The following is a 144,179-nucleotide window of genomic DNA, read 5'->3' as shown; positions in this document are numbered from 1 at the left end:
TTATAAAATTAAAATATTATAAAAAATATTTTTTTTTAATATTATTTTTATTTTTAAAATTTAAAAAAGTTGATTTATTTTTTTGTGTTTTATTTAAAAATTTAAAAAAGTTATAATGATCAGATAGATTACACAAAAAAGTTGAAATTCTAAAATTAAAAATTGTGTGCTTGAGTGATAATTTTGAAGAAAATTATGAAAACTTTTGAGATAAAATGAGATAATTTATGTTTTTAAACCTTATTATCATCTCATAAATTTATGGCTAAGATTTTTCCCAACTATTTAGGACTGAAATTCTTGATCGCACTTGTTGATACAATAATTGTCTATTTAAAATAGCATACATATGAAATTATTTAAACTGCACAATATTAATTAATTTTTTATTTGAAACTCGACTATTATTTGTTCAAATGGAATGCTAAAATTGTCTCTTATAAGGCAAATACTAGTTGGATTTAGTCAAAACCGATAGACTGACAGACAGACAGACAGACAGACATACTAATTCAGTCAATCTTAGGTCAAATTATTATTGTTATTTTTATTATTAAACAAAATTATCTTTAGTATTAACAAAGATAATTTTATTCGAAGAATACAACATGTATATTGTAATTAATCTGTGCAACTAAACTCACCAACTGTGAGGAAAGTAACCGCAGGCCAACTCAGGGACAAGGAGGCACAGATCCTCCGTGCAACAAGTATAGGTCAACGAGAGTGGCGGGCAGGTGAAATCAAAATGATTAGTAACGAGTACAAATAAAACAATTGAGAAATACCATATTCAAGTTCAAACGTATTAAGTCTTTATACAAGGTTTTTTTTTTTAATAAAAATGTAGATCCCATTAAAAAAAAGTAAAATTTTCACATTTTTTTCCAAAAAACCCGTGATCTGTAGCTCTTGCAATCTAGTCCTACACCTCTACTCCTTCACAAACCAATCAAAACATAGAAACTCATCAATTTGGAAGATGATTGGAAGCTAAGAAAATGAAGGAAATGAAAAAAAAATTGAACTTCGAAACTTATATCATTTAATGGAGATGAACTTTCCATTGATCCAAATCCCAACGATTACTAAATTTGATAACAAAGATGGAGTTTTCTGCTTTCTCCCAAATTTTTCAAGGAACCAAGAAACCATAATGATTTTGTTTTATGATTTATCAAAGATCACGGTGGAATACCTTCTTTACAGTTTCTTTGAGTATGATCGGACTGAGAGGGGCTGCCATTTTCTTTTATTTTGGTGGGGTTCTAGCAACTATTTTGTAGTACTGAAGAAAACCCGAAGTGTGTCTTAAAGATCTCTCTCTCTCTCTCTAAATAACCATGACCCAAAGATTTGAAATCAATTACTTTCAGTTACACACGCACTCTCTCTCTTTCTCTATCTCACTCTTCTCATAAACTCCTTTTCTTTTTCTCTCAGTTTGTTTAAAAAGTAAACTAGTCAAAAGCTCCCCAGTAAAGAGAGTATGGGGCATTGAACATGAACTTTTGGCAACAGATCTATTTTGTTCCAACAGTTGACTGTATCATGGGAAAACGTATGCCCAACAGCCTTGGGCATAGCTGCTAGGGTTCAAAATTTGAGAGAAAATGAGAGGGACGGAGGCGAGGGGCTGTAATAATTAGGGAGAAAATGAGAGGATTTGGTGTTCGGGAGGGATGGAGGCGACTTGCTAGGGTTTGAACTTTGAGAGAAGCTAAGATCATTCACATTGGGTTATCTATAAAATTTTCTATAATTTAGCTAAAAAGTATATTTCTTAAATTTTTTTCTTAAATTTTACTCGTATTTCAAAAACATTCTACATCTCATTCCCTATCCATTCCCTATTATATTAAAATAATATTTATCTATTTTTTTTTTATTATTTTTTTCTCTCACTTTCATTTACAAATATAACTACTCAATATTTTTGTTTTATGTTTTGAACTATTACTCTAGTTAATATTTTAAATAAAAATTTAAATTATTTTTAATAATTTTAAAATTATTTTTTTATATTTTCGTAGTTATTTAAATTATTTTTAAAACTATTATTTAAAACTATAACAAATATGAGTATGAAAGAAAGTGTAGATGATTGGAAAAAGAATTAATTTAATTGAAATGAATAAAATATTGATAAAAGTGATTTAGGGAATGAATAGTGGTTTATTCATTCCCTAAACCTTTTCCCTAAAATAGGGATCCGGATGGAGGGAGGTTTTGAGAATATTTATTAAATTTTTCCTCAAATTATAAGGAAAAAATAGTTTTAGGGAACCAATAGAGATGCTCTAAGAGGGGAGGGACGGGACGGGAGGGAAGGGAAAGGGATTTGCCAGTAGGGAAGGGATTTTTTTTTTTTTTTTTTAAATAAAACCATTGGCTGGAGCCACGTCAATCGGGATCTACCCTCGGGATTGAACATGGGTGGCTCTAGCATTTTCCATCACGCTCTCAAATCTCGTGCACCTGTCATTCTTGAAAATAAAATAAAATAAATCCTCCCAAATTTCGATTGTTGTGGGTGTCCATCTCTTCCACGCCCTTTTTGGTTAATTAAGATGTTAGTAGAGACTACTCTCTTCTTCCTTTTTGTAACAAATTAATATAATTTGGGTACGAAAATAATACATAGTGTAGGAAATTCGTGTTATTCTATTGGGTTTGATTTGAATGGCGGCGAGTATGGTTAGTGTCATATATAAATGAAAAGTAATGTTACATATAGTCATAAAGTGAGCAAGCGTCGTGTAGTCATTTTAAAAAAAAATAGAGTTCACTATTAAAAAATTAATTTTTTTTATATAGGTCCCGTATTTATTCATTTTTTTAAGTGATTGTGCGGCGCTTGCGCACTTATGATTACAACCATTATTTCTCATAAATCAATCATAATACCATGCATCTGATTAAATGCATCAAAATTATCAACTTTATTATGTTAGTTTTATATTGAATTTGCATCACGTTAAAAAATAATGAAAAAAGTGCTAGCTTTAAATATCGCGTGTTCAATTTAGGTTGTGTATAATGAACTTCCGATCGATTATGTGTGTGTGTGTAAGCTAACCGATTCATTTAATTAAATGAGTTAGATTCTTCAATCCTTGCGTGTTAGTTTTATATTAACTTTGCGTACGATTTGTAATCCTATAAAAATTATGAAAGATATGAACTTGTTATGAATTAACTTTAACTCAAGAATAATTTTACTTGTAGACACACTTTTCATGTCGAGAAGTTTAAATTTAAATTTTATTATAAATTAAAACTCACCATTTTAATAAATAGATAGCATATGAAATATAAGTTTTTATAAATATTTATAAATTACTAGTGCGAAACTCTTTGAAAGTTGGTGTGCAAAACACACTATCCATTTAATTGACATAACAAGACTTCATTTATTAAATAAATTCAAAATTAAAATCTCTTATAAATAAAGTTTTTCATATTAATAAAAGAGAAGTGTGCTTGGCATACCAACTTCAACCCGTATGTATTTACAATCACCCAAATACACATGAACACACCGCACTGTAAGAATTACAACTACAGGGTCCTATAAGAAATATTTAGGATTGCCTGCTTTAGTTGGAAGATCCAAATATAAGGTCTTAAAAGCAATCTAAGTAGAGTGGGAAGTAAACTCAGTAATTGAAAAATGAATTTGTTATCACAAATAGGAAAAGAAATCCTCATCAAATCAGTGATACAAGTTATTCCCACCTATAATATGGATGTTTGTAAGCTTCCTAAAGATCTGTTGTAGGAACTCAATAAACTGGTGAGGGGATATTGGTGGGGACAAATAGGTCAGGAAAAGAAACTGTATTGGATAAATTGGGACTAGATGGGGAAATCAAAAGCTACTGGAGGGCTGAGCTTTAGAGGTTTTGAGAACTTCAACCTAGCAATGCTAGCAAAGTAAGGCCGGAGGATTTTACAGTTTCAAAACTCACTTGCTGCTATAATCCTCAAGTATAAGTACTTTCCAATAACCAACTTCTTTCAAGCCAAGATGGAGAACAGACCATCTTTTGCTTGGAGGAGTTTGTTACCAGCTTGACCCTTGCTTTAAGAAGGGACAATATGAAGGACTGGAAATGGTAAATTAGTCAAAGTTTGGACAGATAGATGGTTGCCCCTACCAAGTACTTTCAGACCTCAAAGTGCAATGACAATCCTAGATGTGGAAGCTAAAGTAGAGGACCTGATAAATGCAAATTCTATGACTTGGAATCTAAACTTGGTACAAGAAATTTTCTCAAAGGAAGAAGCAGGTATCATATGCCAAATTCCTATCAGTCATAGTAATAGGCCGGATCATTTAATGTGGCAATGCACTACTAATGACATTTTCACTGTCAGGAGTGCATATCATTTGCAAAGTAAAATGCAGAGAAGATCACAAGACCAATGCTCACAAAAGAACACAAATAATGGTACTTGGACCAAGCTTTGGAAGTTGTCAATCCCACCAGCAACTAAGACTTTCTTGTGTAGGGCTTGTCATAATGTCTTGCCTACAAAGCTAAACCTATGTAAAATGAGAATAGTGAAAAATCTCCACTGTCCTCTTTGTCTATAGGAACCAGAAACCACTGAACATATATTATGAGAGTGTACTATAGCTAGTGATGTCTGGGGATAGTGTTAAAAGAAAATTCAAAAAAATTGTGCTCCCCACAGGAGTATAAAGGAGTTGCTAGAAGAAATGTTTAGGAAGTTAAATAAAGAAAAGACGGAAGAATTGTCTGTAATACTCTAGAAACTATGGAGAAGAAAGAAATGAATTTGTATTCAAAGATATTTTCACTCACCTAACTCATTGATGCAAGATGCCTCTCAGTTGCTACAGAACTTTAGAGTCTCTCAACCAATGGTGACTATTCAGCAATCACTCTCTACTCATAGGAATGATGGTTGGAAATCTCTTCTACAATAATTTTTCAAGATCAATTGAGATACAGCGGTGGATAGAATACACGGCAAGTTTGGGATTGTAATTGTTATTCGTGATTGAGAGGGTAAGATTCTGGCTACACTGAAGAAGAGACAATATTTGTTATCAGATCCTCTAATAGCAGTATCAGAAATAATATCACAGATGAAGAAGCCAGCACAACATCCTCAACAAATAAGTCAATTTCTCGCACAAGCTATGGAATAGTCTAGAATACTTTTATTGTATACGTGTCCCATTCTGTTAGAAAGAATATTCTCATTCTTTGTGTATAAATAGGCACTGTGTACTGCACATTATCTTCAAGGAAAATATATACAGAATACTTTTACTTCTTTACTCCTTCTCTGTTTTTCCATCATGGTATCAGAGCCGTATAAGGACTCAGGTCCAAGCTCACCCATGGGTACGGAACAGACCTCCTCCAAATTCTCTCTTCCTTCTCCCTCCCATTTCATCACTGTCAAGTTAACCCATGACAACTATCTCTTGTAGAAGGCGCAACTTATGCCTTACCTCAATAGTCAAAACGTCTATGGGTTCGTCGATGGCACCATTACTGTCCCAAATTTGTCTGATTCTGCAAAGCCAAGTTCAAAATACTTGGCCTGGAAACAGCAAGATCAAGGCATCATGACCATTCTTATTTCCTCCCTCTTTGAAAATTTAATAGCACATGTCATCGATGCATCCACCTCACGAGAAATCTGGACCATTCTGGCAGATCTCTTTGTGTCCAAATCTCAAGCACGTACTATGCAACTCCAGTATCAACTCACCACACTCAAGAAAGGGTCGGACTCTGTTGCCGATTACTATTAGAAAGCAAAACTCATTCGTGATACACTTGTAGCTGCTGGTAAAACCTTAACCTCCTCTGATTTTATTACTTATGTGTTGGTTGGCCTGTGCACCGATTTCGACTCGATTGTTACTTCAATCACTACCCGTGTTCACATCTAATTGATGAATCGACCATTGAGCAGAAAAAGCAATAGAAAGCACCAACCTAATAGTTGTAGGCTACACTACTGGACTAAAAGTTTCTGAATAATCCAGTCTCTCGAGTTGACTATAGCTTTTAGCTACTAGTCGTGCTTTGCGTCACTTGATCGAGCCATTAGAAAGGTATTTTGTTTTGAAAATCCATCTGTGATTGCCTCCTCTGAGTCTCGGACCACAGCTCCTTTACAACTGTTGTTTGCTAATGTCTGGGGTCCTGCTCCCATGTTGTCAAGGGGTGATTTTCGTTATTACTTGTCTTTTGTTGATGACTACATTATATTTACATGGATGTTTCCCTTAAAATGTAAATCTGATGTGGTTCAAGTTTTTCTGGCTTTCAAAAGACATGTTTAAACATTTCTTTATGCAAAAATATGTGCCTTACAATCTGATTGGGGAGGCGAATTTCGTTCTCTTAATTCTATTTTACATTCATTTGGCATTTCACACCGTTTATCTTGTCCATATGCTCATTCTCAAAATGGATCCGTTGAAAGGAAACACCGGCATATTGTAGAGACAGGCTTAGCACTTCTTGCTCATTCATCCTCCCCTCAAAAATACTGGTCCGACGCCTTTACCATTGTTGTTTACCACTTCCCACACATGTGCTCAATAATAAATCACCTTTTGAAATGTTGTGGAAGAAATATCTGGACTACAATTTTTTGAAAACTTTTGGATGTCTCTGTTGACCCAATCTTAGACCATACAATAAACATAAAATAAATTATCGATCCCTTCCCTGTGTCTTCCTTGGATATAGTCCTAATCACCATGGTTATTTTTGTTTTCATATTCCCACTTCCAGAATATATGTGTCGAGAGATGTCCAATATTTCTCTAGAATCTTCCATCTCCCTCCATCCATCCAACATTTTCTTAAGGACTCACTCGACATCTCCAGAAGCATCTTCTTCTCCATCGCAATCATCTCCAGCTCCTCACATCCAAACTCGATCCAAGTCCCACCTTCACTTCCCTAAAATTCAAACCGATAGAACCATAGCCTGGCCAAAGCCTCATGCCCATGTCACTTCGATCACTACCCCTGATGAACCCTCCTTTGTAACTGAGGTATCCAAGTTTCCCGAATGGAGGAAAGCCATGCAAGTTGAGTTTGATGCTCTTCTCTCCAATAACACTTGGAGTTTAGTCCCTCCCACTTCCTTTCAGAACCTTGTTGGATGCAGATGGATTTTTAAAACAAAATACCTTTCCAATGGCTCGATCGAGCGACACAAAGCATGACTAGTAGCTAAAGGCTACAGTCAACTCGAGGGATTGGATTATTCAGAAACTTTTAGTCGAGTAGTGAAGCCTACAACTATCAGGTTGGTGCTTTCTATTGTTTTTTCTGCTCAATGGCCGATTCATTAATTAGATGTGTAAAATGCTTTTTTGCACGGTTCTCTCGATGAAACTGTTTTTATGTCTCAGCCTACGGGGTTTGTTCATCCTCAGTTTCCTCATTATGTGTGTAAGCTCAACAAAGCATTATACGGCCTTAAACAGGCTCCTCGTGCGTGGTATGCACGACTGAGTAGGAAGTTGCTTGAGCTGGGTTTTGTTGTTTCAAAATCCGACACTTCATTGTTCATTTATCGCCATCAATTAGTGGTTATTTATTTCCTGGTTTATGTTGATGATGTAGTTTTAACTGGATCTGATTCAAATTCCCTTACACAACTTATTCATAAACTCGGTATTGATTTTCCTTTGAAAGATCTAGGCCCTCTGAACTATTTTTTGGGTATTGAGTGTTATCGAACCTCCACATGACTTGTTCTTTCTCAAAAGAAATACATCCTTGATTTATTCAAGAAAACAAATATGGCTAACTGCAAGCCTGTTGGTAGCCCAATGTCCCATTCGACTAAACTTCCAGCTTTTGACTCTATCTCTATGGAAGATCCATCGCTTTACAGGAGTGTGGTAGGTAGCTTGCAATACTTGCTATTTACAAGACCAGATTTAGCCTTCTCAGTAAATAGAGTCTGTTAGTTCATGCATGCACCCTCTGTTTCTCATTGGCAATCAGTAAAATGCATATTACGATATTTGAAGCAAACTATGGATCATGGCTTAATCATCACACCATCTTCATCTCCTGCTTTGTCTGCTTTTTCGAATGCCGATTGGGCAGGATGCCCTGATGATAGAAAATCCACAGGGGGCTATTGTGTGTTCTATGGTAAAAATTTGATTTGTTGGAGTTCCAAGAAGCAGTCAACCATTGCAAGATCCAGCACAGAAGCTGAATACAAGGCCTTAGCTAATGCATCTTGTGAACTCATCTGGGTACAGTCTCTACTTTCAGAATTGGGCATTTTTTTGTCCAAACCGCCTACTCTCTACTGTGATAACTTAGGAGCTACCTACCTCTTAGTTAATCCAGTGATGCACTCCAGAACGAAGCATGTTGATAGTGATAACCACTTTGTACGGGATCACATTTTTAACAAGTCTCTGCAAGTCTCTTTTCTCTTTAGTAAAGATCAAATAGCAGATGTTCTCACCAAACCACTGTCCACTGCCAGATTTTGTTTACTTCGATCGAGCCTCACAGTACTTCCAGGACTACTTGGCTCGTAGGGGTATATCAAAAATAATACCACAGATGAAGAAGCCAGCACAACGTCCTCAACAAATAAGTCAATTCTCGCATAAGCTATGGAATAGTCTAGAATACTTTTATTGTATACGTTTTCCATTTTGTTAGAAAGAATATTCTCATTCTTTGTGTATAAATAGGCACTGTGTGCACATTATCTTCAAGAAAAATATATACATAATACTTTTACTTCTTTACTCCTCTGTTTTTCCATCAAGCAGAAACCTATGCAGTTCTTCAAGCAATAATATTTGATAGTGAGTTGGATTTGAGAAGAATAATTCTGGATGAGCATTCAAAACAAGTTGCGATGACTATCCAAGGTCATGAGGAAGACTTGAATTGCTTTGGAATGCTAGTTCCAAACATTTAGTTGAAACGACAATGTTATGAAAACTGCTCCATCAAACACGTGCCAAGAGAAGCCAACTTAATTGCACACACCTTAGGCAAGGACACATTAGCAATTTCTGATTGTATTGTGGAAATATAGGAAATTCCTCATTGTATTTAGACTTTGTTATTGAGCTATTGATCAATGGAGAATTATATGTTTTTTTTTTTAAATGGAGAATTATATGTTTTTTTTTTTTTTTTAAAAAAAAAAGAAGAAGAACACACCGTACTGAAGCGAAACGTAGCATCAAATTCGTATGTATTTACGGTGACCCAAAAAAAATCCTCGCGCTCATACTGAACGCACCGTACAGAAGAGAAACGTAGCATCACATAGAAACGCTTCAGTAGGCCCCACATGAGTCGCGTAGACTTTCTCAATACTCGCGTTGCGCCGAGTGACCTGTACTCTGACTCGCCAATTTCCGCGAACTTTCTCTCCTTCTCTCTCTCTTCGAAGTAGAAAAAATATCCCTTCTTGCGCTGATCGCCCATGGAGTTCTACTCATGTACAACCTGATTTCCTAGTCGCTCCTAGTCTCTCCTTCGGTGCGTTTCTTTTTTGTTTTTTCCTAGTCAAAAACTTTTTCTGTATAGTCGTTTTCTTTTGCCAATTGAGAACCTCCAAGTGATCGTCCTTTAACTTTGTCAGAACCCAAGTTATTTTCATTTGTCTTTCTGTTCAAGTTTGATTTTCGAGTCTCTCCTGCAAATCTCTTGAAATTTATTTACAAACTGTTAGAAATTTAAAATCCCGAAAATTTAGGATTCGCTTTTTTTTACTAGTTTTTTTGTTTCCAAAAGGTTAATTAAAAAAGTGCGCTGCTTTAAGTTTCATACCCATTGTTTTTGGATGATTATAGTGGATATCGCTTTTTGAAAATATTTTTGGCATGGACGGGATGTTATTGGAAATATCTGCAAATTCGCACTCTTTTGATGTCGACCATGTCGTCGCTTTTACCCAAAATTTCCTCATTGTTATTCTACCTTTGGATTATTTCTAGTAAATTACGGTGCTTAAGTAATTCTATGATCCATTTGGTTTTTTGAACAATCATTTATTGTCGGGTACAATGTGTGGAGGATGTGCTTTGAGTCCATTTCATTAATTTGAATGCTTTTATCCATCAGGGTTTGGCGTTGAGACTTTTCATGTTGCATGAAGTAGTTTTTTGGATCGATAAATTTCTCAGGGGTGGATTCTTCATCGGAAAAATTGTGTTTTCAAGAAGATATAGTCATGAACTACCAGCAAGAGAAGTTTGTGAGGTTAGTTTAACTCAATTTTTTGTGCATAGTAATTATAAGCTTGAGTTTAAGGTGTGAGGTTAGTTTAACGCAATTTATGGTGCTTAGTAATTATATGCTTGAGTTTAAGGTGCAATTTTTAGCTTGTTGTGTGCACTTCTTTTGCTTTTGGAATCAACCGGATTAGAATCTGTTATTTCCACCTGATGGTACTTTTCAGAAATAAATTTGTGGATTATTGATTTTTTAGCTAAAAGCAAAAAAGTTTAAGTTTGTCACTCACGCATACCTATCATAGCCACCACCATGTTTGCATGCTACCAATTCTATCCATTACTTCTGATATGGAAACCACCCTGCCACCTTTGATATTAATATCTTGGATATGTAGCCATGGTGAGTGCTTCCACGGCCAGAATAACTACACTGATTCAAACCTCCTATTTACCATATGTGATAATATTGTTCCATGAATGTTGTTGCTGCCTTGTCTTCTTCTGATTTCTTTGCCACCACACCCACCATCAATGCTACAAAACTGACACATGAGATATCATTCCCCACCACCACTATAAAGTTTGGGTTTTATGGTTAGCATCGTGCTTTGATTTTGAGATGCTTTCCAATTTCTTTGGCAACTTTAATGTATATTTTTCATATTTTTGTTGGGTTCCCTTTTCACGTTCCTCTTAAATGGGGCATAGAGTCATAGGAAGGATTTTGATGTCACTTACCATATTTGGAACAGGTTTCAGGATTGGAAGTCAGAGAAAACTACTGAGGGGCAATATTCTAAAAATTATGAAATACATCCAGGAAGAATCAGAATGGCATTAAGCTTGGTTTCAGAAAAGTTTCAAAGAAGCTTTGAATCTAGTTCAGATAGGATAAACAGGATTAAAAAATCGTTGAAATCTTATTCATTTAATAGTGCTGTTACTCAAGGCTCAGGTTCAAGGAAGAAAATTCTTGATCCGCAGGGTACATTTCTACAAAAGTGGAATAAGATATTTGTGCTCTCATGTGTGATTGCAGTTTCACTGGATCCCTTGTTCTTTTATGTCCCTGTGATCAATGATGCCCAGAAGTGCCTTGAGTTGGACAAGAAAATGGAGACTACAGCTATTATCTTGCGTTCTTTCACGGATATATTTTATATAATTCATATTATTTTTCAATTTCGAACTGGTTTTATTGCTCCATCTTCTCGTGTATTTGGAAGAGGTGTTTTAGTTGAAGATGCTTGGGCAATAGCACGGAGGTATCTGTCATCATACTTCTTAATTGACATTCTTGCCGTCCTTCCGCTCCCACAGGTAAGGGAAAGTCTTCGCAGGCCAAATTTTTTTACTTCTTGGGGTTATTTCATTGGTTAACTTGCAAAGGGATTATATTCTATGCAATTCCTATATTTGATTGCGTATTACTCAACTAGTGACATTGGTTGAGCAGCTTGTATCCGTGCAAGCAAAAATTTAAATTTAACATGCACAGGAAGTTTGTTTAGTGCCTTTATTTACCCTGGTCTTCATATGGGTACTTAATGCAGTTAAACTTGACTTGGTGCCTATTCTAAAGTTTTTATGTTTGTCCTCTCATGTGGAACTTTTGTTACATAAAATTCTTGTAGCAGGACCAAAAATCAGTGCAGAGTCCTTGTTGACCTTCTCTTATGTTAAAGCACGAGTCTGCAGTTGAATTCAACTGCCCAAATTAGATATATTTTCTCTCTACTGTGAAGAATGGTTTGGAAAAGTTGTGTAAAAAAATTGCTGACTTTTAACATGCTGTGATATGCTCAGGTGGTGATTTTAATTATCGTTCCGAAAATGGGAGGCTCAGAATCGTTGAATACGAAGAACTGGTTAAAATTTGTTGTTTTCTTCCAATATCTACCGAGGTTTCTTCGAATCTATCCATTATATAAAGAAGTTACAAGGACTTCTGGCATACTCACACAAACTGCATGGGCTGGAGCTGCATTCAATCTCCTTCTTTACATGCTTGCTAGCCATGTAAGTTTCATTAAATGGCCTGGTTTGTTTTATTGGTACTTAGGTGAAACTACATTTTTCTTTAAAAATATATATTTGTTTGGAAAATTTATCTCTATGTTTATGTTTACCTATAAAAAAAATTTATCTTTATGTGGGTTCATTGTATAGCTGTCATATGTCCATGTGTGCTGCTTTTGCTTCTTAATGTTGATCATCTTCTTAAAATGTAACCTCCATGGGTTAGCTCAAGTGGTAAGAGCCTTGGTCTTGATGGCATGCTCCTTCTAGGTCTAAGGTTCGAACCCTTGTTTGTAAACAATTTTTAAGGGCCATATTTCCCCTTGAATTACCCGAGGTGCACTTGTGGGAGACTCCTTGCTGAGGGCCTGTGAACCCCTAGGATTAGTCGAGACTTTGTTCTATAGACACTTGGTGCCAATAAGAAAAACATGTAGTTCTACCCATAAAATTTCGTTAGATGTAGATATGGTGTTTGGTTTTGACTCGTTAGAGTTTTATTGTTAAATAGAGTGCAGTAGCCCTTTTAAGTTGTAGAAGGCTATTAGACCATCAGATGCAGAGAGACAAGATCATGTGGATTTCAGTGCAGCAGGAACTTGTGCACATTTATTTAGGAGTCAGATTAGTCAATTTGTAGTACTATTTGCAAGCATGATTATCATGTAAGCTTGAAGATTTGAAGATAATTAAGCCAGTTTTTTTATGAGCAGTTCTAGATTAGGATTTTGGATACTACAACATATATGTATGTATGCGAGAATGTGTACCTAGGAAAGTGAATTGAAAAGAAAGGAACTTATATCTGATATAAGTTTCACTAGCAAAAGGCACTATTCAATATGAACACTCTTGACTTAAATCGGGGTGGATACCTTTTTGTAGCTGTTGGCCTACAGGTTTTGACCTGTTGTTGTGTTGAAAATTTCCTAACATATTAGTAGTCAACAAGGAAAAATGTCCTATGTAATAGAGAATGTAAATAGCATTGCAGCTTGACAAGCTCTAGTTTGGACTCTTTCAAGATCATAGACTAATTTATGTGCCATTGTCAGAAATTTATAGAGTAACCCAGGAGAAGTCTTGATTTAATATGAATTTGCCCGACCTCTTCTTTTTGAGAGTTCCCCACCACTGAACTTGCAAAATGCACCGTGAGCTAGAGAACTTTTCTTGCATTTTACTGCTAAATTTTTTTTGATGTGTAGCTAAAAATTACAATAAATTGATGTGCCATTGTCTCTCTTATATATATATATATATTTATGACTATTACGTTTTTTCTGTTGTTTTAGGTACTTGGAGCCTTTTGGTACTTGTTCTCCATAGAGCGAGAAACCATCTGCTGGCAACAAGCCTGTAGGGATAATTCCACATGCTTAAACAGTTCTTTGCACTGTGATAGTAATATTTTAGAGGTGGACAATTTACTGAATACATCTTGTCCCGTAAAGGAACCTGATACAACACACTTTGATTTTGGAATATTCCTCGATGCTCTTCAGTCTGGTGTAGTGGAGTCAAGGGATTTTCCAGAGAAGTTGTTTTACTGTTTTTGGTGGGGCCTGCGAAATCTGAGGTGTGCTTCTATGGGATCACATTTATTTTATGCTGAGTTAGTTGCCAGCAATAATATCACCTTTTCTTTGTTTGTTTTATTTTTAATAATGACAGAAACATGCTTTGGTATGCTTATCATTCAGTGTTTTGTTTTTTGACATTGAATGAATAAAAAAGCATCCAGCAAACTGGCCGTAGTTTATACATAGTGTTTGTGCGATGTCTGGTGCTACATTGCTCATAAACTTTCCTTTATTCATGCTTGGAGCCTTGGATTGTGAGATCCTTTTAATTTAGGCCTGTTCATCGGGAACCCGTTCCGGCCCAGACTGGGTACTGGGTTTTAAACCCGGAACCTGGTTTATTTATTTGTTTATTTTCCTTCTTGGTTTGAATGTTTTGATTTTTTTTTTTTGCAACTAAATGGACAGAAACTCAAGGAAGATGCTGTGGGTCTCGACAATGGGTCCCGATTGTCCTTTTTTTTTTTTTTACTTAATGATTAAATAAATATTTTTTTAATGGTGTTGTGAATTTTTTTTAAATGTTTAAATGATTTTAAAAAATGCATGAAAAAAAAAGGAAAAAAAAAAAAACTCAAATAGCCTTGTTGGTGTAGCAGTGTTCAACTCAAAATATTCTTTGTGAAGTTTGTTTGTACAGAAGCATGGACACGGCAAAGTTTGTATAAAAAATAGATGACAAATGCATATATACATATATAAATATGTGTATATATATATATATATATATATACACAAACGTGAAAGGCAGATAATATACCTAAACTGAACATGGCCATCCCAAGACCTGCATATGAGATTATTTTTATCGAGTATTTGACCAAATTGGGCATCCGGCCCTATATTCCATCTGTGCCTCCTGAAGAGTTGCATAAAGTCATTCCTGTAGATTTTACCATTGAACTCAAGGTTGAGTATATCCTGTTGGAGTCTGCAATGCTGCACTTCCCTTTAGAAGATCTGGATTGAGCTTTTGATTATGGGAATGATGTGCTTTGTAATGTAATACGTGCTTTTCATATAAATAGTGTAATATTATTTTATAAACAATTTTAGTTTAAAAAATTAAATAAATAGAGTTTGAATGCTGCATCAACATTTTTTTCATGAAAAAATATTCATAACATGTAGGCTTTGATTTAAAAAAAAAAACTGCGTACAAACCGGAACCCGGGTTCCGGGTTTTTAAAACCCAGTTTCCATCCAGGTTCCAACCTGGGTTAACCCAGCCTGGGTTCCGGCCTGGTTTTGAAACCCCAAAACCGGGCCGGAAGCCGGATGAAGTCTTATTTTTATTGGCTCTTTCTTGTTCTTTTGTGCTGAATGACATATATTATGGTCACTTAACTGGTTTATTCGATCAGATTTTACCAAATTGATTGGATGGGAAGGAATTAATGGCTGCAAATGGGGGTGATATGTCATTTATCCTTGAAGGTCATCCCTGGCATCAGCGCGCCCGTGTGTGAACAAATTATTTCCAGAAAATGGAAATAAAATTGTCAATAAGTGGATAAGCGAAAGGGCAAGTGGGTTTAAGTTGGGACAAGCAAAACATGTTTATAGGTAGACTGAACTCGATGTGAACAGAAGAAGAAAGGATAAGTATCATTTCTGGAAAATGGAAGTGTAGGTCTGAGTGGGTCCTTTTTGTTCATTTTTTTTTTTTGGGGCTATGGGAATACAAAGATGTGGGATCTGACTACGAATATATCTGATGACGAAATATTGAACTTTGTTTGTGACGTTAACCTTACTTTTGATCTCCATTGGTGCTTGGCTGTAAATGAGGCATTTTTTGATTCTTGGTTCCTTTTTCTTGCATTTTCAGCCCCATATATAGAACTGGTTTTATCGTGTTTGCTGATGTATTGCATCATTCATTTCATCACAATGTGTAGTTTTTGAAGTGTTCTATTTCGAGGAGTTGCCGTACACTTCTGAAATTATCATTTGTTTATAAAACTTCTATTCTTTGCAGTTTATCTTGTTCGATAACTGTGCTTTATGCTTCTGTAAACAAGTCCTCTTGAGTAGATATTTACGTTTCTTGTATTTCAGCCTCAGGTATAGAGCTGATTTTATCACATTGTCTCGTGCATTTTATTAGATTTCATGTAGACTTTGTCATCTTGCTATGATGTGTACCCTTGACATGTTCTATGTTGGGCACTCATGAATTGTTGTCTCAATTTGTTTTGCAGTTCTCTTGGTCAAAATCTATCAACAAGTACCTATGTCTGGGAAATCTGCTTTGCAGTTTTCATTTCAATTTCTGGCTTGGTATTGTTCTCATTTTTGATCGGGAATATGCAGGTTGGTACTAGGCCAGTTTTAATATATAGCTCTGAAAGTGACTCTCCTCTTTAAAGGATAGAATAGCAATAAGGAACTATTTAACATTTATAATTTTCAAAGCAGGAGCTTTGCTTGAGCCATGTCATTCACTCCTGCATTAAATGACTGAGTTTGGTCATTTAAATGAAAATAATTTGAATGGTCATATAATTAAATCCTTGTTGGAAGTTTAAAAGACTAAAGCCTCGTTTGGTTATATAGATGAGATGAAAGATGAAAATTGAATAAAATATTGTTAGAATATAATTTTTTAATATAATTTTTGTTTTGGAGATTTGAAAAAGTTGAATTGTTTATTGTATTTTGTGTGGGAGTTTGGGAAAATTGTAATGATTAGATGAGATGAGATGGTTTGTGTAACCAAACGAGACTTAAGACAGTTCGTGTTATTTCCTCTATAACGCTTCTTCTTTGTCCATATATTATTTATTACAATGAGTAATAGAATAATGTCACATTTAAATAACTTCATAATTAGGTTATAAATAGAATTTCAAAAAATTATAAATATAAATGAGTTTTATTTTTTGTTAGAACAAGTGTTTGTGAGCTTTCTGTTTGAGTTCCAGAATTTAAAGTTGAATGCTCGAGTGTTGATTGTATGGGTCATTCATCTTATGGGTACATTCTGACGGACTTCTACCCCAAAATTGCTGATGCATTCTTTGATGTGGCATCCATTTGGATTTGTTGAATGACCGTTATGGAGTGGTTTGAGTTGTAAGATTAAGCACACTTTTAGGTTGTTTGAGCTTAATAGCGTAAAACTCAAGAATTAACTTGTTTGAGGCCCATATATTTCATTTTATGATGAATTCAACTTGTTTTGAAACAGACATACTTGCAATCCACTACTACAAGATTGGAGGAGATGAGAGTCAAAAGACGAGATGCCGAACAGTGGATGTCACACAGATTACTCCCTGAAGATCTGAGAGAGCGGATTAGGAGGTATGAACAATACAAATGGCAAGAAACTAGAGGTGTTGATGAAGATAATTTGATCCGTAATCTTCCCAAGGACCTCAGAAGGGACATAAAGCGCCATCTCTGCTTGGCTCTGCTCATGAGAGTGAGTTTCTCCACCTCACTAAATTTTGTTGTATGTCATATTACCCGAGTAACAAGCCAATCGTTTAAACTGGGATTCCAACAGAAAGGCCATAAGATGTTGTCTACCTCTTTTTTTAAGTTGAATTACTATGCTCTCAGAAATTGCTCAATCTAGGATCGATTCTCATTCATTGTTTTTGGGATGTATTTAAGGTGCCAATGTTTGAAAAGATGGATGAACAATTGTTGGATGCAATGTGTGACCGTCTTAAGCCGGTTCTCTACACAGAGAAAAGCTACATTGTTCGGGAGGGAGATCCAGTTGATGAGATGCTCTTCATCATGCGAGGCAAGCTACTGACCATGACCACCAATGGTGGAAGAACTGGATTCTTCAACTCTGAATATCTCAAGGCCGGTGATTTCTGTGGAGAAGAACTTCTTACTTGGGCTCTGGATCCCCAATCCTCATCCAATTTACCCATCTCAACAAGAACTGTCCGAGCCCTCACCGAAGTTGAAGCCTTCGCTCTAAAAGCCGACGATTTGAAATTTGTAGCCTCTCAGTTCCGTCGGCTTCATAGCAAGCAACTTCGCCATACTTTCAGATTCTACTCTCAACAATGGAGGACTTGGGCGGCTTGTTTCATACAGGCAGCCTGGCGCCGCTATAACAAGAAGAAGCTTGAAGAGTCTCTTCGGGAAGAGGAGAATAGATTGCAAGATGCATTGGTGAAGGCTGGTGGGAGCTCGCCAAGTTTGGGTGCCACCATTTATGCCTCGCGGTTTGCTGCTAATGCGCTTCGCTTGTTGCGGCGCAATAGTACACGGAAAGCAAGGGTTCCCGAGAGAATTCCGCCCATAATGCTTCAGAAACCAGCAGAACCTGATTTTACTTCCGAAGAACAATAGGTATCTAACCCCTAGTGATTTATATGTTTGTTTTGTTGTATCATGTGAATTCTACCGGGTGGAGACACAGAAATTATTGGAATCACACTATGGTAGAAAAGTCATTAATCGACTGTAGGAGGTCTGTGTATATTATGTTGTATATTGAGTTTTTACAATTTTTTTTTTCATGGATTCAGAAAGTTATCCAATGCATAGATTCGAAGCATCAAACTTCATAAAAATACATATAGCAAATAAATCAAACCTTTGAAATTTTGAATTGGACAAGCCTTGTGAGAGTAAGTTTGACAACCCAGAATTACTTAAAAATGCTAAGAGTAAGAGGTCAGTGCCAGAGTCCAGGTCTAGGGCAGCACGTAACTGGAAAATAAACGAAAAAAGAAAGTGGCACAATGAGTGCCATGTGAAATGAGATTAATTTCCAAGCACACCGCCAACACAGGCTTGTGCTTGTGTTGCTCATGAATCCCCTATAATGATTACAAAATTAATAGCAACAATGCTCGAGAATGACACGATTTAAATTTCTTCATAGCAAACTTTCAGTTTACCTCTGATTCTGGGATGACTTCTAACCCTTGGCTTAAATATTTTGTAGGCATCCTTGCATTGATTTCTATAGGATCCTTGAAGGTAAAGGGATTAGGGGGCATGTTCAACTCGTCTCCTCCTCCTCCTAACATTTGAATCACAACTTTCATCGCGGGACGATCAATCGGATGCCATTGAATACACCAAAGTCCCACAATTGCAAGTTTCTTCGCAATTTTAGCATCTCCACCAATATCTTCAATAAAAATTTGCAAGTCTTCTTTTTGTTCTAAGAGATTGTAGATCCACTCCGGAAAGTAAATTTGGCCAGTGTTCTCCTTTGTAACATCAACAACTTTCTTGCCTCCAACCATTTCAAGCAACAATATTCCAAAGCTATAAACATCTGCTTTATAAGACACGTTTCCAAAATTTCTGGAGAACACTTCGGGTGCAATATAACCTATGGTTCCTTTGGCGGTGGTCATAGACACCATACTTTGATCCTTAGAACATAACTTGGCGAGACCAAAATCAGAGATTTTTGGATTGAAGTTTTGATCTAATAAAACATTACTAGGTTTGATATCAAAATGGAGGATTCGTTGATCACAACCTTGGTGCAGATATTCAATACCTCTTGCTATGCCAAGAGCAATATTTTGCAACTTTGCCCAACCAAGGAAATTGTTTTTGGCATCCGGGGAAGATATGAACTTCTCTAACGAGCCATTCGGTAAGAACTCGTAAACTAGAGCTCTTCTAAATCCATCAGCGCAAAAGCCAATCAAACGAACCACATTAACATGGTGAATCGTACCGATTGTTCTCACTTCGTTTATGAATTCTTCTCCATTTCCTTTGGAAGTGCTCAAGATCTTTACCGCAACTTGGATTTCATCAGAAAGCTTTCCTTTGAAGACTGTTCCGTAGGCTCCTTCACCCAATTTTTCAGTAAGTTGATTTGTAATCCTTTTAATATCAGCATATGAGTATCTTGTTGGTTTGAAATTTCTGTAGTCCTCCAAAAACATTTCGATCTTCACTCGATATTCTCTCTCTATTTTATCATAACTATAGAAACGGTAGAGAGCAAACACAGCTAATGCTAACAGAAATGAACCTAGGATGACACCTGCACTGTAAACAATCGTGGGTCAAGAACTTCCATTTGTCTCAAAAAATGAAAATCTCAAATGGGAAACAAACAACTTACCAGTAATCACTTTTTTCGTTAATGCACCTGCGAAGGATTTTAACATAATAAGCTTCTCTTTATTCTTGTGAGAAAACAAAAAAGAATTCTTTGCCCAGAAAATTTCTGGTCTTTTTGGTTGAAAAGTTGCATCTTGTGAACACAGTTTTTTTGTATTCCATCTATCTTTGATTTATAAAAGTTTGAAAGCTGTGCAAAGTTTGAATTTTTGATTCAACTCGTATAGAAGAAGATACCTTTAGGGTGTTTGGGGACGCACACAATCTCTGACCGAGTGCTCGTGCCCGTGGCCGTATTCTTCAATTTGCAATTCTTGCCTTCCACGTCACAGTATCGGCAGTCTGGTATAGACCACTTAAAGTGACGAGTGTTATCATCACCGAATACTAAATCAGATAGAATTGATGGAAGACTATACATCTTTGTACAAGATGATGACTCGACCAAGTCGGTAATGAGTTCACCATTAAGCACGGCATAAACTTGGTGGCTAGGGCCACTAAGACAAGAGATCCGACGCTCATCTTCTGTTTTTGTTTGGGAACAATTAAATAGGGCAAAAGACTGAAGATTTCTTTCTTGGAATTGGAAATCCGAGGAAGACAAATCGAGTCCCTGAAGTTGCCTTAGAAAGCAATAATTTGGGTCCTGTACTTTAACTACCTGAGATTTGTAGTCTATCTTTTTGACAAAGAGCTTTACAGAAATGGGCAGCTCGAGTACCGTTTCGTTGGTACCAGTGCAGGATAGAAGAAACCCAGGAAAGCCACAGTGGTCTGGGTGGCGGTCTTTAAGCCGGAAAGGAAATCGGACGGCTGGGCCTTGTCCTCCACACCGTAATTCAGGACACCCATTTTGGCTTTGTCCGACATCTACGATGGAAGCCAGGAAGAAGAAGAAGAAGAAGAAGAAGAAGAAGGAGCTTGCCATTTCTAAGCCAAATATTTCTCTGTTTTCTTGAAGCTTTCCGGAGCCTCTTTTTAAGAGGAAAAATCACATAATCTTACTGGGGTTGACAGATGGAGTACGAGTAGGCTCAATTCTGCGGGTGAAATGAAGTTTTCTTTTTCAAAAGATAGACAAAGACTATAATTCAACCAAGCTAGTTCTTAGTCCTAACACGGCTACGACCTGTCTGCGTAAGTTGCTGAATTGTCAAATGTGTAACTTCTCGAATGGCTAATTTCAATTAAAAAAAAGTGATTGCAGAACAAACAAAGTTGCTGAATTTCCGAACGTGGGAAACTGTGAATGGTCGACTTGTCAAATACGTAGCTTATCGAAATAAGTTGCTGAATTTTCGAACTTGTTTCAGTATATTACGGAATTATTCAGAGTCAAAACTCACCTGACAATGTGTCTCCACCTCTGCGCGTGGAAACGTCAAAAAATTTTCATCGGATGCGCAGGTGCTTCTCCCTAATATATATACATTCTCTCATCTTTGTCCACAGCTCTGTAATCTGTATCCAATCACTCATAATACTCTCTTCTCTTTGATTCTCGCTTTCAATGGCAGGAGGAATGCCCTTTCCTGCAGGATTTGCGGCTCTGATTGTTTTTGTGCTCCTACTCCATCAAACTTGCTTTGCCAAGGATACAAGTCAGGACTGTGTTCCTTCTTCCTGCGGCAATATCCACAACATAAGCCATCCGTTTCGATTACAAGGCGATCCACCAAATTGTGGGGACCCAAAATATAGCCTGTCATGCGAGAACAACCAGACGTTGCTGTACTTATTTTCTGGAATATACTACGTCAAGGCAATCGATTACAACAACCTCACAATCCGAGTTGTTGACCCTGGCATTAATCTAGAAGATAACTACTCCTTCATCCCTCGTTATTTTTTAAGTCTGACAAATTTCAGTTTAAAGGTTCCATACGTCTCAAGTGTTCCACACTATTTAGGCTACGATGAAGTCAGGCTTTTGTCAGCCAATGTGGTTTTCTTGAAGTGTGAAAAGCCAGTGAATTCTACTGATTATTTGAACGTTTCAACCGTTCTGATAACGGATCATACTCTTCCAACTCTTCTTTGTCCCATTCCAAGAGGTATAGATACGTTCTATTTCTCAACGCGATCAAAGCAGAGTATGTGGCGGACTTGTGCCAAGTAGAGCAGATAATGACTCTGTCATCGTCGCCACTTTCATATCAGGCCGTCCCAAGAAAATTTTCCTGTACAGACTTCCACAATGAATTGGTGGAATATGGTTTTGAGTTGTCATTCGCACAAAACTGTGGCTGCAACAATGGCGAACGTTGTTCCCTCAGTGACTCGGGCGTTGTTCAGTGCCATTCTCAAAATGGTGCGTTAGAGAAGGCAGAGTAATTAAAATTACGTGACACTTGAAATTTCTAATCAAACATCTAACGTGCTCACCATTGTTTTATTTCTTTCATTTCTGAATTCTTGGGTTTCCCACTCACTAGAAATTCATCTATACCTCACACACCAATGTAGTAAGATATTCATTGCAGTTTAGCATATGGCGATGAGTTGATTTTTATTTATAAGGTTCCAATGCTGACTTTATTTTTATTGTTTTTATGTTTGTTTTGGTCGATACAGGAATCCTTGGTGCACTAACAAGTAAGGTCTCTGACTATCTGTCTCAAAAAGTTGTTTGATTCATATATGATAGAATGTCACAATGAAATAAAATTGAATGAACTTTGACTAATAATTACATACAAGTAGAGGAATAACAACTTTGTGCCTGAGCATTGGGCCAATCTCAAACTTTTAGGATTTTTGTTTGGGTCTCAGAAACAATGAGTAAAATGCATGAAAGGATAAAAAAACATCAAATTTCTTATGAAATTGCTCCCATTTTTTCCCATGGTAACAAAGGCTATCAGTATTCTATGAAAGTCTGCACCTTAATTCTATCATGACCCAACCTTGTGTTTGTAGACCTATCATATATATCCTAACTGAAACCTTTTCAATGGACAAATTTTTTCAACCCCAAGCATATGTATTAGGTCCAGAGGCTTGTAGAGTTGTTTCTGGTTGAGGATGACCCCAGCACAAAGTTGTTATTCAATTTTATTAGGCCACTATAGACTCAATTCTTTTGATTCACCTTTTAGATTGATTACTAACTTTTTCGTTTTCATATTGTAGCTATTATAAACAGACTAACTCCGAACTTGATCAGTAAGAATCTATCTCCCCTTGGTTTTATTCAGTATGAAATAGTTTGAATGTTTATGCAGAAATGCTAACAATACTTGCATGAAAACTACATACCATGCATTCTTAAGTTTCTAATTTTAAACTATGATATTCTTTTCTTTACCAAAACAGGACAAAGAGTCGATGATCAGATACTACCAAAGTATGGATATAGAGGTGAGATTTCTATCTCAAATAGTTGGATGAGTTATAGAAATGCAAAATGACAAGTAGAAAAATAACTGCATGCTTGGGTTGCTCTCAAACTTAAAGGTTTGTTTTACATTAGTTCAATCATATCCTAATTGAAAGCTCGTTTGCAAGCCTTAATAACCAAACTCTCCTCCCCTGTTCATTACAAGTTAGCTCATGCACGTTGAGAAGGCATAGAATCCAAGCTTAGCCTAGACATATAAAGTCTAGATTTATATGGCAATTTTTTTCTTTTTAGGCAAGATCCAAAGGAAGAGTTCTTTTCTGCAATTTTATTAGATTTTAAACTTTTCAAAATATTTTTATCGCTTTCCTAATTAAGTAACTAATTTGTTTTTTTTCATATATACTACAGTTTCTTTAATCAGATTATTGTTGATAACGAGCATTGATACTGGTAAGATTCTATTCTCTCATTCAATTTTTTTTAAAGTAGCGGACACTACTAAAATATTGTTACAATTACTTGAAAGTATAAAAACTCTGTGCTTTATTAGCATGACCTTGGAAGGAAATTAATTGAACTGTAACTATATAATAAGAAAATGTCATTCTTTTGCACTAGTGAGTTACCATATTTGTATCTCTTATAATCTTGTTTTGGTGTTCCTCCGTGGGAATGTACCTTGCAGCAAAAAGTATGTTCTGGACTCCATTCGTGATTGCATTTTTGATTTATAAATGGCATATGAGACATTTGTCAATGTATGACACCATTGAAGAATTTCTACAAAGTCAAAATAACCTCATGCCAATAAGGTACTCTTATTCAGAAATTTGTAAGATGACCAAAAGTTTCAAGGAAGAATTAGGTGAAGGAGGCTTTGGTACTGTATTTAAAGGAACACTTCGAAGTGGTCAAATTGTAGCTGTAAAGATGTTAAGTAAATCCAATGCTAATGGTCAGGATTTTATCAACGAGGTTGCAACAATTGGAAGGATTCACCATGTTAATGTAGTGAAACTCATTGGTTTTTGTGTTGAAAGATCAAAGCGGGCTCTTTTATACGAGTTCATGTCTAATGGGTCTCTCAATAAATATATTTTTTCACAAGGAAGTATCCTCCTGAGCTATGAGAAAATACTTGATGTTGCTCTAGGAGTGGCTCGCGGGATTGACTATTTACATCGAGGTTGTGATATGCAGATCTTGCATTTTGATATCAAGCCTCACAACATTCTCTTAGATGAGAATTTTACGCCCAAAGTTTCTGATTTTGGCCTTGCAAAATTGTATCCAGCAGATGACAACATTGTTTCTTTGACTTCTGCAAGAGGGACATTAGGATACATGGCTCCTGAGTTGTACTACAAAAACATTGGAGGCATTTCATACAAAGCTGATGTTTATAGTTTTGGAATGTTATTGATGGAAATGGCTAGTAGAAGAAAGAACTTGAATACTTTTGCAGAGCATTCAAGTCAAACTTACTTCCCTACTTGGGCTTATGATCAGTTCTGCAATGGAAAGGATGTAGAACTGGAAGGTACCAAGGAAGAGGACAAAAAAATAGGCAAAAACATGATCATAGTTGCATTATGGTGTATACAGATGAATCCTAATACTCGTCCTTCTATGACTAAAGTGGTAGAAATGCTTGAAGGAGAAGTTGACTGCTTACAAATGCCTTCCAAGCCTTTCTTATCATCATCATCAGCATCATCATCATCATCATATAAACAAGTAGATATTGAGGACAGTTCAACCCAAACACGGTCATCAATCCGATCAAGTGAATCAAGTGCCTTCAATCAAGCATAGATGCCAGATTAATTGACTCACTCGTACTTGACAAATGGATTGAATCTTGGGTTGAGAAATGACAAGGTATGTGCTACTATTCAATCTGCATTAGTCATCCTTTGCTAACTTCTTGAATTTCATCTGAACCATCTTGCAATCACAGCACCAATCCATTTCAGTTTATATATTAGTGACTAATTCAGCAATTACCCTAGCCAAACACAAGGAAATCCTACTTCAAAAATACCAAAAGAAGATCTGGAAAGCCATAAGATAACCTTTAATAGCTGGAAAACCATAAGATGGTACGAACAGCCATAAGCCATAAAAACACCTCTGCAATGTCCACCAGTGGACGTAGAGGAGAGAGTATAGCTGCACAGATACTGTGAAAAGGCAACCATTTTAAGGTTTTTTAACGTGATATGATGTATGATGCTCCTTCAGCTCTCCTTTACTTCTACTCAACTCAAATTATGCAGATGTTGTCACTAATGTTATCTACCCTTTACAGAACTCCTCTATACAATTGGAAATGGAGACGTTCATTGGGCTGATATAGAGTTTTGAGAGTAAATAGTGCTGATATCTGTGTCGATGATTATGCTTTTGGAAATATATTCAGAGAGATTAATCAAGCAGTAAATTTCTTACCCCTTAGCCAAATTGGGAGATTGAAGTGGTGCTACTGGTGACTATGTCACTTGGCTGGATCTTCCCAGAGAGCAATGGATTATTGATAGTGATTGAGAGAGCATGTTTGCCTTGTATTAGATGTAAATGAGTTATGTTTTCTTTAGGGTGGGGAGGTTCTTTCTTTCCTGAATATTCGCTGTACTGCGGCTTTACTCCCTTCCCTAAATTGAGAGAGCATGTTTGCCTGTATTAATTTCTTACACAAGTTTATGTATTGGCTTGATCACCAGTACTCTTTTGGAGTTTATAGTGAGCCTAATTTTTTTTTTGAAGCGTATACCTCCCATAGAAAATGAAGTTAATTTAGGTTCATAGACGAGTTTTATATATTTTGATGTATAGATTATTGGAAATTATGAAAATGAAAATAGAAATGTATTTAAAAAAAAATAAAATATGCATAAAAAGTAGATTTAAAAAAAAAAGATATTTTATTAATACAGAGAGTGAGATGGTTATTTATTTATTTATTTTGTTGAGGATGACTGATTAATTGAAAGAAGATATTTAATTAATTAAGAACTCTCTTCATCATGCAGATATTTAAGTCCAAAATACGAAACCATCATAGTATTTTCCTGATTTAGTTAACAAAAAATATAAAATCATGATATCAACATTAATTGTTTTTCAAATTAGTAAATAGAGTAATGTTTTCTAACATATAGAGCTATCAAACTACTAAGATTTGTCATGTTTTTGGAGTACTTTGGTAATGCAGCCACGATAATTTTTTTAATTGAAACTCATTATTATTAGATATTACTCTTATTTTCGATCAATCTATGATCTTTCAGTGTAATCTTGGTTTCAACGTATTAGAGCAACAAGACAACTGAATAATTAATTAGGGCTCTTCCCAATTTAATGGGTTCCACTCCACTTATTACAACCACAAGGCAACTGATAACTAATGGTTGAAATCGGCCGACCATCATGTGTTACACGTATCCGGGCAACCGGACAATAACCAAATTAAATATGTAATATCAATTTATAAGAGGAAAATGCTTGGTCCATCGAGAAGTTGTTTCGAGACATTTTCTCGATACTTTTCTCATCTTTTTTATTTAGTGATTAAGGAAATAAAGTATTTTTTAATGATGTTGTGAATTTTTTTTAAATGTTTAAGAATATAAAAATATGTATAAAAAAAAAAGAAAAAAAGGGCGAAATGGCCTTATCGGTCGACACTCTCTCGGGCTACACACTCCTTGATAAGAACTCATGCTCATTGTCCTCACTTTTTCTTATCTCTGTGTTTCCAATTTTGGCAAATATTCACTTCCCGAAAAGTAGTTCTTATTTTGATACAAACGAGTACTGGCGTCTGGCGGGAGTGGATCCCTTGTGAGTGCATGCATGCTGCACGCATTGTACTTGACTGGAAACACAGAGATCAAACAACAAAGGAAGACAAGAAGAAGGAATATATATAAGAATATGCATGCTTAATTAGTCTATTAATTCAATAATATTGTTACGAAATTGTCCGGAAGGAAAGAATAAATAAAGGCTAGCTGGAGGGAAAGTTAATTAGTTGTCTAGCTAGGCTTAGGAGGAAGGAATAAAGAGAAACAGAATGAAAAAGAAAAGAGGAATGTTACATCCATAAAAAATTTACACAAAAATAATTTTAAAAATTAATATGATTTTATCTGATCTGTTAGATCTATTTTATAATAAAAATAATTTTATAATCTGACGAATCACATCAAATTACGACAGTTTGTGAGATTGTTTTTATATAATCAAATTAAGTATTTCCCTTATATTATTGACCAAAAGTAGAAGGAAAGAATAAAGAGACACCTGAATCTGCATGTACGCTTTAAACAAAGCCACCGATTTCTGTGCTATATATATTCTTTGCTAGCTTCGATGTATCCCGGTCGGTCTCCTTGCATGCATATGGTTCCTGCTCCAGTTTCTCACTTTCTACATGCACATGAGCATCCTCGATCTATGCTGATCTCTGCGTTTACAACAACGGGTAAATATTCAGAGATCTTTATTGTTTACTTTTATTTCATTTACTGCTAAAAGGAAAAACACATATCCTCTACTGGTTTGTTTACCAGTTATAAATATCTATTCTCAACGTCTAGAATGATTTTTCTTGCTCTGACTATTCTAGTGAGTTTGCTTCTTGATGATCGTGATTAAGCTGTACATGCAGTACTTTAACGGTGGATTTAATATATAATGATAATACTTTATGCTTCTCTGCCTCTGAATAAATGAAAAAAATATTGTTTATCTAATCAATATGCTTTCCAATGTTTAGGAATCAAAATTCAAATTGTGCTGGTAATTAAGAAACCTCGTTAGTTGGGTTAGTTACGATTGGTATGGAGTGTTGAGTTTGTGGAGTCTGATTTATTTTTGTGGCGGTCTAATTTGATGATCCGACTCGACAAAAATCCGTTACAAATTCTTTTGTGAATTTTCAATGAGGCTTATTGGCCCAAGCAGAAGTGAAAGTTTGCTTGACGTTCAAGCTTTAGGTCATTCTAGCAAATCTCAACAGATAGTTCGCTCGACATGTCACTCGAACGAACTCTCTATTTGCTCCAGCGAGCCTCTAGTAAATAACCTAGTAATTGTAAAATTAGGACAGTACTACCCTATAAATATGTAAATAATGAAAACTATGACTGTTCGGAAAAGTGCATTTTGCCCTAAAGTGTATTTTATTATTCTTCTAGATAATAAAATCTTCACTCTATGGATGAAAGCACATTGTCGAACCACATAAATAGATTGATTTCTTATCGTTTGTTTTACTTTTCTGCCGTCGTTTTTCACAACATAAAACTTGATTAATATTTGTTTGAGACGTTTTTATCAGTGATAAGCTTCAGTACTCATGGGTCAACTTAAACGCCGTGGGATTCAGCAAGAGAATCAGCCGAGGTTAGCATCTTCTTTTTCTCATGTGCCTAAGTAATAGTTCCTTCCAAATTGATGGAAACTATATATGATCTTTCTAAAAAATTTTCACATGATTTTGTACGGCTGGCTGGTATTAATGCATTATGGCACCCTGTAAGTCTGACGGTGACTAGATTTGTTTGTTATATTCTGGTCAGGGAGCTGGATATTGAGAGGCAGGGTCCCCAGAAGGCTGAACTAGTTAATTCAGAAGAAAATGGGAAAACGAACAAGAGGCCGCAAATTCCAGAGTGGATTGTGAAAATCCTTCACCCAGAGCAGGGGCTGCATGTTCCTTCGAATCTGGAATGTGATTTTCGTAGTGTCGTGTATATATGGTTGCAATATCAGTGGACCCTTTGTTTTTCTACGTTCCTGTGGTGAACGCAGAGAAAAAGTGCCTTGCGCTAGATAAAACATTAGAGATTAGTGCTATCTGTTTGCGATCAGTCATGGATATGATTGATTTTGTGAATATCATATTGCAATTTCTTTGTCCATCTATAGACGAGATCAATCGTGAACTTGGAGAAACTGTGTTGGTTAAAGATGCTTGGCTAATAGCAAAGAGGTACTTCGCGGGATACTTCATCATTGACACTCGCTATTCTTCCTGTCTCACAGGTGAGGCCTCAATTAGAGTACTACTGACACGATCGAGAAAAAGAACATCTGTTTCGAATACAAAATGCATCATGTACTCCTTTAACCCAACTTACACGCGTAGTACGTACTACGTACTGTTTGTAATCTGTCCTGCAGGTTGTAGACGTTCTAATTATTTTTTCAGAAATGAGAGGTTCGGCATCTTTGAACAGAAGGAAGTTCCTGAATGCTATCGTTCTCTTCCAATATGTGCCTAGCATTTCCCGTATCTATTTGGCGTGGACAAAACTCAACGGGACTACGACCCTATTTAGAAGTTCCGTTTTTGTCGTGAGAGCTGCATTCAACATGTTTCTGTATATCCTCGCCAGTCATGTACGTAGGTTCAATTACTTCCTATATATTCAATTTATATTAATTTGCTTCACTTTTGCTACAATATCTGCACTACATGAGTAAACGTCGTGTAATCGTTTTTAAAAAGAATAAAATTTATTATTAAAAAATTAATTTTTTTATGTGAATCTTATATTTTATTTATTTATTTTTAAATAATTACACGACGATTATACAATTCACAATTAAAAATATATTTTGACTTTTAAGCAGAGATGTGCTGGTCTTATAGGTGCTGGGTGCTTTTTGGTTCTTTTTCTCCGTCCAACGACAGACAACATGTTGGCATGTAGCCTGTGACAATCGAATTGGATGTAACCCACATTTTTTCAACTGCGATCACGGCTTTGGAAACTATACATTTTTAAACGAGTATTGCCCTGTCAAAACACCAGATAAAACATTGTTTGATTTCGGAATATTTCTCGAAGCTCTTCAATCTGGTACAGTGGCATCCACAACTTTTACGCGAAAGATCTTGTACTGTTTTTGGTGGGGGGTGCGAAATTTGAGGTTTGTGCATATATATTAGAATCTGTACCTAGCTATCCACATTAATGATCAGCTATTTCACTATAATTTTTGTTAGTGCTTGTCATCAATAAGCATGCATGCATGCATATTAATGTCGTATATATGTTCTAACACACATCATCCTGTTTATCATGTTGATCTTACACATTTGTTGAACTATATATGGAATATATGAACAATATATATAACGTCAGAACGGTAATTTGTGCAGTTTCCATGGCAACATGACTTGGATCTTGTTCATTTTATGCATTCATGTTAAGTGTAGGGCCACCGCATCATAAATATTGCTATTTAATTTTAGCTCAATTGCAGCTCAAACACGAATTATAGTTGTTCAGAAATTGATATCTAATACTTTATAGTTCCAATTTTCGTAGTTCTTTTGGTGGAAGTCTTCAAACAAGTCCAAATATCTTTTTTTAATTTCGATCTTTGGCTTGCTTCTATTTTTTTTCTTCGTTGGAAATGTGCAGGTTGGTGGATCAAAATCCTTTTCTTTTATGACTGTAATTATATAATTTTTTTGTTTGCGAGTAGAGAAGGTTTCTTCATATATAAATATATAGAAGCACACAGCATGTTACGTACATGCGCCCTTCTACTCGGTCTTCAATATATATAAATATATATATATATATATATATATATATATCTTTACTCTTTATTAGATTTGTGAATTAATCAAGGACTTTTTTTGGGTTACAAAAGTATAAATAAAAATAAAAAATGCAGTAAAATAGTAAAAACAAAATTTAAAAACAAAATAGTTAGAAAAAATAAAAAATAAACCAACTAAATAAAAGTAATAATTTAAAATTGGATTTGACAAAATTGATCTTGTTACGTTACAGACGTATATGCAGTCGGAGACATCTAAGCAATTAGAGACGTATATGGACAAGGAAGATTTGGCAAAGATGAGTGGAAAAGAAAGTAGCATACAGTTGTGGATGGAACGAAACAATCTCCCTGAAAATCAAAGAAAGGTGCTGATGTCTGATATCCAAGGAAAATTGCGAAAAAAGAAAGACATTGATACAGAGAATCTGTCCCCTCATCTTCCCATATTACTTAGGATGGAAATAAAGCGTCATCTCTGCTTGCCCATACTAGAAAAAGTGAGTACTCTTTTCTAATTACTTCTTATCTTTGGATAATATATATTAGAATAAAAAGCGCACTGCATGCTTGGAAATTTTAATTATTTTTAAGTAATTTTATAAGTCGATCATTAAAATTAAAATGATAACTAGCTAACATAAACTGACACAACTAATTATGATAAAATAAAATAAAAAAATAGCATAATGTATTTAATTAATTGGATCACCCATTATTCTTCTCCGGTCGTTGATCGTTTGCAAGCTAGGCACCAATGCTTAATAAAGACAAAGCACTATTAGAGTGGATCTGCATGTATCTGAAGCCAGTGTACTACAATGAGCATAGCTACATTTTTCGAGAGGGAGAACCAATTGATGTGATGCTATTCATCACACAAGGTGTAACGCCCCGTTTCCGAGGGTCCGGGGAGTTAACTCATGTCACCTAAAATCAACTCCATTTATGCGTTTAAAATAAACCAGAGTCTCCATAACATATTAAGCTATTTGTTCAACACAAATATCCATGTTCCTACGTAAGGGCACATCAATGGTGTCTCGTCGTTATACATAACTTTTTCACAAAACTAGAAATATTCATTGCTCAACATACCAAAGTCACATGAAATATCAATACTACCAAAAAAAAAGTCATTCTCCAAAAGTCATTGCACCCTAAGGCAATTAGTCTTCTATGATCCACAAAACTTGCAAATACTCCCTATTCCTGATTCTCAGCTGTAGCATCAAAATTATCTGAAACATATTATGAAGACAGGGGTGAGTTATCAACAACTCAGTAAGCAGAGAACATATACTAGTATGTAAACATGAGCCTTTTCAGAAAGTTCAGTATGCAGAAACAAAGACATTTTATTTTTATTTTTATTTTTATTTTTTTTTTATTATGCAGATCTCATAAAAACATGTTATCAGAAACTCAGATCGACTTTTCAATCTTTTCATACTCAAAATCAACAATTCAATTTCATATTCAAAAACACTTTGGCATAACATAACTGAACATTTTCATCTTATCATATCATATCCTATACCATGTTTAACCCCCGTGGTAGGGTTGTGCTATCCCCGGTGGCCAAACCAGGCAGTATCATGTGGTGAAACTTCCCCTTTTCAATCTCGGAGCCCCGAGTGTGCACACAGGAAAGAACACGTAAAAAGACCACTTTGTTTCCAAAGTGGGTGCACTCATATCATATCATGGTGGTACCAACCATATCACGTGAACAGTATCCTCATATCAGAACCATATTCAGAATAGATAAGTATGCCAAAGTTTTATCGTATCCATATCATATCAAAACACGTGCGAAGCATATTCATATCATTTCTATTTGATCAAAAACAGATCCAAATCATTTCATATCACATGCATAAAATTTTCAATGATATCATATTCGCTCTTTTGCAAATTTCAGAAACATGTCAAATATTGCTCATGTCCACACATTTCATGTCAAAAACATTTCTTTTCTCTTTCATACGTATCTCATGAGGGAATGCAAAACATATACTGAGGTTGTTTTCACTTTTTCTTTTTAAAACAACATGCACATTTTTACAAATCAATCTCAGTTCATTTCCTTTTTGGCAAATCTAGCATAGGAACCCTGCTTACCTGGACTTCTTAGCTTTTCGAAAATTTCCTCAACAATGCCGAACAAAAATTAATCGTCACCTATAAGATAATCACGTAAATTTCCATAAGTCTCTAATAAATCTCGTATTTCGATATTCAAGCCTACAACTTCTAAAATAGCCTATTTTTAATTCCTCAAACTCAAAATTCTCATTATTCTCACCATACCAACATCACTTTCTAAACTCATCAATATCCGGCTTCGACTAAACATTTAATTCTAATTTATTTACGGAAGAGATCTTACTATAATTTATAATACAAAGTAACATAACTAAAATAAATTCATTATAATTAGAAATTCATACTTTTGTTTAAATAATAATAAATCAAAGATATTCTTTTAAAAAGGATATGTTAAAATATTCTTTTTAAGTGTTACTTATCAATCTACTCATTAACTATTCCAATAGAATATAAGCCCTAGAAAAAAATACCCATTTACAAAATAAATTCATGTGTCTACGCCTAAATAAAACATACTTTACAACCCACGCAATATACTCATGATTTCAAATCCGAAGTACATAACATAAACTTAATTAAGCTAACACCCTAACACTAACCTTGGAGGCGTACTATACGAGGACAGAAAATAAAAACAAAACAATATTATTTCCTACTATTAAGTTAACATAATTTACGTTTACATTCGTATATATATATATATACATATATATATATATATTTACACCAGAAAAATTGGTTACATCCGCATATATATACACACATATATATATCTATTTACACCAGAAAAATAAATTTACGTATACATCTACCTATATATATATATATGTAAGTACACAAAAATTTATTACTTCACACAGTGCGGCGGAAGCACTTACGGAGAGGTGGAGGAGCACGACGGGGTGGAGCTGGGGCTGGCTACGGCGGACGAGGGTGGCGCTTGGTCACTAGCTGCGAGGGCAAGAGAAAGAAATGAGAGAGAGACACACGGTGAGAGGACGAGGGAAAGGTGGCGACTCGTTGGCTGGCTGTTGCTCTGCTTTTCGGAGATGCACTGGGATAGGGCTTACACGATGAGGATGGTGGTGCACGGCTTGAGGAGTGTATTTCGTGTGACTGTGGAGGTGATGACCGAACGGTTTGGGAGGCTGCGGCGCAAAAAGAACAAAGGAAGAGTAATTAGGGTTGAGAAAAACTTAATCTATATATTGGCTATAATTAGAAAACAGAATACTTAAAACCAAGGGAAGGAAACGTGCATGAAGAAAAAGGAAAGATGGTGTTATTTGTGTGACGGAAATGAGAGGCGTGAAACACGTACGTGAGTGAAGCAAAGAGCCGGGTTTTACATCCTCCCCCCCTTAGAGAAATTCCGTCCTCGGAATTTATTATATATTGTCAAAATTTCCATCGAAAAGCCGTGGGTACTTATCTCGCATTTCTTCCTCCAACTCCCAAGAAGCTTCACTAATAGCATGATTTTTCCACAACACTTTAACAAAAGGGATAGTTCGAGTCCGTAGCACTTGCTCTTTCCTTTCCAAAATCCGAACTGGTTCTTCCGCATAGGTCATATCCTCCTGAATCTGAAGTGGTTCATAGTCAATAACGTGCGTCGGGTCAGGAACATATTTCCTCAACATGGATATATGAAAAACATTATGGACTCCCGCAAGTGCTGGTGGAAGTGCTACTCTGTAAGCCACTGGTCCAATCCGGTCAAGAGTCTCAAATGGCCCAATATATCTTGGGCTTAACTTGCCCTTCCTTCCAAATCTCATAATTCCTTTCGTCGGTGCTATTCGCAAAAATACTTTATCTCCAACCTCAAATTCCAATTGGCGGCGACGCTTGTCTGCATAACTCTTTTGTCGGCTTTGAGCTGCTTTCATTCTTGCCCGAACGATATCTATCTTCTCTGTTGTCTGCTGAATAATCTCTGGTCCCAAAAGTTTCCTTTCACCGACTTCATCCCAATACAATGGAGATCTACACTTTCTACCATACAAAACTTCATAGGGTGCCATTCCAATGCTAGCCTGGAAACTATTATTATAGGCAAACTCGACCAATGGTAAATGTTGCATCCAAGTTCCCTTAAAATCCATCACACATGCCCTCAACATGTCTTCCAAGATTTGAATAGTTCTTTCTGACTGACCATCTGTCTGAGGGTGAAATGCAGTACTGAAACTTAACTTAGTACCCATTGCCTCCTGTAAGCTTCGCCAGAACTTTGAGGTGAAACGAGGGTCTCTATCCGACACAATGGATACCGGTACCCCATGCAACCTCACTATCTCTCGCACATACAACTCAGCTAGTTTGTCCAATTTATAAGAGACTTTAATGGGTATAAAATGAGCAGCTTTTGTTAAGCGATCCACGATCACCCATATAGCATCTTGTCCGCTCAAAACTCTCGGTAGGCCTGTCACAAAGTCCATGGTGATATGCTCCCACTTCCACTCTGGGATCTGGAGTGGTTGTAATAATCCTGCTGGTCTCTGATGCTCCGCCTTCACCTGTTGGCAAGTTAGACACTGTTCTACAAATTTTGCAATTTCCCTTTTCATACCATTCCACCAAAAAGACTCTTTCAAGTCCCGATACATCTTGGTACTCCCTGGGTGAACTGTGTATAAGGAACGGTGTGCTTCTTCCAGAATTAACCTTTTCAGTTCTTCATTAGCTGGCAAGCATTATCTACCTCTAAATCTTAAAACTCCATCCTCGGAAACGCTAAAGTCAGATCTGTCCCCGTTCCCGACTTCTTCCACTAGCTTCACCAACCCTAAATCCACCTTCTGAGCAGTTTTGATTCTATCAATTAAGGTTGGTTGAACTCTCAAATTGGCCAAGAAAGTACTTGTATCACTAGTGATAACCTCAATACCGGCTCTTTCTAGGTCCATTAACAACCTATGTTGAGTGGTAAGGGCTGCAACTGCTGGTCCCACAGACTTCCTACTTAAAGCGTCGGCTACAACATTAGCTTTGCCTGGGTGATAATTGATGGTGCAGTCATAATCCTTGATCAACTCGAGCCATCTCCTCTGCCTCATATTTAATTCCTTTTGGGTGAAGAAATATTTCAAACTCTTGTGATCTGTATAAATTTCGCACTTTTCCCCATACAGATAGTGTCTCCAAATCTTAAGTGCAAAAATGACTGCCGCAAGCTCCAGATCATGCGTGGGATAATTCTGCTCGTACGCTTTCAGTTGGCGTGAGGCGTATGCTATAACCTTCCCATGTTGCATCAGTACGCACCCCAAACCTAGCCTTGATGCATCGCTATAAACTACAAACCCCCCTCTAGCCGTGGGGACTGTTAACACTGGAGCTGTCACTAATCTCCGCTTCAACTCCTGGAAGCTTCCTTCACACTTTGTTGTCCATTCAAACTTATTATTCTTTCTGGTGAGTGCTGTGAGAGGAACTGCTATTTTGGCGAAACCATCAATGAATCGACGGTAATAACCCGCCAATCCCAAGAAACTTCTAACCTCATGCACATTCCTCGGCGTCGGCCAATTAACCACTGCCTCAACTTTTCCCGAGTCCACTGAAATGCCATCTTTCGAAACTACATGCCCCAGAAATGCGATTGAATTAAGCCAAAATTCGCACTTCTTCAACTTAGCAAACAACTTTTTATCTCTGAGTGTCCCAAGTACTAGCCTCAAATGTTCCTCATGCTCAGATTTGCTTTTGGAGTATACCAATATATCATCAATAAAAACAACTACAAACTTATCCAAAAATTCATGGAACACCCTGTTCATCAAATCCATGAATACTGCTGGGGCATTAGTCAGGCCGAAAGGCATGACCAAAAACTCATAATGGCCATAACGAGTCCTGAAAGCCGTCTTAGCTACGTCCTCTGCTCTGATCTTCAGTTGATGGTAACCCGATCGAAGATCAATCTTTGAAAATACCTGAGCGCCCTGGAGCTGATCAAACAAATCCTCTATACGGGGTAGCGGGTACTTATTCTTTATGGTCACACGATTAAGTTCCCTGTAGTCAATACACATCCTCATCGATCCATCCTTCTTCTTCACAAAGAGGACTGGAGCTCCCCAAGGTGATACACTGGGCCTGATAAAACCCTTATCCAACAGGTCTTGTAATTGTTCCTTGAGTTCCACTAACTCCGACGGTGCCATCCGATAAGGTGCTTTTGAAAGGGGTGTCGTGCCTGGAACTAGTTCGATAGTAAACTCTACTTCCCGCTCGGGCGGGAGTCCAGGTAAATCTTCTGGGAAAACCTCTGGATATTCTCTCACCACAGGTATCTGCCCTAACTTCAACTCCTCTTCTGATGTTTCTACCACGCAGGCTAAGAATCCCTGACAACCATCTCGTAACAATTTCCCAACTTGAACAGCAGATATGACGGGTGGATGCATTCTCACCTTTGAACCTGTGAATCGAAATTCACTTTCTTTTGGGGGCCTAAATATCACTTCCTTTTTAAAACAGTCTATGCTGGCGTGGTAGAAAGCCAACCAATCCATACCCAAAATTACATCAAACCCAATCATGTTAAACACTATCAAATCTGCTGGCATCAATCTTCCCTCAATTGATAAAGGACACCCTGGTAGAAACTCGTCACAGACTACTGAATTTCCTGTTGGGGTCGCAACCACTAACTTGGACTTTAACTTTCCGGTTTCTAAGGTGCAAAATCGAGCATAAGTCATGGAAATAAACGAATGTGTCGCTCCCGAATCAAATAACACAGTGGCATTATTAGAAAACAAAGAAAGAGTACCTGTGATCACAATCAACATCATTTATGAACTAAAATTTCCAAATCTTAACCTCAATTCACAAATTAATATCTTAAAACATAACACAGAAGTCATACCCGTGATCACATCATTCCTATCCTCAGCCTCTCCAGGTGTCAGAGCAAAAACCCTTGCAGGCGCAGTAGTGCGCTGGATGTTGCCTCGCGCTGTCCCTTCTGTCCTAGGTGGTGGTGGTGGCCTGTTGCTATCCAAATGCAAAGGGCAATCCCTAAGATAATGTCCCGATTTGCCACAACGGTAGCATAGTCCCGCTTCCTTCCTGCATACTCCAGCATGTACTCGGTTGCAAGTTCTACATTGATATGCTTGTTGGGTGCCCTGAATCATCCTTTTTCCCGAGCCACTACCATCATTTCTCTTTTTCCACGATCCTTGGTCCATACCAGAATGAGGCCCCGATGAAATAGTCCTCTTCCTCTGATCCTGCAATGCAGCGCTCCTTTGAAGGCTTCGCTCAAAAACGGTGGCCTTATCTACCAATTCTGAGAAATTCCGAATCTGGAAACCCACTACCCGTTCATAAAGTTTTTCATTTAGTCCTTGTTCGAATTTGCGCGCTTTCTTTTCTTCGTCAGGAATCAGATACGCAGCAAAACGGGATAATTCAATGAATTTAGCTGCATATTGGTGCACCGTCATGGATCCCTGCACCAGAGTGGCAAATTCCATTGCCTTGTCCTCTCGAGCCGAGCTTGGGAAAAATCGCTCAAGAAAAATTTGCTTAAAATGTGGCCAACTGACTATTTCTGTCCCCCCTGCTTCTCGGATAGTTCTTTCTGAGATCCACCATCTTTTTGCCTCACCGGTCAGTTTGAATGTTGCATATGCCACCTTTTGTTCATCCGTGCAGGTTAACACCCGTAATATCTCTTCAACATCTTGCACCCAATCTTCAGCTAGAGTGGGTTCGCCTTTGCCATCAAATGAAGGGGGGTGCATCCGATTGAACTGTTCTATGTTACCACCACCTTCATTAAAGTTGCGTTGGCGACCCACGGGATTTTGCGTGAGATCATCTATTAACTGATGAGCTGCTGCTCGTAACACTTCAGAAGCACTCGGGTTTGCTCCCCTTTCGTTCTCGTTCACGTTCAAATCCGACATACTTCGTTCTCGACGACGAGGTGGCATCCTGTAATAAAGAGAAAAGAAGTACGCGCAACAGTAATAATGATTAATCTCCAAAGTCCAAAACGTTAACGCCATCAAAACTATTTAATAAAAGTCACCAAAATCAAACCAAACCACAAACAACATGAATTTAACTCATATACCAACAAAATCCTATACATCAAAATCATTCCTAAAGTTTGTAAATTTTAAAACCTCGAATACCTATGATATTCTTCCTTATAGCCCGCTCCACTATCACATCCAATCTGAAAATGATTTCTTAAAGCCTATCCATACTCCATAATCTTATACCCTTTAGTCTGCAGGACCTCAAACCTAGAATATCCCCATGATCATGTCTTAGTTTTCAAATTTCTATACATCAAATATGAAAATACTTCCTAAACCGAATAGATATCCAAAACCACAATCCATAAAGTCTGCAGAATCTCAAACCTGGCTCTGATACCAATTGTAACGCCCCGTTCCCGAGGGTCCGGGGAGTTAACTCATGTCACCTAAAATCAACTCCATTTATGAGTTTAAAATAAACCAGAGTCTCCATAACATATTAAGCTATTTGTTCAACACAAATATCCATGTTCCTACGTAAGGGCACATCAATGGTGTCTCGTCGTTATACATAACTTTTTCACAAAACTAGAAATATTCATTACTCAACATACCAAAGTCACATGAAATATCAATACTACCAAAAAAAAAGTCATTCTCCAAAAGTCATTGCACCCTAAGGCAATTAGTCTTCTATGATCCACAAAACTTGCAAATACTCCCTATTCCTGATTCTCAGCTGTAGCATCAAAATTATCTGAAACATATTATGAAGACAGGGGTGAGTTATCAACAACTCAGTAAGCAGAGAACATATACTAGTATGTAAACATGAGCCTTTTCAGAAAGTTCAGTATGCAGAAACAAAGACATTTTATTTTTATTTTTATTTTTTATTTTTTTTTTATTATGCAGATCTCATAAAAACATGTTATCAGAAACTCAGATCGACTTTTCAATCTTTTCATACTCAAAATCAACAATTCAATTTCATATTCAAAAACACTTTGGCATAACATAACTGAACATTTTCATCTTATCATATCATATCCTATACCATGTTTAACCCCCGTGGTAGGGTTGTGCTATCCCCGGTGGCCAAACCAGGCAGTATCATGTGGTGAAACTTCCCCTTTTTCAATCTCGGAGCCCCGAGTGTGCACACAGGAAAGAACACGTAAAAAGACCACTTTGTTTCCAAAGTGGGTGCACTCATATCATATCATGGTGGTACCAACCATATCACGTGAACAGTATCCTCATATCAGAACCATATTCAGAATAGATAAGTATGCCAAAGTTTTATCGTATCCATATCATATCAAAACACGTGCGAAGCATATTCATATCATTTCTATTTGATCAAAAACAGATCCAAATCATTTCATATCACATGCATAAAATTTTCAATGATATCATATTCGCTCTTTTGCAAATTTCAGAAACATGTCAAATATTGCTCATGTCCACACATTTCATGTCAAAAACATTTCTTTTCTCTTTCATACGTATCTCATGAGGGAATGCAAAACATATACTGAGGTTGTTTTCACTTTTTCTTTTTAAAACAACATGCACATTTTTACAAATCAATCTCAGTTCATTTCCTTTTTGGCAAATCTAGCATAGGAACCCCGTTTACCTGGACTTCTTAGCTTTTCGAAAATTTCCTCAACAATGCCGAACAAAAATTAATCGTCACCTATAAGATAATCACGTAAATTTCCATAAGTCTCTAATAAATCTCGTATTTCGATATTCAAGCCTACAACTTCTAAAATAGCCTATTTTTAATTCCTCAAACTCAAAATTCTCATTATTCTCACCATACCAACATCACTTTCTAAACTCATCAATATCCGGCTTCGACTAAACATTTAATTCTAATTTATTTACGGAAGAGATCTTACTATAATTTATAATACAAAGTAACATAACTAAAATAAATTCATTATAATTAGAAATTCATACTTTTGTTTAAATAATAATAAATCAAAGATATTCTTTTAAAAAGGATATGTTAAAATATTCTTTTTAAGTGTTACTTATCAATCTACTCATTAACTATTCCAATAGAATATAAGCCCTAGAAAAAATACCCATTTACAAAATAAATTCATGTGTCTACGCCTAAATAAAACATACTTTACAACCCACGCAATATACTCATGATTTCAAATCCGAAGTACATAACATAAACTTAATTAAGCTAACACCCTAACACTAACCTTGGAGGCGTACTATACGAGGACAGAAAATAAAAACAAAACAATATTATTTCCTACTATTAAGTTAACATAATTTACGTTTACATTCGTATATATATATATATACATATATATATATATTTACACCAGAAAAATTGGTTACATCCGCATATATATACACACATATATATATCTATTTACACCAGAAAAATAAATTTACGTATACATCTACCTATATATATATATATGTAAGTACACAAAAATTTATTACTTCACACAGTGCGGCGGAAGCACTTACGGAGAGGTGGAGGAGCACGACGGGGTGGAGCTGGGGCTGGCTACGGCGGACGAGGGTGGCGCTTGGTCACTAGCTGCGAGGGCAAGAGAAAGAAATGAGAGAGAGACACACGGTGAGAGGACGAGGGAAAGGTGGCGACTCGTTGGCTGGCTGTTGCTCTGCTTTTCGGAGATGCACTGGGATAGGGCTTACACGATGAGGATGGTGGTGCACGGCTTGAGGAGTGTATTTCGTGTGACTGTGGAGGTGATGACCGAACGGTTTGGGAGGCTGCGGCGCAAAAAGAACAAAGGAAGAGTAATTAGGGTTGAGAAAAACTTAATCTATATATTGGCTATAATTAGAAAACAGAATACTTAAAACCAAGGGAAGGAAACGTGCATGAAGAAAAAGGAAAGATGGTGTTATTTGTGTGACGGAAATGAGAGGCGTGAAACACGTACGTGAGTGAAGCAAAGAGCCGGGTTTTACACAAGGCATTGTATGGAAATTCCCAACTAGTAAAAGTGAGGAAACCATATGCATCGAGTGTATTGAACAGGGTAATTTCTATGGAGTGCAACTTCTTCAATGGGGTCTCGATCACTCCACCTCACTACTCAGCCTATCCAAGCTCCCAATCTCTACCGAAACTCTCAAGACTCATACAAAAGTTGAAGCCTTTGGTCTAATGGCCAACGACTTGAAGACTCTACTTTCCAAGCGGAAGACCAAACTGCCTGCTAGTACCACAGAAGCAGCAGTTTTGACTATACAAGCAGCTTGGGGTGCTTTTCTGAAAAAAAGAAAAGAAAAAAAATAAGCCAAGTCGGTGTTTCAAGACTGCTTCAATTGTATGACGTTTCGGAGGTCTTCATCTTATAAAGATGCGTTTGAAAATATGTATGTGCTTACCCACTGAATTCCTGTGATGGAGTGATCCGTTTGTTTGGATTCTGAATGCATGGTATTCGTAGAATTAGGAATAACGAACTTGTTCTCAAGCTTCTTATTATAATAAGGTATTCCTATGTCATAAATGAAGATTTTTCAATAAAATTAGAATCCTCTTAATTCTTCTTTTTTATTTATTTGTTTATTTTTAAATAAATAGTTGAGAACTTGTTTCTGTATAAAACTGTTTGACACCACATATCACTTGCTGATCATTGTATGTTTTAGTTTTCCCATCATTAATTAATCTTGTATTTCGTCCCCCAAAACTTTTCAGAATGCATGATGCATGCTCACTTTCCAGAGAATGAAACAAGTTATGGAATTACTCTTCATGATTTTGATGAGCTCGAGTTTCCTCGACGGTACTGGCGGTGGCGAGTAATTAGAGCCACTGATATTTCATCCATGATCTTTTTCCTCCCTTGCATGCTCACAAGGTAATCAAGAAACAGAATAACAAATCTATGTGATAGAGGCGTCTAACCCAACTCAGAAATGAGTTTGAGATGAAAGACTTAGGTGCTGCAAAGAAGATTTTGGGGATGGAGATCCACAGAGATAGGAAAGCTGGAAAGTTGTACTTGTTCCAGAGAAAGTACATTGAGAAAGTTCTTCAGAGATTTGGAATGTCTGATTCCAAACCAGTAAGTACACTACTTACTACACACTTTAAACTTTTAGCTTCCCTATCTCCTAAGACAGACGAGGAGGAACGGTTCATGGCTAGTGTTGCTTATTTCAGTACAGTTGGCAGTATAATGTATGCAATGGTTTGCACTCGTCCAGACATTTCACAGGCAGTGAGCGTTGTGAGCAGGTATATCGCTAATCCAGGTAAGACTCATTGGCAGGCTGTGAAATGGATACTCAGGTATTTGAGAGGAACTTTGGACTTTGGCTTAATATTTGATAGAGATGTTGATTTCAATTCCAGAGTTATTGGTTATGTTGATTCTGATTATGCTAGGGACTTAGATAAAAGAAGTTCATTGACAGGTTATGTTTTCACTTTGTGCGGGTCTGCTATCAGTTGGAAAGCAACACTGCAATCCATTGTTACTTTATCAACTACAGAGGCAGAGTACATGCCAGTAGCAAAGGCTGTTAAGGAGGCCATTTGGTTGAAAGGCTTGATTAGTGATGAGATTTCAGTATTATGTGACAGTTAGAGTGCCATACATTTGACCAAAAATCAAATGTATCATGAGAGAACGAAGCACATTGATGCCAGGTATCATTTTCTCAGAGAGATTGTTATAGAGGGTGTTATAGAGATTCTGAAGATTCCTACTACTGAGAATCTAGCAGATATGATGACAAGTTCAAACTCTGTTTGGACTTGATTGGTGTTCGGGGTTTGTGATTCCCTTGGGGGATTTGGTGGAGGGGGTCGGTTCTGTGGTCATAGGTTTTTTGTGTTAGGCTTGGTAAAATTCAGGCCAAGGTGGAGATTTGTTAAGAGGTGGCTTGAATCTAGTTGAAATAGCGCCTCTGGGGTATGTTTGCTCGAGCGGTGGTTCTTCAGCTCGAGCAAAATGCAAGTTCGAGAGTTTGCTCGACATCGCTTGACATTCAGCTCTAGCGAAATGCAAGTCTGAGAGTTCGCTCGATACCGCTCGACTGTTTGTTCGAGCGGTATACAAGTCCAAGACTTCGCTTGACATTCGCTCAACAGTCAGCTTGAGCAAAATGCCAAAACCCTACGTTCGCTCGACAGTTTGCTCGAGCCAATGTTCTCAAATTTGAATATGCACTGTTTTCTATAAATAGCAAGCTGCGCCATTTGTTTTATAACACTTCAGTCATTTTTGTTTTTACAAAGAGAGTGTTTCTTTGAGAGAGATTTGAGAGCTAGAGAGTTAACTTCTTTGAGAAAGAATTTTTGTATTAATTCTCCTGTACTCCATCATTGTTGTTAGTGAAATCTCTGATACCGATCCCACCAATGGACGTAGGCTCACATTGAGCTGAACCGCTTAAATCTTAGTGTTTTGTATGTGATTGTTAGTATTTTTCGTTTGTTTATTTCTGCGGTTATACTTCAAGCTAGTCTTCGATATCCAGTTATTCCCAACATGATCCATGGCACTAAACATTTTATTGCAGAATGGTTTCTCTTATTGCAGATTTGACAAATCACCACTCCATCTTTACTCCTAGATTTTTTAGAATCTATTACAGATTGTGGAGGTAAAGAGGATGAGCTCTTTGTTCTTGATTGATTTCCTTGGTTAAAGTCGCGACCTTAGGAGTTGAATGACTGATGTCCCTTCTTGTTCTTGTTTGTACGTTGGCCATAGAAAGCCATTTGAGATGGGGGTTGAACATCCAACTAATACCTATCAGTGTAACCCTCTTAAGAGAGTAACAAGTTCAGCATATGATGGAATTGGAGGATAAAGCATGGTTGCAGTAAATATGTCATACTCCTTGCCTAGTCCATTAAGAAGCCACCCAGACTTCTTTTGATCAGAAACTGGTCTTCTAATGGCAGCAAGCTCATCACATACTGTTTTAAAGCGCCGCAAGTATGTTGATAAAGTGTCAGTACCTCTTGTGATAGAAGTTAGTCTTTGCTTCAATGCAAGCCCACAATCTGATGAAACACGGGAAAATGAATGAACCAGCGCATGCCAAACCTCATCAGCAGTGTTGAGGCCAACGACGATGCCAATAACATCTTCTTAAAGGGCGGCTGTAAGCCAACCTTTGACAAGGTGATCTGTCCGCCGCCATGTAACAAATGCATGATTAGATTGTTTAGAGCAATCCACAGTGATAGTCTCTAGTGGTGAGAGTGTGTCACCATTGATAAAGTCTTGGAGATCATAGCTCTCAAAGATATTAAGCATTTGTGTCTTCCATAGAAGGAAGTTGGAAGATGAAAGCCTAATGGAGACAAAACTACCTATAGTCTGAGTAGCGGGATATGGATACTCAGTCATGGACTCAGAAGAATTTGCCATTGGGTTGAACAAGATGCTCTCTAACTCACGAAGGGTTCTCTGATACTATAGAGACTTTTTGAGAGAAAAGCTATCTCAAGGTTGAGATAGAGAGTATTGTGATATTTCTTATATACTGTAGGTTACAAAAAAATGTATGTTTATAATTACAAGCCTATAATTACAAGACAGAGTAATTAAATCATTGATTTAAGCTGTCAAATTTTCCTTTAATTCCTACGATCATATTGTTCCTTGATTTGCTTTTCCTTAATTTCTTGAGTCCGATTGATTTCCTTATGCAACTGATTGTTATAATTAGCGTCAGTTTGGGAGAAAAGAAAGATATATTGATTAGTACTGATCATCAGCTGCAAATAACAAAATAAAAGAATGAAGGAGGTGTTACTACAATGAGACCTATCGTTAAATGACATAACTAGCTAATTACCATGTCTGATCTATCTATATGGAAATTAATTAGGTGCGGTACTAATATCCATTTTTATGGAGTAATTATACTTTTCATCTGCTTAGAAAAATTAAAAATACATACTTTTTATCTTTAGATACTTAGACTTTTTTTTTTCTTTCTTTCTTGTTTTTTCTTTTCTGCTTTGTATCCTAAGCTACAAATTAAGGCTTCAATTTGCATATTGAATTATCTATATTTTTCAATTTGTACGCTCAATCTGTTAATATCTACCTATTAAGATTATCCAAATATTGATCATGTAGTATAATCTATACTTACCAGCTTACAAATCTTTGTTATGTACAAATTAACAATTTTGTACTTCGTTATGGACTGCATTACCACTGTGACATATTCAATAATTGTGAATGGAAAGCATGGTGAGTTGTTTCGACCAGAAAGAGGGATAAGGCAAGGAAATCCATTATCTCCTTACCTTTTCATTTTATGTGCCGAGAGATTTAGTGCTATGCTGAATCAGGTAGAGCAAAAGGGAGAGATTAAAGGTGTTGCTGCTGCAAGGGGTGGTTTGAGAATTAGCCATCTCCTTTTTGTTGATGATAGTGTGCTCTTCTGTAGCGTAACCCTTGAAGAGTGAAAAATGATACAAGGTTTGTAACAACTTTATGAGAAGGCTTCTGGACAGTGTTTGAATAGAGACAAAACTATTGTATTTTTAACTCCAATACTTGTGCTCAAATGAAGCAGTGTTAGTATGTGCTGTGAGGGTTTCAACGAACAACAATTATGGAAAATACTTGGGTCTTCCAACTATGGTTGGAAGGTCAAAGTATCAATCATTTAGAGCTATTAAAGAGAGGATTTGGGCTAAGATCTCAAGCCGGAAGAACAATTTTCTATCACAAGTAGGGAAAGAAGTAACGCTGAAAGTTGTTATTCAAGCAATCTCAATTTACACTATGAGTGTTTTTAAGTTATCAAAAAAGCTGTTAAAGGAGATTAACTAGATGATGGGGAAGTTTTGGTGGGGGTATAGTCAAAATCAGAAGAAGATCCAGTGGAAAAATTGGAGGAGTATTGGGAGTAAAAAATGAGTCAAAAGGGAGTGGTGGTTTGGGTTTTAAGGACTTCGAATCTTTTAATAGGACTTTGAATCTTTTAATAAAGCTATGTTGTCAAAGCGAATATGGAGGTTCCTGAATAACCCAAGTTCTCTTGTAGCAAAAATAATGAGGCAAAAGTATTATATAGTTGGTAATGTTTTGAATGCAAAAAAGGGTTCTAATTCTTCTATGATATGGAAGAGTTTATAGCCTCAATAGAATTAATAAAAGAAGGAAGTGTATGGAGAGTTAGTAATGGTAACAGTATCAGAATTTGGTATGATAGATGGGTTCCAAGACATGTTCCTTTCCAATCCACTATAACAATTCTGAGTAGTGATGCAACATTTTCTGAGTTGATTGATTAAGAGGAAGGCTGTTGGAAAAAAGATTTGACCTCATAGTTGCTTCAGGTGAATGAAATGGAGCTAATTTGCAAGATTCCAATAAGCAGAAAAAATGCTCAGAATAAATTGATATGGAGGTATACTGCAAATGGTAGATTCAGTGTGAGAAGTGCTTATTACTTACAACAAACTCTCAACAGACAAGCGAAGGGAGAGTGCTCTGGTGAAATTGTAGGTTTGATCAACTGGAAACAGATGTGGAGATTAAATAAACCAATGAAGATTAAACTGTTTGTGTAGAAGGTGCCCATGACTTACTACCTACTTTGCAGAATTTGGTTAAAGGAAGATGCTAGAATTTGATTTATGTGATATCTGCAAAAGGAAAGTAGAGACAGTGTCTCATGTATTGTGGAGTTGCCCTGTTGCAAGTGATGTTTGGGTTGAGTCTCTAAGTCCTGTAAACAAATGGACAAATTCAACCATAGATTTTTGTGTTTTATGATCAGATTTTATTGCTAATTTATTGGTGGATGACATTCAGTTGGTCTGTTTTATTATGAGAAGGATTTGGATAAGGAGGAATTATGTAGTTAATGGGAAAACTTTAGAGAGTCCTCATCAGGTGGTGATGGTAGCAAGCTCAGATAGAGATTTGTTCTTAAATTCCCTAATTAAAGAAGTGTATATCGCTGCTGATGAAGAAGGTGATAGAAGAGATGTAAGATGGAAAAAACCATGCTACAACTGGCTTAAAGCAAACTGAGATGCATCTGTTTGTACAAAACAGAATAAAGCGGGTTTAAGTATAATCATAAGGAATGATCAAGGAACTATCATGGCATGTGTAAGTGCAAATGTGAAACCTTGCGTGAAACCTGTGGTGGCAGAAGGCATGTCAATTAGAAGGGTAATGGAAGTTTGTGTTGATTTGGGATTTGCAAGGGTTGTGTTCGAAGATGATTCCCAGATTATTGTCAAGGCTGCAAACTGTGATGATGATTTAAGTTCAGATTATGGGACTTTAGTTCATGATGCTAGAGTAATGCTTTTGGAAAGAACTGGCTGGCAGGTTGCTTTTGTTTATAGAGAAGCAGATTGTGTTGCACATCATCTAACAAAAGTTGCTCTAGTGCATGAAGATGAACAAATTTGGATAGAAGATGGGCCAATGTAGATTATGTCTATTGTTTGTTTAGAATAGTCTATGTAATGTTGAAAGATTTCTGTCTGTGCATTTCACATCAATGGAAGTTCTATTTAAACAAAAAGAAAAAACAATCTTGTACTCTTTGAAGACTCATCTAATTAATACAGAAAACATCTAATTGCCTTTTGCAACTAAATTAAAAATAAAAATAAACTCGAAGAACAAAGATGATGCGGAAAATGTATTCTCTTATTTCTTTCAGAAAACTTAAAGCTTCGTTTATTTTTACAATTTCTTTCAATTTATCTCATCTAATCATTATAATTTTTTCAAATTTTCACGCAAAATAAAATAAATAATTTAACTTTTTCTAATTCTAAAACAAAAATAATACTAAAAAGATATATTCTAATAATATTTTATTCAACTTTTAATTTTAATCTCAACTCATTTTATCTCTGAAAACAAACGAGATGGAGATGGTAAGAATGTAAGTGATATAAGCATTCTTTTGCTTGGATATGGTAATAATGATCGATGTGCTTTTAAATGATTAGTTAGGCTACATTTGGACATTAAGATGAGTTAAATTGAGTTGTAAATAATAATATTTTATGAGTCTCATTAAGATGAGTTTAATTTTTTTAAATTGAGATATATTTAACTTTTTAGATTAAAATATATAAGATAGTTTGAGATAAATTTAATTTTTTTTATTTAAATTAAAAAAATAATAAGTCTCATTAATAATTAATTTAAAATAAATTTAATCTAATTAAATAACTAAACACAACCTTAAATTTCTAATCTATCCCCAATATGAATAGAGAATTGACTTTTGTGGCGCACAAGTAGTTAGTGTTTTACGGGTGTGGCTACTCTGCCGCCTTAAGTTGATCGTTGGGCCTACCGTCTAATGTAAATTTATATATATATATATATATTTTAATATATTTAAATATTTTAAAAAAATAAAAAAAAATTTAATACACTTAAAATTACTTTTTTAATCATTAAATAAAAAAAAAATTTACTAAGCAGTCACAATGAGTGAATAAAATAGTGTTTCTCGGTGTTTTATATTATCTATGAGTTAAAAAAAAAAAAAAAAGGTTAATTCCAAAAAACAATGTACGGTGACACCTCATCGATCGCTGGAGTCCAAAGTCAATTTACACCCGAGAGAGCATTAAATCATGAAAAATACTATTTTATCTCTTATTTTGACAGTTCAAAATGACTGCTTTTTTTTTTTTTTACTTAATAATTAAGAAAATTATTTAAAATATATTGGTGTATTTTTTTATATTTTTTTAAATATTTAAATATATTAAAAAAATTTAAAAAAAAATAAAAAAAAATACACTATCGGTCAAATGGCTACTCAGCCGTCCGACTCTGACATCATTAGTGCCTTAGTGGGCATGTCACCCATTTTCTCAGCATGTCAGTGATGTCACTATATTTTTATAAAATAGGAAATTATATTACTTAATTTTGTTTTGGAAGAGTGGTCCATCCACAGTGACAGAGCCCACGTGACAGGGGCCGGGTCGAACAGTGAATAGGGTTGTCAGATCAATACGAAGGTCTTCGTCAAATTTCATATTATTGTTGGACCCATCAGACAAATCCACGTAAACCTACTTTGGCTGCAAGTGCAATTTCCGTTAGTGCCCTTTTATTTTTTTTTTTCATGTTTTGCGCCGGATGTGGGACAAAGGTGTCTGATGAACAGTACTGTTTAATGGTAAAATTAGATTATTTTATAATTTTTATAAATATATTTAAACTCATCTTAATATCTAAATATATTTTAAACTCATTTTAAATAAATCTTATAAAATTTATTTAATTATCTCAACTCACTACTATTTATAAAAAATTCAATCCAACTCAAACTCCAAACCCTACCTTAAAAGTGTGTTTTTTTTTTTTTTTACGCTGCTTTCTTTTGCTTTCTATCGTCTCTGTTTCATTTTATGACTTCGATTGTGGTCTTGCAATTTAGTCAATTAAGAATTTGCCAGATGAGTCGGGTATTCTGCCGCCCAAAATAATTCGTTCTATTTTTTTTTATATTTTTTTAATATATTTAAATATTTTAAAAAAATAAAAAAATACAACAATATCTTTAAAATCATTGCGACACTGGTCAAGTTTTACAGTACCATGCTTGGCTGGTCAAGTTTTACTTGGGAATTGTTAAATTTTCATTCGTCGCTACGACAGAATAATATTATATATATAAATAAAAGAAAGACTTGAGTGCAGAATAACATGAATAGTTCACTAATTAACAAAGAACTATTTATGAGAACATATCCTATATATTAATGTTCATTACCTTCGTGATCTGCAACTGGTTGTGAATCTGTCTAGATCTATATAAAAAAAAACTTAATATATTTCTTGGGCGAGAACCATATTAGTTGTTTTTTCTCTCAAATTATCCGTTTCATTCGTTTTTGCATTCTCAGTAAATATTTGATTTTAAGTTTTAGAAGTGATTTTTGTTTCCATTTTAACCAAATTTTTAAATAAAATTCTTGTTTATTTATATATTCAATTTCATGCAATAATTGAGATTTTCATATTTTTGAAAAAATCATTATAATTTCAAATTTTAGTACTATTTCAACCTAGCTTGTGGGTTTTATAAATAATTTCGAATTTTATCATCAATCAATATTTTTTTAGAGTTTTTTCTCTATTTTGCATCTTTTCTCAATCTCAATCCACAATTTTTGTTTAATAACTAGTAGTTAAAGTATAATCTTTAATTATGTCTGGCGTTAGTTGGCATTAGAGTTTTAACATTTTTTAAAGATGATTTATCATCAATTTTCATAGTTGATGATAGAGGTCATGGTTGGCTTAGACCGGTTCTAAATGAGGAAACCCCTTATCATGATCGTAACTTACAAAACGTGATGATTACAGATTTTTAGAGTCAAATAGTAGAATTAACCCAACGTTTAGAGGTGTAGAACTTGGAGGATCTGATGGATGAACATGATTCTGATTCCAGTTTAGAGATCCCGTATCACAATTGTGCTCTATTTTGGGAGCACCCTTGGTTGCACGCTGAAGGTTTCATTTATTTGTTGCGATACTGAGTGGATTTACTACTATATAATCAATGTTCTTCCATATGGTGGAACTCTACATCATTGTACAATATATATCTTGATGAAGATAAACTAGTGGAAGAGATAACTATTTTAAAAATACATCCTGCACATCATTTAAAAATATGTGATTTTACTTTTTTATCCTCATATATCATAAATGAAATATGAGGATAAAATAATAAAATTATTCATAAAATATGAGGATAAAATAATAAAATTACATATTTTTAAGTGATGTGCAGAGTATGAAATTTATGTTTAGAATTTTTCTTGTAGAATATAAGATGTTTAATATTATTTTATTTTGAGCTGGTCAAATTAATTTTAATTTTATCATGATCTTTGGGACGGATCCAAAAAATTAATTTTAATTTGACATTACAAAATCGAGGCAATAAAGTTTACAATTCGAGGTTGAATTCTCTCAAACCTGATGAAAATGATGTAAACCCAAATTGTTATTGAGGAAGTTTAGATTCTACATTAATTACGTTGAATTACCTTACCTCAAGGTGAATATGCGCAAATATGCAAATAAAAGTTCAATATCTTCCTTGGCAGGGGCAATATCAGTTTTTTTTTTGCCAAATCATATATTTATGTTATTTTTATCTTGTTAGTAAATATTTGAATTTAAGTTTTGAAAGTAATTCTGATATTTATTTTGATCAAAATTTTGGCAGGAGTTTTTGCTTAATTACTATTTAATTTTCATGTAATAATTTAAATCTTCCCATTTTTAAACAAATCATTATAATTTCAAATTTTAAAGTTATTTAACCTCGGATTATGGGTTTCATAAAATACTTTTAAATTTTATTATTGCTCCAATTCTTTTTTAGAATTTTATCTCTATTTTACATCTCATATCAATCTCAATATTCCTTCTTTTTAATTAATTAACTAGTACTCAAAATATAATCTTTATTTTGCGGAGCATCAGATATGGTCAGACTCTTAGGATAACGTTATATTATAACTCCATTTACTTGTTGAATAATGGATACTTATAAAGAAAATGATTGAGTTATTATCTTTCTATTACTTATTTATTATTTATTTTATATTTTATTTTATTTTTAAGTTTTTATTTTACTTAATAATTAAGAAAATAATTATTAATAAAATTTTATATTTTTAAAATGTTTTTAATGGTTTAAGAATATTAAAAAATATTTAAAAAAATAATAAAAAATTTAAAATTTAAAATAAATTACGAATAATAAATAAGTAATAATAAGATAGGAAGTGTATCCTACCCTATTTATAATCTAATTGGTGAACGAAGGCTGATTGGCTGTCACATCAAAATAGAGGGATCCGTCAACTTTCAATTTTTACTCTGGTTTGATTTGTTTTCTATGACTATCAGCTCCGTTTTCATTTCGCGACTTTCCCACGTGGTCTAGCAATAGTCAATTATTTGGTTGGCACATTAATATGATGATATCCACTTCAACTGCTTTGATAGAGGGTCTATTAATTTGTTGAAAAGTCGTAAGTACTTGATTTCTCCAATATTATTATACCACCATGCTTGGATGGTCAAGATTGACTTCGAAATTGTTTTTTTTATTAAACAAATTTTCATTAATAAAGAAATCACTACGCAACAACTTGATTAAACCAAAATGCATGATCCACAAAGGCTGAGACATGTTTCCACCACATAATAATGTTATCAACGTTTCAAGCAAAACGTGCCAAACTATGAGCTATCCTATTACCGTTCCTATAAATATGTTGAACTTGCAAATCTAGAAAATATATCATCAGTTTCTTAGCATCCTTTATCAGATTATCATTTGAAGAGAATGACTCTTGAGTAGCTTGTCAGTCTTGCACCAATGGTAAACAATCTATCTCCACCACCAGATTTGGAATTTCGAGTGGTAGACAAAGCTATAAGCCTCTCAACACTGCTATCAATTCAACAGTAGTAGGTGCATCAACAACATCTTCAACTTTAGTTGTAGCCATGACTACTTTGCCATCTTCATCTCTTAAGACCAAGCCTACACCAGCTTTTTTTTCATATACAAAAAAGTATCATCTACATTTAGTTTTAAGAAACCTGGTGGAGGTAGTTTCCATCTATAGATTTGTTTTCTCTCATTAGCACTTGAAGTCTTTAGTTGTACAAAAACTCTATGAAGGGATATCGCATGATTTAGGACTGCTATAGGTTCTATCACAGTTTTCTCCATTACCATCTTATTACATCTAAACTATAAACTTCAACCAATCAGAAATAGTAAAGTAAAATCTTCCACACTACCGCTTTCCATAACAAACATAACAAATTCCATGAAAGTTAGATGGCGTTGAACTTGCTACAAGAACGAGAGAAAGTGTTGCCATAAACTTCTAACGTGAGGGCAAAATAGAAGAGCATGTTCCACATCCTCTCCACTCGACTGGTAGATACAACAAGTATTTACCACATCAATATATTTATGTCTCAAATTATTCAGAGTCAATAGAATATTTTTAGAAGCTCGCCATGCAAAGATTTTTTTTTTTTCCTTGGAAATTTCATTTGCCATATACCCTTCCATGTTCTCTTCTCAGCCATAAGAGATTCAGTCTCTCTGTTAACACCATAACTCAGATTTTGAATTAAACGATAAGCGCTCTTCATAGTAAAGTTCTAATTTGATTCTTCATTCCAAATCCACATAATCATTTCCTGACAATCTGATCTGGAGAATCTGGTCTGCCACATTTGGTTTGAAGAGAGATCTAACTTGACTTATCTTCCACATTTTTGTATTCTGGTCAATAAGAGAATCTACTGTTTCTTCCTCTTTTATATCAGTAACTGAAATTCCATCTAAAGTTGGCTGTAAGCATCTATGGCCTAGCACCCAAAAATCCTTCCATATTTTAATAGTACTTCCATATCTAAAACTTCTAAAGCTGGCTATATTAAAATACGTACTTCAAAATTGTTAAATTTTCATTTGTGGTTAAGAAAAAATAATGTTTTAAACATAATTTTTTTTTAAATTCTTAAATAAAACACAAAAAATACTACAAATTCTTCATGTTTTAAAGCAAAAATTATATTAAAAAGTTATATTCAAACGGCTGAAACAAGCGATCGAGCTGCAGTTCCTGGGATTCAAGCTGTCTTTCTTACCAGATTAAACTAAATTAAAAAAACAAATTTAAAAAATCAATGTTAGTATTTAATTTAGGTGATGATATTTGGACGTGAAACTCATGCATATGTAGGGCCGCAAACAAAATAAAATGAAAATAGGATAATGCAATTTAATTATATAATCCCGTTATTAACTCGTTAGTTGTTCTCTAAAATGAAGATAACTAATTGACACTTACCTTAAAATAAGCAGAGGCCTCAATTACAATGACTGTCCTTATAATCTTAAGAATTTTGCTACGTAAAAATAAGTTTATGTACTAATTTACGTATTAATATTGTTGTCTTTATTATTTTAAATTCAAATTATCATTACTTTTAATAAAATTTACTCTCTAATCAATCATCTTGAATGAGTGCACGTATTAGTGTACAAAATTGCTTATAATTAAATTTTTCCTAATCTTAATTACTAGCGAGTAGAAGATCACGAGAGACTAATTAGGCGTTGTCAGAGATTTCAATATCAGTGTTAATTTTGATTTTCTTTATTTGTATGTATGCGTATTCAGATTTTTCCACTTCTATTTTCTTGAGTTTTTACGGAGTTTTGCATGGAAGAAATATTTTAATTATATAAAAAAAAACTCAAATAATAATAATTAATTATTTTAACGCGCCCAACGAGTTAAATTCCGAAGAACAACTTACGATGGCACCTCATCGCTGGAGTCCAGAGTATATTTTTTTCTACACAAATTCCACCGCACTCTATACTACATCATTTTTTAAATTTTTAATTTTTTTTAAATTTTTTTTGAGTTTATTCTTTTTAAATTATTTTAAATTATTTATTTATTATTTATATAATAAATATTTGATAAAAGAAAAAAATAATAATAATTAAAAAAAATATGAAGTGTGAAGTGTTAGGAACTACGAGGTTGAGAAGATTTTTTCTATTTTCACACGACAGCGCAGTACATCATCAGTGGCCATGCATGTCACCCATTTTCTCAGCATGAGGGCAGCGCATTACGGATTTTTGTTTTGGATGAGTGGTCCATTCACATGGGCCAAGTCGAACAGTGACTGGTGATAATTTATTGTAAAGAATTATTGTTTTAAATTTTGTACCGTACCGGTTAGTACGGCTGAAATTTTTTTGTAACGGCCGTCTGGCCGGTATAGGTACTTTATCTGTTTTGTATTGGCCAAAATGCTGGCCGTATCGGCCGGTACCGGTCGTACCGGCCTATATTTCGGCCGATACCGACCGATACCGACCGATATTTCGACTTGTATTTTTTTTTTCAAACTATAAATTTATTTTTTAACTCTCAATTCAGACTAGACTATTTATAATTTATATATATATGTATTTATATATAATTTATTTATATATAGACTATTATTTTGGAATATAATTTTTATATATATTTATATATATAATTTATTTATATATCAACTATTCCGAAACGCTATCTCGAAACGGTATTGGTACCGAAATATTTCGTTCCAGTGCCTTAACCGGTACAGCGTCTGGTACGGTATTCAAAATATTGTAGAGAATGCTCTTTTTACCAAAATCGTACACTTAAAACCCCTCAACAAAGGGAAAAGTGATAACTGCCTTAAACACATGAAATCTCACACGCCGTTTTATCAAAAAAGTGAGAAATGAAAGCAAATTGAAAAACGTTAAAAAGAAATGAAGAGGATCCATCGCCTCCAATCAATGTTATTGATGCTGAAAAAATTGTACGACATGCTATAATGAGAGAAATAGTCATTCCCGATCTACTGGGTTGACTTGGGTCTTGATCGATGTTGTTTGGAGCCCTCGGTAGTATTCCGATTGGCGATTCTTAAGGATAACTTGTTCCAACAAAAGACTTTGAGAATCTTTAAAATAAAATATGCAATATAGGTCGTTAGTAAGAAAACAAATTTAAAAAATGGGTTCTCCATTCTCTACTCCGCTTGTGTTAAGCGATAAATGCATTCAGGGGCAAATTTAGGTTGGAGATACAAGAGACTGTGTAAGGCGTGAGCGCGAAGGGGGCGGGAGATATATTCGGCCGCATATGATGCGAGTGTGGAGCTTGGATGTGGCCGGCAGGGTACTCGACCGCGTGAGATGCGAGCGCAGAGCTCGGATGTGGCATAAGGTGTACTCGACATAGTGAGACGCGAGCGTGGAGCTTGGATGTGGCAGGAGGTGTACTCGATCGCGTATGATGCGTAGTTTTACGATGCATCGTTCGTATGTTTATCGTTATTGAAAAGTGTTTGTTTGTTCAATGTTTTTGTATTCAATTTATTGTTAGTGTTGGAGTTTGTGAAGTAACCCATGCAAAACGGTTAGAGGGCCTATTGACCCCCTGGGTCCACCTCAGGTGGTTGCCGAGCCCGTTAGCTCATTCTCTGAGGTAACCCGCTCTAGGCGGTTTTGGAGCTTGAAGGCCCGTTATCTCTGAAGGTTCATTCCCGAAGGTAACCCGTTGGCAGCTGTTATGAATCGTGGCAAGTCTAGAGACTCGTTTTGTAGCACAAAAGTTGGCAAGTTAATGGATTTGTGTTCAATTGACTATCGATAGGGCAGAGCTCAAAAGGCCCTGGCCCTAGCTAATGCATCGTGGCCAATCTGGAGATTGATTGGGCTTGCAGCAAGATGGTCGGCTAGTCAAGGGACTTGTGTTCCTATTGGTAGTCGAAGGGGCAAAGCTCGACAGGCTCTGGTCCTTAGCCAATACATCGTGGCCAGTTCAAAGACTGGGCTTGTTGCACGACGATCAATAAGTCAAGGCGACTGGTAGTCAGAGGGGTAGAGCTCGACGGGCTTTAGCCCTTAGCCAATGCATCGTGGCCAATTCGTAGATTGGACTTGTAATATGAAGGTCGGCAAGTCAATGAATTTGTGTTCTTATTGGTTGTAGAAGAGGTAGAGCTCGGAAGGCCCTGACCCTAACCAATGCATCGTGGCGAATTTAGAGACTCAACTTGTAGCGCGAGAATTGACAAGTCGAGGGACTTGTGTATTGAGGTTGGCCTCATGATTGAAGGAAGTCGAGGTGATGGACACTTGGATACCATAATGATGTTGGATACATAATGATGTCCCTGTTACATAGTGAAAAATATTGAATATATAATTCCCATGCTATGTATTCTGATCAGTGAAAGTTACTACAATTATTAGTGTATCATATACTCAATAATTACACTTATTTTTAAGTAACTTTGTAGGTTGAGGATTCAGGTTTATGATTCTATTATTATCAAGGTGTCATCTACGTTTTTGTTTCTTTTACTTTTCCGTTTCTTTTCCGTTACTTTAACTTTGCTTTCCATTTCTTACTTTATCGTTTACTTTTTATTGCAGGTTGTCAATTGCACTCATGTGTTGTACGTTTTTCTCAAGTTTTCTTTGAAGTACGCTTAGCAGTTAATGCCTCGATCACCAGTTGATCTTGATCAGACTGATCATATAATTATTACGTATTGGAGTTCCTGTTATTTTATTTACGTTCACATATGATTTTGGACATGTCCATTTGAACCATGTACATCACGATTCAACCATGTATTATAAAAATCTTTGTACAATATTAATCCATTTGAACGTGAGACTTTCGGTATATAATATGGTCATAGACTCATAGGATAATGTTATATATAATTCCGTTTACTTGTTGAATATTGGATATTTATAATCCTATTAGTAAAATAAGTCTGATTGGGTTCTCACATCAATACGAAGGTCTTCGTCAACTTTTTTTTTTTTTTTTTGGGTAATGAATAAGGATCAGTCTTCGTCAACTTTCAATTTTTACTCTTCTTTTATTTGCTTTCTATATTGTCTGACGTTTCATCTCAATGATTTCATTACTTTCCATGTGGTCGTGCAATTTAGTCAGTTAACAGGTTGGCATATTAATAGCCACTTGTTTGATAAACAAGCAATGCTATACAATCGACCATCTTATTTTTTAAAATTTTAAAATTTTTTTATAAATTTTTTTTAAATTTTTGAGTTTATTCTTTTTAAACTATTTCAATTCTTCTATTTATTATTCATATATTAAATATTTAATAAAAAAATTAAAAAAAATATGATGTATAGAAGTTATGTGAATAGTAAGAAATTGTGTAGATTTCTTCTTGATATATAGCTGCCGACAATACAGTTCGAGAGGGGCTATTTATATGACCGATAGTACATTTTTCAAGTTTTTTTTTCCTTTTTCTATTCATATTTTTTAATATATTTAAATATTTTTAAAAAATAAAAGAATACATCAATACACTTAAAATTACTTACTTAATCATTAAGTAAAAAAAAAAAAAAAATTTCCTGAGCGGTCAAGTTGAGTAGTCACATTTGGTGAGCAAACTAACTTTTTCCACTTTTTAAGTTTTTTTTTAATTTTAATTTTTATATTATTTTAATATATTTAAATATTTTTTTAAAAAAATAAATACATTTAAAATTATTTCCTTAATTATTAAATTAAAAAAAAAAATTATGCCAAGCGGTCAAATGGTACATTAGGGAGGCAAGGTAGTTTTATTCTTTATATATATATAGTCCCTCCCCAGTAAGTGGGTGACATATCCTATACAAACGATCGGAAGTCTCTTCTATCTCAGCTCAGAATGTGTATTTTCTTAGTTTGATCGTTATGGAGTATTTGAGTGTTTTGTTTCTGATATTTATTGTGTGACACGCTCCACCTTCTCAATTCGGAGGAACAACAACGATTGAAAAAGTCATCGGAACAACGGCATCAAATCCAAGATTTACTGGTAGAAGTAATATCGTTTTTTCCATGTACGTACGAGATAGTGGATGATCAATATATACAGTTGAGTACAAGTTGCTATGGCCATTATCATTGGTAGACATTTTCAATTTTTAACCTTGCTATATATCCCTCTAGTGCAGAGACATATCTAGATTCTTCAGTGCAATATGCATGCAGTTATTGTACTGTCCCCTAAATAATAATCAATAGAGTTCAGTTATTATTATCATTACTATTTCCATTTTTTTTTTTGGGCTTCTGGATAAGATCTTTGGTGCTTGATATATATACATATATATTGATAAAATATTTTAATAAATTTTAGAGCGGCTTTCTAGATGAACAATGATACTTGGACACTCAAAATCTCAACGAGTAGTCCGATTACTGTAAAACTCTTTAAAGAACACCTCATAGTTTTGGACATGGAGAGGACAGAGAAGCCACTTGTTTTGGACAGAAGCAGAGAAGCCACTCTGCTGGGAGCTGTGTCCTAATATAAATGCCAGAGATCGAAGGAATAATGCATAAAAGAAGCAAAAGTACTTGAAATGGAGGGGACAGAAAAGCCACTTGTTTAGCCAATTAATTAGATTGTGACATTGCGTGCTTGTAACATGCATGGATCTTCCTGAAATTCCAAACCTTGCAAGCGACCCAAGTTCTGAACACACATAATTCAGAATATATCAAGAACACGTTCCATATGGTCCCAAAATTGCATGAGTTGTCGAAGAGAGAAAATAAAAAGAAAATATCTTTAACCTCTGTTTTTTTTTGTTCTAATCTGCTCAGGGGTCCGGATATTGAGATGCAAGGTCCCGAGAATGCTCAATTAGTTAATTCATCAGGGAGAACGAAAAAGAGGCAACAACCAGAGGGGATGGGGAAAATCCCCCACCGTTGGCAACAACTTCCAGAGTGGTTTGAGAAAATCCCCCGTTTTTGGCTACAACCAGAGTGGTTTGAGAAAACCCATCCTTGGCAATTCTGGAGGAATATGATTTTCGCAGGGTCGTGTGTGATTTCACTATCAGTGGACCCTTTCTTCTTATACATTCCCGTGATCAATGGAGTCCGAAAGTGCGTTGATTTCGATAGAAAATTATACATCGTAACTGTTTGTTTCCGAACGCTCCTAGACTGCATTTCTCTCGTGACTATCATATTTTCATTTCTTCGTTCTGATGACAAGGACAAAGAAACGAAGGGAGATTCTGGTGTTTGGCTCAGAATAAAGAGGTACTTAGAAGTCGCAAATGGTACCGTCGCTATTCTTCCAATCCCGCAGGTAAGGGAGACTTTTATGTTTAAGAGTAATTTCATTAGATTAGTTAAAGTTAAAGTTAAAATATATTTTTAATGAATGTAAGATAAATTTAATTTTTAACTATTTCATTCATATAAGTCTCTACATTGAAATAACTATTTTTTTATTATATGACAATAAATTAATATAAGATGAATTTAATTTTTAGTTATTTCATTCATATAAGTCTCTACATTGAAATAATTATTTTTTTATTATATGATAATAAAATAATATAAGATGAATTTGAATTTAACCATTCATATCAAATCTCTACATTAGATTATCTATTTATTCATTATATAGTAATAAGTAATTAATAATTTCAAGATTTTTTAATTTTTTTAATTATGAATTTATTTTATTTTATCATATTTTACTATTCATAATATTATATATTAATTAATAATCATATTCTAATTATATTTTTTCAATTATCATTTAAAAGGGAGAGAAAAATAATTAATATAAATTATATTTGATGAATGAATAATTCCTTTCAAATTTAGAAATAATTTTAGAAGTGACTGTAATTAATATTCCAATGTGATTACATTTTATGATTTAATAGCTAAATCTTCATTGGATCTAGCTTTTAGCTAATCTAATGAGAGTGCTCTAAATCCTACATGGGTTTCCAAAAGCTCAATTATTTTATTATTTTTTTCAAATAAATTAATAAAAAAATTATTTAAATTACTAAATTAAAATTAAGTGAATTATTAATGTGGATTATGTAACTAACTAATTAAAAAAATATTTTACTATAATTATATTTATGATGTTAATAGTTACTACTTGCTAACTTAGACTTTAGTCTTTAGTATACATAATTATTAATTTTTGGGGTGGAGACTAGTTTTGAAGTTGAAAAATTAAGAAAAGTGAGTTCGCTTGATTGTTGCTTGAACTATTACTTAAGTGAAGCTCAACTCGTGAGTTCGCTCGAGTCTCGTGTGAGAGTAGGCTCGAGCGAGACACAGACCCTAGTGTTCACTCGAGTCACACTCGACACCCTACTTGAGCCAATATTAAAGAATATCAAATAATTTCATTGTACATAGATTATTCATGCTTACTTGCAACTTAGGTATTTAAAAAGAAATTACTTAATTATTTTAATTAAGTGTAAATAGTAGAGTGTGTATGATTCTATGAATGCATAATGTATTAACTATTTACATATAATAACATAAATTATCACATGATTTATGATTTATTATTAATTGATAGCATATATTATTTTATATGATCAATGATAATAAATTAGATGAAAATTATAGGAGTTCGGTCCGATTTGGTTCGATTCGGTCTGAATTTCATTGGTCTACATATTTTGGGACTGAGACCGATTGGTCCAGAATTCAGTCTGGTTCGAATCGAATTCTTTACAACCCTATGAGATGAGATGAGAAATATGTGAATAATAATAAAATAATTTGTAAATAGTAATGAAATGATTTGAGTTAAGATGCTTTACGAAGTTTTGGAAATTAAGAGAAAACAAATTTAATAAAAATATTATAAAGTTAAAATATTTTTTTTTTAGATTTAGAAAAGTTGAATTGTTTTTGTGTTTTGTTTAGAATTTTGAAAAATTTGTAATGATTAAGTAATGATTAAATGAAAAAGTTAAAAAGTATTTTTGATTGAGTTATGTTTGAATGTTGAGATGAGATGAGATGGGTTGAGATCATCTCAATATACAAACGGGGCCTTAGTTTTTTTTTAATAATAATTTAACCACTTGGCATGCCATGCCAGGTGCCGAGCAATAACGGTTCGGCTACCGGGTAGCAATTTTATGAGATAGCATCATAGAGTATATAAGTTTTACACAATTTTTCTTTTAAAAAAAAAAGTAATTATGAGATATACATAAAAAAATTAATTTTTTAATAATAGATTATAGTCTCTTTTTAAAAAGAGTGTTTGACTCTTGCACAACTCATGACGATATCTATAGTTACTTATTATACATTATTAAAAAATCGAATTTCTTTGCTAAAAGAAGAATGCCACTTTTTGTTCATGAATAAGCTTTTTCAACTACTCAACTTGATATGATCACTACTGTAGTTTGCAATCTTGCACTGCATTCAGCAAATTTTGCTTGCGAGAAAATATTGATCGAAAGAAGTACGACTAATTTGTAATTTGGCCGATCCTGATCAGTTTTTCTAGAGAATATTAGAATAAATTATACCAAAATACTAGAGAATATAAGGAAAATGGTATCCGTTCAAAATGAATAGTATTCATATTGCTTAAGTAGATCTCTTATGCCAAATCTATGTCAACTCACGTCCAGGTGCTATTTCTAATTATCATCTTTTCAAAAATGAGAGGTCCCAAATCTTTGAACACGAGGAAAGTCTTGAGCGCTGTTGTTTTAGTCCAATATCTGCCAAGAGCTCTTCGTGTCTACCTGTCATGGACAGAAGTAATCATCCACAGGAATATTATGATTAAGCCATCTAAAAGCATCATAGCAGTGAAAGCTGGATTCAACTTGTTTCTATTCATTATTGCCAGTCATGTAAGTAATTTGACTCTCAATTTCATACTTATTTACCTCATAGAATTTTTTATTCTAATTGAACTTAATTTGCATCGATAAGTACTGTCTGAATTTATATCTTTATGATCAAGGTTTATTGATTTCTTTAGGTTTCAGACGAATAAACTTTGACAAAACAATGAACTTTAGTGCACAATTTCCTACTATATTTGAGTCCAAAGCAAAGTAGAAGATCAATCACAAGAATCCATATCTCACATGGACTCATTCAGATCAAACTATTTCTTTCGGGACAATTTTCTTTTATGCACTACGATTATTATTATCACGTGATGTTCGTAGAGATTTTCATCCGTATGTAGTAATGTGAACTTTCTTAGGAATACTTTTGCTACAATATGATCTGCATAATTTACTAATCATAAAGTGGTTAATGGTCTTTTAGATACTGGGTGGTTTTTGGTACTTTTTCTCCGTCGAGCGAGAGATAGATTGCTGGCACCTCGCCTGTGAAGATCTGCATATTGATGAATGTGATCGAAGTTCTTTTGACTGTATCGACAGTACTTCTGGGAACTACACATTTTTAAACGTTTCTTGTCCAATAGAAACCCCAAATACAACGGTCTTTGATTTTGGAATATATCAAGGAGCACTTCAATCTGGTACAGTGGCATCCAGGGATTTTCCGCGAAAGATCTTGTACTGCTTTTGGTGGGGCCTTCGAAATTTGAGGTTTGTGAACGTTACTGTTAAGACTCAGAGCTATTTCACAGTAGTTTTTATCATTGCTTATCATCAACATGCAGCATGCCACACAGCTTGTGCTTAATTGTCTATGTATGCATTCATGTTCTATGTAGGGCCACCTCTTCAGTGGATCCTTGATGAAAAATACTTTGGGTCCCGAATTTGGGATTCAAAAATATTCCGAATGGGTTTTTTTTTTTTTAACCGAATGATTAAAAAAATATTTTTTAATAATATTGTGAAATTTTTATTTTTTTTTTAAATATTTATGATGATTAAAAAAATACATTAAAAAAAATGAAGAAAAAAAAAAACCCTAGTCGGGATACTTTTTGGGTCCCGAAGCAGGACTCATCCTTGATACCATATATATTGGTGGTTTTAAAATCAGAGAAATAAAGAAAAGAGAAAGAAACCTTGTATATATTATTTGGTACAGTCAAGTCAAAACTACAATACGTTCGGGCAATGGAGAAATGTCTCTTTTATATAGCTGCAAGTTAATTTTCAATGATGCAAATCTTTATAATTAATTTAAGGTTCACATTGCAAAAATTATGATACTATACGCAAGGATCGATGCAAAGAATAATTTTTCCATTGTTGTTTAGACCCCATTTGGATTAAGAAGTGATTTTAACTCATCTCATTTCATCTCATCATTATAATTTTCTCAAATTTCCTCATAAAATATATATAATAAATAATTCAACTTTTTTAAATCTCAAAACAATAATAATATTATAATAATATTTTATTTAGTTTTTAATTTTCATTTCAACTCATCTCATCTCAACTCTCAATCTAAACGGGACTTTATTAACTTTCCCTCGGAGGAATATATAGTACTAATACATACATGTGTACAAATGCAACAGAGAGACAGATTGTTCATGTTTATAATATCAATTTGTTCTAGGCCGCTTGCGATTATGATCATTTCGGCTTCCTTATCTTGACCCCTACAGTCTTATTAGCTTATAATCACTTGCATGTAGACCATTTTAGATTTTATCTGTTACTTTGATCAGCTTAGTATATTAATTAATAATTTCGATTGTGAATACACCATCTCTTAGATTGTATAGTTGTTGCAAATTGGTAGTTCTTTCGGTTCAAACCTTCAAACAAGTCCGCATTTCTGGGAGAACGTCTTCGCAGTTTCAACTTCCATCTCTGGCTTGGTTCTGTTTATGTGCTTCCTTGGACATTTGCAGGTTGGTGATCAAAATGCATACTTTTTGAAGCTCAATAGCCCGTATTTATATAATTTATCTGTGGGAATATATATCATGCAGAGTACTTTTCCATAAATATATGATTTTTTTTTTTAATTTTATAGATCCTTTTTTTTATATCTGTTGTAATAGTTTCCTCGTTTATTAACTTACAGTCTGTAAGCATTCCATAAAACAGAATAATGATCATCACGTCCTCCGTTTTAGGGGAGAATTTGAATGATAAAACAGAGTATACTCATTTTCTTTGTTAAGTTAAAATATTATTGGAATATAATTTTTTATATACTTTTTATTTTAAAATTTAAAAAACTGAAATTGTTTTTGGTGTTTTATTTAAAAATTTAAAAAAATTATAATGATGAGAGAAAAAAGTTAAAAATTTAAATTTGAAAATGATATATTTATGTAGCGTTTGGATATTGAGATGTAATGGGATGAAATGAAACCATTTCAACTCCCAAACAACCCCTTAATGCGTTGAACTTCATGTTATGCAACAGATGTATATGCAGTGGGAGGCATCTAGGCAGTTGGAGGAGGCATCTGGGCATGGGCAGTTGGAGGAGGCATCTGGGCAGTTGGAGGAAGCAAAGCAATTTGAGAAAGGGGAAGAGAAAGAGAAACATGCGTCGTGGCCGGCCTGGCGGCAAAAAGAGATGAAAGACAAAAAAGGGAAAATACTTGAGTGGATAGGCAGAAACCCACGGCTTAAAGAAATAGGAAAGCAGATCATATCCCAGGTAGACCGAATGTTTGCAGAAAATAAAGATATTGATGCAGAGAATCCGTTGCCTTGTCTTCCCATTTTCACTAGAAGAGAGATTCTGCGCCGTCTCTGCTTACCCCTACTACAGAAAGTGAGTCCTTTTTTTCCAACTTCCTTCATAAATAGAGCAGAAATAAATTCTTTTTTTTTTCCCGCAAAGGAGAGCAAGTCCGGCTGCCTTTTTGTCCTACTTCCTTTATGGATAGAACAAATAAGAAATAATTCATTTCTTCTTTCAAATGAGATGTTGAAAATAGTATTAGCAAGTATACAAATGTATAGGTAGGTAATTAACACGATCCGAGTTCTAAATTAATGGAATTAATATTAAGGTGCAATGGTTTGGTTATTTTAATCCTTGACTCTGAATATATGTTTCCATACATACTCATATAGTAATAATTTTTTTATATATTGGCATGGACTTCTCCTCATTAATCATCATTCTCGGTTATTTATTTGTTTATGATCAACACTTAGGTGCCACTTCTTCAAAATGAGAGTGAAGATGTGTTGGAATTGATTAGCAGAAACTTTCTCAAGCAAGTGTACTACAATGAGAACAGTTACATTGCTTGGGAGGGAGAACCACTTGATGCTTTGCTCTTCATCACGCAAGGCATCGTATGGACCTATACAACTAGCCCTGATAATCGTCAAACTGGGTTTATTACAACCAATGACTTCTATGGAGTTGAACTGCTAGAATGGATGTTCAACTCCCCCTCTTTGCGGGACCCATCCAACCATCCCTTCTCGACCAGGACTCTGAGATGCCATACAAAAGTCGAAGGTTTCGCTCTTACTGCCGGCAACATGCAGCATATGCTTTATAAATACTGGTGGAAGTTGAGCATGTTCAAAGAGAGCACCAACTCCAATTTGAAGAAGCTGCAAAGTACTCTCGCCGCTTCAAACGTTCAGGCAGCGTTTCGCCGCTGGCACTACGCTTGTCAAACGAAACTTGATGATCAGTCTGACCAGAAGAAGGCTAAGAAGGCCGTTGGTGCTTTAGTACGTACGGTGTTATGCATCGACACTACTTAATTAAGCATCGACATATATATTATACTTTCTACTCATGCCGTTTGGTGTTATGCTCGCTATTTAAAAAGTTCGGACTGCTTAAAATCCAGTTCTCTGTGGATGTCGAACGATGATGGGTTGTTTAACAGAGACGCCTTCGAATTAATTATGCTTTAGATTGAATTGAATAATACATATTCCACTGGGTTTTGGACGGATTTGAATTGCTAGTCGTTTTTAGTGAATGGTTAGATCAGTAGATAAAAAAAAATGCTTGTCAGGTAATAAAATTATAAAAGCTCTGATAATTCACCTCGGTTCGGGTAGCTAGCTGGGTTGTGCTGATTTAGCTTGTCTTGGCAAAAATAATGTCTTCCAATTGCTGCACATTTACGTGATCCCCTTTTTCTCTTACTGCCACATCGTAGAACACTCAGCATGTATGTCTCTGCTGCGGCAGGGGCTACCCATTATGGCTGCTTTTTGCTCTTCTATTTTCCTAAATTTGGAATTGGATTCCCTGAAAACTTTTGCTTAATGGTTGCGCCGTTCTTAGAAGGGTGTAGAGAGAACCATCTCTCATATTTAGCACATTTAATTACTCATCTTTGAAAACTAAAATAAAAAAAAACGAAAAGACAAAAAAAAACTATACACTAGTTAAATGGGGAGGTTTGGATACAAAAGATATTTTAACTCATATCATATCATATCATCTAATCATTATGTTGGTGAAAATATACAATAATAAAATACAAATTACAATGAAATTAAAATAAGACGAAACCAGTTTGGAGTACTGAGGCATGGAAATCTCGCTCTCTTTAAGGAGATTCAAGCCCTTTACGGTATATAAAGTTTTCAAATTAACCGGTGCAGTAGAATTGCTCTTAATTTGATTCCTCCAAGATACAATAGTCTAACTGATCGTCGTATAAGTAGAACCAACTCTATATAAGTGGTGATTCAAAAAAAAAAAAACTCTATATAAGTGGTTGAGTATAAAGCTCTACTGGTAAAAACACATCTCTTTTATCTGAAAAATTCTTAAAAAAATCTACACACTTTGCCTTTTTATTTTTTATTTTTTTTATTTTAAAAAAAATACACACTACTTTTGTATATAAAAGAAAAAGCGTCACTCTTGAATGAACTACTAACAGTAGTGCTACAGACAGGCACAAATTTGTGCCTGCCCGTGAACCCCACTGACGTGGCACGTGGCAACAATTATATTAAAAAAAAAAACAAAAAACAAAAATCGAAGAGAATGAAGAACCGAGCGAGAAGAGTGAAAACACAGCCTAGTTCATTCAAGCGGGAGGAGAAAACGGCAGCGCACCATTTCGTTCTCTTCCTCAGCATTAGTTCTCACCATTTTGTTGTCTTCCTCTGCTTCGGATCTCGTCCTTTCCCTTAGATCTCAGTTCTCGTCTCGTCTCATCTCCACAACATCACATTTAAGAGGTTGAAATTCATGAACTCTTCATCCATGCATGGAAGATGCGTTCCAGGATAAATGAGATTTTTTTTTTTTTGTTGAATGCATAAATTATGGATATTTTTTGTCCGCGCATAGACACTTAGCTCCCCCATCATTTGTCGGTCCACATTTCTGTTTATCTTTTCTATGACTTTGGGACTGTGGGATCTATGGATGTGCTCTCATGATGTTTGTGAAATTTCCTGCAAGGAAAAACAAAATTTGGTTCCACTTTTTCTACAGTTGGGTGGCATTTGTATGGTTATATATGTGTAATTTGTCCATTTTGGTGAAATGGGATGAGAATATAGCTTTTTCAAGTGTCTTGGTTGTAAATTTTGGCATAAAATCTTAAGATGAAAAATGGAAAATAAAGTTGAAATTTTTTTCTCCTAGTTTGTTTATTGGTTTGTTTCTGTAATTGGGGAAGCCCAAGTTATTGCACTTGTTTTATGTCAAAAAGAAATGAGGCCATGGTGGCTCTCTGTTCGTAACAAAAGAACAGAGTGATAAATTAACTAGCGAATTAAGAACTATTTATCAGAGCTATACAAACAAATTAGCTATTGTCAACTAAATAGTAATGCCGGCCAAGCATAATATTTATTTTTATATATGGTTTAGTCATGTATAGTTCGTATGGTAAGTTAATTATATATGTGTATTATATGTTTAGATCATATACTTTATTATATACGTGTGTGAGATGAAGGCCTGATGCAAGAGGTTCTCATGTGAACTATTATGGTGTGAACATTAGGCATTAATGGTGCAATATTGGAGAGTAGGAACCACATGGAATGGCATTAAAGCTGGCATTAATTATATATCATTGCCTAAAAAAGTTTCCTTAAAAAAGTTTTCTTTCGCTTCGCTAGGATTTTTTCCCCTGTTAGAGCCTACCCAACCTGCATGGCCGCCGAGGAGGCTTTGCCGCGTCCGGCAGGCAATCATAAAACTTTCGCCGATTTGGTTTCAACCGTCCCACAGCTGCTGCCAGAGATGGAGGTGGTTTTCCGCCCTCCAAAAATAGTAGATGGGGAGATAGTTTTTCACTTCTCGGCAAAGGAGATAGATCGCACTGCCATGCCATTCCGTTATTCAATGGTGATTAAGTTTCTCCACAAAAGGCCTTCCCTAGATGACATTCGAGGCTTCATATGATCAAGATGGGGGCTGTCTAGCATGCAGGTAGTTTCCTCCATGCAGCAGCAGCGTCATATCTTCATTCGGATGTCTAATGAGGTAGATTTCAACAAAGCACTTTCAAGGGATTCCTGTGATATAAACGGATGTCCATTTCGACCCTTTGCTTGGAAACCTGATTTTGATGAGCATTATGAGCCCTCATGTGTCCCGGTTTGGGTGTTTTTACCCGGACTTCCACCAAATTTTTTCCATGCTTCGATATTTAAGGTTTTGACAGCACTGATTGGAAGGTTTATTCGCCGTGATAACTCGACAAAATGTGCAACCCAAACGGATGGAGCAAGAGTGTGCCTAGAGGTGGATGCTTCGAAGGATCCCATTCATCATTTTTGGATAGGCAGTCCTGGGTTGCCTCGTAGTCGGAGGCAGGAGGTAGTGTATGAAACACTTATTGCGTTTTGCTCTTATTGTAGATGCCAAGGCCATAACGTTAAAACATTTAGAAGTGGAAAAGAACAAAACAAGAAAGGGTCTGGGTAAAGAAAGGAGTCAAAATTAGCTTGGTTGAGGAAGGCAGTCCGGTTAATGACAGTAATCCAGCGCAAAATGAAATAGGTGGGAAGGATTCTAATGCTCATGAAAAGAAAACCGAGAATGAAGTAGGAGGGTCGTCGGCAAAGGAGTGCATATCTGATAAGGAACAAGCAGGGGGTCTACCGGCTACCCAGCTTCCTAAAAATGAACATGAAGACATGCAAGAAGAAGACGAAGTGCATGAAGAAAATGAGGCTTGTAGAGAAATTAATGGGCCGAGTGGTGTCGGTGGCCAACAACATGTAGGCCTGCATACCATGGGCCAGTTTAGTTCACGAGATTGCGTGGAAAACCATGGGCCTGCACTAGCACCCAGTGCAAATCCTTTGTTCATGGTTCAGGAAAAGGGTGCTTCCATTGGGTCATGTCCGGATGATCAAGGGGAAAAGCTTATGGTTGTAGATGAAGAAGGAAGAACATATGTGATTTATGTTTCCCAATCTGATCAAGAAAGTGAGAGAGATAAACTAAAGGATGATATGCACAAGGATTACTGTACAGATTCTGACAGGCCTAGTAATCTGGTGGAGAAAGTTCACAAAATTATAAGGAGCTCTACTAAGGTGGTAACTCGCCATTCCAAATTTAATTTATGATTAATCCTATTATTTTTTGGAATATTAGGGGAGTTGGCACTTCTTATATGAGGTTGAGGAAAATTATTAAACAGTTCAGACCTAATATTTTAACTTTGGTTGAGCCTTTTATGTTGGAGGATAGAATCCCATCCTTATTGGGTAAATTTAGTTGCAAATTTTTTTGTTACTAATGAGGTGCATGGTGGTAAAATTTGGTTGTTGTGGAACTCAGCGGTTTCGGTTCAATGGGTGGCAAGTTCTAATCAGTTTATTACTGTGAAAGTTGAGGAGAATGGTCATGTTTTTCTTTTGTCCATTATTTATGCGAAGTGCAATCAAATTGATAGAAAATCTCTTTGGGGGGATTTGGAGGCTCTAGGTACTGCCAGTAGCCCAGTATTCCGTGGGTCATTTGTGGAGATTTCAATATTATAAAAGATGATTCAGAAAGAAAGGGTGGTTGTCCTCATCCTTTTACTGCCATGGAAGACTTCAACCAGTGTATTCAAAGTTTTGGACTGATTGATATGTTCTCCAAAGGCCCGAAAATGACTTGGTGTAATGGTCAAGGCGGATTAACTCGCAGTTGGGCCAGGTTAGATAGATGTTTTATTGATACTAATTTTCTTAATTCTTTTTCTAATGTTTTCTACCAGGTCTTGGTGCGTACTACTTCGGATCATTCTCCTTTGGTCATTCAGATGGGGGCTGACCTTTTCAGGTATGGTCCTAGTCCTTTTCGCTTTCAGTATATGTGGACTGATCATATTGATTTTTATAGGTTTGTGGAGGGGGTGTGGAAGCGTGAGGGCTTTGGTTATGGGTTAATTAATTTATCTTCTAAATTGAAAAGGGTTAAGGTGGCTTTAAAAGAATGGAATAAAAGTGTCTTTGGTACGGCGAACGTTATCATTAAAAACTTAGAGACTCGTATTGATAATTTGGAAAACCGCCTTCAAGTCTCTTTTAATGCTGAGGATGATAAGGATCTCTTAGCATCCAAGTTGGAACTTTTAACATGTGTGGGTAGAGAGAATATTCGGCTTGCTCATATGGCTAAGAAAAGTTAGTTGAAAGATGGAGAAACGTTAGTTGAAAGATGGAGATCAGAATTCTAAATTTTTTCATGCTAAGTATCATAAAAGAGTGCAGGATATGTGTTTATCTGATGGTACTGTCCTAAAGACCCATTTTGATATTCATAAATCCGATGTTGATTATTTTCAAAAGTTTTTGGGTCATAGTACCTCTCGTGTTCTGCCGAATTTAAGTGATCTAGTTTCTCCTATCATTACTACCGAGGAGAACTTGGCTATTGGTAGAGCTTCTTCCATAGAGGAAATAAAGGATACTCTTTTTACTATTCCCATTGATAGTAGTCCTGGGCTAGATAGTTTTGGCTTTGGTTTTTTCAGAGCTAGTTGGGATTTTGTTAAAGATGATATTTGTGCTGCCATTGTTGAGTTTTTTCATAGCCACATGCTCCCTAAAAGTTACACTGCTTCTTCTATTGTCTTAATTACTAAGGTGGATAAGCCTTCTGGTTTTGATAAATTTCGGCCTATTAGCCTTTGTTCAGTGGTTGATAAGATTTGCTCTAAAATTATTGTGGCTCGTATGAATAGGTTACTCCCGAAAATGATTTCGCAAGAACAATGGGCCTTTATTCCAGGTCGCAATATCTTTGAAAATATTAGTCTTACTCAGAAAATGGTCCATTCTATTCACAGGAATTCTATTGGGGCAATGTTGTGGTTAAACTTGATATGTCTAAAGCTTATGATCGAGTGGATTGAAATTTTTTATTACATGTTCTGACTAATTTTGGGTTCTCTTCTCATGTATGTGATTTGATTAAGGTTTGTATATCTTCGCCGTGGTATTCAGTCATGATGAATGAGACTTCTATGGGTTTCTTTAAAGGGGAGCGGAGCCTTAGGCAAGGTGACCCTCTATCACCGTACTTATTCATTATTATGCAAGAGGTTCTCTCTCGTCTAATTAAGAAATCCTTTGAGGAAGGTAAAATTGGTCATTTTACTCAAGCTAAAGGGACCCCTGTTATTTTTCACCTTATGTATGCCGATAATATTGTTATTTTTGCTAATAGTGGGAAGAGATGCATAAAAGGTTTAATGGAGGTTTTGAATAAATATGAGGCTTGGACAGGTCAAGTCCTTAGTAAAGAGAAGAGTGCAATTTTTTTTCTAAGAAAATTCCTGTTTCCAGGAAAAATACTCTTCTTTGCCTCACTAGTTTTTCTGAGGGGTTGTTCCCTTTTAAGTACTTGGGGGTGCCTATAGTGGATGGTAGGTTGAAGGCTTGTGACTTTGGGGATCTGATGGGTAAAGTGAATAAGAAGATTGCGGGTTGGAAGATGAAAATACTCTCTGCTGGTGGGAGAACTATCCTTTTGCGTCATGTTTTATCTAGTATGGCCACCCATCTTCTTGCCGTTTTAGATGTCCTTAAAGTGGTTATACATAGATTGAATAAGCTTTTGAGCTCCTTTTTTTGGGGTGATTCTGATGGTAAAGGTCATAGGAAATGGATTTCTTGGAAGCACATTTGCACTCCCACTGATGAGGGTGATTTGGGTATTAGGGATTTTGGAGATGTTCAGAAAGCTTTACATATGAAACTTGCCTGAAGGCTTATCAAAGGCAACTCTCTTTGGGCGGATTTTTTCAGAGGCAAATATGTTAAGGGGACTCATTTATCTCTTATGGAGCCTACTAGAGGGACCTGGTTTTGGAAATCAATTGTTCGTAGTATTCCGGAGGTTTTAAATAGCTCCAAATGGGTTGTGAAAGAAGGCAATATCTCTTTTTGGTATGATAATTGGGCTGAGGGAGGCCCTCTTAATGGTCAATTTCCTGTGATTGATCAACCTTCGATTAAGATAAAAGATTGTCATATTGAGAATGGGTGGGATATTTCTCTTCTAAATAGCTTGGGGGCCATCAGAAAGCTACAGATTTGTATGACTTTCTTGCTCGCTGGAAGGGGGTCAAGATGTGCTTGTTTGGTTAAATGATAAGGAGGGCAAGTTTACTACCAAGAGTGCCTGAGACTGTATAAGGGTTCGTTCGCCTCCTTTACCTTGGGAACAATGGATCTGGCATACTAATCTCCCTAAGAAAGTTTTCATTATGATGTGGAAGGCTGTTAACAATTGCCTTAGTGTTGATGAGAAAATTAAATTGGTGGGTGTTCCGATGGCTTTTAAATGTAATTGTTGTCAAGTAGGTCATATTGAGAATTTGAATAATGTGCTCTGTACGTGGGATTTTGCTAGACAAATTTGGCGTTTTGCGGCTTGTCAATTAAGGGTTCATATGGCTCATTTCCACACTTGGAAGGAACAAACTAATTTTTGGTTTCGCCGTGCTGATAAGTCTTCCCAGGTGAGAATTGTTTTTGGTCTTCTTCCTTCTATTATATCCTGGAAACTATGGGAGAGGCGATGTAAAGGTAGGTATGAAGACAAAGTTTATATGGTAGAGTCGGTTTGGCATGCTATTAAATTATGGCTCCTTCGTACTATAGATCAGTTTATGAAAGTTTCTTCAGTGTCCACCCAGGATGTTGATATTTTGAATAGGTTAGATATCCCGGTTCTGGTTCCTAAGCCTAAGAGGGTTCGGTTGGTTAGATGGACGTGCCCTCAACAGGGTTGGGTTAAACTTAATACTGATAGTAGTAGTCTTGGGAATCCTGACCCTTCTGGTACGGGAGGAGTCATTCGGGATGAGACTGGCAGGTTACTTGGGGCCTAGTTTGTTTACCTGGGTCAAGGTACTAATAATTGTGTTGATATTAGAAGCTTACTGGAAGGTGTTCATAGGTGTTACACTCTTGGCTTTTCTTGGGTTCAAATAGAGGTGGATTCTCAATTGTTGGTTAATTGGTTGACTAAGGATGATTGCCATATCTGGTATTTAGAAGATTTCTGGGATGAATTACATGATTATTTAAATTGCCTGGATTATATTGTGAATCATATTTTTCGAGAAGGAAATGTTATGGCTGATTTTCTTGCTAAGTGTGCTGCTGAGGGCTTGAACTTTGACTGGTTTGAAGATCATATGCTGCCTAGTCAGTTAAGAGGTCTGCTTGGCATGGAAAAATTGGGTCTGCCTTATTCGAAGTCTCCTAAGGTCTGTGTTTGGTAAGTTTAATTTTGGTTTGATTAATCTCATCTTTCTTGTTTTGCTTTTCCTTTCAGGTTGCCATAGGTTACTTATTTTTAGGTTATTTGTCTTTTTTTCTTGGAAATGTATTTGGATGATTTGGTTATATAGGTTTTGATGCCTGGGTTTTGGTTTTAATTATATGTATCCCCTAGGAGTCGGATTGTAACTACGGTTTTCCTCCGCCACAAGTGAGGGCAATTAATAAAATTGGGGTACCGTCCTTTAAAAAAAAAATCTCTAGTAATATATACCAATACCCGAATTTCTTGTTTTTATTCTTGACAACCACCCACTTTATTTCATTGTTGAGGTAGATGGAGAAAGAGAAAGAAGTCGCATCCCGCATAACAACTCCTATCATCGATCCATCAACTCAGGTATTGTACAACTCTTTCAACAGTTAGCGTGTGTTTATTTTATGTGTAGTCATTGCCCACTTGGTTTGATTAACATTATGTTGCTATATGTTAGGACATATCAAAACCACTTTATCCAAACTTTTAAAGCTACATGCCAAGTTATTATGGTCCAGTGCCCCATGCGTGGTTACCACCTTTTGTGCCTCCTCCAAGTGTCAGCCCATATCCATGGAGCAACTAGGTGATCGTTGGATGGTAAAGTAGTTCATGTGCTTTATTTTATGAACTTGAATATTTGGTCTAATTATTTATTTTTAATTTTTTTTTTAAAAACTGCAGCAACACCCATGGAGCTCTACCTCTGCTGTCACGTCAAGTACTACTGCCCTGAGTAATTCCACTACCTTGTATAGTTCCATCATAACAATGATGTGACTTCCTCCAACTGCTTACCCATATCCATGGAGCAACTAGGTGATGATTTCTTGGAGTATTTATTGTAGTTAGTGTGCTTTAATTTTCAGAACTTGAATATTTGGGCTAATTAGTTATGTTTAAATTTTTAATGAAAAAATGCAACAACACCCATAAAACTCTACTTCCGCTGCCGCTTCAAGTATTGCTGCCTTGAGTAGTTCCGTTGCCTTGTATAGTTTCGTCATACCAATGATGAGACCTCCTCCAACTGCCTACCTATATCCATGGAGAAACCAAGTGATGATTTCTTGGAGTATTTATTGTAGTTATTGTTGAACTTGAATATTTGAGCTAATTATTTATATTTATATTGTTTTTGGAAAACTGCAGCAATACTCATGAAACTCTACTTTTGCTGCAATGGATACTTCCGTTGCCATGTCTACTTCCGCTCCCATGTCTAGTTCCGAATGTAGTGTCAACTCTAGTGTAGCTACCAGTTCTAGTGTACAAACCAGCGTTAGTGTCGCTGCTAGCTCTTATTCAGCTTTACCATCATTTGTTCCTCTGACTTCTGCCAACCCATATCCATGTGACAGTGAGGTGATGTGTTGTATTCTCCACATGCTGTGTCTTTTACATTGTCTATAACATATATGGATCATATAATACTTTTTTTCTCCTAATTTGCCAGAAAATAAAGTGCAGCAAAATAACTCTGTTGAAGAAATTAGTAAGGCCACATTAGACTATGTAGAAGTTGAAGCATAGTCTTAGTCTTCCGCCTCTTCGGGTAATGCGGTTGATACCAAAGAGGCTGGAAGTTCCGAGTCACTTCATATAGAGCCTACTGATGGGGGTGATATCACTAAGGAGCCAAAGGCATGGATGTGCATTGAGTGAGAGAATAAGTTGATGACTTATTATAAACATTACGGAAAATGATGTGATTTTTGGTAGTGACACAAATGAGTAAAAGGAAGAAAGATGGGAATGTGAAATATATCACTGTGAGATGTGCTCGTGGTGGCAAGGCATGAAATAGAACGTCAAATGTCTCCAAACCTCGGCCAACAAGCAAGACAGACTGCAAGATAAGGATGAATGTGATATTAAAGGATGAGAAGTTGTGTGTCACATCTGTATTTAACACACACAATCATGTACTCAGTCTGTCATTAATACTAACAGACTCATTGAAGTAAATATAATTAATTTAGTATTAATTCAGTCGAAGAATTCAGCTGTGTTAATACTAAATTAATTATATTTGCTTTAATTTGGGCCTCTGGCCGCTCATCTTAAAAGTCCTTGAAATGTGCGAATAATAACAACCTCTTGAGTGTTTTTTCTTTCTATAGAAATTAACGTGGAGATCGAAGAGGATCAAAAAAAGGGAAGGTCAAGGTTTCTGGAATCATGATCCCATGCAAAACTTCTCATATTTGTCTTTTATTGATATTAATTACGATATTGCCGGGAAAGGAAAAAGTCTAAAAGACGTAGCTAGCTAGTATGCTAAAACCTTGTGCTTCTTTATTCTCCAACAACGTCCCCCAAAACCAAAACGGTGTCATGCACTTAATTTTCTCTATCAGAAAAATGAAAATTAACCAGGCGCTGAAGCAAGCAGCGATCGAGCTGCAGTTCCTGGGTTTAATTCAAGTCTTTGTTACTCGCGGGCTGGTTGGAGCAGCACTTATTTGCATTGTTATGTATTTTTTTTTTTTTAATGAAACATGGTTGTCGTTATATAAATTAATTTAACTTGTAGTTTGAAACAAAATTTAAAAAAGAATCCATATTTTAAAGATCAATATTATATTCTACGTTATTATTTTTAGGTGATGATTATTATATTTAGACGTGAAAAATAGGGCCGCAAACAAAATAAAATGATAATAGGATAATGAGATTTAATTATATATATATATATAATCCCTTTAACTCGTTAGTTGTTCTCTAAAATGAAGAGAAATTGATACTTATCCCTAAAATAAGGAGAGGCCCCAATGGCACTGACTGTCCTTATAATCTTTATTTGTATGGATGCGTATTTTGTTTTCTTTACCTTTATTTTCTTGAGCTCCCACGCGGTCTTCGAGGATATTCTACGCGGGTTTCGCTGTCAATTAGCAAATTTTTCTTTTTCTTTAGTCGAACGTACAATTTGTTTGATTTGTTCAATGTGCATATCATTATCTTCTTCTTCTGTAAGAGAATAGTGCTACTCTAATTTTATTGATTACTTTTATTTATAACAAAAAAAAAAATCATAATTATAACAATACACTTGGAGATATAAATAAGCAACAAACCAAATCCAGGCATATATATGTACACCATACGAAAAGTTACATTTTCGTGTTAGTACAAAAGAAAATAAAGAAAATTTATAATCAAAAGAAATGCTTTGTTTAAAAAAATCTTGTAAAAAGAAATTTACAAAATAATATAATTTGTTTCGGTACACTGTACATCATAAAATCTATTTTACTAAAAAAAAAAACTAACATATCATATATATCCATGTTAAATTATGAACATTATCTTTTGTAATATTTATTAATTATATGTATAAGAGAATTAAAGACAAAAAGGGAAGCATTTTTTTTTTTTTTTTGGGGGGGGGGGGGGGTGGGGAGGGAGACTCGGTCAAAGAAGCTATTTTATGGACGACTCAATCAGTTCGACTCACTGGACACGGATGTACGTAGACTCTGCTCGCTTAAAATCCAGCTTTCTGCTGCTCTTTTCTCACTCCATATCCTGGTCTGCTCGAACACACAAGTCGATCTATCAGGTTCAATGAATTGTTATATGAATGAATTAATACATGTTCCTTTTCAATACCTTAGGGTATAAGACATTTAGAATAGTGCTCTGTTTTTGTTATGTACAGCAGTACCGGATACTCTACCGAGTTTGGGAAAAGACGATCTTTCCTAGTGATCATGTCTCTAAGCTGCAGTTTTTTACTTGAAAAAGCAATCTCATCACGTGGATGTTAATTGCAGTACTTAGAATAATAGATCGACCAAGAATCTTGCATGTTTCTCTAATCTGTTTTACAGTTTTTTCAGGTAGCGGAATTAATTCACCGTGTACGGGTACACTCAAGAATGAGATACCATAAGCATCGACCAGAGAAGGAGGTGGGGTAAATATCTTCTTCTTCTTCCTACCGGCGATTAATTAGTGAATTTATATGGCTGAAAGCTGCTGACATCATTAATGGGATCTTACAAGTATTTTGTCCCTTGTGGACCACTTGAATTTCCTACCAACCAACATTTATCATGATCAACTCTTTTTTTCTTTTTATCATGAATTTCCGTTTGCTCTATTTTGCCTAGGGATCCGGATATTGAGGGGCAAATTCACAGCGGAACAGTTCAAAAGTGGATTGTCAACATTCTTCACCCAGAGGGAGAATTCCTTCGAATCTGGAAATTGATTTTCTTAGTGTCGTGCGTGTTTTCGGTATCAGTCGACCCTTTGTTCTTTTACCTTCCGGTGATTAATGATGAAAAAAAGTGCGTTGCTCTTGATAGAAGATTACACGTCATAAGTATTTGTTTGCGAAGTGTCCTGGACTCGATTTCGCTAGGAAATATCATTTTGCAATGTTGTTGTCCATATATAGACGAGAACGCTCGTCCACATGAAGGACAGGATGGAGTACTAGTTACAGATGCTTGGCCAATAGCAAAGAGGTACTTGTGGTCACCCTCATTCGTGATTGATGTCCTGTCCATTCTTCCAATCCCACAGGTAATTACTTAGCTTATATGTATAAATATGCTAATTCTTAACTGTTTAAATATGCTAATTGTTTTGCTCGTGTGTACTTTTAATGCATGCAAGTTCTGTAATAATTTGCATGGTTGCTTCAGTACGTACGCATGCATGCCTTTAACTAACGTACGTACGTACGTAAATACAAAATTGTTAACAGATATATAAAATGATATTACAAATTAAGCATGTCTTAATTTGTTATTTATATATGCAGATGGTAGTTCCAATTATTTTTTCAGAAATGAGAGGTTCCAATGGTTTGAACACAAGAAAAGTGCTGAACGCCGTTGTCCTATCCCAATATGTGCCAAGAATAACTCGTATCTATCTGTCTTGGAGAAAATTCAGGAAGAATACCACCCTCCCTGTAATTACCATAGCGGTGAAAGCTGGATTCAATTTGTTTCTGTATATTGTTGCCAGTCATGTAAGTTCATTTCTTATTAATTATATATTATCATGATCAGTCTCATACTAATTATAAGTCTTATCATGTTAATTAACTTTCGGCGGATCATTTTCATCAAGGTACTGGGAGCTTTTTGGTACCTTTTCTCCATCCAACGAGAGACGGCTTGCTGGCACTTGGCGTGTGAAAAATTTATTGGATGTAATCGAAATTCTTTGAACTGTGATCACAGTTTTGGAAATTACACATTTTTAGATGATTATTGTCCCATAGAGAAAGAAAATACAACGAGGTTTGATTTTGGAATATTCCTTGAAGCACTTCAATCTGGAACTGTGGCATCCATGGATTTTCCGCGGAAGTTCTTCTACTGTTTTTGGTGGGGCCTGCGAAGTTTGAGGTTTGGACATATTTTTGTATTTTCACAACGAGCAGTTATTTTACCGTGTTTGTTTATAAGTCTTCTCATCAACCAAGGATGAATCTAGAAGGGGCCATGGCCCCCTCCCCGAACAATTGACATTTTTTTATTAATTTAATTTAAAATTATATAAAAATAAAAGATTATTAATTAAATGTAAGTTTTTTTAATCTCAAATATATTTTATTTTTCATAAATCATATATATGCCCATTAATTCATCATATAAATGTAAATTTCTTAATTTAATTTATTAAATTGTACGCATGTTTAAATTAGTTAATATTGAGTATCATAATATGACTTTTTATATGGATCATTTTCTTTACCTTTTGTTTTAAAAACTTAAGTTGAACAATATGAGTAAATCAAAAACTTTAAAGCATAAACATTGTAACTAAGTTTCGGAATAAAAATAAATTGAACAAACTTTTTCAACTTTTAATACTATTGAGATAAGGTTTCAAAACAAAATAAATGAAGTCTTTCTTATAAATTATTTGCTAATTTATATTGAGAAGGAATGCGATAATTAATGATCTTTATTTATTAAAAAAAAATATTCAGATCAACTGGCATGTTAAATGCTTTTAATTATTTGTTATTTTATATTTAAACATAAAACTTCTTATTGTATATTTATGCTCGCTTTTAAATAATTTTTTTAGTTTTTCTTATATACATATTTTTATATTTTCACATTGAGTTATTTTATAGCATATAATATTTATCAGTCAGCTTGTCATCACTGAACATATCGTGTGTAAACCATACGGAATTCATGCAATCTTCACTACCACACGTCTTGTACATTAATGTTTAGGGAAAAAATCTTTCTCAAGTTTTCACCCAATTCAAATAATTTGTGGTCCTGATCACGTTGGAAAGAAATAATCTGTGGTACTGCTACACCCTCGAGGGTGTAGCATGGGTCTCAATAAGGACAAATCCTCTCTCTTTTTTTTTTTTATAGATTTTTTTTATATCCTTATAAACATTTTTTTTTAAAAAAAGTTAACAACATCATTAAAAAACACATCGAAAAAAAAAAAAAAAAGTGTCGAGACCATTTTCTTTAACTAAGTCAAACAACATTTACTACTCATTTATTAACGTTAAGGTATATCATACATATGAACTTATATTCTTATTTTATAGAACACACAACAAAAGTTATAATTAATTTTGACAATTGCTAGCTGCTCAAATAAGAATTATATATGAAGAAATGCATCTTCGATTTTTTAGATTATGGTCTTTGTCTACTATCATGTTGTTTTAGGCATGTGATTATAAATATATAATATGTATATATATGCGCTCTCTGTTTCCGATCTTAAGCCTACGTACGCGTAAAGTAGGATCTATTCTTAACTTATATACTCTTAACATATAATGAACCATTCTTTGCTTTATATATATATATATATATATATATATATATATGTATGTGTGTGTATTACATTAATAATTTATGATGCTACCATCTCATACATTAGAATTGATCCAATTTTGGCAGTTCTCTTGGTCAAAACCTTCAAACAAGTCCCTATTTCTGGGAAAACTGCTTCACAGTTTTAATTTCGATCATTGGCTTGCTTCTGCTTTTGTACTTCATTGGAAATTTGCAGGTTAGTGTTATGTGGTCACTTTCTTCTTCATTTTTTTTTTTTTTTTTTTTAAGTTTCAACGCGCACCCTTATTTCTATAATTTTACGTGAGTGAGAGATGGTTTGTATAAACATTAATAGAACACAACATGCACTAGCTAGCAATTATAAATAGCGACAAAATTCATGATGATCTGAAAGGGAAGATTATGTGTTAAAATTATTAGTTTTTTTAAGCTGTATTCTGTGCAATTATGTGCTGGTCACATAATATTGCATCTACTGGATCGTTGATATCTTCTTCTTCTTTTTTTTTTTTTTTTCCCCTCTTTTTGTGTAAGAATAAGCTGCTAAAATCGCTGATATCTTTTAAGTGCCTTCTGTTTTAATCTCTGTACTATATATTAAATTTTATTTTTGTTCTTTAATTCTGTGAGAAATCTCGATCGTTCCCTTTCCTCATGATCTTGATATCGTTTTTCTTAAAATGATCAAACAGCCATATTAATATTTTGGATTAATTGCCAACATACTTTTAGCAAAATATTTATACATTTTGAAATCAATATATTGGAGTGATTTAGGTTGATCAGGAACAGAAAGTTAAAGTTGTGCAAGAGGCTATATATATGGACGAGGGACACACAAATTAAATCAATTCCTTTAAAATTACATTATGCATGTTATGATCAAGGATTAGGGTATGAACTAGCAAAACCAGTTCAATCTTCTCGATCTATATCTGCAAGAGAATATATCTGCAAGATAAAGGATTTATTCTTTATCCTTCTCCTCTGGTGTCGAAAATTATATATAGAGAGCTGGAAATTTACTACACATACTTAATTTTAAACTTAAAATTAAAGAGAGCTGTAGGTTTAGTATAATTCTTTATATATATATATATATATATATATATAAACTTAGTTATATTTTAATGGTTATAATTCTAATTTTTTTGTAGATTTTATTTCATGGGAGATGAAGTAGTAATTTATCACTAAGATTTGAAGTTAACTTGTTATATATGTAACAGATGTATATGCAGTGGGAGACACAGAAACAGTTGAAGACATATATGGATGAGAATGATATTGCAAAGATGAGAAGTAAAGAACAAAGTTTGCAGTTCTGGATAGAAAGAAACAAGCTACCTAGCCATATAAAATATCAGATCATGCACCACATAAAACCAAGACTACAGGAAAAAAAGAATGATATAGATGCGGAGAATCCATTCCCCCACCTTCCCATATTTCTTAGACAGGACATTAAGCATCATCTCTGCTTGCCCATACTAAAGAATGTGAGTGCTCCGGAACATGATGGATAGGCAATATGATTTTCAATATTATATATAATATTTAAAATGATATGTTTAGAGTAAGTACTACTATATCACCCATGACCATATATTAACTAATATATATATATATATATATATATATTGTTAAAGCATGGCGTCATTATACTCTTATGAAGCCATGCATATTATAAATTATATCATTATATTATCATTAGCTAGCTCATGAGCATTAGCCTTACAAATCTACGTCATTGATCTATACTTACTACTTATCTACTATATATGATGTAATTCATTGTTCGACGTACAACAGTTAATTAATTACGTGGACATTCTTGGCATCATCTTGTACGTGACATTGTTCGCCGTCACATGAAGTTATTTGAGATCTTGACATTGAATTCCCTACTCCCAAATGTGTTCAGTTTTATTATGGGTTTCTCATTGTTGTTTCCGTTTGTATGTAAGACAGGTGCCCATGTTTCGAGAAGCAAGTGACACGCAATTGCAACTCATCTGCCAATATATCAAGCAAGTGTACTACAGTGAAGATACCTACATTATTCGGGAGGGAGAACCACTTGATCGAATGCTTTTCATCACAAAGGGCGTTCTTTGGAAATTTGCAACCACAAATAATAATGGCGTGGGAAGTACTGTCTCCTCAAGCCACGGGGAGTGTATTGAAGAAGGTTGTTACTGTGGAGAAGAAATTCTAAACTGGGGGTTCCATGGCTTTTCCCAACAGGTCCGGCCAAACCTATCCGACCTCCCAATCTCTTACAATACCCTCAAAACCCATACAAAAGTTGAAGCCTTTGCTCTAATGGCGAACGACTTGAAGGTTTTAGTCTCCAGGTGTGCCGGACCAGCACCTACAGAAGCAGAACTTATGATACATGAAGCTTGGCGCCGCCGCAATAGAGTACGCAATTGGCAATCGAGAGCTAGTGTTATGAAACCTGTTGTGAATTCCTATGATGTAACAATGAAATGATTGAAATTGTAACAATGTTTACTGTTATGAACATACGAGATGCTGAAATGTGTTTGTGGAAATGCTGAAGAGAGTCGCACATATATAGATAACAGGGATTCTTCGAGGGAACCCTAGTCACCTTACAGCTCCAAAGGTGACCCCCTGACAGCATATTTCATAACAGAAAAGGAAATAACGGTAAATTAAATGACTAACAAAAACAAAAGTATGACAGAGCAAAAATCCCAAAACGCACAACTTCAATCAAAACGCACAGCTTAAACTTAAAGTAACCACGTACCACGTAGCCAATTTATTCTCCCAAGCCTCAGACGACAACGTTCCACTTCAACATCCACGACACCGTTTCTTCACATCGCAGCCCACGTCGAACTCAACCACTTCAACACTTCATTTGAGCCTCTGCACATCTTCGACTCAACGCAGTTAGGTTCCTAACAGCTAGCAATACCTACCTGCCATGCACTCGATCGTTGTACTTCAGGAGTACTCCTTTAATATCCAGCAGCTGCTTGTTGAAAAGCAATAGTTTGTTTTTGAGGTGTTGTATTAAGTTGTACGTGTACGAAAATCGACCGTTCTCACCTAGGGCGAACGGGTGATGGGGATCATGACAAAGCAGCTGACGTTTGCTTGCTATATTAATATCCATAGTTGTTAAGATTACAGGAAAATGATATCTGCAAGAAGAATGATCCGCCATATGCAAATATCATGCGCAAGCAGAGGAATATAAATCCGTTATAGTGAGCTGTAAATATTTTTGTTTTATTATTGTTTTACTCATTCCTTTATATCTATAAATAGCAGAAGGTACTCGTACGTAGTGGTGTAAGAATTGAGCAATAATATTCTCCTACCAATAACGGCTTTTACATCGTCTTCTACCTTATGCGTCTATCGCTTTACTGTATCCTCTTTTCGGCTCTGCATCTGTGCCATTGTTAATATAGTATCAGAGAAATGACTCAAAATACAGAATCAAATATGTAGTCCAATCTTGCGACCAACCCCCACCATCCCGCTAGCCCCTTTTTCATTCAACCAGGAGAAAGGGCATCTTCTCTACTGGTTCTAGATCTGTTAACCACAAAAAATTACGTAACTTGGGCGAGAACAATGCGTCGTGCCCTTAATATAAAAAACAAACTTGGATTTATTGATGGTAAAATCCTCAAACCAACCAACACTTTTGACCCTCTTTTTGCTCCACGGGAACGCTACAATGACATGATCATAGCTTGGATCTAACACTTCATTGGTTCAGAACATAGATCGAGCATCACACATGCAGACATTGCTACCAGTGTTTGGAATGATCTTCAGGAAAGATTTTCCATCCAAAATACTCATCGTATTTTTTAACTTACAAAATCCATTTCCTCCCTCACTCAAGACACAGATTCAGTAAGCCAATACTACAATAAACTCAAATGCTTTTGGGATGAGCTCGAAATCTATGAGCCCATGTCAGTATGTACTTGTGGTTCTGTCAAAATATTACTAGAATACACCCACCACAGCAACGTAATGCAGTTTCTTATGGGGCTCGACGATTCATATGACTCTGTTCGTGTCCCAATACTCCTTCATGATATACTTCCAGCTCTTAATTGCGTTCTCTCTCTGGTTCAACAAGAGGAACGACCTCGACAACTCCACTCAGTGTCTCCACCTCTTGCGATGGTCACACGGGGACTCGATACTCGCCCCCAGATGAACGCTCGCAAGGATCGATTATTTTGCTCCCATTGCAACATACCTGGTCACTCCTTGGAACGCTGCTTCAAAGCTAATCCTCATCTCTCTGTGTGCTCCCACTGTCGCATACCTGGCCACACAAAAGAATAATGTTACAAACTCAATGGATTTCCATCTGGTCACAAGCAGAGCACTAAAATTAAATCATTTGCTAACCAATCATCTCTTGCGCAGGAAGAAGTCTCTCATGGTTCATCCATTACTCAAGAGCAGTACACTCAACTCATTGCCTTGCTAAGTTCATCTCAAAATGACGCCACCACTCCTGCCCAAATAATGTGCAAGCTAGGTCCTCCCCTGTATTTGGTATTTCATCCTCTAACTCCACACACACACACGGTCATGCCTTCAAAACCTCATGGATTATCGACATTGGAGCTACCGATCACATGATCTGTAACCCAAATTTTTTCACACACAATGTCACCTCAATTTCCAGAGTAATCAAATTCCCAAATGGAACCACCACCGAAGCCACATACATTGGTGATGTTCATCTCTTTGACCAATTAATTCTTCGAAATGTATGTGTTCCTCAATTTTCTTTCAATCTCATTTCTGCAAAATCTTTGACAAATAATTCCAATCGCTGTCTAATTTTTCTTTCACATTCATGCTATATCAAGGACCTTTCATCTTGGATGGCGACTGGAGTGGGGACGGTGCGTGATGGCTTGTATCATCTTTAGCTTGCAAGACCCAACCCAAATACCTTACAATCTCTCTTTCATACTATGTTTCTCTCAATTTCTATTAACACAATTATAGTCTCAATTAACACAATTACAGTCACCAAGTTTGATCCATTTACGTTGTGGCATTATAGACTTGGCCATAGTTCAATGACTCTAACATATATTGCATGACATTAGCAGTGCCAGTTTCAGACTCTCGACTAATTCCAAAATTTCTTGTGATATTTGTCATTTTGCCAAACAACACAAACTTCCTTTTTCTCATTCAGAAAACAAAGTTGATCACCCATTTGACATTATTTCCGTTGATATTTGGGGTCCAAATTCGACTCAAGGACACAATGGTGCTAAATATTTTCTTATCATTGTGGATCAATTTACAAGATGCACTTGGGTTTATTTGTTAAAGGCCAAATCCGAAGCTAGAATCTCACTTCAAAATTTCTTTTCAATTGTTGAAACCCAATTCAACACTCAAATCAAAATACTTCGCTCCGACAATGGTGCAGAATTTCAAATGCCTTTTTTCTATAACTCCAAAGGAGTCTTACACCAATTAACTTGTCTCGCGACACCGCAGCAAAATGCCCTTGCCGAGCGCAAGCACCAACACATTCTTAATGTCGCAAGGGCCCTAAAATTTCAATCTAGATTGCCCATAAAATACTGGACTGATTTTGTCACTATGGCAGTTTACTTGATCAATAGAACGGCCACTCCAATCCTCAACCACAAAACTCCTTTTGAACTTCTATACAAAATCAAGCCTTCCTACTTACATTGAAGGGTGTTCGGCTGCTTATGTTTTGCCTCTACCCTCTCCCAGGCCCGCACTAAATTTGAACCAAGAGCACGAAAATGCTTGTTCCTTGGATACCCATATGGTGTCAAGGGATACAAAATGCTTGACCTTACAACCAACCAAATCTTCCTCTCACGTGATGTTACATTTCATAAAGAAATTTTTCCACTCAAAAACACCACCAGACCACCTTCCTCATCATCTCAGAAATTAATAGACACTAACATTTTTCCCTCACAACCTTCTCAGCACGCTCCCACACCTTTCATAGACACCACTCCCTCACCACTTAATTTTATTCATACAGACCACGAAGAGATACCCACACTTACACATTGTAACCCCATCACTTTTCCCTCATCACCTTCTCAGTACACTCAATCACCCGTAATAGACACAACTCTCTCACCTTTTAATCCCACTCATGATGACCATGAAGAGTTACCTACACCCTCACATCCTGACCTTGCACCTTAACCTCTACGCAGATTAGTTCGCACAAGAAGGGCCCCTGCTTACCTCCGTGACTTCCATTGCCAACAAGCCACAGCACATGACACCCACCAGTCAGCATCTAAGGCGTTATCTCCTGGTTCATCATCCAACAAAGGTTCGAACATATTATTTCCCATTTCTTCTATAATATCCTATGCTTCACTTTCACCCAAATTTCGAGCATTCACCACCTCAGTTTCTCTCCATACCGAACCTGCTACATACACACAAGCCATCAAACACCAAATTTCGCGTGAGACAATGGAGCAAGAGCTTACTGCACTTGAGCTCAATGAGACTTGGACCATTGTTGACTTACCTCCTACCAAGAAACCAATTGATTGCAAATGGATTTACAAAAACAAATTCAAAGCTGACGGGACAATAGAACGAGCTAAGGCTCGCTTGGTTGCAAAGGGGTTCACCCAACGTGAAGGTATTGATTTTCATGACACTTTTTCACCAGTTGCTAAACTAGTTTCTATTCGATGTCTTCTAGCAATTGCTGCCATCAAAGGTTGGGACCTCCAGCAGTTAGATGTTAATAATGCGTTCTTGTATGGTGACCTCGACGAAGAACTTTATATGAAGCCACCTCCTGGCCATTTTGTGGCAAAAATCAACCAAGTCGCCTACAGAAAAGTCTTTAAGGCCTGCGGCAAGCATCTAGGCAATGGAACAACAAGCTTGTCTCCTCTCTAGCAGAATTTGGGTTTGTTCAATCCAAAACAGATTATAGTCTCTTCACAAAATGCACGCCCACTTCCTTCGTAGCCTTGCTCGTCTATGTCGATGATATCATTCTAATGAGTTCAGACACTACTTTAAGCACTGCTGTGAAACAATTTCTGGAGACAAAATTCAAGATAAAAAATCTCAGTTCACTTAATTACTTCCTTGGCATGGAAGTGGGACGCTCACAAGCTGGAATCCAACTTTGCCAACGTTAATACGCACTAGATATATTGGCTGAAACGGGCTTATTGGCGTCTACACCTTCTCCACTACCAATGGAGCCTAATATCAAGCTCAAAAGGGATGAAGGTGCATTCTTTCATGATCCTCATCTCTATCGTAAATTGGTTGGTAAGCTTCTTTATCTAACCAATACACGGCCAGACTTAAGTTACAGTGTCAACCTACTTAGTCAGTTCATGGCAACGCCGAGAGTCCCTCATTATGATGCTATCACCAAAGTCCTCAGGTATGTCAAGAGTAAACCGGGACAAGGCATTTTTTTCCTACCAATTCGAAGATGGAGCTCGTGGCTTATTCAGATGCTAATTGGGCCAACTGCCCAGATACACGAAGATCAACCACCGGATTTTGTGTGTTTATTGGAAACTCCCTTGTCTCCTGGAAGTCAAAGAAACATAACACTATCTCAATATCATATGCCGAGTCTGAATACAGAGTCATGGCAGCAGTTGTATTCGAACTCACCTGGCTCCATTATTTGCTTAATGATTTATGAGTGTCCATCACGGAACCAGCTACTCTTTATTGTGATAACTTAGCTGACATGCACATTGCCCACGAACCACGTTTTTTACGAGCGCACGAAACATATTGAAATCGACTGCCATCTAGTCCGAGAGAAAATCTCAGCTGGGCAAGTCCTTACTTCTCAAGTCTTCTCTTCTGCTCAACTGGCTAATTTACTCATAAAACCTCTCCACTCTCCCATGTTCAGTAAGCTTTTATCCAAGATGGAAGTCATCAGTATTTACTCCCCATCTTGCGGGGGGATGTTAAGATTACAGGAAAATTATATATGCAAGAAGAATGATCCACCAGATGCAAGCATTGTGCGCAAGCAGAGGAATATAAATCCGTTATAGTGAGCTGTAAATATTTTTGTCTTATTATTGTTTTACTCATTCCTTTGTATCTATAAATAGCATAAGGTACTCGTACATAATGGTGTAAGAATTGAGCAATAATATTCTCCTTCCAGTAACGGCTTTTACGTCGTCTTCTACCTTATGCGTCTATCACTTTACTATATCCTCTTTTGGGCTCTGCATCTGTGCCATTGTTAATAATAGTCCAAGCTCTGTGCTAAAACCTACTAACAATAATCACTCAATCAACCAAGATCAAGATGCAATGGCTACAGACTCAAACAATCGAGATCAACGGCTACAACCCAATCAACCAGCAATGGCTACAAACTCATGTATGGAAAGAAATCATTTAGCAACGGCTACATGCACACCTATGGAAATAAACAACCTAACACATGACCAATGGCTACAAATGCAAAATATGGAAACTTCTTTCTAACACCGAATCCTTCTTGTATTCCATTTATAATTCTATATCCCGTAAATTCTTCACTTTATAATGTTCATTACTTTCTCTACATAGACTAAATATTGTATATATATTAGAAGACTCAGTAGACTCTCACGTTGAATGAGACATTTTTACAACAACTGGTTTCAGAATTTTCTTTATAGTATCAAGAGCTATTGTGAGAGTAAGAGAGTCTTACTCCCATGATTGCCATTTCACCATCTGTCAATAACTATGTGACCTTACAGTTGAACCAGGGAAATTATCCCCTATAGAGAGAACAAGGTGTGGCCTTGGCTAAGAGCCAAGACCTCATGAACCATCTCATCAATTCTGTTCCTCCACACCAATACGAGCCCTCTACTGATGACTTAACAACAACCACCCACAACCAAATCAGCCTCACTTACCTACAATGGCGGAAGGAGGATCGATTGCTTTGGGGCTGGATCATCGGTACACTGTCTAAGGAATCACTCATCTTAGTTGTTGGGCTTGAAACCTCCTACCAAGTTTGGCATGTTTTTCAAGAGGCCTATGCTCAAGAGTCCCAAGAAAGGGAATTCTAACTTACTCAGCAACTCACTTACATGCGGAAGGAGGCATGCGTTGGTTTCATTACAGGATCATCTCAGAAACTTCAAAACTGTTTGTGATAACCTGGCAGCAATTGGTCAACCGGTGAGTGACAAATTGAAGGTGTTCACTCTTCTCAATGGCCTCGGACCAAAATATGAACCCTTCACCATCACCATGCTCAAGCCACCGATGCCTTCTCATGCTGAGATTGTGCTGCTGTTGCAGGGGTTTGAGACAAGAACCCAACTTCATGAGACCTTTAACACACAAAGCTCTGCGTTTTATGGACAAAAGGCAAGGAACGAGAATTTTAAACCAAAGACCTTCTCTTCAGGTGGATGTGGCTTTTCCCAAGCCAATCACGTGGCTCACCCAAATCCTTCTCCCAGCGGGAGAGAAAACAACTCTACCCCAACTGTACATGACTCTTCTCGTGAAAATATTTGGACTTGTCAAATTTGAGGAAAAACAGGGCATACTGCATTAAAATGCTGGCACCGGTTTAATCATGCTCTTCAGCCTGATGACATTCCTCAAGCATTGGCTGCCATGACACTTGAGAATGGCATTCATGACACTGAGTGGACAGTGAACACAAGTGCTTCAACACACATGACAGGTAATTCAAGTATTCTCTCCAATCTACGTCAATATCTTTGCAATGATGTTGTTTTTATTGGTGATGGTAACTTTCACGAAATCAAACACATTGGTGACACTTTTATTAAATCTGATGATTCTTTTATTAAATCAAAAGATGTTTTACTTGTTCCTGACTTGGCGAAAAATCTCTTATCGATTAGTCAATTAACTTCTGATTATCCTTACAATTGTGAATTTTATGGTATTGATTTTTCTATTAAGGAAAGGGCGACCAATTGCATATTGTTGAACGGACGACAGAATGGTAATTTATATGTCCTGTCCCCACCCCTTGAAGCACACTTCTCCACTCAGTTTAGAACGATTTTTGAAAAAGTGTGGCATCAACGGTTGAGACACCCTCAAGCTTCTACTCTTCAAGTTTTACATTCAAAAGGCTTTATTTCAGTTCTTGACAAACATAAAGACTTCTCTATTTGTGAGAGTTGTCAATTCAGAAAAATGAGTAAACTTCCTTTTTTGCCCTCTTCTATTAATACATTGAATGTATTTGAAAAAATTTATTGTGATTTATGGGAACCCGCTCCTGTTTTATCTGTTGGAAAATTTCAATATTATGCTTGTCTTGTTGATGTTTTTTTTGAAATATATGTGATTAATTCCTTTATGAAAAAAATGTGATTTTTTTAATGCATTTCTCTTATTTGAAAAATTCATTGAACGTCAATTCAACAAAAAAATAAAAATCTTTCAAACCGATGGTGGTGGTGAATTCACCAATACTCAACTCAATCAACATTTTAAAAAACAAGGCATTCTCCATTAATACTCATGTCCTCACACCCCCGAACAAAATGGTTCGGCGGAACGGAGACATCGTACTATTTGAGAACTAGGTATGACCTTACTTTTTCAAAGTGGTGTTCCTAAATATTTTTGGGTTGAAGCTTTCTCAATTGCCATTTTTTTAATCAATCGCCTCCCATCTACAACTTTAGATCTACACTCACCTTTTTTCCTCCGTTATGGTCACTATCCCGACTACACTTCCCTTCGAGTTTTTGGTTCTAAATGTTATCCATATACTTGGGATAGTAAGCATAATAAATTTGACCCAAAAACTCTCCCTTGTATTTTTATGGGCTATAGTGACAAACACCAAGGGTACAAATGCTACCCTTATCTCTCGTCACACATTCATTTCTCGACATGTAGTTTTTGATGAGTCAACCTTTCCCTACAAATAGCCTGGGAATCTTCATCTCCCTTCATCTAGCAACCAAGTTTTATCCACATTTTTAGATTGGCGTGCTCCTAACCCCTACTTCCTAACTCTCTGCATGTTTCTAGTATTTCCTCTATGTAGGTACCTCTTCCACCCGAGCTTGGTGCCATTCTCATTCCTCCATTGCATACCATGCCTGTGTCAACCTTTGCCCCCACTCCACCTTGTCCTACACGACATGATGACCTTCCATCCCCGACCAACTCAGTTTCTTCACCCATTGATACTCCCAACTTGGATCCACCTCACCACACCATGATTACTTGATCTCAAGTTGGTGTTAGAAAATCAAACCCTAAGTATGCTCACTACCACTCTCTAATCACCCTCCCTAAAGAGCAAGCATACTTAGCTTAATATAATATAAGACCATCAGAGTTGCGGGTAACTTGGATTCCCAAAAAATAATGTAAGGGACCAAGATCTTTCATAGCAAACTACTGTCTAAGAGCATTAATAAAGGAGTGGAGGTGTGTGGGGTTTGAACCTATGATCAAGATATCATCTATATACAGTAATAGAAAAAGTGTGCCTAGAGAGGAGTGATATATAGAAAGAGAAGAGTCAGCAGAGCTACACGTAAAACCATAGGAAATTAAAAAACAATTGAATTTATCAAACAAAGCATGAGGTGCTTGTTTTGAACCATATAAGGCTTTGTTTAACTTGCACACATGACAAGAAAGGGTAGGATGGATAAAACCTGGAGATTGATCCATAAATATGGCGTCTTGAATATCACCATGAAGGAAGGTATTCTTGACATCGAGTTGGCTCCCAATTATGAACAAGAGCAAGACTAAGCATAATCCATATGGTGTCAAGCTTTATGACAGGAGAGAAAGTCTCTGTGTAATTGACACCATCAATTTGGTAAAAGCCCTTAACAACAAGGTGAGCTTTCAGTCGATCAAGAGTATCATCAGCCTTGATTTTTGTTTTGAAGACCCATTTGCACCCGATAACATCCATTTGAGGAGTGCAAGGTACAAGCATCCAAGTGTTGTTGGCATGAAGAGCTTTCATTCCTGAAGCAAGCATATCGAGATCGATTAACACTATGTGGGCGAATGTGTTGCTCTTAGCCTCTTTCGTACCCGACACATTCTGGCATCTTCCCAACTTGCCATCATTTTCACCAAGCCTCTTGATCACCATGCGCTTCAGTTTTTACGAACCGAACTTGGCCTTCTATCTCGGCTCAATTTGCAGGGGATTATTAACAATAATCATTCAATCAACCAAGATCAAGATGCAATGGCTATAGACTCAAACAACCGAGATTAATGGCTACAACCCAATCAACTAGTAATGGATACGTACAGACTCATTTATGGAAAGAAATCATCCAGCAACGGCTACATGCACACCTATGGAAATAAACAACCCAACACTTGACCAACAACTACAAATGCAAAATATGGAAACTTCTTCCTAACACCGAATCCTTCTTTTATTGCATTTATAATTCTATATCCCGTAAATCCTTCACTTTGTAATGTTCATTACTTTCTATACATAGACTACATATTGTGTATATATATATATATATATATATATATATATATTAGAAGACTCTCAATAGACTCTTACGTTGAGTGAGACATTTTTACAAGCAACTGGTTTCACAATTTTCTTTAAAACCTTGTATTTCGTGTCTTGTTCTTCCCCTAGCCTCTCTTTAGCTTTTAACTCATTTTCCACTAGGGAAAATAAACCAAAAGCAATGGCTCGATGTTCACAACTAATCTAGAGTTCCTGTTATTTTATTTGTATCACTATATGATTTGGTATTAAATTTTTTCTAGATTTAACCAAGTAGTACTGAGAAATCTTAACACAATATTGTATTTGAACGTGAAAGTTATGTTATAACGAATGGTCATGGCATATATAATTGTATATTTCGTAATTTACTCCTCTCTTGACTGATTGATCATTATTTCTAACAAAAAGATCATTATGCTGATCGAATCTTAGGGACGATCATTATAGCAAGTACTCTTATATAAGATATTCATAAAAGATGAGTGGTTCGATTGTCACATTATAATCTGAACGGGAAGGATTTCAATCGTCCATTTTTATATCTTACCCATTAGTTATTTTTTCACTTTTTTTTATGGAAAACAATACCATTAATCAACAAAACATTACAAACATTTATCAAGCCATATAATTTGAGAAAGAAAGTCTGGAATACAATCTCACCACATCTCTAATATTTTAACATTCCAAGCATATCTAGCTAGTCTATGAGCAATCTCATTTCCTAGCCTATTTACATGCTGAATTTTGTATTCACAGAACAAAGATTAGATTTTCTTCATTTCTGTCATGAAAGATTCAGATGCATTTTGAACCTCTTGAATCAACAAAAGACAGTCAGTTTCAATAATTAGCTTATGAATACCCATATTAGCACATAGTTGAAGGCCACTGAAAATGTCTAGGAGCTCTATATCCTCTGGATCCGCAACTTCGTTCTCCACCTTACTAACAACCATAATGTCTCATTTTTCATTTTTTAGAACAACGCTAACACCTGCTCAGTGTAGATCACTAAACTTGCCGAGGGAGGCTTCTAGCAGCAATATTTCTTTCTTTGACTAGTTGGCAAAGATTTAATATCTGTGTACATCCTCTACAGAGATCATGCATGTTCAGCTACCTGTCTAGGCTTAATACAAAGTTTTTCATTCACCATCTTATTTCTCCTAAACTGGAAGCCCATGCTATTAGGAAAAGTACAACTAGTTCTTTTTGTCCAATCTCTTTCACCTTCATAGCAACATCCATAACTGACAACTCTTGTATCGAGTGGGTAACCCTTCTTTGCAAGCTCTCCTTTCAAACACCTTAATTTTGAGGGACTTTCATTTTCCATATAACCTTCCATAGTGCCTGATGTCTACTAGCAGAGGAACACTTACTTGAGTTGTTTTTTCAATTTTTATCTAATTAACCTATAAGGACTCCTAACACTGAACTTCCCACTTTTTTCCTATGCCCATATCCACTTATCTAGTTTTTCTCCAGGACAGATAATAATTTTCAAAATGTCTATGGCAACTTTTAGATTGAATAGAGCTTTTATCTTCTCCATATTCCACCATCTCGAATTATTATCAATAATGCCATCCACTATTTATGATTCATGATCTGCCCCTTGAGTCTATGTTATTCCTCTGTAGCACTGGATGTTCTGGGACCCAATTATCAATCCACAATTTTGCAGTTTTCCCATCACCATTTCTCCACCTACATCCTTGAAGTAGCCATTTCTTTGCTATCCATTTTCCTCTCCAAGTGTATAAAGGATTATGGCTCAAGCTAGAGTAAAAAATATTGCATCTTGGGAAATATCTTGCCTTAAAGATTCTGTATAGCATAAAGTTTTCTTCCTACAGGATCCTCTACTCCTACATAGCTAATAAGACCATAGTGAAAATATGTAAATCCTTAAAGCCTAAATCACATTTTGAATTTGGTTCATACAATTGTTCCCAACTGATCTAATATATATTCCTTTCATCCTTTCTTTGACCCTACCAAAATCTTGTTATTGTAGATTCCTCTGTGCATAAAGCACCAGGTAATAAAAAGCAGATTATATAGTTTGTAGGGATGGAGAGGGCTACAGCTTGGATAAGTATTTCCTTACCCCCTTGAGATAGCATTTGGTCCTTCCAACTCTGCAACTTCTGCCACACTTTATGTTTTACCTCTAAGAAAGCCCTTGTTTTGGATTGACCTACCAATGGAGGTAGGCCTAAATACTTCTCATTCTATTGAGCACTAGAAATACCCCACAAATGCACGATCCCATCCTTCAATGCAGCTGTCATATTCTTAGAAAAAACCAAAATTTTTCCTTATTAATCTTTTGTCCTGATGCCTATAGTATTAATAGTTATACTAATACTATATCACTATATATTATAATATATTATATTATATATACTATACAGGAGTGTAAAAAAGCTGGTTGAACCGGGTGAGTTCGGTTCTATTTTTAAGTAGTTCGGTGCGGTATCGATTCTTAAGAATCGAAACCAATCCTAAATTTAAAAACTAGTTTAAACCGAATCATACTGGTATATATATTTATAATTTTTTATATTATATTATATATATATATATATTATATCTTAAATTACTAATTAATATAGCATTGAATTCTAATTTTATTATTCAACTCTATTAATCATATAACAAAAAGTTAATATAAAATGTGATATAACATAAAAACAATCATATAATTTTTAATATAACATAAAATTTTAATCTTAAACAGAGACATTAATATTAAGTTATTAATATAAACTTACTTTATATATATATATATATATATACACACACATATCAAGGATAAATACATGTTTGGCATAATAAATTATAATATATATATATTCTTTTTATAAATATATTTTTACACATTTGATCATATATACTCACACAAAAAATCTAGAACTTTTATAGACTATGGTTAAATTTAATACTATATTAGTATATATTAATTGTTATAAGGGTTAATTACACTTTACCCTCTCAAACTTTCATTCAATTAACAATGTACCTTCAAAACTACTAATTGCATCAAAGTGGACTCTCAAACTTTCAAAATTTCCAAATCCCCCTATTCCATCTACTAGCAGCGTTAAATCTAACAAAAATTCACTTCACGTGCTACTTATGTGCATAACATTTACTGCAAAGATGTAGTTTTTATCTAATATATTATCACTGACCATATAAAATAATATATACTATCAATTAATAATAAATCATAAATCATTAAATAATTTTTTTTATTAATTTATATATGATTAATGAATATCAAATAATTTTATTGTATACATAAATTATTCATACTTGCCAGCAACTTAAGTATGAAATAATTTTATATATGGTTAATCATTAATGATTTATAATTAATTGATATCATATTTTATTTTAAATTTTATATGATTAATGATAATAAATTAGATGAAAATGATATCTTTGCAATAAATTTTCATTAGATTTAACGTTGCTGGTAGACGGAATGGGGGATTGGGAAGTTTTGAAAATTCAAGGGTCTACTTTGAATTGAGTGAAAGTTCAAGGGAGTAAAGTAGAATTAACCCTTATTATAAAATAATGTATTTATACTATAATAGAAATAAACTAATAGTTTAATATATGTAAACGTATTATTACCAACATAGAAAATCTGTAAAATTGGAAAAAAGGGACCGGACTGGACTAGACTAAAATTGGAAAACCAAAATTTTCGGTTTTAATAGTAAATCTTTCTAGTTTTGGTTCTCAAATTTTCAAAACTGGTATATACCGGTTCGGTTTTAAAAAATATACAAAATCAAACTAAACTGGACTGTACAGAAATCGGTAAAATCTGAAATACCGGTTTAGGAGTGTAATTGATGCGCTATCGATTATTCAAAACTCAAAACTGTTATATACCATTTCAGTTCTAAAATATGTCCAAAACCAAACCGGATCGGTTACACCCCTACATACATAAAATGTTAGTTAATGATTGAGTCCCACATAAAGAGAAATAATCCAAAATTCAAAAAAATGAAAATGTCTGTGTCGTGCAAACTAGGCAGCTATGTCCAACTAAGACCTAGAGGGTATAAATGTCTCAGGTATGTCCAACTAAGACCTAGAGGGTATAAATGTCTCAGGTCTAGTGTGTGATTCTTAAAATGCAGATTCAGAGGGTATAAATATTTCTGGGTTATAAAGATCTCTAGTTTAGTAACTAGCTTGGTTTCATGGGGTATAGATGTCTCTGGCCAAAACTAGAGAGTACGTATAAATGTCTCGGATCCAGTATGTGCTTCTTGATCCAGTGTGTGGTCATAGTTTGATGCAATATGCGGCTTACTTTTACGGCATCAACATCCTGGTCTTGTTTTTCCCTCCCATATCATCTTGATATCCTCCTTTCTTGATATTTTTATTGGAATAATAATTCAAGCTGTCATTTTTATTTGTTGGATGGATTTAACAAGGCCCCATTTGGATTCAGAAAATATTTTATCTCATCTTATATTATGACTTTCTCAAACTCCCACACAAAATATAATAAACAATTCAATTTTTTTCAAATCTGAAAATAATAATAATAATAATATTAAAAAATAAAATTATAACAATATTGTTCTCAACTTTCACCTTTTATTTAAAATTATATCATCTCATCTCTGAATCCAAACTAGCTCTAACAAGTCTTTTCAGAGTGTTGTTTCGTTTGTGTTTTTTCAATAAAAGGTGCATGTGTATATATGGCACAGTGAAATGTTGTGATAAAGCAAAAAAAAAAAAAAAAAAAAACCTATGCTACCATGATGCCTATATATGCAAGATTTGATAGGGCAAATAAACTAACTTACTGTAAAACAGGCATACATGTAGGATCTCTACAAGGTTAGAGGAGATAGGAGGAACATGACATTGAAATTAATAGACATGAATCCCGAGCCTTCAACAACAAGCTCTCTTAGAAAATAAATAAAGTCCTTGCAACAATTAAAAATAAACTCCAAGATTAAGTAACAAAGATGATGTGGAAAATGTATTGTAACGACCCAACCCAATATTATTAGGGATGATATATGGATTTATTGGGCCTATTTAAGTTTAATGGGCCAATTTGGAACAACCCACAGGCTATTAAGATTTTTGAAGTTATTGGATTTTGATGTGCTATATCAGACAAGCTGCAAGTTATTATTTCTTGTGATTTAGTTAGGCCCAAATGCCCTAATTCTTAGAAAAAATTAAAGTCATTAAACTGCGAGTTTAAAGTCGTTAAGATTTTTTGAAAATTTTAGAAGAAATTAAGAGGCCAACATTAAGGGGTCATTAAGAAATTATATCAAAGAAGCTGTGAGTTTAAAGTCGTTAAGATTTGTTGAAAATTTTAGAAGAAATTAAGGAGCCAATATTTTAGAAACCCAACTAAGATTATTGGAGTTTTAGCCCACGAAATAAACCCAAACCAATGTTATTTGCACCATAACTCGTGTTCTTTGTAAATGCTAAAGTTGGCTAGGATTAGATGACTAAATGATAAAATTTGTCTTATCATTATAAGTTTGAATTTGAATGAATATAAAATAATTATTGACTTTATCTTGGACAATATTGAGTTTATCTAAAAGTTTTTAAGGTTGGTTAGATAAGTCAGTAATGTGAAATTTGAATTCAAAAAGAACTGTGATTACCCAGAACAGATGTTGAACACAAATCAGTAACTACAGAGAAGAATTATCATGATACGTTTGCAATCTGTCAGGAAACGTACTCGCGATTGAATCTACGTGTCAGCAGAATCCTACTTCAACTAGGACTTTTTCCATATCTATTATTTAAAAAAATTCGTTTTCATGACTCTGAAAGGACTTGGATTAAGGATCATTCAGATACATGATCGTGTGCTTGTGAAGGGAAATTTATCTTGGTAATTTTCACTTTGATTTTTTCATTTCTCCTTAAATGTAATCGTGCTCCAAGTGTAGAGGATCAAATGATTGGATTTCAGCCTCTAGAGTTCTATGAGGAAAGACAATATTTGAAGATCGCCAGAGGTTCTGGCTGCTACCGCGGTTGAAGACAAACGGGTCGTTTGTCTTGGCAAGTAAGAGAGTCAAGTTACAAAAGTTTTGTAATTGATGAATACTTGTAATTGATTTTCAAATAATAAAATTGATTTTTCTGGATTTGGCTATCCCGTAGGGTTTTACCTTTAAAGAGTTATTTAAAAGGTTTCCCTTCGAAACCAATTATTGTGTTGATCACAGTATTTGATTTATTTCAACATTCCTACTGTTGAGATCTAACCAATTTGTTCAAGTAAATTGGTAGGTGATTTATTGGAATAACAAGGGTACTTTGGGAATTTCAATTGGCATCAGAGCATGATTCATTCACTCAAGTGTGATCCGTGCCCCTGTAATATGTCATCCTTGACTGCCCCACTACACTTCAATGGTGAAAATTATGCATATTGGAAAGTACGTATGCAAGCTTTCCCCAAATCATTGGATGAACGAGTGTGGCATTCTATTGAAAAATGATGGACTAAACCAACAAAAAGTATTGACGCTTGGACAAAAGATGAAATCAGCAACTGTAACTGGAATAGGAACGGACTGAATGATATATTCATGGTTGTATCTCCTGAAGAATTTAAGAGGATATCCATGTGTGAGGTTATGCATGAAAGAACAAAAACTATGAAAAATTCAAAACTACAATTATTAACCTCTAAGCTTGAAGAGATTAAGATGTTGGAAAATGAAAGTTTTTATGAGTTTTATGCTAAACTTAATAACATTGTTAATTCCAGGTTTAATCTCAGAGAAAAAGTTGAAGATTCAAGAATTGTAAGGAAGATTCTGAGGTCCTTACCTGAAAGCTTTCGGCATAAAGTCACTGCTATTGAAGAAAGTAACGACTTGGATGTAATAAAGGTAGAAGAGCTGGTCGGGTCTTTACAAACATATGAGTCTTCACTTGCTCAAGAAAGAAAAGGTAAGTCGATTGCCTTAAAAACTATAAAAGAAAATCATGAGGATTCTTCAGATGAAGAAAGTCTAAATAATGAGGAAATAGCCCTCATTGCAAGGAAGTTCAGAAAATTCATGTTTAATAAAAAGGATAGTAGCAAACTAAAACGAGGAAAAGAGTTTTCTGGTAAGAAAAATGAATATAAAAATTGGAATAAAAATAAAATTGAAAAAAAGGACAAAGTGAAGTGTCATGAATGTTCGGGATATGGTCATATAAAAATTGAATGCCCAAATTTCATAAAAAGTAAAGGAAAAGCATTGAATGTCGCACTAAGTGACAGTTCTGAGTCTAAAAATTCATCATCTGATAATGAAAAATCTTTTATGGCTTTTTCCACTATTGTGAAGGATTTGACTGAGGTTGAACTAACAAAATCTAAAAATCAAAGTGTGTTTAGTGATTCGGATGTAGCACTTGTCGAAGCTAATCAGGATTTGAGCATACAATAAGCATATAATGATGTATGTGAAGAAGTAGTCATACTGAAGAAACTCAACAAGAAGCTGTACAATAGACTTACTATTGTGGAGAATAAGAAAAACAATCTCTCGGAGACACTAAAAATTGCTGATGTTGAGATATCCAGATTAAATGATCAAAAGGATGCGCTGGAAAAAGAAGTTGAAAAATTTCAAGAGAGCAAGCAAAAGTCAGCAACACAGAAATTAGAAGAGATGTTGAGTTTTCAGAAGGTAAGTAATGACAGAACTGGTCTAGGATATACGACTTCAAAAATGAAAGAAAAACTAGCCTCATCATTCGCTGCCCCTACCTCTAAAGGTATAGTTTTTGTTAAAGGAAGTCAAGATAAAATTATTCAAAATCATCATTTACCTAAACCAGTATTTTCAGCAAATTTGCATGATAAATCAGCCACGAGAATGATGAAAGGTAAATATGATGAACAATTTATTCATATTTGTCATAATTGTGGAGTTATTGGTCATATAAGACCACACTGTTTTAACTTTTATCAAGTGCAGAAAATAAAAAGTAAGAGAATACAAAAGGGAGAGGGAAGAGTCTGGAAGATCAAGTTGATGGGATGAATCAACATATAAACTTCTTAAGTATTAAACTCGATGAATTAGCTGATTTTTGCTTCAAAAACAAGAGTATTCAAAGTAATAAGAATGAAAAGAACAAGTCAGTACCAAAGTTAAAATGGGTAATTAAAGAAAATGCTATGTGCTTTGTTCCTCACACAGCACTTAGATCAATGAAAGACTGCCTAGAGTACCTTGACAGTGCTTGTTCCAAACACATGTCTGGAGACAAATCCTTATTCAAGAAGGTTGAACAAACTACTGGAGGCACAATGACCCTTGGAGATGGGAGCAAAGCTGTTGTAGAAGGAAAATTGAGTATTAAAATATTTGGTTTACCTGTTCTACATAATGTCTCATTTGTTAATGGTCTTAAAGCTAATTTACTCAGCATTAGTAAGTTTTGTGATGATAATCTTTCTGTGCAGTTTTCAAAGGATGAGTGTAATGTATACAATCAAGCTGGAGAATGGATTTTGAAGGGTACTAGAACCTCAGATAATTGATATGAAGTCTCTTCAAGTTCAAAGTTGAAGTGTCATAGAACCTTACTTGATGAAACTGAATTATGGCATCAACGTCTTGGACACATTAATTTTAGAGATCTATCTAAAATTTCAAAAAGAGAAACTGTAAATGGACTACCTAAAACCATCAAAACCAAGAAAATAGTGTGTGGAGCATGTCAAGAAGGAAAGCAAACTAGAGCTTAACATAAAAAAATTACTCACATACTTACCTCTCAGCCACTTGAGTTACTGCATATGGACTTGATGGGTCCAACACAAACCAAGAGTCTTGGTGGAAAGAAATAGATTATGGTGATTGTGGATGACTTCTCAAGATTTACATGGACCATTTTATTGAGAGAAAAATCTGAAGCTTTTGATCTTGCCAAAAAGTTGTTCAAGAAACTACAAATTGAAAAGGAAGTTTCTATCTCTAGAATACGTAATGATCATGGTAGAGAGTTTGAAAATACTAATTTCACTAATCTTTGTGATGAACATGGTATACATCAAGAATTTTCTGCACCTATTACTCCACATCAAAATGGAGTGGTGGAAAGGAAAAATAGAGTAATTCAAGAGATGGCCCGAACCATGTTGAGCAACAAGAAGATGACATTATACTTTTGGGGAGAAGCTGTAAATACGGAAAATCACATTCTAAATCCAGTGGTTCTAAGACCAGGCACCAAATATACACCTTATGATTTGTGGAAAAATAAAAAGCCCACAGTAAAATATTTTAGGGTTTTTGGGAGCACATGTTATATCTTGAGAGATCGAGAAAACACTCATAAATTTGAAAGCAAAAGTGATGAATGAGTGTTTCTAGGATATTCTTCAAATAGTAAGGCTTATAGAGTTTACAACTTAAGGACAAAAATTGTTATGGAATCAATTAATGTTGTTGTGGATGATATTTCAGCTGAAACCACCATGCATGAACTTGAAAATATGAAGGAAGTGGTACAAGCTATTGAAGAAGACTCTCGAGAGCAAGATGCAGACGAAACACCACAAATTTCACTAGAAAAAACCTTCTTCTAGAATTACTCAAAATCATCCAAAGGAAAATATTCTTGATGATCTAGATGAAGATATGAGACTTAGAAAAATAGTACTAAATCAAGTTTCTTTTGAGTGTTATTTGTCACAGGTTGAACCCAAGAAGGTTGAGGAAGCATTGAATATGAAAGTTGGGTCAATGCAATGCATGAAGAACTTCATCAATTTACTAGAAATGATGTATGAGAGTTAGTTCCTAGACTAGAAAATTGCAATATTATAGGGACTAAGTGGATTTTCAAGAACAAATTTGATGAACATGGCACTATTGTGAGGAATAAAGCAAGGCTGGTTGGACAAGGTTACACACAAGTGGAAGGAATTGATTTTAATGAAACATTTGCTCTTGTGGCTCGTTTGGAATCTGTTCGCATTCTACTTGCACTTGCATGTCATCTAGACTTCAAATTGTATCAAATGGATGTCAAAAGTGCATTTCTAAATGGACTTTTACATGAAGAGGTATATGTTGAACAACCTAAAGGGTTTACTAATTATCTTTATCCTGATTATGTGTACAGGTTAAAAAAGGCTCTCTATGGATTTAAACAAGCTCCTCGTGCTAGGTATGAAAGGTTAACAGCTTACTTACTTGAGAATAATTTCATTAGAAGACAAGCTGATAGGACTCTTTTCATAAAAAGATCTGGTAAACAACTCTTAATTGCTCAAATTTATATTGATGATATTGTCTTTGGAGCAACACTAGAGTCTCTTGCACATGACTTTGCAAATGAAATGAAATCTGAATTTGAGATGAGCATGATTGGTGAGTTGAATTTTTTCTTGGGCATTCAAGTAAAACAAAGTAAATAAGGAATTTTTATCTCACAATCTAAGTATGCAAGAGATCTTGTTAAAAAGTTTGGAATGGAAGGAAAAAGTAATGCTCGCACGCCTATGAGCACTTCAATAAAAATTAGCAATGATTCTACAGGTAAAAACTTTGATCCTTTATAGAAGTATGATAGGAAGTCTTTTATATATCACAGCAAGTAGACCTGACATAGCTTTTAGTGTTGGTGTGTGTGCTAGATTTCAGGCTAATTCGAAAGAATCTCATCTTACAGCAGTGAAAAGAATCATAAAATATCTTAATGCTACTGTTGATTATGGGATATGGTATTCAAAAGACACTAATCTAACACTTGTTGGTTATTCGGATACTGATTGGGCTGAGAATGCTGATGATAGGAAGAGTACTACGGGTGGATGTTTTTATGTAGGTGGAAACCTTGTATCTTGGATGAGTAAAAAGCAAAATTCAATTTCTTTATCCACTGTTGAAGCCGAATATATAGCTACAGGGAGTTGCTGTACACAGCTTTTATGGATGAAAAAGATGTTTGATGACTATAGTTTTCCTCAAGATACTATGACAATCTATTACGATAACTTTAGTACTATAAATATTTCAAAAAATCATGTCCAGCACTCTAGAACTAAACGCATTGATATTAGACATCATTTTATAAGAGACTTAGTTGACTCTTAAATAGTATCCTTAGAACATGTGCCTACGGAACATCAATTGGCGAACTGATTTACTAAACCTTTAGATGGTCTAAGGTTTGAGTTCTTAAGGAAAGTCATTGGCGTATATGATATCAAGTAACTAATATCTTATCATATTAGTTTAGTATTTTTTTTCTTTTTCTTAAAAAAATAAAATAAAATGTTTTTTGTTTTAAAAAAAAATTAATATTTTTTTTAAGGTATTCTTATTTCTTAAGGAACATGATTGATAAACTCAAAGTCTGAACATGTGTGGTATGACTTGAAAAATTTCTAAACTCATGCACTTTCTTCTTTGTGCAGTACACTCCATGAATACTAACCCTATCGGTCATCTTGACAAAGTTCACTTACAAAGCACTGTGAGAAACTTGTATGTATGCATATTATAATCAAAGTATACATTGGATATTGAGATGCTCATAAAAGAGGGAGTTCATGCTCTAAATTGACTAATAGTAGTTGAACTTAGTACATTAATAAAAAGCTCTCCTCTTGCCAAACATTAAGAGTTGATCTATATAGAAAAAGTTGATGATAAATCATTGCAGAAAAAGACAAACATCCTACACGGATCTACCTCCTTAAGTTCTAATAGAAAGAATTATTGCTCTAATCATTATGGGAAAAGATAAGCAATAAACATGAACACAAAAAAGGGGGTTGTACAAACTAGTGTTTGGAGGGACTGCTCATGTATCTAGACCTTAGCATAAAGTTTGACTTTCAAGGTGAGTAACAAACTCTTGTGAGGATCTAAGTGAACATTGAAGAAAGAAGTTATAAAAGTGCTATGATATAAGGTTACTCACTCACACACTCACTTGAACTTTGAAATTGATGATCTTATGAGGAGTGAACATTCATAAGTGATTGTTGCAAATGAGTGTGTGCAAATGATCAGTTTTTTTTTACCACACTATGGTTAAACTATGAGTAATATTAAGCATGTTACTGATCTCATTATTCATTTTTTTATACAATAAAAAAAATGTCATTTTGTTTATATATTATGTTTTTATTTTTTTATGATTTTTTTAAAAAAATAAAAAATAAAAATAAAATAGTTTCTATTAGGTGAGTTTTGGGTGCTGGTCTGCTTCAGGGGACTCTGTGCTGGTTACTTGGAGTCTTAACGGTTTTTTTTTTTTTTTACTTAAAAAGCACGTGCTCGGCAACAAGTCTCTTAAAGTGACTAAGATATTTAGCTAAACAGCCATATACATATTCACACACGGCATAGGTCTCTCCGTCGAAACCATACTCATTCACGACATCTTTCTTACTTCTCTAACAAACCTAGAAATTTGGCATCTCATCTTATCAGTTTAGTGCATCTTGACCCAGTCAATTCCTTTCGGTATCAAGGTCAGATTTCTATCTAAAATCAGAGTCCTTTTATCTCTCTAAAATTACGGTTCTACATATATCTCTGGAGATTGGGTTGTGAAGTTTGGATTTGTGTAATTTGGGATATTTTGTTTAATCTACCTAGATGTTGCTCTGATTATTCATTCGAGAGTATTCTTTACATGCATTGAGGATTGGAATTCCAAACTTGTTGATTTCGGATTTTCACGGGAGCACACCACGTGTTCGTGAAAATTTCTGAATCAACCTAGAGTCGCTATTTAGAGCTATATTTTTTACTTAGTTGATTTTATGCTTCAGATGAGATTCAAAGAACATGTTAAGCGCCAAAAGCTCACACCCTCAATGCCAACTAAGAGCTTCACCTCCTCAAGTAAGGATGAACCTGTGGCAGATCCACATCAGTCAAGAGAAACCTCAACTCATTCCCTTCCACCCATGCATGCACCTACTGAAGCCACTGCTACTCATTTTACTTCAAGTGATGTTGAAAATGCCTATTGCACTACTTTTTCTAAAAGACCAATGTTGGGTGAGAGGGAGATAAGTATTAATGATTTTCCTTCGAATGATTTTCAACTCATCCAAAGAATATTTACTGAGAGAGGCTGGGAGAAACTTACTCATGCATCTCCCACTCCTTGTGTTGAAGTTGTCCGCAAGTTCTATTTGAACATTGCTCACTTCAACCTGGATGAGCAAAACATTACGTCTATTGTTCGGAGAACTCAAATTGATGTTTCTCTTGCTGTTTTAAGAGACTTATTTGATCTACCTGAGATGGAAAAACCTTTATATCCATATAAGGGCATGGGGGTTCCAACAAAGACTGCAATGCGCAATCTATTTGTTGGTCCCAATGGTCCAAAGTGGACAGCCAAGTCTCATAGACTGCCTCTTAACAATATGCTTCCTTAGTTTAGACTCTTGGCAAAAATAGTGCTCACAAATCTCTAGCCCATAAGCCGCCACACAAAAATTACACTTGAGAGAGCTTACTTCATGTATGCTTTGGCAACTAGAGTCTCTATTGATTTTCTACATCATGTTATTGATATTATACATCGTTTTCATGTGAAAAAAGAGCAAAATCTTCCTTTTGACAGCTTAATTACTAAGTTAGCTATAAAAGCCAAAGTTTCTCTTCGGGCAAATGAGCCTACAATGAAGATGCCAGGGTCCATCTCAGCCTTAACTGTGGTCAAATCTACAGTTGTCCTCACTAAAAAGTGACCTCCAACTAATGAGTCAGCTTCCTCACCCACTGAGCCTTCTGTTTCTATGACTCAAGTTCTTGAGCAAATCTCTCTTTTGTCTCAAAATATTGATTTATTTCCTACAAAATGGGAAGAAGGTCAGTCCAAGTTAGAGCAACAATTAGTTTTTGTATGCTCTGATTGTGTACAAGCAAATGATCGATTGGTACAGCTCTCCTTGGATGTCTAGCAAATCATGGCAAATGTGGCTAACTCTAATGATGATTTCTAGATCATCTTGGCTGATTACAGATGAATAAGGGGGAGAAAAACATTGAGGGGGAGCAGCAGCACCAGAGAGGGAGAACAACTACATCAGAGGAAAACTATCCTGTTATGTTTTTATTTTTTGTACTTCTTCATGTTTATATTCTGCTTTAAAGGAAAGACTAATATACTGGTTATTAACTTAACTAGTACTTGAAACTAGATTGTTTTCTTTGATTCTAAGTCAGGTCATTGAATCACTACGTTGAGAATCTTTACTATTTTTTTTTTTTGGTTTACTGTTTGAAATGTGTCACACGGAAAATTACATTCATCAATATGTCTTCGTCACCAATCCGCCAAATGGGGAGATTGTAAATGCTAAAGTTGGTTAGGATTAGATGACTAAATGATAAAGTTTATCTTATCATTATAAGTTTGAATTTGAATGAATGTAAAATAATTGTTGACTTTATCTTAAACAACATTGAGCTTATCTAGAAGTCTTTAAGGTTGGTTAGATAAGTCAGTAATGTGAAATTCGAATTCAAAAAGAACTGCGATTACCCAGAACAGATGCTTAACACAGATCAGTAACTACAGAGAAGAATTATCACGATACGTTCGCAATCTGTCAGGAAATGTACTCGCGGTTAAATCTACGTGTCAGTAGAATCTACGTGTCAGTAGAATCCTACTTCAACTGGGACTTTTTCCATATCTATTATTTAAAAAAATTTGTTTTCATGACTCTGTAAGGAGTTGGATTACGGATCATTCAGATACATGTTCGTGTGTTTGTGAAGGGAAAATTATCTTGATAATTTTCACTTTGATTTTTTCATCTCTCCTTAAGTGTGATTGTGCTCCAAGTGTAGAGGATCAAGTGATTGGATTTTAACCTCTAGAGTTCTAGGAGGAAAGACAATATTTGAAGGTTGCCAGAAGTTCTGGCTGCTACCACAGTAGAAGACGAATGGGTCTTTTTTCTTGGCAAGTAAGAGAGTCAAGTTGCAAAGGTTTTGTAATTGATGAATACTTGTAATTGATTTTCAAATAATAAAATTGACTTTCCTGGGTTTGGCTCTCCCGTAGAATTTTACCTTTAAAGAGTTCTTTAAAAGTTTTCCCTTCGAAACCAATCATTGTGTTGATCACAGTATTTGATTTATTTCAACATTCCTACTATTGATATCTAATCAATTTGTTCAAGTAAATTGGTAGATGATTTATTGGAATAACAGGGGTACTTTGAGAATTTCATTCTTTGTTGTAAATTTTAGATGTTTACTAACTTTATTGTATTCCTGAAATGTGGTGTAGGTCTTTTGTGTTTATTGGATTGTTTGGAATTGAACTTAAGGTAAAACCTCTGATTTCTACTCATAATTATAATCTATATCTATGTTTGTTCATTTGTATTGTCCATGATTTGTGAGGTTATGTTTTTAAATAATCACTACATTTTGAAGAGTGTATTTGTCGATGTTGCTTTGCATTCAAGTCTAGAAACTAGGTTGGAATTGTTTGAACAGTATCTGTTACCATTTGAACAGTCATTCTACGTTCGAACGTCCATTATATACGTTTAAATGTAAATTTCCATTATAGATTGCACAAAATACTCTAAGTAAATAGCTAATTAAATTCCAAAAATGTATTTTAAATTATCACACAATAGAAAATCATAATAATAAATTTAATGAGAGTATAATTAATATTTAAAAATATAACCAACAATAGGAGGTTCGATAATACAATAGAAAAGCATAATAATACACTATAATTAGTACTTAGAAATATACACCCAAGTGAATAAATATACTAATAAAAAAACTTGTTCAAGAGTAGTTAACAAAATGAGAGTAATTCTAATTAAAATAATTAACAAAATACTTAATATAAAATAGGCATATACACAATCTAATGATGTAAAAATTTTAAAACATTCTCAAGAATAATATAGCACAAGATATTAAATTTAAGAAAATCATATAGCACAATTGAATAGATTTAAGAAAATCATATAGCACAACTGATTAGATTTAAGAAAATCATGTAGCACAATAGCACAATTGATTATATTTAAGTAAATCATATAGCACAATTAATTAGATTTTAAAAAATCATATAGCTCAATTAAATCATATAGCAAAAAAATAATTCATGAATTATATAATTATCTACTATTTGATATTCTTGTATACTGAATTGTTGTTGTGGATTATTCTCTTGTCTTATATGTTGCATCGAAATAAACCTTAGACTCATTCGAGAGTTAGCAATCTCATTGAACGATTGATTGATAACTCTTGAATTATCTACAGTGGACAGTTTGGGATTGTAAGATCATTCTCACAAACTATCAACTGTATCTATTTACGTTCGACAATATGGTTTTTGTACAGTCATCTCTTGTTGTTCTCCGGATATGTAGTTTTAGTGATGGTGCATCAACGTGTTACTTAATCGGTGCACACGACCAAACGAGCATATTTGGAGACTCTACCATTGGACATGACAGATAATAGTTGATAATTTTGCAACTATGATCTTATAATCCCGAATGGAATATGAACAACTACCCAGTGAAAGGAAGAAATTGCACAATATGTTAGATACATGTTTGCTTCTTGATGCCCACATGACTATTTGTAATAGGGTATAAGGCATGGAAAAGAGTTGGATGTAAGTTAAAAATTACTTGGGTGAGAATTACAATGTATATTCTGAAGGTGTTCAGAAATTCTTGGAGTTCGCATCCTGTACAATTGATAGTGATGGGCGTATTAGATGCCCGTGTCGACAATGCAATAATTTACGTTCTCATAAGATAGACTTGGTGAGAGAGTATCTGTTTGTTAAAGGTATTGACCAGGGTTATATTGATTAGGTCTTACACGACGAATTATATCCAACGTCATTCAAACCTCCACATGAAGAAGAAGAAGAAGAAAAAGATTACATCGATGAAGATGTAAAACCAGAGGTTGTTGATGATGAATACGATGATGATATGGAACAAATGCTAGGTGACATTGGTGCAAAAATGTTTATGAATAAGGGTGATATAGATACATCAAATTTAAATGATGCGGGCCATAACACTTTTGCGCTCTTGTAGAATGATTCACAACGTGAGTTATATTAAGGATGCAGAAGGCACAGTAAGTTGTCTTTTAAAGTTAGATTGTTTCACATAAAATTCACATTTCGATTATCTATTAAGGCTATCAATATGTTACTTGAACTGTTTAAAGAGGGATTTCCATCAGACAATATTTTACCTCACAACTTATATGAAGTAAAGCAGTTGAAACGAGGACTCAAGTTTGATTACAATGTAATACATGCACGTAAGAATGGCTGTATTATTTTGGAGAGAGAATGAGCAATTGAACGAGTGTCTCATTTACCATGAATCAAGATGGACATCAAAGAAGCATAATGTATCGCGAAAGGTCATACGCCACTTTCCATTTATGCCTAAATTACAATGGTTATTTATGTCACGTGCGATGACTATAGATATGACATGACACTCATCATCTAGAGATAGGAATGATGGTGTCTTGTCACATCCTGCCGAGTCTTAGGTTTGGAAGGAATCTAATTTGAAGCCCATGGTTTGCTGAAAAATCTCGTAATATGCGATTTAGGTTGGTAACAAATAGATAAATCCTTTTGGGAACATGAGTACTAGCCATAGTACTTGGCTAGTTGTACTTATGCCGTATAATTTACCACCGTAGAAGTGTATAAAAGATTCATATTTCATGATGAGTTTGCTCATTCCAAGTCTTAGATCACCGAAAAATGATATAGACGTACACTTACAACCATTGATTGTAGAATTGAAAGCTTTGTGGGAGAAGGGAGTCCAAACATTTGATTTATTAACATGCAAGTCGTTCAAGATGCATGCTGCCGTGTTATGGACATTAAATAATTTTCCTTCTTATAAAAACTTGTCAAGTTGGAGAACTAATGGAAAAATGGCATATCCGACTTGTAACAAACATACCCAATCTGAATGGCTTACATATGAGAGGAAACTATAATTCATGAGTAACATTTATTTTTACATGGTGACCATAGATAGGGTGTAAATTCTAGGATGTTTGATGACACTGTTGAATGGAGGCACCCTCCACCATATTTGTTTGGCGAATATGTACTTGTACAATTTGTAGATGTCAGCTATAATAAATTTGGTAAAAAGCAAAGGAAGAGAAAACGAACTGCAAATGAGTTGAATTTGACAAAAAATAGTATATTTTTTAAACTCTCATATTGGTCAACGTTAAAATTGCAGCATAATCTTGATGTTATGCATATTGAGAAAAATATATGCAAGTCCGTGTTAGGACCATTGATGTCAATTGAAGGCAAAACAAATTATCTATTAAACTCATGGAAGGATCTGAAGCGGTTGGGAATAAGCTTGAAGATGCACTTGCAACAAAGTATTTCATTTGTCTACATACCGATTGGGTGGTATACACTGTCAAGGAATGAGAGGGTAACATTTTGTGAGTGGTTAATAAAGATTAAATTAACGGACGATTATGTTTTGAAATCTAACATGTTGTATGCAAACAAATGATTGAAAAATGATTAGATTAAAAAGTCATAATTGTCATACATTTTTACAACGTATCTTGCCTATTGGTATCTGTGAGTACTTGACAAGAGATGTGCATGTGGCTTTGACGGAGTTAGGTGTATTTTTTAAAGACTTATATGTTAGAACGCTGAATGTAGAAGTTTTAGATCGTATGGAATGAGAAATTGATATAATATTGTGTAAGCTGGAGAGATTTACCCAACGTCATTCTTCAACGTTATGGTTCACTTAGCCATTCATTTGCCACGTGAGGCACGACTTGCAGGACTAGTCCAATATAGATGGATATATCATATTGAACGATTCATTGGAAGGTTGAAACGCACATTGGGTAACAAGGTTTGCCCAGAAGAATCAATTGCAAAAATATATATTGACGATGTACATTCTGTTCCAAATACTTCCATGGAGTTGACACGAGATTTGATTGGTCGGAAAGAAACTTTGATGTTGACCAAGCAAGACAACGAAATAGGTTTACTATGTTTTCCCAACAACTACGTCCACTTGGTATAGAGCGTAGTTTTGATTTGTGTGGAAGAGAGTTTGAGAAAACTCAGTGGTATATGCAAAACAATTGTCCTGAGATAGAGAGCCACTTGAACTAAGTTATCATTATTTGTTAATTAATATTATAATTTACTTAAAAAATTGTAAGAATATAAATTATTTGGTAATCGTCAATTTCAGTGATCATATTAATATGCTCAAAGAACTGAGAGTAAATGATATAAACCATAAACATGAAAATGAGTTTCCAAAATGGTGTTTCCAAAATAGTTTGAATAACGGGTAATGAAATTATAGATGTGAGTTTGAATTACTAAAAGAATATATTGATTATTTGTTTTTGTATGTTTATGCTTTGTTCAATATGTAAGTTATACAAATGCATGCGCATAATCCAAATGATATATCGGATGAACTGTATGCATTGGCGCATGGCCTTTCGAGACGTGCTGCTCGATATTCTATTTATATTTTTCAGGAAAGTAGGCATCACATAATTGATCGAAAACGTTATAAGAAAACATAAAATAGTAGTGTCCTAGTCGAAGGAAGTCATAACGAAGAAAATATTGATTTCTATGGTATTATTATGGGGTTATTGTCTATATAATTTGTGGGATTTAAGCAGCCCTTGAAGGGGAGTGCGCAATGATGAATTTTTTTGAGTATTAATACATCAAAACATTGTATGAAGATGATCCTTTTATTTTGACTTCCCAAGTATCTCAAATATTTTACTTAGATGATCTTGAATTAGGAAATCAAAGGCAAGTAGTACAAAAGTTTTCTCCAATAAATATATATGATGTTATCCCTGAGGCAGATGGACAAGATGAAGAAGAAGATGATCCATCTACTTAATAAGCATATCAAGAGAGTCAGCCCGTTTTTAAATTGTTTGTGAATTTAAGCCAGTATGAGATGATTCCATTACAAAGTAAAGATATTGAGGCTAAAATTGTTGATGCAACAGTTGAGCAAAATGTTGAGTCATCTGAAGTATCTACAGATGACGATGGTGAATGGTCAAATGAAACTGATACAAATGATTGACCGGTTTTGTGTTCATATTACACTTTATGACAAATCTTTTATGTAATGAATATATCAGTGTTTCAAAATTATGCCACCAAAGAATAAGGACGTTCGCATCCTGTCTCCACTTGTTCCTACCTCTCCATTTGATGTACCACTAGAAATTGACTCTACAAAATAAGGTAAAAATCTAATAGTCATTTTGCTTAAATTAAAGTCATTCATACATATTATATTGTTTCTAAGTATCATTTACTTCGTTTCTACAACTAATATTATATTTTATAAAGTTAACATTAAAATTTCGTCAAGGTCGAGGCACTACTAGAGACTTGATTTTAGAAAAATATCATAAAGTGGGTAAAATTGATGTTAATATTCTTGACAAATATACTGAAGGTGAAGGACAATTAGCAATTTGGCTTACATCGCATGTGGGTGCTCTTACATGAACTTATGCACTTTTAGCTATAAGTTCATGGCAAAAAGTCTCCCAAGATGTGTTCAAACGGTTTTGCTCAAGTTTGAACGTGACATAACAGTTTTTTGAAACGAAACTGATATTTTCATCCTAAAAGATCTTTTGAGACACTGTTATTAGAACAACATTGGGATGGTTTTTTCTTTTTTTCCCAAGAAATATTTTGGGATGAAATCACAATTTTTTATTACAAAGATTTTCATCCCAGAAAACCATTTTTGTTGTAGTGCATATAGTACTTTTATCCTACAAAATCAATACTAGTAGTGCAATTGGGGAGCCTTATTGGCAAGATCTAGCATTCGTATACTATACACAATTAGAAACAACGATTACAGAGCCCATTTGAAGGCAAAAATATTCGTAGTTGCAACGATATGTTGCAGTTTATCAATTAGCAATGAGTCTCGTTGCAATTAATCATATTTGTGGTTACACAAATATATTTGCAATGAATTCTCAATTTGTTACAAGAAGAAATTTGCAACGATTTTTCATCAATTTGTTGCAAGAAGAAATTTGCAAATTGTTGCAGCAAAATATTTGCAACGACTTCGAAATTTGTTGAAAAACAAAATTTGCAATGATTAATCAATTCTTTGGTGAAAGATATTTGCAACGATTAATCAATTCATTGCTAAAAGATATTTGCAACGATTTGCTAATTTGTTACTAAAAAGTTTGCAACGATTTATCAATTCCTTGGTAAAAGATATGCGCAATGACTTATCAATTCGTTGCTAAAAATTCGTTGCTAAAAGATATTTGCGACGATTTGCTTATTTGTTTCTAAAAAATATTTACAACGAGTTTTTCAATTCGTTGCGAGCCCAAATTTGCATTGGATTTTGTTATATTTGCAACGCCATATTCGTTGGAAATAAATATTTAAAAAAAAAAATGCAATTAGAATGTGTTTCATTGCTAAAAGGCTAATCATTTGCATCGCTCTAGTATTCGCTCAGGACAATTGCAATGACATAAATTGTTATTTGCAACGAAAGGCTTGTTGGAATAAAAGGTAACTGTAACTATAAACTAATCTTGTTTGTAAAGAGTAAGAGTATTGGCATTGAATTATGTAAATGCAAATAAAATAGATAATTTAATTAATAGAAGATAAAAATGACCTGCATTAAATTATGCAAATGTAAACTAAAACCTTTCAGCTACAGTAAATCATCTTTTGTAATTATATTTGACCTTCACTATAGTTCAACCAAATCTATTAAACAATTATTTCTTTGGTCTGAATGCTCTCTCTCTTCTCACTATTGAATCGCATTTTAGTCGAGAAAATGGTCCAACATCTATGCGCATTTTCGTTCCAGTGCTGGCAAGTACTAGTTCTACCAACCACCCAATTTTTTTTTTTTTTTTTTTTTGCTTATACATTGTGCTCCTCCTAAGTGTTTTTTTTAGATAAAAATGTAATAGACGTGTTTTTTTTTTTTTTTATAGTATTGTATGAAATATTTAGAATATATTTATTGCACTCTAGGACCCATTCACATATTTATTCAAGTCTCATATTGCATAATATTAATATTTTCATATAGCTATTAATTTAAAAAAAAAATTAATAGAACAAAAAAAATTGAAAAAGAAATTATAAAATTTACAACTTTTTTCAAAAATCTCAAAGATACCAAACTGTACACTTTTTAGTCAAAACCCAATTTACAATTACCAAGGAATCACATTCAATATCTACCGCTAAACACTCCATCTATTGGCATAAAATTAAACCCTACACTACAACCCTCAATTCAGGTTCATTATTGGAACAAAAACTAAAAAAATTAGAGAAAGCAACACAATCTTCCCCGTACTATCTCTTAACACACATCCGCCACTACTACTAGTTGGATTTCCAAAACGATTTGCCAAAACTTTTTTATATAAAAATTTTAAAAAATTGTAATGATAAGATGAGATAAAAATTGTATATCTCATCCTATTTGCCAAACCTTTCACATAATTTTGGACAGGATCACGATGCCACCAAGTAATAAAAAAATCTTTGTACAATATTCAATTTGAACGTGCGTGAGTATTTCGGTATAACATATGATCGTAGACTTATAAAAGGGTAAGATTATAATTCCATTTGCTTGTTGAATAATGTATATAATTTATAACCTTAATTATTAGTAAAAGAAGGCTGATTAGTTTCTCACATCAATACCGAGGTCTTCGTCATGAACTTTTAACTTTTACCCTGCTTTGATTTTTCCTCTATCTTGTCTGTTTCTTTTTTCTAATATATCTCTTTGATTTCGACGAAAAAAAGAAAAATATCTCTTTGATTTCATGACTTCCCTCGTCGTCTTGCAATATTTTAGTCAATTACTAACAAGTTGTATTTTTGTTTTCATTTTAATTTGCTTGGAAGTCGCAAAGTTTGATCTTCCCAAAGTTACAGTACTATGTTCAGTTGGTAGAGGTGACCGCAGAATAATTAAAATTTATTGGTGGGTAAGAGACAAAATTATATTTAAGAAGGACTTAGGGATAGAGACATGAGACAATTGCTTTCGTCTACTTTTTCAGTCCCTTTTCAGTGCAGCAGAGAACGTGGCTTTGGATTCTGCTTGCAGCCCCTTTTCAGTGCAGCAGCACATGATGGAGATAGGCCATGTGTGTTTTAAGGAAAATACTACTCTGTTAGTTTTTACTGTGAGTATTTTATTTATTTTTAATTATTTTATTTATTTAATAATTAAATAAATATTTTTTAATCATATTATGAATTTTTCTATTTTTTAAAATATATTTAAGTGTATTAAAAGATATATATATAAAAAAAAAATTCATTCCAAAACCACTGTCGGGAGCCTAGCTGGAGCTCCTAGAAGTAGCACCGCTCGTGTTTTAATTGCTTTATCTCAACTGCCAAGGCTCTTCCGAGCTTCCAAGTGCAAACACTACATCTCTACGTGCTGCAAATATAGATTGTACTTTGGTTCGTCCCTTTTTTTTTTTTTTTTTGGGCCTGCTATTACTTTTCAAAATATTTATAAACAATGTAAAACCAAAAAATAAAAATCGGAATCAATGGCCGGGGTTAAAAAATCCGGATTTCCAATCGTGTATATCCAAATTCCGGCCCGGGAATCTAGATAAATAATTCTAATTTAACCCTATAATATTTTCTAAAATACATAACCGGATAGTCTTTTCTTTTTATCTCATGCGAGCCTAAAATCTGTGCAATACACAAATTATTGTGTATGAGAAAGAGATATTTAAAGAGAGACTAGATTTTATAGTGGATAATTCAAAACAATTTATAGGATAGTTTATTTAACAATATAACATAAAGGTTAAAATAATGCCTTTATGTGGAGACTTGAATCGGTGTATATCTTTATATATAAAAAAATAAATAAAATTTAAAAATTATAACAGTTCATAATGAAACATTACTTTTAAAAGGATTACCATTCCATAAACATAACACTTCAAATTTAATGAGTAAAATGTCGACTTTTATGAGTAGAATGCCACATCGGAGTCATATGACTCCGTTTAAAATACAAAACAATATAAATATTGAATTAGTACTTTTGGGTGGAGTCTTAAATCAGTTTATATATTTATATGTAAGAAAATAAATGAAACTTAAAAATTACAATGGTTCATAATAAAACATTGTTTTTAAAAAGTTTATCACTTCATAAACATAACATTTCAAATTTAATAGGTAGAACGCCTACTGGATACGTGACTTTCCATATAAGTAAATGCTCTGCTAGGGTTCTTACGTTTTGGCCTTGCTTAGGTTTTTCTCAAAGTTGGCTGCATGGCGGCCTCTAGCTTGCCGCCCATGGCAGCTCCGGCTCAGTCCTTCGTCGACCTAGTCTCTGCAGTGCCACAACCATTGCCGGAGATGGAGGTATCTTTTCGTTAGCCAAAGAATATGGACAGTGAATTGGTGTTTATGTTTTCAATGGAGGAGATTGCAAAACTAGCCCAGCCTTTCCTATACTCCATTGTTCTGAAATTCCTCCGACAGAGACCTTCATTAGATGCGGTAAGATCTTTCATTCGTAGTCATTGGGAGTTGTCTAGCATGCCTATGGTGTCTGCTATGCAACGCCCACGCAATGTCTTAGTTCGGATGGCTAATGAAATGGATTTTAATAAGGCCATATACAAAGAATCGTGTGAGGTTAATGGCGTTTTCTACAGACCGTTCGCATGGATGCCTGAGTTTGATGAAAATCATGAACCACCATGTGTCCCAGTATGGGTGTTTTTGCCTGGACTTCCCACGAATTTTTACCAGCCATCTGTTTTAAAAATGCTTACGGCTCCTCTAGGACGTTTCATACATTGTGATAATCCTACGCTCTGTGCGACACACACAGATGGGGCGTGGGTATGTCTCAAAGTTGACTCTTCAAAGAAGCCGATCAACTCTTTTTGGATAGGCAAACTAGGGGTACTAAGAAGCAGGCGGCAGGAGATAGTGTTTGAGACTTTGCCTGCTTATTTCTCTTTGTGTAAGTGTTAGGGGCATAATTATCACACATGCCAAAAGGCCAATGATCAGAAGAAGCAAACTAAGGGCGAAAAGAAATGGGTTAAACAGGTGGTTAAGCCTGCGGAGGTAGGGCTGGTTATGGCAGATTTAAAGAATTTGGAACAGCCTGAGAAAGAGGTTGTGCAACAGGAGGATGTTGTTCATCACATAGATGAGGCAGCGGTTGAGCAAACTATAGAGATGAATGTAGATGCTGCTAGGAAGGCCCATATGGAGGATGAGATCGAAATGGGTCATATTGCAAATACGTTTGGGTTGAGGGAGGTATCTGGCCTTCAAAACCAAGTGTTAACACTTGCACATGAAGTAGGGGGACCGAGTTCTTCTACTGGGCCTAAGGGACACGAGAGAAAAAGTGGTGAGGCCATGATACCGTGTGTGGAGCAATGTGAGGCTTTGGATTTGGGCCTGGAAGCTACGGGTGAAAAGCGGCCTAATGATTTTTCTTTAGTTGTGGTCACGAAACTAGATGAGGATGGGGCTAGCTTGAATGAAGAGATGTCGCTACTGGGCAATGATGGTGAATTTGTGGAACATTGTACCTCTCAAGGCTGTGATGTTGTGGGAGACAAAGAGAGGGCTGATGAAACACAATCCGATTGTGAAGTTGAGAAAGATAGCATGAAAGAAGATTTGCAAAAAGATTACTGCACTGACTCGGAAGGAACGACTAAATTAGTCGGTAAGTTCCTGAAAAGAAATTCTACACGAGCTATTATTCGTCCTAATAAGCTTAATTTATGATTAGTCCTATTCTTTTTTGGAATATAAGAGGAGTTCGCTCCTCTAAGTTGAGATTAAGAAATATTATAAAAAAGTTCAGGCCTAATATTATTGCTTTGGCTGAGCCTTTCTTGATGGAAGATAAAATTCCTACTCTTTTGGTGAATTTTCATTGTGATCACTTTGTCACAAATGAAATGCAAAATGGAAAAATCTGATTGTTGTGGAACTCTATGATTTTAGTTCAATGGCTGGCAGGATTGAACCAATTTGTTTCACTGAAAGTTGAGGAGAAGGGGTTTGCCTTCATTCTTACTATAGTCTATGCTAAATGCAATCCGGTCGAGCAGAAGAATCTTTGGGAGGACTTGATTGCTACTAGTAATGGAAACCTCCCGTGGCTTCTTTGCGGTGACTTCAATATTATTAAAGTTGACTCTAAAAGAAGGGGAGGTCATCCACGGCCTTTTACTGCCATGGAAGATTTTAATCTATGCATTCAAAATTGTGGTTTGCTGGACATGTGTTCAAAAGGCGCGCTGATGACGTGGTGCAATGGTCAAAGCGGTTTGGCTCGTAGTTGGGCAAGGTTAGATCGATGTTTTATTGATTCAAATTTTCTTAATTGTGTTCCTAACGTTTTTTCACAGATTTTGCCTTGTACTACATCGGATCACTCTCCGTTAGTGATTCAATGGGTGACGACCCATTCAGGTATGGGCCTAGACCTTTTCGTTTTCAATTTATGTGGACTGATTATATAGATTTTTTGAGTTTTGTGGAGGGCATGTGGAATCAACCTGGGTGTGATTCTAGGCTTCTTAAGCTATCCCTTAAGCTCAAAAGGCTTAGGTGGCGTTAAGGGAGTGGAATCAGCATGTCTTTGGGAGGACTAATGTGATTATTCATGAGCTTGAACATCGTATTTATAGCCTGGAAATTCGCCTTCAAAATTCTTTTTCTATTGAGGATGATAATGATCTCCTGGCTTCGAAATTAGTGCTCTTAACTTGAAGGGGTCGTGAAGACACTCGCCTTTCTCATATGGCTAAGAAAAGTTGGCTTAAAGATGGGGATTAAAACTCTAAATTTTTCCATGCATATTTGAATAATAAGAATAGAAAGAGGGTCAATGACATGCATCTTGCAGACGGTACACTTCTTAATAACCCTCTCGATATACATAAGGCTACCGTTGAATACTTCAAGCAGTTTTTGGGTGGGAGTAGTGCTTGTGAGTTTCCCAATTTAGGGGATCTGATTACCCCGGTGATTACTGAGGAGGATAATTTGATGCTATGTCGTACTCCTTCCATTGGTGATATTAAGGAAGTGTTGTTTAGTATTTCTATTGACAGTAGTCCTGGCCCGGATGGTTTTGGCTCTGGTTTTTTCAGGTTTTGCTGGGATATTGTTAAAGAGGATTTATTGGAAGCCGTTTCTGAATTTTTTCAAAATCATTTTCTTCCAAGATATTATACTGCGTCTTTTATTGTGTTAATTCCTAAGGATGATTCGCCAAATGGTTTTGATAAATTTAGGCCTATTAGTTTGTGCTCGGTAGTTTATAAGATTTGTGCGAAGATCATTGTGGCTCGTTTGATGAACTTGCTATCTAAGATTATTTCCCATGAACAAGAGGCTTTTATTCCTGGTCGTAGCATTTTTTAGAATATCAGTATCACCCAAGAAATGGTCCATTCTATTAATAAAAATTCTAATGAGGGAAATATTTTGGTTAAGCTTGATATGTCTAAGGCTTATGATAGAGTGAATTAGAATTTTCTTATTCACGTTTTGGTTTCTTTTGGTTTTTCTCCTCAGTTTTGTGCCCTGATCAAGTTATGCATCTCCTCACCTTGGTACTCTATTATGATGAATGGTACATCTCTGGGTTTCTTTAAGGGTGAGCGTGGTCTGAGGCAAGGTGATCCGCTCTCGCCCTATTTATTTGTCATTATGCAAGAGGTATTATCTCGCATGCTAAAGAATGCCTTTGAAAATGGTAAAATTGTTCGGTTTACTCAAGCTAGAGGTGCCCCCTTATCTCCTACCTTATGTATGCAAATGATATTGTTATTTTTTTCTAATGGTGGGAATAAGTCCATGAGAGGTTTGCTGGAGGTTATATATCTTTACGAGATTTGGACAGGTCAGATTCTTAACAATAATAAAAGTGCTATCTTTTTCTCTAATAAAATATGTGCTCACAGAAAGTCCTCCCTTCTTCATATGAATGGTTTTTCAGAAGGGGTCTTTTCCTTTTAAATATTTGAATGTTCCTATTGTGGTAGGTCGTCTAAAGGTCTGTGATTTTGGTGAGTTGATTGTAAAAGTTAGTAAGAAGATTGCTAGGTGGAAGATGAAACTGCTTTCGACTGGTGGTCGTGTGATTCTTTTACGTCATGTGTTATCGAGTATGGCCACTCACCTCCTAGCGGTACTACCAGTTCCTAGTGGGGTGTTTAAGGTTTTGAATAGGATTATGAGTTCCTTTTTTTGGGGTAATTCTGAAGGGAAAGGTAAGTGGAAGTGGGTGTCCTGGAAACATATCTGTTATCCTACTGAGGAAGGCGGTTTGGGTATTTGGGATTTTGGGGATGTTCAAAGGGCTCTTCATATGAAATTTGCATGGCAGCTACTGAAGGGTCAGTCCTTGTGGGCAGATTTTTTTTAAAAGTAAGTATGTCCAAGGTAATCATTTATCCCTCTTGAACCCTAACAATGGAACTCGATTTTGGAAAGCTATTGTACGTTGTATTCCGGAAGTTCTGAATCATTCTAAGTGGGTGGTGAAATAGGGTAATGTCTCTTTCTGGCATGATATTTGGGTGGATGCGGGTCCTATTAGTGATCATTATCCTGTTATTGAGAGACCTTTGCTTAAAATCAAATAGTGTCAGATTGAAAATGGGTGGGATACCCCTCTCTTGGATAGATTAGTGGGTCAACAAAAAGCTCTAGAATTGTATCAATTTTTAGCCACGAGGAAGGATGGTCAGGATGTTCTAATATAGGTGAATGATAATAATGGAATTTTCACTACTAAGAGTCTTGGGATTGTATCCGTGTTAGAGCTTCTTCATTACCTTGGGTCCATTGGATTTGGCATACTAATCTTCCCAAGAAAATTTCAGTCATGATGTAGAAGGCTTTGAATAACTAACTGTTTGAGTGTTGATGAGAAGATCAAGAAAATTGGCATTCCCATTGTTTCTAAATGTAACTGTTGTGTCAGGGGACATATGGAAACTTTAAACCATGTGCTTTGTAATGGAGAATTTGCTAGACAAATCTGGCGTTTGGCTGCGAACCACTTAGGTGTTCATATGGGTGTCTTCCATACGTGGAAGGAACAAATTAATTTCTGGTTCTGCCGTGCTGGTAAGTCTTCTCAACTCAGGATTATCTTTGGTTTTCTCCCTTCTATTGTCTCTTGGAAGCTTTGGGATAGGCGATGTAAAGCTCGATTTGAGGATAGGGTGGATTCAGCTCAGGCAGTTTGGCATGTTATCAAGATGTGGATTCGTCAGATAATTTCCTTATTTATGAAAGTTTCTAGGATCTCTTCCATGATGTTGCTATTTTGCAGAGGTTGGATATTCCGGTCTTATCTCAGAAGCCTAGGCAAGTCCGTGTGGTGAGGTGGAATCGGCCTCCACAGGATTGGATAAAGCTTAACTTTGATGGTAGTAGTTTAGGAAACCCTGGGCCGGTTGGTGCTGGGGGGTTATTCGGAATAACTTTGGTAGGCTGCACCCTGCTTATTTGGTGTTCTTGGGTCTGGGGTCTAATAATTTTGCTGAGTTGAGAAATTTGTTGGAATGGGTCAGGAGGTGCTATCAATTAGGTTTTCGTAGGGTGGAGATTGAAGTAGATTCTCAACTGATTGTCAACTGGATTATTAAGGGTACATGTAATATCTGGTACTTAAAGGATTTCTGGGAGGATTTGCAAGCTATCTTGGGTTGCCTAGAGTATCGTTTGACCCATATTTTTCGTTAAGGTAATACGATGGCGGATTATTTAGCTAAACGGGGAGCTAAAGGTTTAAATATGGATTGGTCTTTTAATGACACTCTTCCCAGCCAGCTTCTTGGTCTTCTTCGTATGGACAAAATTGGACTCCCCTATTTGCGCATCTCGTAGTCCCTAGTACGTTTTCCCGCCTAATCTGAGTTTGAAATTTTTATGCTTTGCGTGCTCTTTTTTTGCATGGTGTTTTGTTTTCCTTGGTTTTTGGTACGGGTCTTTCTTTGTCTTAGGCTTGTTAGAAGTTGTTTTATGGTTTTTTTGGTTGGTTTTGACACTTGGTTTTGGGTTAGTTCCTAGTGGTTATCTTGTAAACCTTCAAGTGTATTGATATTATCACGATATTCATCCGTCATAAGTGAGGGTTATTTATTAATAAAATTAGGACGGGGCCGCTATGTGTATGGCTACCGACTCTTACTAAAAAAAACAAAAACAAAAAGAAGAAGGTAGGATGCCTACTTTTATGGGTCAAATGCCACGTAAAAATTATATAACTCCACTTTTATCTATAGTACTAGATATATACTAAGTAAGTGAGTATTTTAATGATGTCTTATTTTATTTTTTTGATCTTTCTATTTTCATGTGTAAAGTAATGTTATATATCATACTCTTATTCTATTATATAAGGTGTGATATATTTATTATTATTAAATGATAAAAAATTATTAAATAAAAAATTATTTAATAATGATAAATATGTTATATTTTATATAATAAAATGACGGTAAAATAATTGTGTGATATATAAAATTTTCCCGCTGCGTAGTGCAGAGTTATTGTAAGTATTCTGATTCTCCCATTTAATGTACATATCTTTGTCAAATGGTTTTTTTTCTGGCTCAGATCTCTTTGTATCATGTAAGTCTGTTTGCACAATAAACCAGAAGCAACGACTCGATTACCAATTGACACCCAACACGTGGCATGTGCTCCCTTAAAAAAAAAAATAAAAAAAAAATAAAAAAAACGAATGAATGTGATTCTCACGTGACTAAGTGATACATGACTATTTTTTAAAGAGCGGTGCTCCTAGCCTCCTATGCCAGCACCGCTCTAAGTAACGGTTAGGTTAAATTGATATTTTTATTTTTTATTTTTCTAATTTTTTTATTTATATATTTTTATTATTTTAAAATATTTAGAAAAATATCAATATACTAATAATTATTTTTTTAATTATTAAGTAAAGAAAAAAATTAAAATACTTAAAAGTGTTAAAATGAGGGATTAGTTGAATGGATAAAATAACATTATCTTTTTTAAATAGATTGCATCAAAAAGTTTTGAAAACTATGTCCATACTGTAATATCGACACAATATAATAAAAGAGGATGAGGTTGTAATATAGGCTCGAGACCAATCTCGAGAAGAAGAATTTTTTATTTTTTTGATTTATTTTTTTTATATTCTTAAATATTTCTTTTAAAAAAAATTACAATATTACTAAAAAATACTTTCTTAATCTTTAAATAAAAAATATATATATCTGGATCCAACCAGATCAAATGTCAGTAACTCTAACATTTTTCTAAAATATACCCATCTCTTTCCCAAAATAAAGAGAATATCCAAATTTTATGGAATGTATTATAATCTTACAGAAATGTTAAAGGTCTCGAAAGTGTGTTTCGAAAATATATTCTGAATTTTTTTTTTATTTAGTGTTTAAAGAAGTGTTTTTTTAATAATGTTATGAATTTTTTATTTTTTTAAAAAATGTTTATAATAATCAAAAAATATATAAAAAATAAAAAGATAAAATGTACTTTTCAGATACAGTACATTCGATACAAATTTTCGGCGAGTGTAGCGTTGCTCGTAATCTTATTGGCAAGAGAAGAGTGATGCGGTTGTCACTTGCACTCTCTCAGGTTCTCAACGTGCATGAAGGCTTTGGTCAACTTGCAGGTTTACTCGGCTTCGATTCATGTGTATTCTCTATAAACTATTATTTTATTCTTGGCGCTTTACAATTAGCAATTTACATTTGTTTTTATAATTTGCTGGGAATTCGCGAAGTTTGATTTTTACCAATTTTACAGTACCATGCTTAGCAGGCCAAGTTCTATTTCGGAATTGTTAAATTTACATCCATTGCTACATACGAGAAAACAATATATATATATATTTAAATAGTGATATTTACACAATACATTTTACAACACATTTCACAACACATATTATAAAATAAGAGGATTTTTACAAAATGATATTAGTTTTATAAATTATTTTATAAAAATACTTCTCATTTAAAATATTATTGTATAAAGTGTTGTATAAAGTATATTTTGAAGAAAGACTTAGAGTGTAGGCTAACATGAATAGTTTACCAATTAACAAAGAACTATTTATGAGAACAGATGCTATATAATAATCATGTTCATTACCATCATGATCTGCAACTTCATATCTGCTCAGTCCTGTCGTTTTATCCTCGCGCGTCTAGCTTGCTCGCTCGAGTTTATAGGGTGCAATTCACTACTTTATAAATCCGCTACCGTTTTTCTTTAATTTTCAGTGTTTTATTGTTTGCATTGAAACATTTCTAGTGTTTTATAATTTTCAGTGTTTTAATGTTTGCATTAAAACATTTCCCAAGCAACCAGATTAACATTTTTATCCCTTCTACCAGCTGCTAATATATATGCATCTAATGTCTGGCGATCTTTGGAGTAATTTTTACTGTTTATAGTTAGTCTAAGAAATCTTTTGGTTATAGATTCTCTGTAGTTTTTTTTTTTTTTTTCCAAACTTAGAAGTCTAATTTGGAAGATATATAGACATAACATTTAGAGTCCAAAACATTTAATGACACTCGTATGAGATACCTGATTACGAGCATGTACGTGAAGTACCACGCATACTTATCTAAAGTTCATGTGTTTGTTTTTCTTGATCAATGGCTTTCGCGCTAGGAGATCATCAGCTTATGCGCAGGAAGGATGGATGAGCTCCCTATTGATATAAAAGGGGATGGAGGCTCACTTCCTCGACTCCTCATCAAGATGACCCAGTAGTCCGCTACCTGGTAATCACCCCCACCAAGTACTGTACCGACAGTACAACAATTCACCAAGTGCCATATCAACAGCTCCATATTGGTTCTCAATTGTCCCTCCAACCAAATGGACTTCGGCCACATTATGAAAGTGGCACTGAAGCTCATTCCAGTGCCAAATGTTCACGCCCGAGAACACCCCAGTTCAAAGACCAACTTATACAACAACCTTCAACTTGAACTTTCTTTTGTGTTTTTTTTTTTTTTTTTCTTTTTTTTGACAAACTAAATCGAACTATTTAATTTGACATAGAAGGTTTCGAAGAATTTCAATTCGCAATCCTGATCATCATGATCTCTTGTTGCACAATTTTATGGTGAAATTGGTTTTGCTTCTATCCTGAAAATTAACGCTTCTGTTTTCCATTTTTCTAGGACTCAAAAGATCATCCAGATTTTTGTGCATGGTACTGAAAGAAGTTCGTGGGGTCGAAATATTTTGGAGGTTAATTCTTTAATTTGGACATTAAATAGCAAGGCTTAGGCATGAATAACCGAGGAGGTCGCCACGAGAACCGTCGGATGCGGTTAGTATCTTCTAGCTATTCTTTTTTTATCCCCAACCTTATATCCACTAATATTTTGAGAGCATTCATATATTCTTAAATAAGTAAATTATAGTCAGAGGGGAAATAAAGTGAAAAAAAACACATAATTTAGACCCAATTCGATACCTAGCTAGAGGGGATCGATCATGAAAATAGGTGTGTGACTCATTAAAATTTATGGAGAACACATGAATCTGATTAATTGAAACGCTTTAAAGAACACTTCATAGTTTTCAACAAGTGTGTTCTAGGTGGGAGCTGTATCCTAATGTAAATGCCAGAGATCGAAGAAATAACGCACAAAAGAATCAAAAGTACTTGAAATGGAGGGGACTGAGAAGCCATGTCCTCAAAAGCTAGCACTGGTCCTGTATAAATGACCTATATCTGCCAAGAAAAATGAGAACGAAACACATGGTTGACAGTGATAAGATTGAAAGAGAACGAAGCAACACATAATGCATAGGTAAATCAGAGATCGAAAGAGTGACTATTTGCCAGTATGAGTAGCAGGAACGTGAATTCCATTAGGCAATTTTAGAAAAATATTAATTGTAAGTAGAGGTGACGGTGGTAAAGAAAGGTGGATATGGCCAGTTTCACCACTGTCGAGAATCCAAGAATACTGCGATCAATAAAATAGTCAAATAAATTGAACAATGCACTTTAGCAAGAAATAGAATCTATATTGAAGAAGACTCTGGAAGAATGCCGTAAAATTCCGTTCATGCATGACATAAACTGTAGAATATGTGCATTTATATACACAGAAATTCAACTGATCCCTGCTAATACTAGCTGTCTAATAAAATATTAACAGCTCTCTAACTACTAATATACATTTCCTAGTATTCTTCTCCATGGATATCCAGATCAATGCTATAATTGCTACCAGCCAAACTGCAAACCATAAATAATCTCTCAGTGTTTGTGACATTACGTGCTTGTAATTACATGCATGGCTCTTGCTGAAAGCCCAAACCTTGCAAGCGACCCAAGTTCTGAACACACAGAATTCAGAATATATCGAGAACACGTTCTATATGGTCCCAAAATTGCATGAGTTGTTGAAGAGAGAAAATATCTTAAACCTTTATTTTTTGTTTGTTTTAATCTGCTCAGGGGTCCGGATATTGAGATGCAAGGTCACGAGAATGCTGAAGTTAATTCATCAGAAATGGGGAGAACGAAAAAGAGGCAACAGCCAGAGTGGATTGGGAAAATGCTCCACCCAAAGAGGCAACCATCAGCTCAATTCTGGTATATCTTTTTCGCGGGGTCGTGTGTGATTTCACTATCAGTGGACCCTTTCTTCTTTTACATTCCCGTGATCAATGAGGTCGGAAAGTGCGTTGATTTCGATAGAACGTTATACATCGTAATTGTTTGTCTCCGGACGCTCCTAGACTGCATTTCTCTTGTCTATATCATATTGCCATTTCTTCGTTCTTCTTTAGACAAGGAGAAAGAAACGAAGGGAGATACTAGTGTTTGGCTCAGAATAAAGAGGTACTTGAAAGTCGCAAATGATATCGTCGTTATTCTTCCAATCCCGCAGGTAAGGGAGACTTTCTGCTTCTTAACAGTTCTACATGTGTTTCCAAAGGCTCAAGTACTTTAATGCGTTCTTGCATGCGTTCAATCTTATAACTCGGTTTAGCATGCATGTGTTTAACATTTTATTGGATTAAGGTCCCTTTAAATTTTTCATAAATTTGAGAACTTCAAGTTGATAAGAAATAGATGCATTTTATTTAAATTATTCGAAATTTTTATACTACCGGTAATAAATGTTGCATGTCCTACCTGATGTGTTATTCTGCCTTCCAAAGCTCTCAAGTTCAGAAATTGAGGAGACATTTGCAATTACCATTTCAATTGACTTAAAGTTTAAATAAATTTATTACAGTAGTATTGCGCGTATGAGCATTGCTGCTGAGTGGCCTGAGAGCATTGGTATTACAGTAGGATTGCTAGTCCAATGTAGATTAATCTCTCCAAAAATTTTGATTATAGCCAAAATTTCAAATTCTAGTCAAAATTTAAAAATGGCAATGGCCAATGCTTTGAGCATTATTGCTAGGCGTAACCCTTGAATGAAATGAAAAAAAAAAAAAAAAAAAAAAAAAAAAAAAAAAAAAAAAAAAACCTATCACGTAGATATCCTGCCTCCCTAAAAAATTCCTCCCCGCCCACCTCCCTCCCAATGCCCTCTAGGCCCGTTTGGTAGTGAAAGTATTTCATCTCATCTCATTACTACAATTTTCTTCAATTCTCATAAAATATAATAATAATTCAACTTTTTCAAATCTCAAAATAATAATAATATTAAAAAATAATATTATAATAATATTTTATTTAACTTTCAAATTTTATCTAAAACTATCTTATTCCATCTCACTATCTAAACTATACTTATATCTCCTGAACCCCATTTTCGTCTGAAATTTGATTCCTCTTCCTCGGAGCCCCTCTTCTCTGGAAAAGTTGGTTTTGTCCTTAAGGTGGCAGATTCTTAGGTTTCAGACAAGAGAGTGGGTTTTGCGGAACCAGCTCTGGAGTGAAACTTTATGCCTAGTTTATACAGTGGGATGAAATGAAATGATCTGTAAATAATAGTAAAATAGTTTGTTAATAGTAATGAAATTATTTGAATTAAAGATATTTTACGGAGTGTTAAGAAAAGAGAGAGAAGAAGTTGAATAAAAATATAATAAAGTTAAAATATTGTTAAAATATAATTTTGTAATATAATTTTTATTTTTGGATTTGAAAAAATTGAATTATTTTTTATGTTTTATTTGAAAGTTTGAAACATTTGTATTGATTAGATAATTATTAGATAAAAGAGTTAAATATTTAAAATTAAAAAATACTTTTATTTGTAATATTTAGATAGTGAAAAGAGATGGAATAATGAATATTAATTGTAACCAAACCATGCGTTACTTTTGTCCGCCACATAAAAGAACGCTTGAAATCCTCCCTATACCGAACAGTGCGAACACGTCGAGTCACTTTCATAAAATCGATAGGGCCCTTCTACGTAGACCGTCAACCTGGCATTTTCAAATCGATAATGGCCTAATTGGTGTTATTGTTTGGAGAAAGGCCCACGTAACTTCCATGATATCACCCAATTCATCCTCGCCCCAGAAACATAGAAGGCAAAATGTCACTTCTAGTACGAGACAGCAAGAAACAAGTAGAATGCATATCGGCTTTAAAGAGACTAAGTTAGGATCAGCTGCATCTTCATATGTTTGGAGGGGTATCTGGGAGGTAAAGAGTTTATTATTATACGGGTGTAGATGGAGGATAGGAGATGGAAAGACAACTAACATCTGGACTAACTACTGGTTGCCTAATCACAAGCTGGTTCCAGCTCCAGTTTCAATCTCTCCATCTCAACTGAATTCCAAGGTGGCTTATTTGATTGATGTTAATACGAGATGGTGGGACATTGAAAAAGTTAGGAGTCTTGTACCACCAAGAGAAGCTTATGAGGTTCTTAATGTGATGTTGGCATAAGATAGCAGACCAGATAGCATTGTCATGAGAAAAATGAGGTGTTCAGTGTAAAGAGTGCCTATCAAATGTTTCAATCGTTTGGAGATGAGAGGTAGCTTGGTGAGGTGTCATATAGGGAGATCGGATCAGAGGAAAATGTGGAAGAATATATAGAAAATGCAAGTGCCAACCAGAGTAAAGATCTTTGCATGGAGGGTATGCAACTTTAAAAAATTTAAAAGCAAAGAAGGTATTGGAAGAGGCACAGTGCAGATGGTGTAATGAGGACGAGGAAGATATTAATCATGAGTTATGTTTCCTATAGGAGAGTGAGGTTCAAATGGATATTGCACAGGTTGTGGCTACTGTGGTGAGAATGAACTTCTCAGGAGAAATGGAGAAACTATTTTTGTGTGCGTGGGGAATATGGTATAGAAGAAACCAACTGGTTTATGAGAACAAGAAGCTATCTCCAGAATAGGTAGTACTGGATCATGCTTTTTCAGTCTACCAAGATCACAAGTATGTGGCAGATGAGCAGAACAAAAGTTTGAAGCCTAAATGTTGTTGCACCTACAGGAGCTCTCAAGTTAGACATTGATGGTTCTATTTTCCATGATCAGTGCAGATCAGGGGTGGGTATGGTGCTTAGAGATGAAGGTGGTAAGGTGATCTTCACAGCTAGTAAACCAGAACATGAAGTGAGGGACCCTACGGAAATTGAACTTTTGGCAGTTTTGAGAGGTTTACAGATTTGTTATCCTTTGGGTATTCTTGAGCTTCAAGTGGAGAGTGACTCACTTTAGGTGGTACAAGAGTTTAATAGAGAACAAGAGTCTTCGTTTATATGGGGAAATTTGATCCATGAGGTTGGAAGCATGTTGTACATGTTTCCTAAGGTTACAGTCCAGCAAGGAGGCCGAATGGCCAATGCTGTTGCCCATAGTTTGGCAAGACAATCGTGGCATATTGATAATCTAGTAATTTGGTGGGATTCTTTTCCTGAAAGTGTTTCCCAAGTTATTTGGACTGATGCTACGTTGTAATTCCTTTACAGATGAATAAAACAGTTCGCTTTGTTATATTAATATATATTGTTATGAGGTGGCTTGAATTCTGATTGAACAGTGCAAGTGTCGTAGGTTCGCTCGAGCGGAGGTTCACTCAGCTCGAGCGAAGTCAGACAGAGAGCTTCGCTCGACATTCGCTCGACATTCAGCTCGAGCGAAGTCAGACAGAGAGCTTCGCTCGACATTCGCTCGACATTCAGCTCGAGCGAATTCAGATAGAGAGCTTCGCTCAAGTATCGCTCGACATTCAGCTCGAGCAATATCCAAGTCAGAGAGCTTCGCTCAACACTCGCTCGACACCCAGCTCGAGCGAGTTCAGGCAGAGAGCTTCGCTCGACTCTCGCACAACTGTTGGCTTGAGCGAAGTGCAGAATATCTACGTTCGCTCGACACTCGCTCGACGTTCGCTCGAGCCAATGTTCACAAAAGTGAATTCTCACTTTTCCTATAAATATCAAACGGCGCCTCTCTCATTATTTACTTCTTCAGAATTCATTTGGCATTTGTTTTAGTGTTTTCTTGAGAGAGAAGTCTAGAGAGAGTTTTGAGAGATAACTTCCTTGTGAAGTTTTGTTGTATTGATTTGTACTCCATCTCTGTTGATAGTGAAATCTTCGATACCGACCCCACCAGTGGACGTAGGCTCGTTTTGAGTCGAACCACTTAATTCTTGGTGTTCATTTTGTGTGATTGTCATCAATTTCTTTCGTTTTAGTTCCGCTACTATACTTCGCGTTAGTCCTAGCTACACTTATACCCAACATATATATATATATATATATATATATATAAACAAAAAAAACAGAAGTATGAATGCCGGCTGGTTTCACACCCAAATCAAATCCCCCTCGAGGCTTAACCCCCACCAATTTCAAACCCTCCCCTGACGATGAAGATGATGATATTCCTCCTGGGTTTGGCCCCCGCGATGAAGATCATGACCCACCTGAATTCAATTTTTCCCGTGACTCGGTTCCATTTGCAACACAATTTTGTCACACGAATAGTAAGTTTTAGGAATGCCATTAGTTTTGGGGAATGCAATATATGATCCTGATCACACGAATGGTAATAAAGAATATAATCGTTTGTAAATTAGAATAAATTAGACCAAAATACTAGAGAATATTCTAATCTAATTAGAAAGTATTATATATGAACTTTTCGAAAAACAGAAAGGGGGGGAAAGTAACGAGATCATCTATCATGAAGTGTCATGCTTAAATAGATCTCTTAGCCAAGGTCCTTTTGGGTCAGATGGCATTGGTGCAAGTTTCTCAGTGATCAGAGAACCAAGTTTAATCCCCCTCCCCTGTAATAAAAATAAAAATAGATGTCTTGCACCTAAATCTCTGTCAACTGTCCATGCAGGTGCTATTTCTAATTCTCTTTTCAAAAATGAGAGGTTCCGAATCATTGAACAAAAGGAAAGTCTTGACCGCTGTTGTTTTAGTCCAATATCTGCCAAGAGCTCTTCGTGTCTACCTGTCATGGACAAAAGTATTCATCCACAAGAACATTATGATCATTAACCTATCTAGAAGCGTCATAGCAGTGAAAGCTGGATTCAACTTGTTTCTATTCATTATTGCCAGTCATGTAAGTTTGACTCTCAACTTCATACTTATCTACCTCATATAATTTTTTATTCTAATTAAACTTTGCACCGATAAGTGTCTGAATATATATCTTTATGATGAAGGTTTATTGATTTCTTTAGGTTTCAGACGAATAAACTTTGACAAATAATAAGATCGGGGTTGGATATGCTAGTGACAGACTCACGTAATCATCTTTCTTTATAATCTAAAACGAAATGGATATCAATCCCGTAATTCCTACAAACTAGGCTATTTAATTTTTAAACTCTTGTATTCTGATTATGTATATTCCGCATGCTATGCTAGCTATTACTGTAATCTATATCTCAAACTGTAAACCCTATATAAACGTAATGAAACACACGGTTTTGGCATCTTGCTAAAATCATCCTTCGCATTTATTATCTTTCATGGTATCGTGAGCCAATAGCTTATGCTTTAAGATCTTGCTTCCGCTTTTCCTAAACATGGCCGAGTCTGGTTCTTCCTCCTCATCCAATTTCGTTTTTCCCAATCCAACGCAACTTGTCTCTGTCAAACTTGATGAGACAAACTATCTTGCGTGGACTGCTCAATTTAAACCCATCCTCAAGAGTCACAATCTGCTTGGTTTTATTGATGGCTCTAACCCTTGTCCTGCTATGTTTGTTGATGATGATGCTGCCAAAAGTGAGTCTGTGAATCCGGCCTATACCAGTTGGCAGGGACGTGACCAACTTCTACTAAGTTGGATCATCTCCTCTATTTCTCCTTCGCTGGTAGCTTCTCTCTATGGTTTGGATACGTCGTAATTTTTGGCGTGGTAGTCCGCTTGCTGCTCGTTTTGCGTCTCAATTTATTCCTAGTATGTGTCCAAAGCAAAGTTGAAGATCAATCACAGCAATCCATATACAAGTCACATGAACTGATTCAAAAACTATTCCTTTCGGGACAATTTTCAGGATCAATTGGAAAAAGAGAAGGATAGCATGAGTACCAAACCAACTTGTTCGCTCCATTTTTTGTTCTATTATTTCAAAAATTCTCTTACGCACTACGATTATTATCATGTAATGTTTGTTGAGATTTTCATCCGTACGTAGTAGTGTAAACTTTCTTAGGAAAAGTTTTGCTTCAATATGATCTGCATAATTTACTAATCATTAAGTGGTTAATGGTCTTTTAGATACTGGGTGGTCTTTGGTACTTTTTCTCCGTCGAGCGAGAGACCGCTTGCTGGCACCTCGCCTGTGAAAGTCATAGTGATAAATGTGTTCCAAGTTCTTTTGCCTGTAACCACGGAAGTTTTGGCAATTACACATTTTTAAACGATTCTTGTCCAATAGAAACCCCAAATACAACGGTCTTTGATTTTGGAATATTCCAAGGAGCACTTCAATCTGGTACAGTGGCATCCATGGATTTTCCGCGAAAGATCTTGTACTGCTTTTGGTGGGGCCTTCGAAATTTGAGGTTTGTGAATGTTACTGTTAAGACTCAGCTATTTCACAGTAGTTTTTATCATTGCTTGTGCTTAATTGTCTATGCATTCATGTTCTATGAAGGGCCACCTCTCCAGTGGATCCTTGATACCATATATATTAGTGGTTTTAAAATCAGAGAAATAAAGAAAAGAGAAAGTAACCTTGTATATATTATTTGGAACAGTCAAGTCAAAACTACAATTTAGGATATGTTCGGGCAATGGAAAAATGTCTCTTTTATATAGCTGCAAGTTAATTTTCAATGATGCAAATCTTTATAATTAATTTAAGATTCACATTGCAAAAATTATGATACTATATGTAGGGATCGATGCAAAGAATGATTTTTCTACTGTTGTTTAAATTAACTTTCCCCCGGAGGAATATATAGTACTAATACATACATGTGTACAAATGCAACAGAGAGACAGATTGTTCATGTTTATAATATCAATTTGTTCTAGGCCGCTTGCGATTATGATCATTTCGGCTTCCTTATCTTGACCCCTACAGTCTTATTAGCTTATAATCACTTGCATGTAGACCATTTTAGATTTTATCTGTTACTTTGATCAGCTTAGTATAATATTAATTAATAATTTCGATTGTGAATACACCATCTCTTACATTGTATAGTTGTTGCAAATTGGTAGTTCTTTCGGTTCAAACCTTCAAACAAGTACGCATTTCTGGGAGAACGGCTTCGCAGTTTTAACTTCCGTCTCTGGCTTGCTTCTGTTTATGTGCTTCCTTGGACATTTGCAGGTTGGTGATCAACATGCATACTTTTTGAAGCTTCATAGCCCGTAATTATATAATTTTTCTGTGTGAATATCAGAGTACTTTTCCATATATAGATCCTTTTTTATATCTGTTGTAATAGTTTCCTCGTTAATTATTAACTTACAGTCTGTAAGCATTCCATAAAACAGAATAATGGCCATCACGTCCTCCGTTTTAGGGAAGAATTTGAATGATAAAAGTTAAAACAGAGTATACTCCTTGTCTTTAAAACTGGCGCTGGTTGCTTTTAATATCAGGAAAAAGTGGCAAGAGGATGACAATGACAGTCGTACTATCTCACATTCATATATATATATATATATATATATATATATATATATATATAGAGGGCGTAGGGGGTGTTTTTCATATGTGAGATGTTTTTGATAAAATAAGAGGTATAAAATAGCGAATAGTATCTGATGAGAAGAATTTATATATATATATATATTTATAGGGATGACTGTATGAGGTACTGTCTCTTATACAGGCACCAGCTTGACTTGGCTTCTTTGATCCGTATACGGACTCATGTGCTTACTATTGGCTTCCACCCCTTAATTAGAAGTGTAAAAATAAATCGAAAAATCGGATCCGTTCTTCAATTTTCAAAACCGGTTAGAATTGATCTGGTCTCGGTTTTTATGTTTTCTAGGATTGAACCAGTTTGCATATTTATATATTTTTAATTAATTTTTAATATTATATTTAATATTTTTTATATTATTTTTTTTATAAATTATAATTATATATAAAATAATATTATATTATAATTTGTAATATAAAATTTTAATATTAAACATGAACATTTATTTAATCATATGTTTATAATGTTTTAAATATAAAATCTATATTAATTACATTTTATGGCTTAATAAATTTTCAACATATTCATTTTGATAGATATATTAGTAATACTAATATACAATAGTATATTAATTACTATATTATCACTAATATATAGTAATAGTACTATACCAATAGTATTACTATATACTAATAGTATTAGTGTATTACTAATATTTATATATATATACATATATATAAGTGTAAAAGATTAAAGATTTAATATATATTAAAAATTGAAAAATCAGACCGAACTGGTAAAATTGGAAGTACCGGCTTAGGGGATAACCTGTACAGTATCGGTTTTTGAAAATGTAAAACCGGTGTATATCGATTCGATCCCAAAATTTGTCTAAAATCGGACCAAATCGGACCTGTTACACTTGTACCCCTTATAAAGAAATGACTTGGCTTCTTCGTGACAAATGATAATTCTTGACAACAGTTAGAGGATAGTTGGAAATCAGATGAAATGAGAAATATGTTAATAGTAATAAAATAATTTGTAAATATTAATAAAATAATTTGTAAATATTAATAAAATAATTTGAGTTATGATATTTTATGAAGTTTTGGAAAATGAGAGAAAAAAATTGAATAAAAATATTATAAAGTTAAAATATTATTAAAATATAATTTTTTAATATAATTTTTATTTTAGAATTTGAAAAAGTTGAATTGTGTTTTGCATTTTGTTTGGTAGTTTGACAAAGTTATAATGATTAGAGGAATATATTGAAATTTTGAATTTGAAAACTGTATGTTTATGTAGTATTTACATGTTGAGATGTGATGAGATGAGATGTAATGGGATGAGATGAAACCATTTTAACACCCAAACAACCCCTTAATGCGTTGAACTTGTTATGCAACAGATGTATATGCAGTGGGAGGCATCTAGGCAGTTGGAGGAAGCTAATCAAGTTGAGGAATATGGGCGGTGGCGGCAATATGAGATGGAAGCCAAAAAAGGGAAAACACATGCGTGGATAGTCAGAAATCCACGGCTTAAAGAAATAGGAAAGCAGATCATGTCCCAAGTAGACCGAATGTTTGCAGAAAATAAAGATATTGATGCAGAGAATCCGTTACCTTATCTTCCCATTTTCACTAGAAGAGATATTCTGCGCCGTCTCTGCTTACCCCTACTACGGAAAGTGAGTCCTTTTTTTCCAACTTCCTTTATAAATAGAGCAGAAATAAATTCATCCTCTTTTTTTTCTTTTTCTTTTTTTCTCTCTCTCTCTGTAAAGGAGAGCAAGTCCGCCTTAATTTTGTCATATTTCCTTTATGGATAGAGCAAATAAGAAATAATTCATTTCTTCTTTCAGCGAAAGAGAGTGGTCCCCCCCCCCCCCCCCCTTTTGCACTTCCTTTTGGATATATAGAACGAAAAAAATAGTACAATTGAAAATTAAAATAATTTTTCTCTGTAAGAAATGCGATAAATATGAAATGAGATGTTGAAAATAGTAATAGCAAGTATACAAATGTATAGGTAATTAACACGATCCGAATTCTAAATTAATGGAATTAATATTAAGTTGCAATGGTGTTGTTAGAACGTAATTTTTATGAATAATTACAAGAAGTTTTAATCCTCGACTCTGAATATTATATGCTTCCATACATACTTATAGAGTAATAAATGTTTTATATATTGGCATGGACTTCTCCTCATTAATCATCCTTCTCGATTATTTATTTGTTTATGTTCGACACTTAGGTGCCACTTCTTCAAAATGAGAGTGAAGATGTGTTGAAATTGATTAGCAGCGACTTTCTCAAGCAAGTGTACTACAATGAGAACAGTTACATTGCTCGGGAGGGAGAACCACTTGATGCGTTGCTCTTCATCACGCAAGGCATCGTATGGACCTATACAACTAGTCCTGATAATCGTCAAACTGGGTTTATTACAACCGATGACTTCTATGGAGTTGAACTGCTAGAATGGGTGTTCAAGTCCCCCTTCGTGCCGGACCCATCCAACCTCCCGTTCTCGACCAGGACTCTCAGATGCCATACAAAAGTTGAAGCTTTCGCTCTTACGGTCGGCAACATACAGCATATGCTATATAAATACTGGTGGAAGTTTAGCAATATCAGAGGGATAAGCGACTCCAATTTGGTGGAAAATTTTGCCGCATCAAACGTTCAGGCAGCGTTTCGCCGCTGGCAACACGCTCGTCAAATGATACTTGGTGAGTCTGGCCAGAAGGCTAAGAAGACCGCAAGTGCCAAGGATAACACTACTGGCGACACGCCCGTCAAATGATACATGGTGAGTCTGGCCAGAAGACTAAGAAGACCGCAAGTGCCGAAGATAACACTACTTAGGCACAATATATACTTTCTAAATTCTACTTATGCCCTTGGTCCTTTAGTACGTACGGTGTTATGCTTAACTGCTACTTAAAAGTTAAAGACTGCTTAAAATCGACGACAGGCTGTTAGATGTACCACTTCAAATTTTATGCTAGTCGTTTTCAGTGAATGGTTAGATCAGTAGATCAAAAATAAATGTTTGTGAGGTTGTTTGTCGGGTAGGTAGTAAGTTGTGCTGATTTGGTGTATCTATTTTTAAAAGAAAGCACCGTATTCCAATTTTATTTATGACTTCATTTATGATGGAGGAATGCTGTATATAAAGGGAGCATGAGAGTTACAACTAAATTCTCAAAATCAAGCTCCCAACAAAAATTGAAAGAGAAAATTAATAATAAAAGATTTCAAAGGGTCAGTACAGAAATTAAAAGCTAGACTCTAGGAGCACCTGCATGATCCAGAGCATGCACACCAGACATTTGAACTAGAGAAGAAAAACTTAACTGTTTTGCCAAGGGCTCCAAATGAGGCAAGCTTATCCGCTAAAGGATTACAGTCCCTATAAATAAAAGGAAGATGAAGTTTCTTATCATAAAAATAATTCTAGATCGAACTGCATCTCCCAATACTCAAAATTTGTGCCGTCAAACTTTTCAATTTTAGGCACCTAATACTGTATCTAATATTACAATATTACTCTTGCAAGTTTTGTTTATCAGTCTTGCATCAATCAACATATCTTTATATCTTGTAAACGTTGTGGAATTCGTCCCGTGCTTGTTAGAGATAATATCAAAGCAAGAATTTAACTTGATTATTATCCTGACTTGATTTTTATAATGATCAAGATATACCTTATTTCATCTCCATTTAATTTTCCGAGAAATAGGGATTAGTGTTTATATTCAATCACAATTGAAAATAGTAAAGATATAGCATTCAAAGTCTCTCTTCCTCAATCTTTTTTCTATTTCAAGTTTTTTTATATTTTATAATTTTTGCTATGGTATTAGAGCCTTGGCTAAAGCAATGCTCGATCTTGTGGAGTATTAACTTTCTTCAATCCCTCCACTGGCATTACCTCTCTCATAGAGTTTTCTTTACCTTATAACCATATTCGCCTCAAATCCATACCTTTGGAGCATCTTTGTTTGGTGTGAGTTTTTTCATTTGATTCCTTGTTAGCCCAATTGTTCTTTCTTGTCTATTGTGAGCATTGTTTGAAATCTCATACCCATTTCTAGCCTTTTTTGTAATCCTATAGTTGACCAAGACTATATCTAGCCCACTATTGGTTCAATATTTTGACTTAGTATTATCCTTTTATTGGCTTTAGCACATTACCAACCGATTGTCGACCACAATTCTAGGTTTGATGTTCCAACTACTAGTGACTTCATTACCACTGCCCATTTCATCATCTCATTAGCGATCAGTCAACAAATATGAATGTTATACTTGAATTTTAAACTCAAGATTTTAAAACAGATCTTCTTCCTCCTTATATCTGCGAGTGAATCCAAGTGAAACACAAAGAGATAAAAGCTGTGAGAGAGAGAGATTAGTCAGCGTTTGACAAGTGAATTTGATATTTGAGAGCCCATTTTAAGCCATGAATGCTGAGGCAGGTCTATATCAACTAGAGAAATAATAAGTTACCCTAGAATTTCACTTTGTGATGTCCTGAGTGTTGGACTTTTTGTGTGGAGCCTAATTTTGTTTTGTGGCAGTCCGATTTAAAGACCTAACTCGAAAAGAATTTGTTGTAATTTTTTGATCGGTTTTCAATGAGGCTTGGGCCATGGAGCACAACCCAACCCTCACTTAATGTTTACTAGCTAATGACCCTAATTCGGGTTTCACCACACACACACACACACACATATATATATATATATATATATTCTATTTCCGTATGGCCGCATAAAGTATTTCATCATTAAAGAATATAAATCTTTTGTAGCTTTTGTAGACGTAGGCACGTTACTGAACCAAAAAATCTTGTTTGTTGTGTGTGATTGATTTTGTTTTTCTTTATTTTTTTTTCTCCTTATCGTTGCCAACAATGGGTATCAAGAGCCAGGATCGGGTTAAGTAAGAATGATGGCTGGAGAAGAACTAAAGGTGTCTGCAATCGAAAAGTTTGACAGCACATAATTCATGTGTTGGAGGATACATGTAGATGATTATCTTTATATATTTCAGGTATTGGAGGATGCGGATTAGGGGTCATTCAGTTGACCATATCAAGTTTAGTTGCACAAAATATTATTAAGAAAAATACCACTTGTCTGGCAGCCTTGTCTAGTATGTATGACAAGTCGCTAATAACAAGGTGCATCTGATGAAAAAACTATTTAATATGAAAATGGTAGAAGGTACGTCCATTGCACAACATCTTAACGGGTTTAACATTATTACAAATCAATTGTCATATATTGAAATTGAGTTTGACAATGAGATTCGGGTATTGATTCTGTTGACTTTATTGCCAAATACTTGGGAGGCCATGAAAATGACTTGAGTAATTCTCCCGGGAACACAAAGCTGAATTATGATGATATCTAATTTTTTATTCTTTCTAAGGAAGTGAATAGGAGAGATTCAGGTGAGACTTCAAGTTCGGATTTTGTCCTACATATTGACACTCGGGGTAGAGGACATGACAAGAACTGAAATAAGAATAGGTCAAAATTGAAAAATAGGAGTAGAAGCAAGTCAAGTTCTGGGCTGCAAAGCACTTGCTAGAACTATGGCAAGGCGGGTCATTTCGAAAGACTTTGCAAAAATCTAAAGGAGACTAAGAATGACGTTGCAAACACTGTGACTGAGAAAGTACAGGATGCTATGCTTCTTGCAATTCATACTCTAGTTTATAATTGGGTGTTGGATTCAAGAACTTCATTTCATACCACTTCACACAAGAAAATCATGCAGAATTATGTTGTTGGTAACTTTGGTAAGATGTATATGGTTGATGGAGAAGCACTAGATGTCATGGGAATGGGAGATGTGTGCACTATCCTCCCACACAGTAATGTGTGGACTTTGCAAAAAGTCAAACATGTTCTCGAACTAAAGAAAAATCTTATCTCTGTGGAATAGCTTAATGATAGCGGTCATTTGATAGTTTCTCTAGGCGGTATATGGAAAGTTATGAAAGGTGAGATGGTTTTGGCTCATGGTCAAAAAACAGGTACTTTGTATATGAAATCTAGATCAAGCGATCTGATTTCTATCACTGTAATAGAGAATAATGTAGAGTTCTAGAACCACAGGCTTGGTTATATGAGTTAGAAAAGGATGAAAGTACTTTTGTCAATGGGAAAGCTACTAAAACTGAAATCAGATGACTTGTATATGTGTGGGGGTTGCATTCTAGGGAAGCAGAAAAGGCTCGGTTTCTTTAAGGGTGGCAGAAAACTAAAACACGTGAACACTTACTTGTAGGTTCTCCGTACTACCTTACCTTTATCAACGATATTGCAAAGCGGCATAGGTCTATTTTCTAAAGATTAAATATGATGTATTTGAAATATTCAAGAAATAAAAAGCTTTGGTTGAGACTAAAACAAATTTAAAACTGAAATGCCTGAGGTCTGATAATGGTCTTTACGCACATTGATAGAGGGTTCAAAGAGTACTGTGCAGCGTATGGTATCAAAATGAGAATACTATTCCCAAGACACCACAACAAGATGATGTCACTAAGCATATGAACAAGTACCATCAATGAGCGAGCTAGGAGTAGGAGGTTGTAAACCTGGTTACTACATACATTCAAGGCAACTACAGTTAACATTGCAGTTTATCTGATTAATCGTGGGCCATCAGTTCGTTTAGAGGAGGTTTGAAGTGGAAATGAGATGAAACTTTCTACTTAAAAGTCTTTGGCTGTATTTCTTATGTTTATGTTCATTCTAATTAATGCTCACGGCAAGCTTGATGACAAATCAAGAAACTTGTAGCTCAGAGGATAATAATGTAATTTTATTTATTTAGTAGAACAACTATACGATTAACTTCTATAATACTTCATCATTTGAAAACATGATCAAAGGGTATAACTGTAATAATCATTTTCTACTAGGTTAACAGAGAGAGAGCGAGATATATATATATATATATATATATATATATATATATATATATATTTCCTTTTAAGTAAACTAGAACAAAACGAGGAAGACCAAGACGTGTGTGGCGGCAGGGGCTCACTGAGAGATGGAGACCACGACGGGGGCAGCAAGCTGGGCGGTTGACTATGATGGTGAGGGCGGCGGCAGGTCACTGGGAGAGAGAGAGGGGGAGATAACGGGATGAGCAAGCCCAAACGTGAGAGATGAGATGAAACTCACCGTGAGGCTGAGGTGGCGTGCGGCGGACCTGGGGTGGCTTGGGGTGTCCGGCGATGATCTCTGCGTAGGTGGTAAAGGCGTGGGGGAGCTGGCGGCATGCGGAGGAGTCGTGCCAAACGGAAGAGCCGTGCTGTGTTTTCGGGGGCCAAAACAGAGATGATTCGAGGATTACAAAGGAGGCCTCGGGGAGGCGTTGGGCGGTGGTTTC

The 144,179-nt window shown here is 35.2% G+C and overlaps 8 protein-coding genes and 1 long non-coding RNA gene across 13 annotated transcripts; 7 read left to right on the top strand and 2 right to left on the bottom strand.

Annotated features, from left to right (window-relative positions):
* Nucleotides 1-9,377: 9,377 nt before the first annotated feature.
* Nucleotides 9,378-19,113, top strand: LOC121254050 (cyclic nucleotide-gated ion channel 1-like). Of its 3 annotated transcripts, XM_041154017.1 has the most exons (9): nt 9,378-9,539; nt 10,125-10,262; nt 10,990-11,557; nt 12,044-12,256; nt 13,552-13,835; nt 16,044-16,155; nt 17,033-17,269; nt 17,464-18,162; nt 18,764-19,113. In XM_041154017.1, the coding sequence occupies exons 2-8, from the start codon at nt 10,234-10,236 to the stop codon at nt 18,160-18,162; spliced, it is 2,142 nt and encodes a 713-aa protein (XP_041009951.1). In that variant the 5' UTR covers nt 9,378-9,539; nt 10,125-10,233; the 3' UTR covers nt 18,764-19,113. The 3 variants fall into 3 exon arrangements, with proteins under 3 accessions (XP_041009951.1, XP_041009949.1, XP_041009948.1); XM_041154015.1 differs by lacking the exon at nt 18,764-19,113 and having other exon boundaries at nt 10,187-10,262; nt 17,464-18,329; XM_041154014.1 differs by lacking the exon at nt 18,764-19,113 and having other exon boundaries at nt 9,379-9,539; nt 17,464-18,329.
* LOC121254051 (rust resistance kinase Lr10-like) lies at nt 18,542-20,842 on the bottom strand. Its single transcript, XM_041154018.1, has 3 exons — nt 20,149-20,842; nt 19,913-19,939; nt 18,542-19,831 (listed from the first exon to the last, which is right to left on the bottom strand). Exons 1-3 carry the CDS (start codon nt 20,840-20,842, stop codon nt 18,708-18,710), a joined length of 1,845 nt encoding a protein of 614 aa, XP_041009952.1. The 3' UTR covers nt 18,542-18,707.
* LOC121254053 lies at nt 19,575-22,033 on the top strand. 2 transcript variants are annotated; one of them, XM_041154022.1, is made up of 2 exons: nt 19,575-19,650; nt 21,432-22,033. In XM_041154022.1, exon 2 carries the CDS (start codon nt 21,437-21,439, stop codon nt 22,031-22,033), a length of 597 nt encoding a protein of 198 aa, XP_041009956.1. In that variant the 5' UTR covers nt 19,575-19,650; nt 21,432-21,436. The 2 variants fall into 2 exon arrangements, with proteins under 2 accessions (XP_041009956.1, XP_041009955.1); XM_041154021.1 differs by lacking the exon at nt 19,575-19,650 and adding an exon at nt 21,153-21,321 and having other exon boundaries at nt 21,453-22,033.
* Nucleotides 22,034-22,041: 8 nt separating this feature from the next.
* On the top strand, nt 22,042-25,995 carry LOC121254052 (rust resistance kinase Lr10-like). 2 transcript variants are annotated; one of them, XM_041154019.1, is made up of 7 exons: nt 22,042-22,225; nt 22,489-22,509; nt 23,047-23,079; nt 23,230-23,274; nt 23,666-23,707; nt 23,928-25,138; nt 25,569-25,995. In XM_041154019.1, exons 1-6 carry the CDS (start codon nt 22,042-22,044, stop codon nt 25,070-25,072), a joined length of 1,470 nt encoding a protein of 489 aa, XP_041009953.1. In that variant the 3' UTR covers nt 25,073-25,138; nt 25,569-25,995. The 2 variants fall into 2 exon arrangements, with proteins under 2 accessions (XP_041009953.1, XP_041009954.1); XM_041154020.1 differs by lacking the exons at nt 22,042-22,225; nt 22,489-22,509 and adding an exon at nt 22,521-22,954.
* An 11,581-nt stretch (nt 25,996-37,576) lies between these two features.
* On the bottom strand, nt 37,577-38,883 carry LOC121255315. Its single transcript, XM_041155577.1, has 2 exons — nt 37,823-38,883; nt 37,577-37,640 (listed from the first exon to the last, which is right to left on the bottom strand). The coding sequence occupies exons 1-2, from the start codon at nt 38,881-38,883 to the stop codon at nt 37,577-37,579; spliced, it is 1,125 nt and encodes a 374-aa protein (XP_041011511.1).
* A 20,347-nt stretch (nt 38,884-59,230) lies between these two features.
* On the top strand, nt 59,231-65,820 carry LOC121254175 (cyclic nucleotide-gated ion channel 1-like). The gene is made up of 5 exons (XM_041154133.1): nt 59,231-59,496; nt 60,627-60,725; nt 63,055-63,282; nt 65,120-65,231; nt 65,756-65,820. Exons 1-5 carry the CDS (start codon nt 59,479-59,481, stop codon nt 65,779-65,781), a joined length of 483 nt encoding a protein of 160 aa, XP_041010067.1. The 5' UTR covers nt 59,231-59,478; the 3' UTR covers nt 65,782-65,820.
* A 91-nt stretch (nt 65,821-65,911) lies between these two features.
* LOC121255314 (cyclic nucleotide-gated ion channel 1-like) lies at nt 65,912-67,068 on the top strand. Its single transcript, XM_041155576.1, has 2 exons — nt 65,912-66,112; nt 66,502-67,068. Exons 1-2 carry the CDS (start codon nt 65,912-65,914, stop codon nt 67,066-67,068), a joined length of 768 nt encoding a protein of 255 aa, XP_041011510.1.
* An 11,393-nt stretch (nt 67,069-78,461) lies between these two features.
* Nucleotides 78,462-139,799, top strand: LOC121254176 (cyclic nucleotide-gated ion channel 1-like). Its single transcript, XM_041154134.1, has 10 exons — nt 78,462-78,626; nt 78,898-78,983; nt 79,180-79,597; nt 79,839-80,051; nt 135,359-135,645; nt 136,310-136,421; nt 138,161-138,442; nt 139,012-139,482; nt 139,560-139,632; nt 139,700-139,799. Exons 1-9 carry the CDS (start codon nt 78,531-78,533, stop codon nt 139,623-139,625), a joined length of 2,031 nt encoding a protein of 676 aa, XP_041010068.1. The 5' UTR covers nt 78,462-78,530; the 3' UTR covers nt 139,626-139,632; nt 139,700-139,799.
* On the top strand, nt 122,010-128,011 carry LOC121254177. The gene is made up of 4 exons (XR_005938585.1): nt 122,010-122,021; nt 124,460-124,466; nt 126,825-126,874; nt 127,840-128,011. It is a non-coding gene; the product is annotated as an uncharacterized LOC121254177 (long non-coding RNA).
* Nucleotides 139,800-144,179: the final 4,380 nt, after the last annotated feature.

The sequence above is a fragment of the Juglans microcarpa x Juglans regia genome, chromosome 3D, assembly GCF_004785595.1.
Source record: "Juglans microcarpa x Juglans regia isolate MS1-56 chromosome 3D, Jm3101_v1.0, whole genome shotgun sequence".
Classification (NCBI taxonomy): domain Eukaryota; kingdom Viridiplantae; phylum Streptophyta; class Magnoliopsida; order Fagales; family Juglandaceae; genus Juglans; species Juglans microcarpa x Juglans regia.
This window is presented reverse-complemented; position numbering and strand designations above follow the sequence as displayed.

What these genes read in the sequence shown, in the direction of transcription:
- LOC121254050 (XM_041154017.1), top strand. Translation starts at nt 10,234, where the DNA reads ATGAACTACCAGCAAGAGAAGTTTGTGAG. An exon ending in CCGTCCTTCCGCTCCCACAG is followed by an intron (nt 11,558 to 12,043) that starts GTAAGGGAAAGT and finishes TGATATGCTCAG; the next exon opens with GTGGTGATTTTAATTATCGT. An exon ending in TTTACATGCTTGCTAGCCAT is followed by an intron (nt 12,257 to 13,551) that starts GTAAGTTTCATT and finishes CTGTTGTTTTAG; the next exon opens with GTACTTGGAGCCTTTTGGTA.
- LOC121254051 (XM_041154018.1), bottom strand. Translation starts at nt 20,842, where the DNA reads ATGGCAAGCTCCTTCTTCTTCTTCTTCTTCTTCTTCTTCTTCCTGGCT. An exon ending in CGTCCCCAAACACCCTAAAG is followed by an intron (nt 19,940 to 20,148) that starts GTATCTTCTTCT and finishes AATCCTTCGCAG; the next exon opens with GTGCATTAACGAAAAAAGTG. An exon ending in AACGAAAAAAGTGATTACTG is followed by an intron (nt 19,832 to 19,912) that starts GTAAGTTGTTTG and finishes TTTACAGTGCAG; the next exon opens with GTGTCATCCTAGGTTCATTT.
- LOC121254053 (XM_041154021.1), top strand. Translation starts at nt 21,267, where the DNA reads ATGTGTCTCCACCTCTGCGCGTGGAAACGTCAAAAAATTTTCATCGGA. An exon ending in AATTTTCATCGGATGCGCAG is followed by an intron (nt 21,322 to 21,452) that starts GTGCTTCTCCCT and finishes CCTTTCCTGCAG; the next exon opens with GATTTGCGGCTCTGATTGTT.
- LOC121254052 (XM_041154019.1), top strand. Translation starts at nt 22,042, where the DNA reads ATGACTCTGTCATCGTCGCCACTTTCATATCAGGCCGTCCCAAGAAAA. An exon ending in TCAGTGCCATTCTCAAAATG is followed by an intron (nt 22,226 to 22,488) that starts GTGCGTTAGAGA and finishes TGGTCGATACAG; the next exon opens with GAATCCTTGGTGCACTAACA. An exon ending in GATAACGAGCATTGATACTG is followed by an intron (nt 23,708 to 23,927) that starts GTAAGATTCTAT and finishes GTTCCTCCGTGG; the next exon opens with GAATGTACCTTGCAGCAAAA.
- LOC121255315 (XM_041155577.1), bottom strand. Translation starts at nt 38,883, where the DNA reads ATGTCGGATTTGAACGTGAACGAGAACGAAAGGGGAGCAAACCCGAGT. An exon ending in ATCACGGGTATGACTTCTGT is followed by an intron (nt 37,641 to 37,822) that starts GTTATGTTTTAA and finishes TTTGCACCTTAG; the next exon opens with AAACCGGAAAGTTAAAGTCC.
- LOC121254175 (XM_041154133.1), top strand. An exon ending in TATTCATTATTGCCAGTCAT is followed by an intron (nt 63,283 to 65,119) that starts GTAAGTAATTTG and finishes GCAAATTGGTAG; the next exon opens with TTCTTTCGGTTCAAACCTTC. An exon ending in GCTTCCTTGGACATTTGCAG is followed by an intron (nt 65,232 to 65,755) that starts GTTGGTGATCAA and finishes GTTATGCAACAG; the next exon opens with ATGTATATGCAGTGGGAGGC.
- LOC121255314 (XM_041155576.1), top strand. Translation starts at nt 65,912, where the DNA reads ATGAAAGACAAAAAAGGGAAAATACTTGAGTGGATAGGCAGAAACCCA. An exon ending in GCTTACCCCTACTACAGAAA is followed by an intron (nt 66,113 to 66,501) that starts GTGAGTCCTTTT and finishes ATCAACACTTAG; the next exon opens with GTGCCACTTCTTCAAAATGA.
- LOC121254176 (XM_041154134.1), top strand. Translation starts at nt 78,531, where the DNA reads ATGTACGTAGACTCTGCTCGCTTAAAATCCAGCTTTCTGCTGCTCTTT. An exon ending in CACACAAGTCGATCTATCAG is followed by an intron (nt 78,627 to 78,897) that starts GTTCAATGAATT and finishes TCTGTTTTACAG; the next exon opens with TTTTTTCAGGTAGCGGAATT. An exon ending in GGCAACACGCTCGTCAAATG is followed by an intron (nt 139,483 to 139,559) that starts ATACTTGGTGAG and finishes CACGCCCGTCAA; the next exon opens with ATGATACATGGTGAGTCTGG.